The sequence below is a fragment of the Podarcis pityusensis genome (assembly GCF_964106645.2).
Source record: "Podarcis pityusensis genome assembly, chromosome: 7".
In the NCBI taxonomy this organism is placed as follows: Eukaryota; Metazoa; Chordata; class Lepidosauria; order Squamata; family Lacertidae; genus Podarcis; species Podarcis pityusensis.
The window spans coordinates 34,982,107-35,104,002 of NC_138031.1; the positions used below are offsets into that span (position 1 = coordinate 34,982,107).

General features: G+C 42.0%; 6 protein-coding genes and 1 long non-coding RNA gene across 19 annotated transcripts in view; 2 read left to right on the plus strand and 5 right to left on the minus strand.

Annotated features, from left to right (window-relative positions):
* The window catches only part of LOC308481271 (serine/threonine-protein kinase Sgk3), a 59,428-nt gene extending 58,577 nt beyond the window's left edge, over positions 1–851 (minus strand). For 3 of the 5 annotated variants that reach the window (XM_081013516.1, XM_081013512.1, XM_081013514.1), the window contains exon 1: positions 1–533. This exon is cut by the window's left edge and continues 19 nt beyond it. The gene's annotated coding sequence lies outside the window, so the exon portion shown is untranslated. Of the gene's footprint in view, positions 534–679 lie in introns of those variants that run through there. The other 2 variants (XM_081013513.1, XM_081013517.1) reach the window with 2 other exon arrangements.
* Positions 852–13,386: 12,535 nt separating this feature from the next.
* On the plus strand, positions 13,387–25,604 carry VCPIP1 (valosin containing protein interacting protein 1). The gene is made up of 3 exons (XM_081014364.1): positions 13,387–16,262; positions 19,070–19,156; positions 23,246–25,604. The coding sequence occupies exons 1-3, from the start codon at positions 13,580–13,582 to the stop codon at positions 24,118–24,120; spliced, it is 3,645 nt and encodes a 1,214-aa protein (XP_080870490.1). The 5' UTR covers positions 13,387–13,579; the 3' UTR covers positions 24,121–25,604.
* A 9,248-nt stretch (positions 25,605–34,852) lies between these two features.
* MYBL1 (MYB proto-oncogene like 1) lies at positions 34,853–57,655 on the plus strand. Of its 7 annotated transcripts, none has more exons than XM_081013801.1 (17): positions 34,853–35,329; positions 36,815–36,981; positions 39,102–39,207; positions 39,296–39,367; positions 39,567–39,659; positions 40,327–40,547; positions 42,090–42,273; positions 43,637–43,711; positions 44,706–44,807; positions 45,538–45,771; positions 46,185–46,538; positions 47,532–47,677; positions 47,874–47,982; positions 48,526–48,642; positions 49,144–49,248; positions 49,856–50,032; positions 51,771–57,655. In XM_081013801.1, the coding sequence occupies exons 2-17, from the start codon at positions 36,920–36,922 to the stop codon at positions 51,897–51,899; spliced, it is 2,286 nt and encodes a 761-aa protein (XP_080869927.1). In that variant the 5' UTR covers positions 34,853–35,329; positions 36,815–36,919; the 3' UTR covers positions 51,900–57,655. The 7 variants fall into 7 exon arrangements, with proteins under 7 accessions (XP_080869927.1, XP_080869924.1, XP_080869925.1 ...); XM_081013798.1 differs by having other exon boundaries at positions 34,856–35,329; positions 47,868–47,982; XM_081013799.1 differs by having other exon boundaries at positions 34,856–35,329; positions 36,818–36,981; positions 47,868–47,982.
* Positions 57,656–65,564: 7,909 nt separating this feature from the next.
* Positions 65,565–77,823, minus strand: VXN (vexin). 3 transcript variants are annotated; one of them, XM_081013652.1, is made up of 6 exons: positions 77,743–77,823; positions 74,464–74,519; positions 69,547–69,715; positions 68,177–68,238; positions 67,426–67,511; positions 65,565–66,094 (listed from the first exon to the last, which is right to left on the minus strand). In XM_081013652.1, exons 1-6 carry the CDS (start codon positions 77,804–77,806, stop codon positions 65,905–65,907), a joined length of 627 nt encoding a protein of 208 aa, XP_080869778.1. In that variant the 5' UTR covers positions 77,807–77,823; the 3' UTR covers positions 65,565–65,904. The 3 variants fall into 3 exon arrangements, with proteins under 3 accessions (XP_080869778.1, XP_080869777.1, XP_080869779.1); XM_081013651.1 differs by having other exon boundaries at positions 67,426–67,514; XM_081013653.1 differs by lacking the exon at positions 77,743–77,823 and adding an exon at positions 73,096–73,165 and having other exon boundaries at positions 67,426–67,514; positions 74,464–74,511.
* Positions 77,824–82,548: 4,725 nt separating this feature from the next.
* Positions 82,549–105,306, minus strand: ADHFE1 (alcohol dehydrogenase iron containing 1). Its single transcript, XM_081013511.1, has 14 exons — positions 105,137–105,306; positions 102,072–102,109; positions 99,298–99,341; positions 98,837–98,890; positions 96,814–96,968; positions 92,721–92,917; positions 91,164–91,241; positions 89,503–89,608; positions 89,005–89,157; positions 88,252–88,350; positions 86,318–86,396; positions 86,105–86,201; positions 84,365–84,522; positions 82,549–82,929 (listed from the first exon to the last, which is right to left on the minus strand). Exons 1-14 carry the CDS (start codon positions 105,289–105,291, stop codon positions 82,846–82,848), a joined length of 1,497 nt encoding a protein of 498 aa, XP_080869637.1. The 5' UTR covers positions 105,292–105,306; the 3' UTR covers positions 82,549–82,845.
* Positions 105,307–109,761: 4,455 nt separating this feature from the next.
* On the minus strand, positions 109,762–111,973 carry RRS1 (ribosome biogenesis regulator 1 homolog). Its single transcript, XM_081013805.1, has one exon. It carries the CDS (start codon positions 111,660–111,662, stop codon positions 110,583–110,585), a length of 1,080 nt encoding a protein of 359 aa, XP_080869931.1. The 5' UTR covers positions 111,663–111,973; the 3' UTR covers positions 109,762–110,582.
* Positions 111,974–117,274: 5,301 nt separating this feature from the next.
* LOC308481199 lies at positions 117,275–120,919 on the minus strand. Its single transcript, XR_013988525.1, has 2 exons — positions 120,693–120,919; positions 117,275–117,510 (listed from the first exon to the last, which is right to left on the minus strand). It is a non-coding gene; the product is annotated as an uncharacterized lncRNA (long non-coding RNA).
* Positions 120,920–121,896: the final 977 nt, after the last annotated feature.

A 121,896-nucleotide genomic window follows, 5' to 3' on the forward strand; every position in this document is an offset into this window, starting at 1 on the left:
TTCGGCAAGAGAAAAAGACGTTCGCTCAGCACCTCAGTACAGCACAGAAGCAAACAAGGCTTCGGATCTAAGCAGCCTCCAATTCCGGTGGCTTTGACACCAACTGCACCACGATCCTGGGCAAGTCCACGCAGAAGGAAACCCAGCTGAGTTCAAGGAGACTCCCTGCCACAAAAGCGCGCGCAGGACTGCAGCGCCAAACCTCCGGGTCCCCTTGATTCTCCAACCAGCAACGAGCGCCTTCTAACTCAATGGCCCCGTTTGCAACATGCAGAGCTCTGCGTTTAAGGGCTCCCTCCCTCCCTCCCTCCCTCCAGGTCGTACCTCCTCCTGCCCAGCCCAACATCGCGCTTCCCCGCCGAGAGATACAACAAACCCTCCCTCCGTCTCCTCTCCTCGCGTCCTTTCGGAACGCTCCCTGCCCTGGCTCGTTTCCTCACTGACGTGTCAGGATCATGGAGCAGCAGGCGGAGAGAGACCCGCACGCAGACTTCCAAGCGGGAAGGCTCCCCAGTGGGGAGCCCCACCCAAGCCCAGCTCCCGGACTCCCCGCACTCGCAACACGGAGCTTTAGTCCTCCACCTCCACCACCTCCCTGCCAGCTCCTTTCCGCTCTGCTCCTGGCGGTGCGCCGTGCAAGGAAGGGCCCGGCAAGCCCTGTCCGGAAACGCCGACCTACCTTAAGCTTGCACCGGGTCCGAGGACGGCGGCTGCAACTTCTGCTGCTGCGGCTGCTGCTGCGGCTGCAACAACAAGCGGAGGCGCCATGCAGCTTCTCCCGCTGCGAGACGCTCAGAATGGATGCAAGAGCCTGGCCGGGTCATCCGAGGACGGGTTTCAGCGTTTTAGGTGCATGTGACGCGGAACTGGCGGGACGTCTCGCCACCTGGTGGGCGGTTGTGACCCCTGCAGGCCCCGGCTCGGCTTTCTTCTGGGCGGCGCAGGCAGAAATTCAACAGGTAGATCACCTGTTTGCGCCTTATCACAGCCTCCCCGTGCCAGGAAAATGCTGACTATTAAAAGGAAGCATTCTCTTGAGGCCGTTCTTTTATCTATACTGTACTGTATTTGTACTGTATTTAAAAATTACCAGCAAATAGTTACAAAGATGGGGCCTGTTTTTTCAAATAAAAACACAGAAAATGCTGCTCACCTTTCAGTTATTAATTTTTTGGCAGCTTATGCCATTCTTGCTTAGACAAGCCTACCCAGGTGCTTAGAAAGTGGAGGTAATTTTAATCTGTTTTAGTATTTTAACTTTTGGATGATTTCAAGTGAATGTTTCTCAATTTTATTTTTTTCTCTTTTTGTAAGCAGGTTTTTTTTTTACAATCAAACAGTGTATAAATTTTATGGAATAAATAACTATAAAGCTATTGGCAGCCTAAAGAGAGAGAAAGAGGGCAAGGAACACTCAAGTTAACGATAAAATTAAAAGTAGCAGATAAAAGCAGCATCAGATATTTCTGTTCGTGGTTAACATGTTTTGTTTTGTTTTGTTTAAAAAAAAAGACTTGAGGGTAAAAAGGCTCACTGCCTGGTACTAAAAAGATTACATTGTGGCAACCAGGAAGGGGCGTAGTTCAGTGTTGTAATAGGTGTTGTAATCAAAAGGTTGCAGGTTCAACCCCCGGAATTTGGGGGTGTCCCCCATCTGAAACCCTCAACAGCTGCTGCCAGTTAGCATGATGTCTACAATACCATAGTCTGATTCAAGACAGCTTCCTAAAGACAGGATGCTGCCATCAAAAAGCCCCTCTTCCCAATCACCATCCACCACGCTTCAGTCAGTCAACAACCCGCTTTCCACTCAGCTGCCACGCCCTTTGAACCCATGGAAACAAGTGGACATAAACGAAAGTGACAAAGCACGTTCCTTGTTCTGTGAAGGTACAAAGGGTGTGCATTACATTTCCTTTCATTCACAGAATGTTTGGCAATGCCGCTTTCTTTTCACAACAGCTTGAGTTACCAGCCTGTGTAGGGCACCTTAGTTAGTCAACTTTTCCTCAAGACTTATCTTTTAACTTAGGCCTTGTGGGGGCAGAGAATGGACTTTAAATCATAGTTGGATGGGACCTCGAGGATCATCTAGTCTAACCCCCTGCAATTCAGGAATCTCAACTAAAGCATACATGACTGATGGCCATCCAACCTCTGCTTAAAAGCCTCCAATGAAGGACTTGCTTGCTGAGATAGGCCAAAATTGAAATGCTCCGGTTTGCTGCTGAGATATATATGAGTTTTTTGTCAGTTTTGCTGAATAAATTGGTTTAGTTATTGGTTTATGATATTTAGTGTTTTCATATGACTGCTGCAAGCCACCCTGTGAATACTGACAGCTAATGGGCAGTCTAAAAATACAGGGACAAATAAAAGCAAGATAGGCAATTTCCAAGTTGTCTACCAGCTGCTAGAACGACAGAAGGCTGTTGCCTTAATGCAGGCATAGGCAAATTCGGCCCTCCAGATGTTTTGGAACTACAATTCCCATCATCCCTGACCACTGGTCCTGTTAGCTAGGGATGGTGGGAGTTGTAGTCCCAAAACATCTGGAGGGCTGAGTTTGCCTATGCCTGCCTTAATGTTCTGCTTGTGAGCTTCCCAAAGGCATCTGAATGTCATTGTGTGATACCAGATCCTGGATGATTAGGAACATTGGTCTGATCCAGCAAAGCTCTTCTTGTGGTCCCAAAGACTCCCAATGTCACTGCTTACCACTGTAAATTCATGTTGCTGCTGAGCCTTTCCACAAAGACAAAGTGGGATATCCTTGCATATACATGGAAAATACAAAAGTCTTTTTTAAAAAGTAATTTAAAAAACAACAACCAATTTCAGCCTTAGTTTCCTATCAGCGAAACAGGAATATTAGGCCACAGGTGCTTTGCTGGTTTCTTCCAGTTTGTCCTTGAACAAGGAGTTTGGGTTGTGGGGACAGACTGTGCATCTTTCAACAAGAAGATTCTGATGTGGAAACAACCAAAAAAAAACATTAGTATACATCCAATGTACAACTGAGCCATAGATGCGGACAATCTTATGGCGGTCTCTAAAGTTGTGGGAATGGATAGGGTAATCACTGTAATGCACTTTTAAATGCTGTGGAAATTAAATTCAGGCTAGTTTCAAATAAAATGCATGTGTGGGAAGCAACATTAGGGAATAATTTTTGAAACTCGTTTACTTTTAAATAATATAGATATATTTCGAAACTCACTTCAAATGCAGGGCAAGGTGTATTGCATCTGCACACTGCCTGGATACAAAAATAAGCCTCTACGTAGGGCCTACAGGGACTGACATTTTATAATTTCTTTGACAATTCCCTTTAACTATGAAGGTTTAATTCATTTAATTAGAATCCTAGCACAATCCCTGGCAATTCAACAGCCATATCCTGTGTTCATACCGCAACCGTCTTACCACTGCTCTCCTTCATTAAGTATGGATGAGTGAACATTTAGGAAACCGCTTGCATAAAAGGAGTGTTGATAAGAGTATACAGTATATTGAAAGTGATGATTAATAATCTCTCTTTTTTTTTTTTATAGCAATTTATTAAGTTTTACAGTAAAAATAAACATAATAAACAATGTAACATTGATCTTAACATATTTTCACATTTTCTTTGGACTTCCTCACATCTCCCGCTCCCACTTTCATCGTTATAACGTTTTGTCAGCAATTTATCTTCTTATTTAAACTCTTATATCCCTTCTATATTTCATAATCTTATAATTCTCAGAAGGAGCTAAATTTCACAGTCTTACTTATTTTCTTAAAAACTTCTAAATTTAGTGGTGCTCAGTTATTTTGATCTAGCGTCTTGTTTAGCATTCACTCAAATTACAATACTTTTGTAAATAGTTCTTAAATTTCTTCCAGTCCTCCTCAATCCTCTCTTCTCCCAGGTCACGGATTCTGCAATAATCTCAATTAATGTAAGAAATGCATGATCAGAGGCAAAAATAATAATAATGAAATCCTGGGCTGAGAGCTGTGTTGACCTCAGTTATTGACCTCAGTTAGTTGAGCGAGAGTAGCCATAACCTCCTTAATTCTTTTACCAAGGTCACCAGACATAGTTTTCCAAGACTAATTTACCATTTTATCTCCAAGGCTTTATGAACACATTTGCATGTATTCATATAATAATAATAATAATAATAATAATAATAAATTTTATTTATACCCCACCCTCCCCAGGCTCAGGGCGGCTAACACCAGTAAATTTACAATAAAAGCATAATAGGGGGGGAAACCAATTTAAAATACAGGTTAAAATGCAATTTAAAATGCAGCCTCATTTTAAAAGTAGCCCATAGATCAAAACCATAAGGGGAGTGAAACATAAGGGTCAGAATGAGTCCAAAACAAAGGCCAGGAGGAACAGCTCTGTCTTGCAGGCCCTGCGGAAAGATGTCAAGTCCCGCAAGGACTAGTCTCTTGTGACAGAGAGTGCCACCAAGTTGGGGCCAGTACTGAAAAGGCCCCAGCCCTAGTTGAGATCAATCTAACCACCTTGCGACCTGGGACCTCCAAAGTGTTGTCATTTGTGGACCTTAAGGTCCTCCGCGGGGCATACCAGGAGATGCGGTCCCATAGGTACATGGGTCCTAGGCCGCATAGGGCTTTAAAGGTCAAAACCAGCACCTTAAACCTGACCCTGTACTCCACCGGGAGCCAGTGCAGTTGGTAAAGCACTGGATGAATGTGATCCCACGGCAAGGACCCCGTAAGGAGCCTCGCTGCGGCATTCTGCACCCACTGGAGTTTCTGGGTCAGCTTCAAGGGCAGCCCCACGTAGAGCGAGTTACAATAATCAGTGCTAAGGGGTATGGCGGGTTGCATCTGCCATGTGCCCAGGTTTGCTTGGCTCATGCTACAGGAGTATAGGACGGGGGTTGTCAAAGAACAGCAGCTTGCTCTGATCTCTGGGAGAGTCAGAGAGCTGGGTGCCTGGTTCATTCCCCATAAACTGAGATGGATCTGGCAGGGAACTGCAAGTGTGTTGTCTCAGGGTCTTCCTTGAGCAGCCCAGGTTCCCCTCCTATCTAGGGGCTGTGATTCTGAATGGGAGTGGGGTTGGCAGCAATTATTGGATAGTTAAGATGCAACTGGCCAATTCTTCAGGGCTGTTGTGCAGCAGTTACACAAGGAAGGGCACAGGCAGGCTCTCCTAGCTTTCCCACTTCTGTTATGAGCCCTACAGTTCACAGTGGAAATGCATCCCTCCCAGTAAACATGCATTGGCTTGCACTATAAATCTGCTAACAGTTTTCAAACGCACACGACTGGGATCTGCTGGTACTTTGTGGTAGTGTCAGAGCTTAATTCCAGAATTACTGTGGCAATTGAATTCCATAATTTATTTACTCCAGTCAGGGTTAGATGTCATAGAGGACATCTGGATAAATGAGATCATACTGTGCCAGTAAAATATGAATGTTCCTCCAACAGTTCCGATATGCACATGGCGATGTGTTGTGAATCCTCCAGAATTGTTTCTTGCATTTGAACACTGAGTTTAAAACAAGAACAACCAACATACCGTATTTTTCGCTCTATAGGACGCACTTTTTCCCCTCCAGGGCTTCTTGCAGCTCCGCGCCACCCTCCCGATCCCGGCGCGAAGCCGCGCGGGGCTCCGGAGGGTGGCACGGAGCTGCCTGCGCTCCAGGGCTTCCTGCAGCTCCGCGCCACCCTCCCGATCCCGGCGCGAAGCTGCGCGGGGCTCCGGAGGGTGGCGCGGAGCTGCCTGCGCCCCAGGGCTTCCTGCAGCTCCGCGCCACCCTCCCGATCCCGGCGCGAAGCTGCGCGGGGATCCGGAGGGTGGTGCGGAGCTGCCTGCGCCCCAGGGCTTCCTGCAGCTCCGCGCCACCCTCCCGATCCCGGCGCGAAGCTGCGCGGGGCTCCGGAGGGTGGCGCGGAGCTGCCTGCGCCCCAGGGCTTCCTGCAGCTCCGCGCCACCCTCCAGACCCCTGCGCGAAGCTGCGCGGGGCTCCGGAGGGTGGCGCGGAGCTGCCTGCGCCCCAGGGCTTCCTGCAGCTCCGCGCCACCCTCCCGATCCCGGCGCGAAGCCGCGCGGGGCTCCGGAGGGTGGCGCGGAGCTGCCTGCGCTCCAGGGCTTCTTGCAGCTCCGCGCCACCCTCCAGACCCCTGCGCGAAGTCGCGCGGGGCTCCGGAGGGTGGCGCGGAGCTGCCTGCGCTCCAGGGCTTCCTGCAGCTCCGCGCCACCCTCCCGATCCCGGCGTGAAGCCGCGCGGGGCTCGGGAGGGTGGCGCGGAGCTGCCTGCATTCCGAAGCCTGGTGCGCACTGAAGAGCGCGCCCGGGCTTCGCGCACCTCTCCACAAGCCTGGGGAGACCGGCTCGGTTCCCTAGGCTTGCGGATAGCAGGCTGTTCTGGGGGCTGGGGTCGGGGGAAGCTCGGGCTTCCCCCGCGCCTGCCCCGTGCCTGGGGAGGGAATTTTTTTTTCTTTACTCCCCCCCCCCAAAAAATAGGTACCTTGAACGCACCTTGTTTTAGAGGGAGAGAACAAGAAAAAAAAATTTTCCCTGTTCTCCCCCTCCTATGATCCGGTGCGTCCTATGGTCCGGTGCGTCCAATGGTGCGAAAAATATGGTAATTTATCTCAGGCAATATAATGCATGGTATCCATTTGGTAGCAAAATACATGGGAATCTTAATTTTAGTTGTGTGTGCGTAAATATGCATCTATCTTAGCAAGATGATTCATGTCAGACATAAGGAAACTGGAATGTGTGCTAGGAATGACAAAAATTAAATAGTGGGTTATGCCATTCTGAATTAAATTTGACAGCTGAGGAATAATGAGGCTTGGGGTGCAAATGCCAGGGCCAATTGTCCAGGAAGGATCCACTGGAACTGACGCTGGCATCTTGTGTGTGTGTGTCTGAGAGAGAGAGACAGAGACAGAGACACAGACACAGACACAGAGAGAGAGAGAGGAGTTATAACTTTCTACTGTTGCGGCCCAGTACCAATAGGATAAATGCTAAGCAGGGCAGATGCAGCCACTATCTTTCTTTCTCCCAGTGTCGCAGGGTGCAATATTTGGACTTAGAGGCATTGTGGTGAAATTAAGATGGCAATTTTTTAAAAATAAAAAATCAGTTTATTTAAAACTGTATAAATAAAACATCTATAAAACTGCTTAATATTTTAAAGAACTCTAAGGTGTACAATTTAAGGACAAGAAACAATAGTATAAAGGCATATAAAAACAAATTAAAGCAGGAAATTCAGAGAATTAAAACAAATAAAAACAGGTTCTGCCTTATGGGACAGGGAAACCCTGGGTGAAAAGGCATGTCTTTACAAGATGTCTGAAGCAACTGATGATTGCTGCTTCACTTATGGCAGAGGGAAGGTCATGCCACGGTACAGGGGCGATAGCAGAAAATGGACAAAAAAGTCACCGCCTTGCAATATTCTGCAGGTTGATGTTCCATGGTCAGACTTTCCCCAGATGATCTAAGTGATATTACAGGTTTATACAAGAGAAGGCAGTCTTTCGGGTAACCTGGTCCAGGGTAGTTGCAACCACCCAATTCAGCACTTCTCATATTAATGCTGGACCATTAAAAAAAGTTAGAATGTAAAAAAAATTGAAATAAAAACAATACTGCTGCTGCCACTGCTGGGTAAGCTTGTGGGAGGGGAACAGTTCCTTATCATCCTTTTATGTGATCCCAGCTGTTAGCCTGCTACCAAACTGTTCTTCCCTATATCTTGCTTCCCTGTCCACTTCTGGAGTTTGGGAGTCACCTGTAGTTGAAAAGCCAGGGACAGGAGCCTTGCTAGAAGAAAATGTGGCAACCCTAAAAGGAAGGCTTGCCAAACAGTTTTTATTGTCAGGCCCACAGCTGCTGCATCAGGGTTTCTGAAGCAATAATCCTAATGAGAAGGGGGCTTCAGCCCAGATCAGATGAACGACCCACTGGATGGGGTGGATGAGAATGTCCCAGCGTGCTCTTCTGTCATTTTTGTGCTACAGAGCTGAAACAGAAGGGAGGGAAGCCATCACTCTGGAGCAGCCTATAGCTACACTCTAGATAAGTGTTGCACATGATTCAGCCATTCCCTTTGTAATTTCCTAATTGAATTTTTGGCCCTTGCCTGTCCTGCCAATGGATAAAAGGCAGCCATTTCTCTTGATTAAATTGCAAAGAACAGAAAGAACAGAAAGTGTTAGCGGGGGGATGATTCCCAGGGCTATTTGAATACCTATATGCTGAGATCCCCGATTCTGTTCACAGGAGAAATTTAGGCATAAAAATGTGAATTCATGCTGCTAAATTCTGAAAAGTGTCCCAGAGTGTTGGCATGAAGTGTTCAGTCTCCATCAGTAATGACTGGGTGCAACTCCAGGCTTGCAAACACATTCTAAATCTAGACTTATAATCTTATGGTCAAGGTTATCCAGTGCTTTTCTTCTAGGAGAAAAAGGTGCCAGTACTGCGTACCCTTGAGGACCCCCAGGAAAAAAACCACTGAGGTTATCTATACTGGGATATCCTAAAAACAGCAGCAGCAGTAGTAACTGCAGTGATATGTTTTTAGGTGCTTGAAGTCTTGCTAACAGAAGACTGGCTAAAGCCACTTAGAGCAAAGGTGGGTAAGCTATATGCAACATCTGCTTTTTATCTGATCCCTGAGCTATCCGGGACTGCACCCCTGCTGCCCCAGATGTGGTGATTTGGAAGTTTCTAGACGTGCTAGGCCAAAAGAAGCGGCTGTGTTGCTAAGGCCCCGTTAAGAGGGAAACAGGAATGCCTTATGAGGCTAGTTGCCTCCTGTAGGATTGCACAGCTCTCGCAATTGCTCCACATCTAGAAACCTCTGGAAGCTTCCTGACAGGTGTTTATTGTGGGGTAGGGGGAAGCCATACACTTTAAATGTATGGTGTCTATGCAGCCCCAGTTCCAACAACCAAAGTGGATCATTCAAGGTTGGGAATGTAATGCGACCTGCAGGTTGAAAAGACACTTGATTAAATCATGATATATTTTAATAGCAAACTCAGTTCTCTCAGTGCCAGCCCTTATGTAGCCAAAACCACACAATGCCTAGACAAGAGGGAGATATCAGTAGGCTTGGCACAGGCCCAAGGTTTGCAGAAGTAGAAGAAGAAGAAGAAGAGTTTGGATTTGATATCCCGCCTTTCACTCCCTTTAAGGAGTCTCAAAGCGGCTAACATTCTCCTTTCCCTTCCTCCCCCACAACAAACACTCTGTGAGGTGAGTGGGGCTGAGAGACTTCAAGGAAGTGTGACTGGCCCAAGGTCACCCAGCAGCTGCATGTGGAGGAGCGGAGACACGAACCCGGTTCCCCAGATTACAAGACTACCGCTCTCAACCACTACACCACACAATTTAGGGGGAAAACCTAAAAGAGGTGGGGATTGCAAAACAAGTCAATGAGCATGTCCAGTGGGTATCAAATGTTGTCTGGCTGTTGGCAGGAAAAACAGAAATGGGTGGACTGGAGTAAATGGAAACCTGAGCAGGAGTACTCCTTACTGTAACATTTTGTTGCAGGACCCATTTGTAACTCATAAATAGTAATGCATGCTAAGACTGTTGCAAAGCTTCATGGTTTTGTATAATGTGGAGAACTATAACCTGAGATGCAGAAATGCAAAAGACAGAGCTAATGTTACCTGAAATATTAGGAAAACTTTTAAATGATTTTTTCACCTAATACTGATTTTAAAAAATCTCTCACCCCCTCCTCTTCCTTCGTGGCATCTGATTTTAACTTGGAGCATTAGCCTGCCAAGTAATTTCCATATTTGCAAACCCCGAGACAGACTTCTCAGCTTACAGACGATACTCTTATTTGCTATACTACACCACTCAGACCAATTCATCAGACCAAGTTACCTTGACAGCTCTACTCTGAAGCAACTGTGCTCTAAATTGTGCTTTTCAAAAAGTAAAAAATTAAATTCAGTGAAGTCTGCTACATTGTATAAACTGAGATGATAATAAGAAGATGCACCCAAATCCATGGAAGCAGGCTTCTGCAAATGAACCACCTTTTGAAATACAGTGGTGCCCCGCAAGACGAATGCCTCGCAAGACGGAAAACCTGCTAGACGAAAGGGTTTTCCGTTTTTGAGTTGCTTCGCAGGACGAATTTCCCTATGGGCTTGCTTCGCAAGACGAAAATGTCTTGCGAGATTTTTTTTTTTGCTTCCCCCCCCTTTTTCTAAGCCGCTAAGCCGCTAATAGCCTTTTAGCAGCTAAGCCGATAAGCCGATAAGCCTTTAATAGCCGCTAAACCGCTAATAGCGCTAATCCGCTAAGCCGCTAAAAGGGTTGCTTCACTAGACGAAAAAACCGCTAGACGAAGACACTCGCGGAACGGATTAATTTCGTCTTGCGAGGCACCACTGTATGTCCTGCATGTATAGTAATGCATTGTACAAGTGCTGTTGCTGGATTTCTGTGTCCAGAGCCCAGGTCTGCACGAGTGGCTCCCTTTGCTGAATTGGGATCATAGGCTCAAAAAAGCAGACAGCAAGGCCAGCTCTGATAGTGCCAATTGCCTCATTTTGGGGGGTAGGGGGCTACATCTAGAACAGGTGACCAATGCTTTCAAAACTGGCAGCATCAAACCATCTCCCAAGTGACCATGTACAGCCAGATCTTTACGCAAAGCCCAATTCTACACACAAGCCTCTTTGGAATGTAGGCACAATATTTTCCTAATGGTTAGTAGGAAATGGTCTTTAATAGACTACAGAGAAACAGGACTGTGGTGGTTCAGAACATCAAAAGAAAAATTCTACTGACACATCCCTGCAGTACTAGCAGTTCTTTTTGAAAGTCTGTCCCCAGTGTGATGTATTGGTCAGGCCAGACGCTGCTTGGCTGATAGAGTCTAATGTGATCACAGCAGGAGCTGCTTAGGCTTCAAGGCCATGTCATTTCAATTAGAAAGGTGAAAAATAAAACATTTGTGTGACTAGGGTGACCATAGCAAACCACAGAAATGGTGCCTGCTTCACAGGCACACTAAATCAAGAGAAGTTACAATTTATCCTCAAATTAATAGTAAACATATTTCTCTAGAATAATTCAGAACCAGCAAAGCGGCTGTTAAAGGATCGCATATGTTTTGGATTTAGTATTGTTGACAGTTGACAGTATTGTCGACAGAATTCCTGCGATAGTTTAGAAAGTCTGGACAACAATAGTTGTGGCTAGACAATGGGGACAGAGTATTGCCAGCACATAACTCAGGTGCTCAAAAGTTTGCACTGGTTTGCACCTTACACTACTGGGTCAGGTTAAAAGTTATTATATTAATTTACAAGGCCCTTAACAACTTAGGTCCAGGGTACCTTAGGGATGGCCTGATCCCTTATATCCCTGCTTGATCACCAAGGGCTTTGGCAGAGTCATTGTTAGTGGTTCTCCACAGCTTGGATACATAGTTTGCATCAGCAAGGAGCTGATGCAAAAAGCGTGTGATGTAGTGGTTAAGAGTGGTAGATTCGTAATCTGGCGTCTCCACTCCTCCACATGCAGCTGCTGGGTGACCTTGGGCTAGTCACATTTCTCTGAAGCCTCTCAGCCCCACTCACTTCACAGAGTGTTTGTTGTGGGGGAGGAAGGGAAAGGAGAATGTTAGCACCTTGAGACTCCTTCGGGTAGTGATAAAAGCGGGATATCAAATCCAAACTCTTCTTCTACTGTTGAAATGAATCCTTTATATAGTTTGCATGGTTTGGCAATGCTTGTTTTAAAGGAATTCACTAGTGGAGAATGAATGCAAAAGGGAACATTTTGCCTATGCAAAAAAGCACATTTAATCTTTAATAAAATACAATTATATAATAAAGCAACACTATAATAATATATGAGATTTCGGTGCTTCCTAATGGGGATATTATAAATTGGTTGTTAAGATCTCACAAAAGGGTAAATGGCAGCACATTTTTTTTAACTGGAAAGGGTAAATCTGGATTAAAGTGGTGGGAATATAAATGTTTCAATGTTAGCTCCACTGTGTGGACACTTAACAAATCTGCCTACATGAAGAGCACTCATCTCACATTAAACACTTGCATGGAATTAAGCACTAACATTTAGCATTCTTCTCCATTCAACTTTTACACCACTAGCAATTATTAGAACAGCCCTAATCTCTGAGTACTTTTTGCTTTCTGTTATTTCTGCCTGCAGACAGCATAGGTATTCCCCCCTGCCCCCATTCTTAATAGTCTCACACAATCTCATTTCTGGGATATAAATTATATAAAAGGTAAATATGATTGTGCATGATGTGCAAAAAGTGGACAGAGCAAAGTTTCTCTCTCACACTAGAACCTGGGGCCTTCCAATGAAGCTAAATATTGAAATACTCAGGTCAAACAAAAATAACTACTGCTCACAGCAAATGGCTAAACTATAATCTCACTCCCAGTGGGACTACTGTGTCAGAGGTAGCATGCCTCTGACAAATATATTGTTGGGCAACACAAGTGGGGATAATGTTGATGCACTCTGGTCCTCCCTGAGGCCTTGCCATGACCATCTATATGTGTATAGATTAAATTTTATCAATGTTTAATTGCTTTTTAAATTTCCCCCTATGTTTTCAGAAGTTCATATTTTTATCTGTAAGCCACCTTGAGTCCCATCAAGGAAAAATGCAGGGCATAAACAAATATATAATCATAATACTCTAGCTCGCCACTGTAAGAGCAGAGTGCTAGATGGACCTTTGGCCTGATCTTGAAGGGCTCCCACTAGGGGGAAGAATATGTAGTGATTTCAATTACTCAGACTTAGTATCCATAAGGTATAGCTTGCGGGCTAAGAGAACAGCAAATCCAAGAGGCGACGGGATTTGTTTAGTCGAAAGCTGCAGTCTACTTGCCCCGGAGAAATACCTATCGATCGCATCGAACTGAGCTACATAAGTCACATTAAGCGCCTCAACAACTCTCTCCCTCAACCTACCCCTCGTCAACTCCCTGACGCCATAAACCACGAGAGCAAGTCGTGAAGCATTCTGGGAAATGTAGTCGCTTTCGCGCCCCTGTCTATTTGATCGCGCTCGTCCCTCCGCGACAGAAAACACTACATTTCCCGGTCGTCCTTGTGCAAAAACATCCTTCTTCATGGCTCTCGGTTTTTCCTGTACCGCGTTGCATGTTGGTACCGGTAGTCTTTTAATCACCGGGATCCCTATTCTACAAGACCTGACTTCCTGGGCGGAGGATACTACATTTACCGTGTGCCTCAGCCCGCCGCGCTTGCGCCGTGTGCATGGAAGGAGGGGAGGGGAAAGGCCGTTACGTTGCGGGCAACGGCCAGGGCAGTGAAGCGGCAGTCAGTGTTGGTGCCGGAGGCTTCCGCGTTCACTGTTAGGGCTGGTGCGCCGCGTCAGGACGAAGGGCGGCTTCTGTCAGGCTCCGTCCGTTACGGTGGGGAGGGGAGAGCGGGGCATGAAGCTGTGAGGGGCCGCGAGCCGAAGGGAGCGGGGAAGGAGAGCGGCCGCAGGCAGGCGAGAGGAAGAGGAGGAGGAGGCGCGGAGCGATGTCTCAGCCGCCTCAGCAACATCCGCCTCAGCAGGAGCAGCAGCCGGTGGCCGCGCCGGTCTCGAAGAAGAGGGACCGGAGGATCTTCTCGGGGACTTGCCCGGATCCCAAGTGCCAGGCGCGGCTGTTCTTCCCGGCGCACGGGCCTCTGAGCAGCGGGAGCATCGAGTGCACGGACTGCGGGCAGCGCCATGAGCAGCGGCAACTGCTGGCGGTGGAGGAGGTGACGGACCCGGACTTGGTGCTGCACAACTTGCTGCGGAACGCGCTGCTGGGGGTGAGCGGGGCGGGGCCCCCCAGGAAGAACACCGAGTTGGTGAAAGTCATGGGCCTGTCCAACTACCACTGCAAGCTGCTGTCTCCCATCTTGGCCCGCTATGGCATGGACAAGCAGACGGGCAAGGCCAAGCTCCTGACTGAGATGAACCAGGGGGATATCTTTGACTGCGCTCTTCTGGGCGACCGTGCCTTCCTCATTGAGCCTGAGCATGTCGACACGGTAGGGTATGGCAAAGACCGCTCCGGCAGCCTTCTCTACTTGCACGACACCTTGGAGGATATCAAGAAGGCCAACAACAGCCAGGAGTGCCTCATCCCGGTCCACGTGGATGGGGATGGCCATTGCTTGGTGCACGCAATCTCCCGGGCGCTGGTGGGCAGGGAGCTGTTCTGGCACGCTTTGCGGGAGAATCTCAAGAAGCACTTTAGGGAGAATCTCAGCCGCTACAAAGCTCTCTTTCATGACTTCATTGATGCGGCAGAATGGGAAGACATCATAAACGAATGTGATCCTTTGTTTGTTCCCCCAGAGGGTGTACCAATGGGCCTTCGAAACATCCACATATTTGGATTGGCCAATGTGCTGCACCGGCCCATCATCCTCTTGGATTCCCTGAGCGGAATGCGTAGTTCAGGAGACTACTCTGCCACTTTTCTACCTGGATTGATACCAGAAGAAAAATGCATGGGAAAAGATGGCATGTTGAACAAACCTCTCTGTATTGCCTGGAGTAGTTCTGGCCGTAACCATTATATTCCTCTGGTTGGGATAAAAGGTGCTGCTTTGCCTCAATTGCCTATGAAATTACTTCCTAAAGCTTGGGGAGTACCTCAGGACCTTATTAAAAAATACATCAAATTGGAAGATGATGGTAGTTGTGTGATTGGGGGTGACAGAAGTTTGCAAGACAAATATTTGATGAGGTTGGTTGCTGCCATGGAAGAGGTTTTCATGGATAAGCATGGCATTCATCCCAGTTTAGTAGCTGATGTACATCAGTATTTCTATAGAAGGACTGGTGTAATAGGAGTTCAGCCTGAAGATGTCACAGCAGCTGCTAAAAAGGCAGTGGTGGACAACCGCCTTCACAAGTGTCTCATTTGTGGTGCCCTTTCAGAACTTCATGTTGCTCCTGAGTGGTTGGCTCCCGGAGGGAAACTGTATAATTTGGCAAAAAGTACCCATGGCCAGCTAAGGCCTGATAAAAATTATAGTTTCCCTCTTAACAATTTGGTATGTGCCTATAATCCAGTTAAGGATGTACTTGTACCTGATTATAACTTGAGTAATTTGACTGTCTGTAACTGGTGCCATGGAACATTGGTGCGTCGTGTCAGAAATGATGGTTCTGTTGTGTATTTGGATGGGGACAGAACTAATACCAGATCGACAGGTGGTAAATGTGGTTGTGGATTCAAGCATTATTGGGAAGATAAGGAGTATGACAATCTCCCTGAAGCTTTCCCAATTACTCTAGAGTGGGGTGGGAGAGTGGTGAGAGAGACGGTATACTGGTTTCAGTATGAAAGTGATCCTTCTCTAAACAGCAATGTGTATGATGTTGCAATGAAACTTGTTACCAAGCATTTTCCTGGAGAATTTGGCAGTGAGATTCTTGTCCAGAAAGTTGTCAATACCATTCTACATCAGACAGCCAAAAAGAACCCTGATGATTATACACCTGTAAACATTGATGGGGCTCATGCCCGAAGAGTTGATGATGTGCAGCAAGGACAAGACTTGGAATCTCAACTTCCAACCAAAATAATTCTTACTGGTCAGAAAACAAAAACATTGCACAGGGAAGAGCTAAATATGAGTAAAACTGAAAGAACTATTCAGCAAAACATTGCAGAACAGGCACCTATAATGCAGAAACGCAAAACAGAAAAATTGAAACAAGCACAAAAAGTGCCACCTAGAACATCTTCCCCAGGTGCTGTTCCTGATGGGCCATCTTCTGCACCTGCTACACCTACAAAGACTCCTTATTCCCCAACATCTACAAAAGAGAAGAAAATACGCATAACAACAAATGATGGGCGGCAGGCCATGCTCACTTTGAAATCCACAACCACATTTCTAGAACTGCAAGAAAGCATCGCTAGAGAATTTAATATTCCTCCCCATTTGCAATGTATTCGAGTTGGCTTTCCTCCCAAAGAGCTTTTGCCACCCAAAGAAGGGCAGGAAAATGAACCTGTTCCTCTACTGCATGGTGACAGAGTAACTATAGAGATTCTCAAAGGCAAGGAGGAGAGCAGCCTGACCGCTTCAGTTCACTCGGCCCATGCTGTGAAACTTGATGATGTTGCTGTTACTAGTAAAATTGCTTCCAAGGAAATCCAAGAACAAATCGACAAGGAAATGTACTCTCTGTGTCTTCTAGCAACATTTATGGGTAAGGAAAACACTTTTTTTCACTTTTCAAAGAGTAGAGATATGTCTAACTCTGAATTTTATAAAGCTAGAAATCCATACATGATCTGACCAACTATTAGATAAATACAAGTTGGTGTCATAATTCATAGAATCATAGCTAGAAAGGATCCCAAGGGTCATCTAGCCCAACCCCCTGCAATGCAGGAATCTTAACACACGGTCAGTCCTCTAATTTGAAACCATACCAAACACTGCTAAGCTTTGGAAATGTGCTAGTAGTTTTATTGCTGCACAACTGTTCCTCCTTTTGAAAATAATGAAACTACTTTTTTAAAAAAAGTACCTGTAACTACTGTTTCAGCCAGGGGTGAGAACTTGTGGCCCTTTAGACTTGCCTCTGCCAATGTGGCCAGTGATGGGAATGATAGTTCAGCAACATTTAGAAAACAGCAGATTCCCCAACCTTTGTTTTAGGGGTATTTGAAAGCCACTTTTCTCCTCTCCCAGCTTTATCTTATGTCTTCATTTGTGTAATGTTGTGCTCTGATAAATGGACTTTTCTCAGTATTCCTAATTTTTCCTCATGAAGAAATTTATTATTCTAATAACTAGCTAGAGTTTTTTTTGTGTCTGGATTCTCATTTGATTCCTCATTTGCTTACTTTGCTATAAATACTATACTTAAAGCATATTTATGAAGCTGTGAAATATTTACTGCAACACCTCATCTTACTTACTGTCTTAATTTAAAGCTTAACAGGGTTTTGGTGAAGTAAAACAAACTTAAAAGCCGAACTGCTTGTCCAGAGAGTATATATAATATATGTATTTCTGCTACTCAGCCAGATCTATGGAAGGTTATATTTTAAGAAACCTTTTAAACCAAATTAATTGGCAGTGTTGCAAATAAAATCAACGTATTGCAGTCTTTGCCATTCACTTGCAGGGTGCATGACATCAAAAGTATTGCTTGGTTTCCAACCAGCTGAGGCATTTTTTTAAAAAGCTCCCCCCCCCCCCATATAAAACCCTTGTGATAATTGCAGAATGGTGTAACATTTGCACAATGTCATGAATGTTTTTGGCACTCGCATTTGCATTATCTGTGCTGCTTTGAAAATTAGGCTTGTGTGTTAAGGCACTAAAAATAAAATGATGGAAATGACTGTTCAAAAGAAAATGGAAGTTTCTGTGTGTAATTTTATGAACCGAAAGCTTAATAGTGAATTATTGGCAACAAAACTGAGTAGATACTATGAAACAAAAGTGAAACTGGCAACTTTACTTTTTTTAACTGAGAACAAACCTTATGAAGTGTTGTGGTCATATGACTTTTGTTATTCAGAGAAAAATATCTCTTCAGCTGTAACCATTTCTTAGCAACCACGTCTTTCCTAGTAGGGTAGTTCTTGTTCTCATCTGAGTATGAAGTATAAAGGTAGTATCCAAAAGAGATTGTGGCTGCATGCATGTCAGGAAACCTTTTAAGAAAAGAATACAGTGGTACCTCGGTTTAAGAACAGTCCTGTTTACGAATGACTCGGTTTACGAACTCCGAAAACTGGAAGTAGTGTCCTGGTTTGTGAACTTTACCTCAGTCTAAGAACGGAATCCAAACGGTGGAAGGACACTGGCAGCGGGAGGCCTCATTAGGGAAAGCACGCCTCCATTTAAGAACGGTTTGAGTTTAAGAATGGACTTCCGGAACTGTTTAAGTTCATAAACCGAGGTACCACTGTATTTAGGACCGGGGGGGGGGGGTCTGAAACAAAGCTGTGGGTTACCTCATGTTCATGCAAGGGGGCTGGTTGGGAGGAAACATTGCATGGCAGAAAGGAGATGGGAGGGTAGGTGTTTTAGGATTAAACAAGACAAGCACACATACTGCGTAAAGAGTAGTCAGGGTGAAGCTTGAACCTTTGTAGCAATTGCCTATGATTTCTATGGGAGAACTCTCTCATACTTGGAGGACTGTAACCTTCAAACAAGCATGAATTGTTGTTATGAAAAAATGCTCGCTTGACCCTTGGGACTGCATTCTTCAACTCCCCTCCCTCTGCATGCAAAGAGGAGATTAAAAGTTTTCCCTTTTGAATTAACAACAGTTCCTCATAGTGTCCAAACAGAACAAGTCATGGTTCTCTGTCTGTGATTGGCTAAAACAAATAGGATATCAAACCACTTCTTAAAATCCTGGTTTATTAACTGCCACAGTTAGAACAAGCCCCGGTTCCGAGAGTTAAGTAAATGTAGGTTGAGTTTTCCATTAAGATATATTGGCAGAGTACTATTCTCTGTCATTGATGCTTAAAATCAAGGTTGTCTTGTATTCCTCCAAGTAAAATGTGTGTAGCTAAATGCTGTGTTGCTAATACTTTGTCATGTGTGAAATGGCCCTTAGGTTCCCAGGGAAACTAAAAGAGTGACTCCCAGTGAGATGTGATGACCGGGGAAGGGAGGCGGGAACCAGGGGAAGCGTCTACCCCCCCCCCTCTTTCTCTGGACCTTCATATCTCTAGCATGCTTTCCATTTGCCTTCATTGTAATATTGCAAGTGGGACCTGAAAACTTTTATCTTTAAATAAAATTTTGTGTGTCTTCACATGTTACAGTATAGCTGAAGTAACACTATCCTGACTCCTCTAGAAGATGGTAGAACTCAACTGCGGTCTTGATACCTTGGTTATGCTAGAATGTGATAGAAAGTTGGAGGACTTTAGTGACATGCTGGGAACAGGCATTTGTATTTATATATAAATGTAGTTAATATTTTTCCACCAATTATAATTATGCTAGTTAACTAACCCTTTTTTTCCTGTTCCACAGGAGAAGATGTCTGGTCTTATGCAAAAGGACTTCCTCACTTGTTCCATCAGGGTGGTGTGTTCTACAATATAATGAAGAAAACAATGGGTATAATTTCTAACTATGTGCTTGTGTATATCATGGTTTTTAAGGGAAATTATTGTGAAGCTTTGATTTCGTGTACATATGTATACATATAGTGGGGAGGGTGTTGCAACCATGCCATGTGTACCCCAAATGAGAAGGCAAATCAGGTTGATTCAGGCAGACTCTGTTGTTCTCTAGTTTGATTTTGCCATTAACAAGTTGTGTCAAGGCAGATCAGGGAGTTCTCATACTGCAAGTAGCTCTGTTACTTTCATTTTTCCAGAACGTTCAATACCATGCACAACATCTCCTTGCTTGTTTTCTTTTCTCAAAATCGAAACTAAACTGACTGAGGAAACACCCAGAGCTCAAGAGGGGAGATGATGGAGAGGTGGGAGGATCTTCTGTTTTGACGGACAAGTCTAGCTTTTAATCACAATTTCACTCCCTCAAAAGGAGAGAACATACATACAATTTGTATGCAATTCTGCTAGAAAATAAAACACTTCCTCTTAAAAAACCTCAACAACTTAAATGTTTCCTGGCACGAAGTCCACTGGTTGGATCTGCCTGAACTTTGGCAAGCTTAAGCCACTCTGGATGAACTCCTTTGCCTGCAAATTATACCCACCTATGTGAAAAGGGGGAAAAATACAGCTATTTTTTAGATTCCCCTTTATAGTTATGGGAATAAAACAGTTTCAGGTTTAACGGATCAGATTCGGCCTGAATAGCAAATCAAATCAGAATGACACAGAGCAGCTCAAACAGAGGAGGATGCTTTAGAATGCTACAGATACAAAGCCATTGATGTGGTTGCGGCACACACTTGCTATAGTAGAGAGAAATGTATATTGCTTCAGGCTTTAAAGGAAATTGACAGAGTGGGTAAAGGTCTGTAAGGCCTTCTAAATTAGTGGTACTGTTGTCACAATTGTTTTTCTTGTCTTCTTGAACTAAATTGTGTGCAGGCTCATTTTCTTGATTGAGGAACAAAATCCGTGTTATAAGCCAAAGTCAAGAACTGAAAAGGAGAATGTGATACAATTAATCCTGAAACACAGAGCTTCAATCTAACTAGCTGCATTTGCTGGTGTCATTGTGCAGCAGGTCATTCCACTCCACCCTTTGACTTCTGTAGTTCAGAGAACTTTCCAGAATGACATACAGTGGCTCAGTTTGCACATCACATTAAGTTAAACCATCGTTTATTTTAAACTATAATGTGAATGAGCAGAATTCCCAGGGCACTTCTCACCTGCTGCTGCTGTGCCACTGACAAAACAAGCCAGAGCCTAGCTTGTCATGTCTTCTGAATATGGGCTCATGGTTTGTTTCCTCCAAACAAAACACAAGTGGTAACCCAAGGTTTATTTTTAGGTTACTACATGTGTTTTGTTTGAAAGAAACAACCTCAGACTTGAGTTCAGAGGATACAAAAAGGCAGGATCTCGATTGTTTTGTCTGCAGCACAGCTATGGAGAAAGACTGCTGCAGGAATTTTTTATCACTATGCACCGGTGCAATGCTTGTTCACATTACAGTTTAAAGTCTTTGTTTATATTATGATTTTCCTTTCATCAAGTCAGAGTTGTGACAAAGCCTCAGAATTCATTCTCTGTGTGTATCCACCCCTTTCCACTGCCTTTTACTTTATTTTTTATTTCCCCCCCAAGCCCATAATGCTGAACGCGCATAAATTGCAGGCTTACTGTACAATGTAATATGTTAATCAGCATGCATGCCTATTACACATCTGCAGACACACTTTGGAGGCTGCAATTACCACATGAGTTCAGCGTTTTCTTTGCCCTCAGATTGATCATTTTGTTTTCTATACAAGTTTAATAATAATAATAATAATAATAATAATAATAATAAAAATTTTTATTTATATCCCTCTCTCCCCAGCCGAAGCTGGGCTCAGAGCGGCTAACAACAGTAAAGATGTTAGAATCCTTTCAGTGTTCCATCTTTTCTGCCAAGCTTGACATTGCGTACCTTGAATGAGAACAGGATTGCTTTATTGTTGAAAAAACATTAGATAATTATCTTTGTTCTGACAACTTGTCCCAGTCTGCACTATGACATCTAAAAGTTCATTAAAAGATGCTAATAATAGTCAGTGCCCACTGATTTCCGTTTCGTTTCAGTATTGGCAATTGTACACCTCTAAGCCACTCTCCTTCTTTCTGGTTTTCTACTTTCCTGTGTGCTTTATCTCAGGCGTGGACAAATGGAACCTGCCCACCCTCCATATGTCATTTTGATAGGTGGGTGGACGTCCAACCTGTCAATCACCTGATGCCATAGGATGTCAGGTGATTCAAACTTCCAGCTTCAAGCAGAATCTTATCTCCAGTCTTTGTGCTGTGGTCCAATAGTGTTAAGATCAGAGATAATTTAATTTATTATTAAATTTATTATATTTCTCTCCTGCTTTTTACTCACACATCACAAAGTGGCTTACATACAATAAATAGCAATAACATAATAGAACATCACAATTAAAACATAAATCATATAAAATAATTAACAAATCATGAGTAAAAGCAACCATCTTCTATAAAACGCTATTAACAAAACAACTTTAAAAATAGACACAAGCACAACCACAAGATAAAAAAAATGTGTCTGCACTTTGACAATTTACTATAAAAAGCAGGCAAAGGTTTATCTTCAATCTTAGTACTAAGCATCACAGTGTTAGGATCTAGGCTTGGAGATAACAAATCTTGCTATTTGATGTCATATACCAATTGAGTGACAGTTGGGTGTGGTTTGTCTAAAACGGCCTTGCAGGCCACATTCAGGGGCCTGGCAAGCCTAGTTAAGCCCATGGGCCAGCAGTTCTTCACTGCTGTTGTTTCTACCAAATTCTGCCTCCTGCCAACCTAGCAGTTTGAAAGCATGTCAAAGTGCAAGTAGATAAATAGGTACTGCTCCAGCGGGAAGGTAAACGGCGTTTCCGTGCGCTGCTCTGGTTCTCCAGAAGCAGCTTAGTCATGCTGGCCACATGACCCGGAAGCTGTACACTGGCTCCCTCGGCCAGTAAAGCGAGATGAGTGCCGCAACCCCAGAGTCATTTGCGACTGGACCTAACAGTCAGGGGTCCCTTTACCTTACCAAATTCTGCCGCTTTGGTTACCTGAGGTACCTGATGACTTGCAGAAGATATTTTGCAAAATTAAAATGGAAATAATGGAATGTAATATACATGGCAATCTTTTATTACATTTCAGTGGATGTATCTAACGACTGCTTTCTCCTGTATAGTCATTATTTAAACTTCAGACTCTTGTTTTTCTTACAAATGTGCTCTAAATCAGAAGAGCAGGTAACGATTGTATCTAGTGTAGGGACAAATGTATAATTGACCTATGCAGACTATCTGATTACATTTGAATAGTTCCAATTCAAGTTTTTCAACCTTTTGCTGAAGATAATGAGAAAGTACTAAAGAGAAAGGATAAAAGTAGTATTTACTGCTTAAGTCTTTTGTTATGGCGTTTACTGCCCAAACAAGCCTGCCTTTTAATGTCCCTTTTAATGTCACTTTTAGAAATCTGCTCTATAGTTCCATTCCAGAGGGCATTTGCTTTTCCAGAACTTGATTTTTGATGTAGCAGCTGTGTGTTTAACTTAAGAAATATATATTTTATCTACCAGTTGTGATGTTTATATGTAACATCCAGGAGCAGGAGCAGTATGCCAATGTGCCATTGGGTAGAGTCTGTTACATTCATGTCCTGCTTCTGGATTTCCTAAAAACATCTGGTTGGCCATTGTGGAAAAAATGACGCAGGATTAGATGGTCCTTTGGGGTCTGACCCAACAATTCTGCTCTTACGTTTTTGTTTTTTCCTTAGTTTTTGGATTTTTTTAGTGCTATATGGGTTGTGTCCGAATCAGAGGGTGACTCAATGAAATTAATTGACATGACTGACTAACTAGGTCCAGTAATTTCAGTGGGGCTACACTGAGTTGAACATAGTTGGATACAACCTTTTGTGCTTATAATGTGACCCTGGTATGCTTTGTTATCTGCTTCACAGCCATCATTAAGAAGCAATATATAAACTTAAAAATATCTCTTTCCCCTTTCTATAGGTCTGGCTGATGGTAGGCATTGTACTTTTCCACACTTGCCTGGTAAGACCTTTGTGTACAATGCAGCAGAAGATAGAGTGGAACTTTGTGTGGATGTTGCTGGGCATTTTCCTGTGGGCGCCGATGTTGAAGACTTGGTTAAGGAGGCCCTAAGCCAAGTGCGAGCAGAGGCTTCTTCAAGAAGCCGGGAAGCAAGTCCTTCACATGGACTCCTAAAGTTAGGTAGCGGTGGCGTAGTTAAAAAGAAGTCAGAGCAACTTCACAATATAACAGCGTTTCAAGGGAAAGGCCATTCATTAGGAAGTGCAGCTGGTAGCCAATCACTTCATCAAAGAGCTAGGGAAGCTCCACTGTTAAGAAAGCAAAGCACAAGCACAGACTTCAGTCCAAGTTCTGCTAAATCTGAGTCTTCAGTGTACACAGGTGATTCTGGAAACAGTGAGCTAATACGGATAGCTCCTGGAGTAGGAACCATGAGAGACAGCAGGCAGCTTGATCCTAATTTGATTGAGGCACAACGGAAAAAATTGCAGGAAATGGTTTCTTCGATTCAGGCTTCAATGGACAGACACATGCGGGATCAGAATACAGAGCAGTCGGCGACACAAGACTTCTCTCAAAGGAAACTGGAAGCCGCAAGTTCATCTATTAAAACAAGGAGCCCTCAGACTGGTTTGTCTGAATCCTTTTCTTTATCAAGTGGCAGCGGACATCTGAATGCAGAAACAACTGACAGTAATATGTCAAATGCAGTGGGAACAACATTCTCCACAAGATCAAAGGCACAGAAGGGAAATTCTGTGGAAGAGCCTGAAGAGATGGATAGTCAAGATGCAGAAATCACTAATACATCTGAGCCAATGGATCATTCATGAATAGTTAACAACTGATAAAATACAAGAGATTACTGTGCAAATGTAATGTTTGTTGGCTGGGCCACATAAGATTAGTAATTGAATCTTGTATGTTTCAAAGATTATATCTTACTCATTGCATGATAGCAAGTGTGTGATAGACAATAGCTTTTAATATGCCATTTTGCTGCCCAGGTTAGCTCTCAGTTACCTGTAAATTAGTTATTAGAATATGCACTGGGATGAATATCTGCTGTAGATGTGGGTTCTTTTTTTGTAATTTTATTTCTGTTAAAGTCTTAATCCTCCAGCCCATGTGAAATCATTATGTTTCAAAGATTAATATGTGAAAAGAAAATCTGACAAATGTAGTGTGTTGGTTCCAGCATCAAGAAGCATTCCCTTAGATCTGAACACTTTGCTTCCATTTAGATTTTCAGGTTTCTCAAAAACCCACGTATATTTATTGAGATCTCTTTAAAAGTTGTACATTTAAAGAATGATAGGGCAAAGTGCTATATAGTATAAGATGAATCTAAAGCAAAGGTGATGCAGCAATGCATGGCGGACTGAGCCAGCACAGCTTTTTCATTGCCCTGTTGGCTAGTGATTGCATGTTTAATTTTGAGCTGGTAAAGTACCATCGTGTGCTTTACATTGCAAAGGCAGTAGTATGCAAGTATTTTAAGAAACTGCAGCAGGCTAATAAGGAATTGCTTTTTGTGCAGGAAGATTTTGAAAAATAACAGTTGGTTATCAGTGCTGGCTATTAACACTTTCTAAGCATGTTGGATTAATGGAATTTAACAGAAGTTTCATCAGATTTTCAGCGATATAGTAACGGTTTCTTTTTGACTTCCTGAAATGGGAAATCCTTAGTGTTTCACTTTTATGCAAGTCTTCATGCATCACTTTGATTAAACTGTCATCCACTTAAACAGCATATTCATCAGATCTACAGTGCTATTTTTTACTAAGCAGCCATAGTATTTGCTCCGTAAAGATAGAATATTTATCTTGATACTGATGTTGCACTTTTGCCTCTTTGCTTATTTCTATTTTATGTGCATTATTACTGCTTCATCTAATGAAAATAAACTTGAAACAGTAAACGACTTATAATACAGAAGAGATACTGAAAAGAAATCTGAAGTGCTTAGCTATTGAAGCCAGTGTTTACTCAACATGCAAGTTTTACCTGGTCCACAAATACGAAGTTTGTATTAATGTTTATATTCTGAAAATATGCTCACACTTTCTGCAGTTATAATCACACAGGAAACCTCTAAGCAATGCTATGATAAAATGTCCCAAGTAAGGGAAGGTTTATTTTTTATATGGGAAATTAACCGAAGGTAAAACTGCCTTGGTTCATTCAACTATATTAATCCATTCAAACACCCTTTTTGCTTTTCTCATTCAGGGACTAAATCTTTTGTTATTTCATGCACTGCTTATATATAAAACATACAAATACAACTTTCATAAATAAATGATTTCAAATATATAGTTTTGCTGCTTAATTTGGTCAAGAAATGAAATATGTGATGTAAATAGGGAATTCTAAAATTGATCATGCCACACAGAACAGGATGCTTGAGGCGGAATATAAAAAACCACTGTAACTTCTAACAAACGCACAACCAGACTTGTGGCCATGGCCCAAAGTGTTTTCCATTTGCAAGGGATTGTGCAGGGGCGGGTGATATTGGACTTTCTGGCACAGCAATATCCCATGCCCCAGTTTAAAAGGTAGCTTTTAATATATTATGAGATGGCTTGTGAGACAAACCAGAATGTAACTACTCTTTCTCTGACCATATGGATATCTGCACTGGATATCTAAATCCTGAAAATTCAGTTAACATCTCTGGCTTCTATCACATAAGCTTGGGAATTCCAGTATTTTTGGAAATATTTTTGTGGGGGATTTATAGCACAGAGCTACGGTTCCCAGGATTCTTTGGATGAGAATCATGGCCACTGTTAGCTTAAAATTGGCTTGGATTATAGGGTTGATAAACAGTCTGGTGGTTTGATATTTTTCTTCTTAGTTTGGAAATACTTCGGTGGTTTTTCATTGTGTGCAAAGGAGGATAATTGTCAACATCCTTTACGCAAAATGCATGTATAAATGAGCAAGAGCTGTAAAGTTGGGAAGGCATGGGTGATTTTATAATTTAATGTGGTGTGAACTAAGAGTTAAGTACATCTTTTCTGTTCCTTGTAGAAATCCTTTCTCTTGAGGAATTGTGTTATGACTCTTCATTTTTCCCTACTCAGAAAATAAAAATACAAAGTTATTCACTTTGTATTCTTGCCCTTGTGTGATGTGTTGAAAAGATGTTTGCAATGCTCTGTTTGTAAAATGAAAATAGTAAAGGATTAGGACAGGGCTGAGAAACCTGTGACCTTCTAGATGCCATTCAACTTAATCCACCCCAGCCAGCATGGCCAATATTCATGGAAGGCCACAGGTTTTCCCATCCTGGCTTAGGAGTGTTATGGAAAAAATATGCTGTAGCTGTAAGTATGTTGGGGAAGCATTAACATTTAATTTTTTATGTTGCAAGTGTGCAATGTAGACTTATCTCCATCAAAGTTAATGGGATTAATGTGCACAAATAAATGGTGGTCTCATTCACTTTGATGACACATAGTTGCCACTAACATGATATATTTCACTTAGTGAGCTTAAGCACATGCAACTAGTTACAGGATTGCAGCTTCAGCAAGTGATTGAGAGTCCTCTATAAAATGAATTTATGGAAAATCTCAGATGTGGCAAGGGGATGCCTGAAGTGCATTTCCTTTAGACATTTCAAAATTCTGTCTCTTATTATTCACCAACCGTCAGGCTTTCTGATGTGTGTGGGTCTAAAATTTAACAGTTGAAAGGCCATGGTTTTCTTTCAAACACTGTTAAGTCGGTCAAAAGAGCTTGTTCTTGAACAGCAAGTTTAATGTATATATAAAAATATGAATGGGAAGTGGGAATACAGTAGTAGCACAGCAGCACCAATACACTGGTTTACTTAGGAGGGAGTAAATTCTGTACAATCAGAGAAGAAAAATGAAGAAAGTGCATTCTAGAAATTTCTGGAATTGCTGCATACTGATTTGCTTTCCATTAGTAGTATTTTAGTGGGTATACAAGGTGCACTTACTACATTACTGTTCTATATTTTTCTCGAGAGTCAACCCTTGGATATTTCAGCTTTAAAAACTTACCGTAATTATTTCACAACTGAAAAAATGGCTTGCTCACTTAATTTCACTTTTGAATGTTTGTTGTAGTATACTTCTACCCAGCTAAAAAGAAAGTAGCAAGGTGTAACAAAGTTTCTGATTTTTAAAAATAATATTTGATCTTTCCCCTTCTTTGCCTATATAATGTGTTCCTCTCATTTAGCTTTAAATAATCTACATTTTCAGTTGAAATTGACTTGTTATAGGGGCAGTATTTAGTTGCTGTTTTTATGGTCCAGACATGACGTCTATTCTCTGCTTTAGTAAAGATCACAATAGACCATTGCTGCAGCTGTATACTAACTGTTATAGAAAGGATGTATTTTCCAAAACCAAAATGGCTTTTTCCTGAAGGGACAAATTTGAGTATATCTGCATAGTGGAGGACTTTGATGACTGCTCTTCCCTGTGCCCATGCAACCCACCTAGATTTCATATAAGCCCAATGTGTGTGAATTATCCCCGATTTCCACCAATTCTAGTGGAACTCAATTATGTGTATGCTTAGAATTCAGATCTAAGCTACTTTTTCTTTGGGTCAGTTTGACATGCTGGATGCTAATCAGACTGTCACAACCTCAGTTTGGGGACTGACATTCCAGCAAAAAGCTTTGTTCAATATATACTTGTGAATATCCCATAGTATTTTAAAGTGTTGCATTTAAAATACTTTAAGGCAGCATTCCAACTTTGCCCCTATGATTGTAGTAAAGTTAAAAGACTGAACAGTGATTCGTATTTTTAGATTTTATTTTAATGAAGGTTATTGCCAGGAAGAGAAATAGTGCACTTTTGGAAGTAATTGAGTAAAAAAAATGTATAAATAAGCATTAGTACTGTATATATTTAGGAAACCTTTGAAAACAGCAAGTGCTTTACAAATTGAATACAATTAGAATAGCAAAGATACCATGTTCACAATGCTGGCTGTTCAGCACACTCAGATTTTATTTGTGATTGCTGTACTAATTTGGTTTTTTTTATTATCTGTATTGTATCAATAGTGTATTATAACAGTGTACTATATTACACTTTATTGTACAGTATTTGGGATTTTCTTTGATTGCTATATTAAAAACATAAGCTAAACAACTTTTTCCTAATTTTTATACCAACATTATTGTTATTAGTACTGTGGGCAAAGGCCAGCTTTTTCTGTCTTTTGTCAGAGCTAGCTGCTATGGCTGGGTGGAAGTGAGCCACACGTGAGCAGCAACCCAGGTTTTCACCTGAACAGATCTGCAAGCTGTTCTTCCATAATTGTGTCCATGAATTTATTTTTTTAAATCATATTTCATTGGTCGCCATCTGGGTCCCAAAGCAGCTTAACAAAATGAAAGCGTACAAAACATTAAAAACCTACATTACACATCTGATATTAAAACTGCAAAAAACAGCATTAATGGTGCAAAGGCCTGGACTAAAATATTTTAACCAGGCATCCAGAACATATTGGGGATAGTGCCTGCCTAATTTATAGTGGGAGTAAATTCTGTAGAGTTGGATGCGATTCATCCCCTCCCATACCTTGAGTGCTTGCGACTTCTGGAATTTTATTTTTATTTTTTATTGACCACATGAGAGGTCAAATGTTGATGTAGCCAGTATGTTTTAATGATTATATCCCAGGATTGCAAGCAGAAGGGCAAATGTAAATAAGGCTGATGGGAACTATTTTTCAGAATACTGGATTAAGAGGCGGGAAAGAGCCTGTGGAGTTTCTGCTTCTAAATATTTATCAGGTTTGTACTCTCTTCCTCCCAGAAATTTGCATGGAGAACTTACAGACTGTATCCATTAATACCTGGCTAGTCTTAAATTTGCTTCACTTCAGAGAAGCGTACCTTCAGGAGATTTTCTGGATTACAGGATGTGGGCAAAGGGTCGAGGCGGAATGGCTAGTTCATGAGCTAAAGCTGTATGAGGAACCTGTGGCCCTTCAGGAGTTGCTGGACTGGTTCCCATCATTCCTAACCATTGGCCATGCTGGCTACGGCTGATGAGCACTGGAGACCAACACTTGAAGGGTCACTGACAGTAGCGGATGGCATGGTGGTGTGCCACTGTTCACCTGATTCTCTGGGTGCATGTGGTGCATCTGATAGTGCAAGATAAAGGGGCAAGGAAGCAGTGAGATCGGTGTAGTGCAAGTGCACCAGTGGAGCACTCCAACAGGTATGTTTCCCCTGTATGGACATTGCCATCTTCTGGCCTCTCTAGTTCACAGCAAGCAATAGTAAGTAAGATCAGGTGAGCATCAGCACCCCATCACAAGGTTTTCCCACCCTGAGTTAAAAGGGGTGTGCAGAACAGCCTAGGTGCCTATGCGAAAAGCAGATTAATGAAAAGGGTGTATGGTGTTGTTTTCTTTCTTTGAAGGACAAGTGTTTTACAAGTATCTATAGCAACACTATTTGGAGTCCTCCTGTGCATGTAGCTGAAACAAAACCGCACCACTCAAACTACGTGAGATGTACCAGCAGACGTAAGGGGTAACCTTGAGGCAGGCACAAACAATAACAGTGGAAAGAACTGGTAGGGAAAATCCCTAAGCAGGACAGCTGCTACCCCCAAACCACCCGCTAACAGCTCAGTGCAAGAATGATATGCTGCCACAGAAGGAACTGCCAACCAGGTGAGATAGAATGGAGTGGATGGAACAGACGGATACAAAATATATTGGATAGAACTCTCTCTTTCTCTGTATAGGTCACTTCCTGGTTCACTTCCTGATCCTTATTTGGAAGAAAATGCATTAATTCAGAGTTGTTAATCTTTGCTTAGCTATAATTAGGTATATATCAAAACATTTTCAATTAGGACTAGTCAAGTACTAATGTATAATGAAAACCATTCTAAAAGATTACCTAGTTTAATAATAATAATAATAAATAATAATAATACAGAGAATAATCAAATCTGCTGGGGGACATAAGTAGATAACAACCATAAATGTCATGGTATGGACCACATGACTACAAGCCTGGAAAACTCCCCCCATCCCCCTTCCCCAGCCTGCTGTTAGCCGCTAGTAAGTACAGTAAGCTGCTGACAGCTTGTCTAGAATTGCATGGGTGTAATCATTGGGTAGTTGAATCTACAAATGTCATGTGGTGCTGCATTTGGGTGATGTGTTCCAAGTGTGGATGGTTGCACTTAGAATTGTGTTTCAGTCTCCTTGAAGATACAGTGGTACTTCAGGTTAAGTAAAAAAGCAGATGTTGCATATAGCTTACCCACCTTTGCTCTAAGTGGCTTTAGCCAGCCTTCTGTTAGCAAGACTTCAAGCACCTAAAAACATATCACTGCAGTTACAACTGCTGCTGCTGTTTTTAGGATATCTCAGTACAGTGGTACCTCGGGTTAAGTACTTAATTCATTCCGGAGTTCCGTACTTAACCTGAAACTGTTCTTAACCTGAAGCACCACTTTAGCTAATGGGGCCTCCTGCTGCTGCCACGCCGCAGGAGCACAATTTCTGTTCTCATTCTGAAGCAAGTTCTTAACCTGAAGACCATTTCTGGGTTAGCGGAGTCTGTAACCTGAAGCGTCTGTAACCTGAAGTGTATGTAACCCAAGGTACCACTGTAACAGAATTCTGCCCAATGCTGCAGCTGAAGTGTGTTGTGGATGTCAGCTGGGCATCCAATTCAGTTGGTTGAGTTGGGCTGCAGTGCCTTATTCATTGCAATGTGAACATAATCCTATGTTTGGCAAGCATAGCCACAGAAAGGCATGTAGAATGCCATGTGAGGAGCCCAGAATGGTTCTTGCAGCATTGGCAAGAATGGAGAAGAGACAACAGCCCCTCGCAGCACATATTGATGGCTGTCCCTGCCTGCCTACAATGAGTTAGGTCCTGTTGCCAGAATGTCAGGATGAATTTCCCCTTTCTATAGGTACTAGATCTGCTTCTTGGAGCCGCACCCTTGGTGCAGTGGCTCACTGGGCCAAACTGTTGTTAGGGAACACCTTTGAATGTTGCGACATACAGGGAGTTGTAGTTTGCTTGAGTTAGCTGTAATCTCTATGACTAGTGCAGTGATTCTCCATTGGCACAAACTGGCTACCAATTCCATCTGAAAGGCTTGAGAGTGTTGATATTTACCCACCTCACGCTTACTTGCTGAGGCCTTTCCATAGGTTAGCGGTTTAAATAACATCTTGTCATCCTCATGCCCCTCTCAGCTGACCATACTGGAAACTCCTCCATCCTATTTATAGAACATGTAACTCATGAGTCTGCATAAAACATTCAAAAATAGAAATGGCCATAATTCATGAGTTACAATATCCATCTGAGGCTGTATAGCTGTTTCCCTGGCAGGCATATATGTGTATTGTACTGCAAGCTATCCTGTTAAAATAGGGTTTTGTTTTGTTTGTTTGTTTTGTAAAGGCAGTGGAATAGAACTTCACAAAATGCATCCTGTTCTATATTCAAAATATTTTGGATATCAGCTAGAAACTTTCAGCTTATTGAGCAACATAGTACAGCCTTATCTGTAGTCAGCAGACTTTAAACAGCTGCAGTTCCTCCACTAAATGCATGACTCAGTTGTTGGAAATGTGGAATTGAAATATTGCTAGATTAAAAAAAATGTAGTTGAAATATTGCTAGAACAGAAAAATGTAGTTATCAAGTATTTGCAAAAAGCTGCAAACACTTACTGAAAAACATTTTGAATGATTCAGTATTCAAACACTTCTAACATCCTGTAAGCAAGCTTCCTCAGTAGACACCTGTTATAGAACTCTTGTGAAACTTTGGACAGTGGCAGTAGTGCATCATGGCAGATCTAATAAGAAATGTAAATTCATATAGGTCTTAAAAATGGGGTTGTTTATTGCACACTGACATGAATCAAAATAGACAGTTTAACACTTCAACAGCTGTTAGTTCCATTGCATGGTGCTGATAATGCCAGGGTCATGGGTTCAATGCCTATATGGGCCAACTACATATTCCTGTATTGCAGAGAGATGGACTAAACGATATTGGAGTCCCTTCCAGCCCTACAATTCTGTGAATCCAGGTCAGCAACAGTACATATGTATTGTGTATAGCAGTGTGAGAAAATTAGCTAAATAAAATCACAAATAAACTGATACACCCACAACTTACATTCAGAAAGGAGCAAGCACAGAGGGCATGAGAGTGAGAAGGCACACTAGCCATGGGTGTAGCTAGTAGCAGGCTTTTGTTTTTTTGGGGGGGGGGGCAGAACCTCAGCTATGTATTTTTTATTGATTTTTATTGATTTGGGGACAGCTGCCCCTCCCTATCCCCCCTTGGCTACACCCATGACACTGGCTCATTCTTTCCAAATGGGCTCACTTGGCAGACTAGGCCTCAGCTTTGTGCAGCTGAACAGGGAGAATCAGAGAGGCACAGGCACACACACATGGAGATAGGAAGTTCAGAACAGATCTAAAAATACAGTCATACCTAGATAGGAAGAGGAAGAGCAGACGTGGAGGCTATGATTGGAAGGGAAAGGGCCTCCGGAATATAGGAGAGGGAGCAAAGGTTACCATGGCAGCCTCAGTGGACAATAAAACTGGCACAGGAGAACTGAGTTATGTTGAAGCTCCTGAGTTATGCAGGAAAACAGTTGAGGAAAACAGGGAAGAGGGAGTCCTGAAAACAATGGCTTGTTGTCAGCTGGAATAAGGATCCTTGCTTCAACAACTACCATGATTTGATTTCAGATTCAGATGATGGGCCCAGAAGGGCACATAGCTGTTAACTTTCAGATTTGAAAATAAGGGATCAGCAGCCTCGAAAATAAGGGATCAGCAGCCTCACCTGTCCCAGGGACAGTCTACGGGATATCTAACAATCAGGGATAGCAGCGGGAAGCAGCAGGAAATGGCACTGGAATAAGGGAATTTCCCGCAAAAAAAGGGAAGGTTGACAGCTATGGAAGGGCACCACATTGTACCAAGGTCACATCCTGTGCATATGACTTGCCAACATCATCTCCATTTGTGTTTTCCTGAATGTCTGGGTAGCACTACTAATTATCCTGGTACTTCAAGGTACAGTTGCCAGCAGTGAGCGCAGCTTCTCACGACTGAAGCACATCAGAATGTGATCCATGGTGGATGAGAGGCTCCCATCCCTTGCTATCCCATCCATCTGGATTGCTCAAAATCCTTATCTCTCTGCATTTGCACAAGCCAATGGTCGAAAAGCCACATTCTGAGTAGTGGCAGCGCACTATGTAACACAACAGATGTGTCACAGATTTTACTTTTAATAAGTTTTCTGTTTTGTAGCAGTTCCTATCTCGGTAAGCATAATTTATTTTGGAATATCCATTATTTTTATCTTTAAAAATATTAAATTAAGATAAAATAAAAAGCCATCCAGCTTACCCCTTACAACTTTATTTTATTGTAATTTATACAATAATTTATATAGTACTTCTAGCGTTGGTTGTATTTGAACTGAACTAGCTACCTAGCACAAATGACATTGAAGTTGAAGTTGAAAAAGAAACATACAGTACTTTAAAGCTAATTGAAGGAAGATAATTTTTGTAGTTAGTACCCCAAAAACTAACAGAACATTGGAAGGGGTGGATGTTACAGGCGCTTGCTTTTTGCTTCTCACTGCAGCAGAGTGTACATCAAAAAACGCATCGGGCTGAGCTCAGGTGGCCTAAGGCCGCCTCTGAATTCACATTTACTGTCGACTACTGAAATGACTTTTTAGAGATATTATAGAACTATTGGCCAGCAGCATGGTTATATCTATTGCAGTCAGAACCAGCCTAAAAAAAACCAAACCCCTCTCTTAATCTTAAATTGTTTACATACGCGGCAGTTAATAATATATAAACACAGTGATAAATGCCAATGAAGAGTCGGAAATGCATTAACCAGCGCAGTTTTTCCCTCCAGCAGTTGTACTGAAACTTTGTATACAGAAAACAGAAGCAGCGAACTCAACGTCCCTTCGATAGCTCAGCTGGTAGAGCGGAGGACTGTAGAGGCGCTGCTCCACGCGGAGATCCTTAGGTCGCTGGTTCGATTCCGGCTCGAAGGAGACCTTGCTTTTTTTCCCCCTTCCTTCTCTCACAGGTATAAAATCTCTTCGCAGTGTTGCTATTCATTCCTTTTCTTAATGCCGTGTTTGTTTTTTTAAAAGGCAATTGTATTATTGTTAATACAGATTTTTCTCTCCCGAGAAAGGCGAATTCACGAGTGCCCAGTCTTGTATACCGTACGGCGTAAGAGGAACGGATTCTCGCTACTTTTTACGTGGGGGGAAAAGAAAGCGGCACAACAGGCTGACTCCGTACATATCCCAGAGGGTATTTTGCCCGTTCCTGAGTTGCCTTTGGCTACTGCCCTTAAAAACGGGCCGTTTTCGTTTCGGTTGTTTTGTCCCCTCACAAGCCCTGCGAGGCGAAAGGACTCCCTCCCCCAGCATGCCTTGCGCCTTAGCCCGCCCTCGGCCCCTCCTCCGGCTCCTTTCCATATCCCGCCACCTCTCTCCCCTTACTGGCCGTTCCCCCTCCTCCCTCGCACCAGCCCCGCTGCTTGGTCGCGTGCTTTCTGGAGCAGCCAATGGCGTAGCAGTCCGCGTGCGCAGATTCAAACGGCGGCTCTGGAAAGAGGCTGGGCGCGAGATTCGGCGGCAGGGACAAAAAAAAGAAGAAAAAGGAGCCAGCGAGGGTGGAGGCGGCGGCGGCGGCGCCTGGGGGAAAGCAGCCCTGCCGGAGGAGCTCCGAGCCGTGACAGCCGAGCGAGGCCCCAGGCGGGGGACTTGGAGCCCGGCTTCCCATCCCTTTCGCTGGGCGTAAGGCCATGTCCCCCATGCGGGGGGCGAGGCGCGGCCGGGGCTGAAAGGCAGCCGCGCCCCCCTCCCCGCCCCCTGGGGGCTGCGCGCCTTGGCCGGTGGTGACAGCCGCGCTCCCTTCTTCTCGCCTTCCTTATGGTGCGCGCCAAGGATGGCGAAGAGGCCACGCAGGTGAGTGGCCCCCGCAGACCCTCCCGATCGCCCCCTCCCCGAGGCATCTCCAGCGCCCTGCCTGCTGCCCTTTGGGGAACCGGAGCCCTGCCTATCCGCTGGAACAGGGGGCTCCTGACAGCCCTCCGGCCGTCTCCACAGATCCCCTCGCCTCAGGAGATCCTCGCTGCCGTTTCCACGTGCCCTGACCATCGGATCCTTTGGTCCATTCACTCTTGCGCCCCAGCGCCTCGACCTGAGTGCATCTTGCCAATGCCAATTAAGGTGCCCCCCCCCCGACATCATTAATATTATTCACAGAGCACAAGGGGACACAGAATCTTGCGTATTCAGTGGTAATCTTTTCACTTGATTCTCGGGTATTCAGTAGTAATCTTTTCACTTGGTTCTTCCCAGCTACAGCACTATTCCAACACTCGGATTTATTCCCCTTTGGAAATTTATATTGCCCTCTGGGCTCCACCCTATTTTCTTTGTTTTTGTGTTTTGGCATCGAGTCACATAACAGTGACAAAAGAGCCTTTCATATTGGGAATTCATGTCCTCTTATCCTGGAATTTCCCTCTGTTGCTTATTTACTGTAGTGTCGATATAGTGGTTTCTTCTTCTTTTATCCTTCCTCTGTATGAGAATACTGTAGTAGATTGTACAGCTGTTACTAAATAAGACATGGCACTGTGTTTTCTTCCTTGGGAAGGCAAGGTAGAAAGCTAATTGTTGTTTGGGGGGGGGGGACTGCAACGGGGAGGAAAGCAATGTCCATGTTGACCTTAAGGATTTGACAAGAGAGAGTGTTACCAGCATATAAAGACATGTACAGTGTGTTTTATTCTCGTACAAACTTTTTTTTTCATATTTCTAGAACAAATCACTCCGAAATTTACACCCTGTGTGATCATAGAATTAACATACAGATCTCAAAACAAGAATGTGTAAGAATTTCATTTTGGTGTAGATAGTTTATGTACAGTATCAAACTAGGTATCCAGGTTAGATGTAGAACTATTGTGGAATTACTTATCTATCAGGTTAAAGTTAACAGTGGGTCTAACAAATGCAGTTTGGGTAGTGTGCTAATGGCTTTGACATTCATAAAACTGCCTTTTTACTTCCACTAGAATATTAAAAATGATTGAAACTGGATTTTTTTTTTTTTTTTTTTTTTAGTTTGAATTGGCAGTCTGTTACTTTTCTCTCATGTGTTCACATGCACACACTTGTGGGCTCAATTTTAATTCTATGTTTATTAGTTTTATTTGCAACTCTAGAAATGCTAGCCAGCTATCTTATGCCCAATTATTTGGAAGTAAGCCACTTTTGAAATCAGTGGGACTTATGTCCAAGTAAAAATGGACAGACTAAGTCTAATGTGGATGACTTTTTGAATGTGAACATGGCTTAAAATGGGATATCATGGCTTGGTTCAAATGTAGTGTTAAGCAGTATTTCTTGTTCTTTGTTTTGGCAAAACTTTTATTTTTTTAGCAGAAAAACAAGACAAATGAAGCATCAAGAACTGCCCAACTGCTATCCTAAACATCTGAATCGTCTCCTAGCTTTCAATATATATAACATAAGATTCATTACTGTATGTGCAAGGCTCAACCCTGCCATACCCCTTTACAAAGCAGAGCAGTAATGTTCTTTCTAAGGTTTGTTTTTAATGTTGAAACCATGGGGTAGCATTCAACTAAATAGTTGTGCTTTTGCAGTGAGATTTCACCCCTTTTCCTCTCCCTATGTGCACTCCACACTACCCCCAAATCTGCTCTGGAGGAACACCACCACCAGCAAACATATTTGAGAGGGCACATGGGGAGGAGAGGGGGAGAACATTGTGTTGTGCAAGGAAAAATTATTTTGTGTTGATGGTACATTTTGTTTAGCGCTCTGTTGAATACAACCCACTGTTTAGAACTTGTTTGCAAATCATATTCTGTGTTTAACTTGGAAATACTGTGAATGAGAATACTGAATGAGAATGGGAATACTGTCAATGAAGAAAGAGAATTTAAAATAGTGTGACTGCTTTCTACAGTAAAGAAAGAAATACTAGCTGAGCTAGGTTCCGTGAAGAATTACATCTTGAGAGAAGTCAGTTGATGTGGGCATCTCATGTACATGCTCATCATATACACATAGGAAACTAAGCATATCTCATAAGGGCCTCAGAAAAAGAAGACTGTTGTGTATGAGGAATGTATGCATAGTGTGTGTGTGTGTATATATTATATTACAGTACATGGGAACACTGTTCCTAAAAAGTTTACATGGGATAACTTATTTGTCTCACTTGATTTTATACAGTGGTTTGTGACTTTGCATCATGGCACTAGTACCAGCTTCCTCAAAGTAGTGTTACTGTTTTCTACACTAGGGAAATCAGTGCATTCCTTACAGGGAAGTATCTTTAGGAAGAATATGATTTCTTCAATACTATTTAAGAACAGTTGCTTCACTTCCTCTTGTGTGGATTCTCTAACAAGTGTCATACCAAGGAAGGCATCCAGCAATGTAGAAAAGGAAACCCTTTGGTGACTGAGAGTTATGCTGACATTCATGATTACATCATGGGTTAAGCAACCGATAAACTACAGGTGTTTGTCTCCATAACCACTCAAAGCCTAAGTTAGATGAAGGCAGAGGAAATGTGGAAAGAGTATGCTTCAGAGATAGTGTTGCTTTTTATTATCCCAATATAGTTGTAAGCCCCCTTCTCTCTGTTCCTCAGTGTCTGCTTTTACCCCAATCCTGTACACATGCATGTGTGCACATATATCTGTCTAGACTGGCTTTAAAGTATCCAGTGCCACCAAACCAGCCAGCTATCCAGGGACTATCATGTACCAGTAGTACACTTGTTGTATGTAAATTAAAAAGCATAGCTCCTTGGTAACCTTACACCTCATATGTATTGGAAATTTGTAAAATATTTATTTCTGCACATTTATTAGAAAGGCTGAAGGGAAGCAGCTGCTGAAACATGTTTGTCTAAATAGGGCATTTACATATATTAATATTGTGTCACAAATAGATATTGTAAAGGGGATGGAGGTGAGAAGCCACTGGGTTTTTTCCTGTTCTTCAATTGTTATACCCTCTTTTTGGAAGGAAAGAAGTGTGATACAAATATGGACAATTTTTTTGATGTAAACACCCAATAGTTTTGAAATTAGCTTTTTTTGTCCAGTAGATGGCGCACAGACATCAAGGAGGTACAAGGGTGATGACAAACTTCTTCCTATTTCTTTTATTTCATCCTGAGTTCCCAGCTTAATGCTATTTGCTACACAACATTCTTGAATAGAAATAAATTTAACATAGAAAAATGCATGGTGTGTTTCCCTATACACAGGGCCACCTTTAATGCAATCTGGACACTTGTTAGTTATGTTTGTGGTTTTCCAATAAAAATTTAACAAGTTCTTATGTAGTCACCCTTCTTCAACAAGACAGACCTTATATAAAACAAATGTTACTAAGTTGAGAAACCCAGGACATTAATCTCAGGACCATATTGGATCCTGCCTAAATGGAATATTTGAATCTTTTGCTTGGATGCCCTACATCTTTTTCTTAACTGAAAGCAGTGCAGGGGCTGCCAATGGGAAAACAATGAAGGAAAACTGTCCTTCCCTCATGCTACTGTTCCACAATTGGAATTGGGCCTTCTGTTGATGATTTGTTATTTTTTAAAAAAAGATTTCTCAAGCTGTTGTGTAAGCATGGTTTCACTGTCAATGTTAACTTAATATTAGCTTGCACTTTGCAGTGAGGAAGATGATGATGACCTTCACTATGCAGATCATGACTATGAAGTACCACAACAAAAAGGAACGAAGAAGATATGTAACAGAGTAAAATGGACGCGTGATGAGGTGAGCCTTAACCAGGTAATGGCTTTTCTTTATGTTTAGATCTAATGTCATGTGCCTATTTATAAGTTTTTAAAAACTGTATTAACAGGATGAAAAGCTGAAGAAGCTAGTAGAACAGCATGGTACAAGTGACTGGACATTTATTGCTAGTCATCTACAAGTAAGTAGAAATTATTTCAATGAGATTTTTCTTATTTTACATACAAGAGTTCAAAAGCCACATGTGCATCTCCATTGCATGTGCCAAGATATCTCCCACACTGAAGTCAACAACAAAGCTCCTAATGGAAGCTCTGGGTGTATAGTGGAGCCTTATGGAGTCTTCAGTTGGACAGTGATTTTTTTTCATTCTTCTGCAGAATCGTTCTGATTTTCAGTGCCAGCACCGTTGGCAAAAAGTCCTGAATCCAGAACTTATTAAAGGCCCCTGGACTAAGGAAGAGGATCAGAGGGTAAGTGATCTATATTTTTCTTGATTATTAATTATGTTTCTGAAAGCACAGTAGGATTGCCCAAGAGTGCACTACCCTGCTTTTACCTTACTGCTTTTACCTTTTGGCTGACTCAATTGTAGGATGGGGTTCACAGACCCATTGTTGTGCTCTTAAGAGTTTACTTGGATGAAAACCAAAATATAAATTAGATTGCTTGAATATTTTCCCAAATTGATTTCATTTGCCATAGGATAATGCTATTAGTTTTTCACAACACTGTCATGTATTTAACTATGATGTGTTAAAATGTAACAATTGGTTTGTTTTTCTTACATGTTAAAAGCTTTCTAATTTCACCCTGTACCTGGCCACACAGTATGTGGAAAGGAAGAGTGATATATTTCAGACTGTTTTCTAAAATGCATTTTCTTTCTCATTGGTTGGAAGCTGTACAATTTTTTATTTAAAAAGTCAGTGACACTCTGTCTTTTGGAACTTTTGAAATATAACTGTTTATCATTTTGCTTGACACAATCTTGTACTACTTCAGTATTACTATTTTTTTCAAGTAAAAATAGCCTAAATAAATGTAATTAGGATTCTCTAATTCTTTATCATGAATATGGCTATTGTTTTCTTATATAGTAATCAGTTGCATACTGTTGCTGTTCAATTTGTGTTCCAGGTTATTGAGCTTGTTCAGAAATATGGTCCAAAGCGTTGGTCTTTGATTGCAAAGCATTTAAAAGGAAGAATAGGGAAGCAATGTCGAGAACGATGGCATAATCACCTTAATCCTGAGGTAAAGAAATCTTCATGGACTGAGGAGGAGGACAGGATCATCTATGAAGCTCACAAACGCTTGGGAAATCGATGGGCTGAAATTGCGAAGTTGCTTCCCGGAAGGTAAAATCGCATGTTATTTCTAGGTTTCTGAAACCTATGCCAAAATAATTGGCACTGGCCTCCCCCCACTCCCAGTTTAACATGTTCAAATAAGCTCCACCCTTCTCTATGCCATGTCTTAACTCAATTTTTTGTGCAGTAGGCTGCGCCATAGCAATAAATGTCCCTCTGCCTGGCCAATCCTGCCAAGCATCCAGTGTCCCCAACTGATCTCCATAGATTTCTCTTAAACTTGTAGAGCAGTACCTAGTAGTTCTCCCAGCTAGGCTCATTGGGCTGGTGTGTGTGTGTGTATTTGGAGGAAGGGGGTCCTTCCTTGCATGTGTTTCTGGGCAGGCATGATTACATAAACCAGTAACTACTGAGGCTTAGAAAAGGAAAGAAGGGAGTTTGGTATATTAGATGTCCTGTGGCCTTCTGGCTCAAGTAACCAGGCAGCAATCTACTTAACTCCTTTAGTTTCTTCAAGTACCCATGATGTTGCTTGATATTGCAACATCTATTTCCCCTCTCCCATCACCCCCTGCCATGCCAAGAATGTTACAGAGCTAAGCTGTGTAAGTGCTCCCCAGAATCAGCATAGAAGGAATTGATAGTGTAAAAGTTTGGTTCTAAAGGGTGAACTAGGAAGAAATATCCAAGAAATGGATTACAGTGGTACCCCAGGTTACATACGCTTCAGGTTACATATGCTTCAGGTTACAGACTCCCCTAACCCAGAAATATTACCTCGGGTTAAGAACTTTACTTCAGGATGAGAACAGAAATCGTGCTCCGGCGGCGCGGCAGCAGCAGGAGGCCCCATTAGCTAAAGTGGTGCTTCAGGTTAAGAACAGTTTCAGGTTAAGAACGGACCTCCGGAACGAATTAAGTACTTAACCCGAGGTACCACTGTATCTCGCAGTGGATTTTGTAGTATTTGTTGATTAAGTAATTACAAATGTCCTGCTTATCAAATAGCATACCTTTCCTCTTTTGTTCTTTTGTGCTCTGCAATTTATCTTGCATTTTGAGTTATTTTAAAATCTGAATCAAATAGTTGTTAATGCTATATTCAGAGCAGTTAAAGTAATACAGATTTCTTCCTCCAGACGGCTATGATTCCAATAACAAAGAAACTAATACTTGGGTGGAATCCAAAGGAGGAAGAGAGAAACATTTTTAAATTCTACTTGTGCAAGTTTCTGTTAGGAAGAATCCTCTTAGATCCCCCGTCCCTTTCTATTAGTATGAAAAAGAAATATTGTACTGTTTTAGAAATATTTGAAATTTCCCTTTTTAATTTAGAGAAGTACTGAGAGGTATCTTTCCTTCTTAAGACATTATTTCTCTCATGTTTCTATCTTGATATAGCTAAGCTCTCAGGTCAATGCAATATGTAACTACATAATTTCTACATTTTGGGCACAATGCAGCCAAAGTTAAATAGTGTTCATGGTTTAATTCATTTCAATAAGAGTTAAGAAGGTGATTAACTCTCATCCATTGAATACATGAGACTTTATATTGCTTTACTTTGGCTGGATCTGTCCCATGATTTAGGACTGACAATTCTATCAAAAATCATTGGAACTCCACTATGCGAAGAAAAGTAGAACAAGAAGGATATTTACAAGATGGAATCAAGACTGAGCGACCTTGTTCGTCAAAACTGCCGCACAAAACTTGTGCATCTACAGACCATCTTCATACCCCAAATCAGTTTTACATACCAGTGCAGACACATGTAAGTTCTTCAGAACCTTTTGTGTGTGTCGGGAGTTGGAAGCATATATTAAAATGGATGGTAATTTTTTTCTGTCAAGTGCTGCATTCTCTCCAGTGGTGAGTAGGACCACTGTTTTTATTTCTCCCAGCAGCCCTTTCTCTTTTCACCCCCCCCCCCTACACTGCCTCTCCTGCTCTCTCTTCATTCTTGGTCTTCGAAGAGATTAGTCTTCTGCAAAGTACTTTAGAAATTTGACTGAGGGCTATGGCTAGCCAGGTGAAAAATAAGGCAATGCTCCTGTATCTTTCATAGTTATGTAAAGTGAGGGATTTCCCTAGATGAAGCTGGCATGACAAGCTAATCTGCTGAAATTCCCTCTTTTTCTGGTATAGATGTTTTCTGTTTCATTTATTTATTAAAATGCATAGTGATGGATGAATACTGATGGATATAATAAAAATTGGAGTGGTTTGTGTAAGAACCATCATAATAAATGACACTGAGTAATGTTTCCAAAAACAGATGAAGAATAATAACAAAACTATGTATTACAAATTGGGCAGGGTACAAAACAGAGGTTGGGGAAGTTAGTTGGAGTCCAGGAAGAGTTGAGTAAATGTTAGTTCTTAAGAGGTATTTAAAAGTTATTACTGTCTTTGCCTCATGAATGGCCCAAAGGAGGATATTCCTGAGGTGTGTGCTGTTGCTGAGAAGGCCCACTTCTCCTTGTGAAAACTTAGAAATATATTTATTTCATAAAATTAATATACTGCTTGATTGTAGAAAAAAACATTAAGGCGGTTTACAAGAAAGACGGGCTTGGTTTATGCCAAGGGAGGCTGTCTGCTACAGTATGTATCCTGGTCCCAAGTTGTTTAGGGCTTTAAATATCAACAGTGAAACATTGAAAGCTACTAGGCAGCTAATTTAGACTGAGACGTGTCAAGATACTCAGTTCCCTCTAAGAGCATGTGCATTGCATCTTGCCAACCCTACCAAGGTTGCTCACTCTGTTAAAACTTATATCACAAAGAAACTATTGCTGTTAAAAAAAATTGTTGTTGAGGAAATATCTTCAGAATTTTTATTTAAAAATCCAATGTTTACCCCCTCAATAAGCCTTTTTTTTAAACTCGGAAAATGAGCTCTTGTCTCCAAGTGATACTGATAAATTAAAAGTGTGATAAATGGATATTGTGATGAAAGTGATACGGTGGATAAATTTTCTTTTATAATTTAATAACCTGAAAGTTCCTGATTTGTCTCAAATTGATCAGTTTTTGAAAAGAAGTATGTGTCAAATTTTAAAAATTTGCTGAAATTGAAAAATGTGTATAAAGTGTATATAATCAGTGTATAAAGAACAGTTCTGATTTGTTAGATCCCAGGATATCAGTATGTTTCAACAGAAGGCAACTGCATTGACCATGTCACAACTTCTTCAAATTTCATTCAGGTAAGTTCTGTCTATAATGATGAATTTTAAAGCTTTTTAGGAAAATATTTGGCAGATAGCATGCAAATGTTTTAGTTTAAGGACTTTATCACCAGGATTGTGTTGAGCAGCAGTTCCATTAAAATGAATAATGGCTTGTATATAATGTGACCTCTAGGAGAGCATTTTGAGAGGAATTCTGTGCAGGCGAAAAATGTGTCTATAAAATTAGTTTCAAAGGTTATAAGGTGTTCCCCCTTTTCTTTGGGGGGGGGGGTGCAGATAGAGATTGTGTGGCCTACAGTGGCCTGGCTAGCACATTGTATTAAATAATACTGTAGTTTAAAACAAACTATTCTGAATACCAGTTGCTGGAAACCGCTGGAGGGGAGAGTGCTCCTCTGCTCAGGTCCTGCGACTTTGGAGAGTTGCAGCTGGGCAGGAAAACAACAATCCTTTCCTCCCTAGCTGCAACCCACAATCACCTCTCCTCCACTGTAATTAAACTTCAAAAACCTCTTACTGTAGCCAACAGAGGGCTTCTTTGAAGACTACTTGTATTGTGAGGAGTTCTTTTGGCATGGGGTGGCGGAATAATCATCCCCAGTGAGCCTGTGATCCTTCAGAATTTCTCCTATGTTGCAACTAATCTTGAAAAGCAGTCAGGAGGAACAGTGGGGGTGGAACTTATGGGCACCAGGAAAGGCCTCTGGGTGCATGTGAACCTGTGGGCTCTGTGCTGGCAATCCATTTTTTTTAAAAAATGGAACTCTTCACGAACCTGCATGTCATCCTTGCACAGGGGCCATGCTAATCTTCTCTGTATCGCTCCAACCCTAGTACATGTGCTGCCCAAGCAAGCACAGGCAATCCATGTTTTAAATGAGAACTTATCAAAGTTTAATTGAGTTTGCAGAAAATTATAACAGCAAATATGTTGCCATTCTCAGTATTGTGCCCTAAACATAACACTTTGTCCTTTGGTGTTGTCTTTTTCCTTCAATGTATGCACCAGCAGCCATTTGATGATGATCCTGACAAAGAGAAAAAAATTAAGGAACTTGAGCTGTTACTTATGTCAGCTGAGAATGAAATCAGGAGAAAGAGAGTCTCATCTGTAAGAACTTTTTGTATAAATATCATGATGTCATGATGGCTAATTATCTTTTACTGTGCATATTTTAAACAAATTAATGAATGAGCTTTATGATTCTGATTTGTTTCATATGTGTATTCTGCTTCCCCATTCTCCTTTGCTTATACAGGAATCCTCGAGGGAGTCCTCTTGGTTTTCCCTGTACAACTGGGACAGTGGGACAAGAGGGAGGGGCAGTTGAGATAGCTTGAATGACATAATGTGCTACTTAGGACAACTATCTTAGAGTTTTTAGAAGAAAGTTGGTGCTTTCAATACCTTTCATTGCTAAATTATGGAGGGCAAAGGAAATGTTGCAGGAAGGTAGCTGCATGCACAATAGTAGCTTCTGTGCTATTTCTGCCATTGGCTCTTTCTCTGCATACGGAATGTGTTTTCCTTAGAATCCCAGTATGCTTGAACTATAGCCTAAATGCCAATCAGCGTGGTTTAACAATCAGACCTTCTTCCCAGGGAACTCTGGGAATAGTAATTCTGAGAGGGAAATTGGAGTCTCCCAACCACTCTCACAACACTAAAAAAGCCAACTACAGCTCCCAGGATTCTTTGGGTGAAGCAATGACTGTGTAAATTGAGGTGATACTGCTTTAAGTGGATAGTGCAGGTGGGACCTAGGTTGCCTAAAAGTAATTTATGTTAGTCATCTTTCATGTTTAATATCAATAAAAAGCAACACTTTTTGTATTCTTAGCAAGCTGGAAATTTTTCTAACTGGTCTGGAGGCTTCATCATGGAAGATAGTATGACAAATGCCCTAAATGGCCTTGGGGAACAAACAAATGACTTCTATAATCTGGATGAAACCCAGACTGCAACAGCTCAGCAGAACTCTCCTACCAAATATTTGGCTGTGGAGGCAAATGCGGTTTTGTCATCTCTACAGACCATTCCAGAATTTGCAGAGACACTAGAACTCATTGAGTCTGTAAGTCTGAATCATCTTATTTCCAACCTTTAATAAACAGTTATTTTTTATAATATGCAAAAGAGAAACAAACAAACAATATTAACATTAGCACAATATATAGCATTTGTTCTATGTATTGCAAGTGCTACATAATAATAGTGTTTCACTATTAGCTGCTTTATTGGTTTTTGTAAAGAAAAACAATGCAGAATTAGGAATTAACATTCTGGAATAAGATGAGAGAAAATTAGGAGACTGAATTCAAACTAAAAAGACATGCACGTAAGGACTAGAGTTAAATTTAGTCATTTCGTGCTAGAATGACGGTGTATAGTTAAGCAACTGATCCCACCAGTCCAATTCTGTTGAAATAAATAATTCTGTTTATTCCAATAAACACATGGCACAATGTTTCTTTCTCCCCCTTGTAGGATCCTGTAGCATGGAGTGATGTCACCAGCTTTGACCTCTCTGATGCGGCTACGTCCCCTGTCAGTCAAGCTCCAGTAAAACTAATGCGGATTCAGCACAATGATGGGGCCATGGAGTGCCAGTTTAATGTAAGTGTTGTACTAGATGGCAAAAAATCAAGTGACGACGAAGAATCAGCATCTCCAACTACAGCCAAGTTCAGTACTCCTCCAACTATTTTGCGCAAGAAGAAGAAAACTAGAACTGGACTGTCACCATCAGTCAATGAACAGAACGATGGTTCATGTAGCAATGGTTCCAATTTTGCACTAAAACAAACACCAGTGAAAACACTACCCTTTTCTCCTTCCCAGGTAAATAAAATTAATGTAATTAAACTTGGTTTTATTGAATAGGTTAGGCAGGATTGTGTACTAAATCCTATAAATCAAGAAAAGATGATGTTACACTATTCATTCACTTGTAACAATTGTGTAGTTAAATATGCAGCTCTTCCCTGCTCAGTGCATTGGTTCTTCACTTTTTAACTATAAGTGACTCAGACCTGTCTTGGGTTGTGTCATGTCAGGAATTGAGATTGGCTCTATAAATGGCTTGCTGCTCTTCCATACAAATTAGTATTGTTTCCAGTGTTATCTGAATGGCGTAAATCCAACACAGCTTTAAGCCAACAATTTTACAGAAAATCACTGAAAATATTGGAATGATTACAGTGGTACCTTGGGTTAAGTACTTAATTCGTTCTGGAGATCCGTTCTTAACCTGAAACTGTTCTTAACCTGAAGCACCACTTTAGCTAATGGGGCCTCCCGCTGCTGCCGCGCTGCCGGAACACGGTTTCTGTTCTCATCCTGAAGCAAAGTTCTTAACCTGAAGTACTATTTCTGGGTTAGCGGAGTCTGTAACCTGAAGCGTATGTAACCTGAGGTACCACTGTACTCCAAAAGTTCAGCAAAAGGTCAAAGTAGAATGAAAGGTAGTTTTCATTAGTTGCAAAGACAGCAATGTGATCCTCAGATGAAGGGTGGTATAGAAATTTATTTATTTATTTATTTATTTATTTATTTATTTATTTATTTATTTATTGATGTTGTTGATGTTAACTGATTGGCTTGTATCCAGTGATAGTTCTACACTTGTAAAACATACCTGGGTACAGCCCATTGTTCTTCTCTGACATAAGGGTAGAGAATCATTCTTATGAAATCTTCATAATAGCATGATGCTGAATGAGAATTTGTCTTGTTACAAGTTGGACAGCTCATAATTGTGTGTATGGGGCAGAGTAATAAAAGCAAAACTGCTCAATTTTCATGGAACAATTTGTGTTCTTGTTTTATGTGCAGTTCTTCAACACCTGTTCTGGAAATGAGCAGTTTAACATTGAAAATCCTGCCTTTACATCAACTCCAATTTGTGGGCAAAAGGTTCTTATTACCACACCTTTACATAATAAAGAAGTAACACCCAAAGATCAAAAAGAAAATGCAGGGTAGGTATATGATTGATTTTAAATGGCTTTTAGATATGAATTAAAAACAAAACAGAACCTAGATGCGCTGAAGAATTACTTTGCAAATACTATCAAAGGAAAGTGGGGGAGTGGATTCAATCCTTAAAATGACTGATTTTGACTATCTAAATAGTAACACACTGCATAAATAACTTTGGTTCTTGGAAAGTTTTAGGACACCTACTATTAGAAGATCGCTGCTAGGTACAACACCAAGGACCCCTACTCCATTTAAGAATGCTTTAGCTGCTCAAGAAAAAAAATATGGTCCTCTGAAAATTGTGGTATGTAGAATTTTGCTTCATATTCCTTTTACGTAACTTTTGGTTCACATTGCCTTGGATACGCATACACACATACACATTTCAGGACCCATTTTTTTAATGTAATTGATTTTAAACTGTTTTAAATATTAAGTTTTAAATTGCTGTAACTCCTAATGGAGGGTGGGTAAGAAATCACATCATTATTAGAGTGGGACTTCTATTTAAATATAAGACCATACTATGATAGGCCATGTTACTTTGCTTCAAACCAGTTGTTTCTTTCTTCCTTTGAAAGTTTAATGGTAATCCTTTGTACTAGTAGATAGGTATATAGAGAAGCATGGTTTGATTGGTTGTTAATGTCCTCATCTCTTTCCATAGTGTTGTGCTGGATTGCTTCTGGATATTCCATAAATTAAATAAGAATACAGTTGAATTACTTGTGCATTGGAATTAAATGTTTTTTTTAAAAGTAGTGTACATACTGGTAGTTCCATGATATTTAGGTGAAATCATCTCCTGACTTGCCTTCTGCTTGATGTATTTTACCTGTTTGATTAGTCACAGCCCCTTGCCTATCTGGAAGAAGATATCAGAGAAGTTTTAAAGGAGGAAACTGGAACAGATATCTTCTTCAAGGAAGAAGAGGATTCTTTCTACAAGGGCTGCAAACTAGAGGTAAGTTACATTACCCTTTTTCAAAGCTCCTTTACAAAGAGGGTGAGGGCACTACCCACCCTTGTTTTTTATGGGTATTATTGGAGGGAGAAATGATAGGGAGCAGAGAAGTGTGTAATTTTGCATGGGGGCAGGGAGTGTGTAATTTTGCCCCACTTTATGTTGCAAGCTTAGGTTGGGGAGATAGCAGAAGTGAGAGAGCTGTTGCTACCTGTAAATACATACTTGTATATTTGGCTTGTTGTCGATTGTATTTCTGTAATTTGGAATTGCTATTAGTCATTAATTTTATTTTGGTTTAATATTAATGTTTTATTTCTGTGCTGTTATAAAATGTGGAATTTTTCACTTTTTAATCTACTTGTGATACTTGTAAACCGCTTAGTGATTTCTGTGAAATGTGGAGCTGTATAACAATTTAAAAATACATAGTATTCTAGCATTGCAAGGATTATGGAAACGATTGTAGTTGCCTTTCTTTCTTTAAAATGTTGCTCCTAGAATCCTTCTGTGAAGAAAGTCAGGAAGTCATTAGTTTTGGATCCTTGGGAAAAAGAAGAGCTTGGTGCCCAGTTTTTCACAGAAGACAGTGTTCCAGATGTACAGGTGATCAGCATGAATTAAAATATGCACATATTTAAGGTAGAATGTAAACTAATTTGTTTCTGTAAGTCATAGTTATTTGAAATCCTCTCTGTTGACAAGTAGCACAACCAAGCATGACACTGGCTTTAAAAATATTACTACCAAATTTAGATTTTAAATGGCAAGAAAAACAGCAGTCTTGTCTCATTTTGTAATGGAGCATTTTTAATATTATTATTTATAGGCGTCTTTTATGCTAGAAAGGTCTTTGTGTTAGAGATACAAGAACACATTTATCTGGATCCATAAAATATTTCAAGCTAGAATTATTGGAATTAAGATGATACAGCCTATTGAAGTCATATTGCCAAATGCTGGTTATTTTGAAGTATGCCACTTTTATAAGGTTGCTAAACTCTAAATGATAGGGAAGAACCTGCTGGGCCTTATTGTTTGTATTACAGACAGTGACTGTTTTAGGAATGTTTGATACATATGTGACCATGCATGCACGTATTGCCCACAATTTCACTTAAACACGTGATGCCTTTGAATGTAAATGGGGGAGTTGCCTGTATGTCAGTTTTTTATTCTTCAATTAAGTTATTTGATTTAAACTTTTTTCTAGTCAGAAAATATATATACTACATCCCTCCTGATGATTCCATTATTGGAAATACATGACAACAGAGGCAGTAGGACTCCAGAGAAACAGGATTCCAGTTCAACAAAGCTGAATGTAGCAATGAAGAAAAAGCAGAATACTTGCACTTCAAAAAATGTCAAAACAGAAAAAACCTTCCAGGTCTGTATTCAATGCATCTTAATATTCTGCTTTATTTAGTTTAGCTATATGTTCTTTGGAAGATTACTTTTTACATTCTTTCCTTTCTGTTTGTATTTAGCAGCTTAGATATAAATAAGGAATTGAGGGTTCTTGATACAGCTTATTTTCTGCAAGATGCTCACGATGCATCCATTACAACTAAAATTTCAATATTTATCAATGCAAATATGATGCATTGGTATTGAAATATGATCCATTGGTATTGAAATATGCAGTGCAAATATGAAGGCTTCATTTTAAGTCCAGTAGTACCCATGTAGATTTTAGTGCCGTGCCCTCTTTGTAGACTTGGAACAGTACTGCTGAGGTTTCAGCATCCCACATAGTGCAATGATAATGGTGCACTAGAACCACATTGCAGAAAAACGTGGGCAAGACAGTTAAGAGTAATTCAGATGCTAGCTTCCAAACATGTTATATGTATTACTGTATGTGTACATGCATCTAATGGGTACATACCTTCTGGCCTCAGCCTTAGCATCCGTGTGTTGAATGAAATGTCAAGAAGGAGAACCCATCCTTGGAAAACTGTTCCTCCTGATGTGTTCCTCAAAACAGGCAGGACTAGAAACCATTTGGAAGTCCACTCAAATTTTGAAAGCTGTCAGCAATAAAGTTGTCTGTTTGCTAGGAGCATGCATGCACTCTTTTTGTGAATAGAATTTTGAACACACTATCTGTCTTTAAATCTAATCATCATAATCACTTATCATGCATTTCAAGGGCGAAGTCAGTTTACTGGGCACAGTATCTGCATACAGAGGTTTCCTATGGGTTCAGTGGAGCTCTGATTTCCTCCCACCCCGTAGCGAGAGCTTCTGAATGAGAGGCCTCTCTGTGCCTTCCATATTCACATCCAGCCCTCCCCTTTGGCTCCGGTGCATAAGTAAAATGGATGCTGGTGTTCAATACCTACCTTTATAAGAGTCCTCTGGAGATGGCAGTTGTACCTCCACCTGGCTGGAGCGCCAAGTGTGCAAAGTGGTTCACAGACATTTTCAGTAATGTTTGATTATATAGTATGAAACCTTTTTTGTTTTTGTTTTTAAATAATAGAGGAATCTGTTCAATGGCACCTTGCGGCTGACAATTGAAAAACTTTTTATTTTAAAATAGCATAAGCTTTCATAGGTGACAACCTATTTCATGGAACTGCTCAGCATCTGAAGTGAGTTGTTCCTACAAAGGCTTGTGCCATTTTGTAAAAAAGAAACTTTTCAAAAAAGCTTGGTGCCATCAAACAGGTCTTTCTGTATTTGGAGTAATGTGTTTATATTGAACTGTAAAGTCTGCTGGTGTGATTATTCCCACATTCCAGATGAGGGGGCTGAGGCTGAGAATAGGAGCATTGTCTTAGGGCCACTTAGTGAAACTGAGAAATGCTGAATTCTTATTGTTAAATGATACATTTTATTTTAAGTTTTGGTTGTAAGGATACTGTCATAAAATGGACTTTCCCTTCTTTGTGCCCCATACTCTCCCTATATCTGCTCCAGGGGGTCCCCCAACCCTATGGAGCAAATTTTCGGGGTGGGGGGTGGGGCTGCAGGAGAGAGAAGAGGAAGCTGAAATTCTGTCATGCCAGGAGAAGTTACTTTTCCTGTGAGGCAGCCACAATTGGATTCCATATTTCGCTTATAAACAAATTTTTTTGATGTGACTTGAAAGTAACTGTTACCTGGACCATGTGTTGCAGGCCAATTGTGAATGGGAAGCTGTTGTTTATGGGAAGACCGAAGATCAGCTTATTATGACTGAACAAGCAAGAAGATACCTGAGCACCTATACAGCTACTGGCAGCACTTCAAGGGCTCTGATCTTGTGATGGTCGCTAAATGTACCAATCTACCTTTTTCCTTTATACTACAGACTTTATACTGAGATTTTTTCCCAGTAATGTATGTATGGATACTTTTTTGAGTTGAAGCTGCATTATAAGGAAGAACTTAAGTCTTTTTTTAAACCTTTTTTAAAAGCAAGTTTAATTGGTCTTTTAAAAGACCACTCTAAAGAAAATGGTGAAAGGAATATTTTTTTAAGCCGTTTTTAAAATTCTTTATACATTTCTCTTGTTCTTAAGAAGCTTTTAATGTAGAGTAGGTTTACAGGTACTCAGTGATCTGTAAAAGAAAAACATTACACAACTCCTTGAGAATGCTTTTGCTTAAACGCATTTGCTTATGTAGCAATTTTTATAAACACAAAAGAAAGACTAAAGGAAGAATAGAAAGTTGCACTACTAGAACTAGGTATGCTGCACAAAATTAACTACAGTGTTAAATGTATTTATTTGAGAATGGTACTTCTAATAAGAGTAGACAAAGGGAAGAATTTAATTTTTATTAGGATAAAGCATCAGTATTCAGAAATCTCAAACTGAGACCATTGTTGAATGTATTATTGTACAGCATGTGGGAGCAGGAAGGCTTTTGTAAATTTGGAAGGGGGTTTGTTTTTTAATTTATTTTCATTTTAAAGCTTAAGGCTGCAATCTCACCAAGTGCTCACATATTCCTGCTGCTTTGCAAAACAACACAAACTCAGGAGGAAGCCAGGACAAACTTGCTGTTGCTTGCAGAGAGGAGAGGAGTAGTATCATAACACCCACTTCTCAGAGACAACACCTTTAAGCACTGCTGGCCCTTGCTCCTCCTTTCCATTGTTGTAACCTCAGCCTTATGCAGTGTTTTTATACACAGTCCATTCTGCTAGTTTTTGAGATGAACTACATCCCCTTATTATCCTTTCCCCATAGAAGCAGCAGTCCTGACCAACTCCTCAGTCTTTTCTTGAATATGAGTCTAAAGCTAACCTGCCAGTTGAGCCCCATTCTCCTTCTAGTCTGTGAAGTCTTTGGGACTCTATGCACTGCCTTAATTTTGGTAGGACACTTAAGAACTTTCCAGTATATATCAGTCAGGGGCATTAAGAAGAAGAAGAAATCAATGTGTATTTTATTTCTTTTAGGAAGCTGCAGTGGGATTACTCCTGCAAAGCTCTAACATGGGTAGATTGATAGAAGAGCTCTCTTTAGGTCAGAGGATGTGAGCAGCTTGTGACAGTGAAGAATCAGTCTCTTAAAAGATGATGCTCATATTCTCAGTTGCAGGTTGTGCCTTTTGACAGGGATGAGAGCATCTTGCTTCTGGTGGTGACTGTTGATCCTACAAATAGCCCAGGGAAGGGAAGGAGAGCAAGGCCCCAATATCGTATGAAGTATCAGAATTGACTGTGTCATGAAACATTGTACCTTGCAGAAGTTAACAAATGGAAAATGGGAGAGGAAGCTCAGTTGGGCTGGCCTTTTACAGCAGTTGCTCTGACTTGCTCTCAGTCTCCACAAATGCATCATATTTTACCTGAGGAGATAGATTGGAATGGTGGTGGTACCTGAGCTGTCTGTTGGCTAAGGGGTATCTCTGAAGAGATCCTACTATTCCTAATCAAATCAAAGCAGGAATAAAAGGAAGTGGCCTGTGGTGTGTCTCAGAAGAAGCACGGTGCAAGGTATAAACACATCTCTGTGTGAAAGAGACTTCCTCTTTTCTGTTTTTTTCCTGAGCTGTGTAAACACTGTGAAAGTGGCAAAAGGGAGAATGAGCATCCTTTCTGAAGGATGGTGGTGGAGGATCAGCTGCTATGGCAGGATGCGTGAAGTATCTGGGTTGCTCTGCGAATGCCAGCCCCAGAAGTGGGTCTATGCAGGCACAAATGATACAAAGGATTGCAGCCTCAGTGTGCAGATATATATATATGTATGCAGGTTGTCTAGAAGCGGATGTTGTTTTCCTGGTAAATAGCTCCAGCAAAAATGAGAAAGAGCTAATTTTAACCTTGGTGCATGGAATAGCAGCGAGATTGCATGCTGTGAAATACATGAATTTGCATTTCATCTATTCGAGATTGCACTATTCCCTTTTAAATCATGTTGGTCTAATATAGTAGTTTTAAAGTTCAGCTTAGTTATACTACAAATATTACAGGACCCTGGTTATTAAAGGGATACATTGTGTAGGGACAGAACAAGAGGACATGCTATGTCTCACCTTGTAGCCCTATTTAGGAATCAACACCAATGCATTACATTACACCTCTAAAAGAAATAAGAGTCGGCTCATATAGTTATTTTTCTTGACACAAGCAGCCATGGGCTTTCCTTGGCCACATTTTGTGCTTGCTTAAGTGTGGAGAGATGTTGGTGTGAACTGGGCTGTAGATTGGTTAGCTGCAGTGGTTTCTGCAATTGTGCTTGGGAGAAGTGCCAACACAGTCACAGAAGTTGCTGTTGGCTCTGTCTCTGTACAGCTCAAGTCACCCTCAATTTTCCCCACCTACCCTGTGTGTGGGCCTGCACATGACTAAGGATGATCTATGGTTACTTGTGCTTAGGCTGTGAACTCTTTCTAAAACCATTTATGCCTGCTCTTGGATGCCTCAACGACCCCATTACAAAACTGTTTAAAATGAAAATTCATTTTCCCCTTAATATTTGTACATGCTTCTAATCTTCACAGGTTACAGCAGTTGCTTCAGTTTACCTGCTTTAGACATTTGCACTTATTTATGTCTGATTTGAAGGAATGTCTTAGTTTTGCTTGTTGTAGCTGTTGTTTTTTTAGTTAATTTCTTGCGAAACATAATGGTGTGCTGTCAACCTTAATACTGACAGGAAAATAGAATTGTGTACTGTAGGTGTTATCTATTTATAAATCTGACACTCTTCCTCTCCACTTCTGGGTGTGCTGCTATAGATACTAGCAGAATCTGCTTGCTGCTATGAGAGATGGAAAGAGCGAGCATCATATGCACTGTATGTAAAATGACAAATAGAATGATGGCATGTTCTCAAGCTAAACTGATATCAACTGTTGCTGTGCATGGAGAAACACAATTACCAGAAAGAAACCTGATACCACATAACACCAAGAACTCTAAAAATGATATTCCTTATTTTAATATTGTGTGTGTGGTATGTAAAGCAATCTCTGACATTAGCATACTTAAATACAGCTTAAGGCCCCGTATCATAGTTATTTATTTATTATTTTAAATGGATATTTATATATAGGAATATTCACCTCGCTGCCTTTAATAGGCACTCAAGGTTTTTATCCAGTTTTAAAACTGTTAGCATTTTTTCTGATCAGCTCTGTTGATAAGAGGATTATTCTTCCTCTTCAAAATGTGAGAAGCCAGTTTGGGATTCCCTTTGGCATTGTTGGTTTTGGTGTGTTCTCTCTTCAGTATGTTTCTTTAGAAGATTCTCCACCTGAAGCACAAAGGAGTTAAGTGATGTGATTAGCATAGTAAGACTGTAATTCAGAGAACCATTCCTACCGTGGCTTTTGACTTTTGCCGTCTTTTTAATCACAGCCTACCCACCTCAAGGCCATGTGGCAAGCTACAGTCATGATGGCTGTTTTAAGTAGTATGTGTGTGTTAGCCTCTTGTCCTTCTGGGTATACACAAGCGCTTAGCTGTATTTAAAATGTGTTCTCTGGATTACAACCATTATGCCAAGATCCAAAGAGTGTGTGCACCAGTGCTGCCTGGATTTTCCAATTCTAGCTTTAGTTTCTTGTGCTACGTTGGAAGATTCTCTGGAGAGTCCCTGACTTTCTGGAGTAGTTCTTGGGAGGACAAGGCATAGCAGGGGACTGGTTTGTGGGGGAACAAAGTTCCGCAGTGTACACACAAACACTGCCTGCAGCTCTTTGGGCTGACTCCATGTCTTCATCTATTATGCTTAAAAGATTTGCTGCTTTGCAGGAGGTATGCAAATTATTTGTATTTTTCTTTTTAAATGGTACCAAAGCCTCCAGTACCAAGGTTTAACATAGGTCTCTGGTAAGTAGTACAAACTGGAGCTGGTATTGGTTGAATCTTTCATTTAATTGCTTTCGTGTTGCTTTTAGCAAAAAGAAATAAATAAAAGGTTTTGAACCTTTGCCATGTTAGATATATTTTGATACTTTTGCAGTCTTAGGTGCATTTGCAATTTTTAAAATATATATATGTATAAGTAGAATACTGTATACCTGCAGCAGCCAAACATGCATGTTGGAAAATGACAGCATCTGTTAATATTTACGTTTCTAAAGTTTTGACTCTAATTATAAGATGAATATCTTTGAAGTTTTGTTGTGTTTTGTTATTTTACTGCAGATTTTGTTTCACTTAAAAGAATCTTGCATACAAAGCAGGAGACCTTAACACAGAAATAAAAACATTTATGTACATATCTACTGGACATTTACTTCTGGGAAATAAGTGTAATCTGTATTGATACTTTGTTTGATTCCTAAATGTGAATCATGCTTTCATATAGAAAATTACCCAAACATTGGAACAAGTTGCTTTAAGCTTTTTGATAGTATGGAGGCTTACTGGAAATTCCATTTTTTGGCTTGCTCTGGGCTATGGGGGTTTCTTCTGACAGTGGCAAGATTGGTATTGAGTGTGGAGGAAAGGATCGAGGAAAGCTAGATTGAGGATTGTGGGAGAAAAATTGGGCAACATATGGGGCATGTACAGCAACAAACTAAGATCTCAGTTGACGGAGAGAGGGATAAGAAAATGGAAGCCAACAGATAGTGTTTACTGATGTCAGTTGGGGATTTAAAATGGGTTAACAGATGGGTGAAGAGAGTTGGTGCGTCTGTAAGAGAGGCGGTGTGGGGAGGAGAAAGATGTCAGAAGACAGCCAAATCTGAGATGCATTCAAAAGAATGAGAAACAAAAACTTTGCAAAGCAGAACAAAGAAAGTAGATGAGGTAAAATAAGATGTAAATTGAATGAAATAATGAAATTATTTGTCTTTGTTTCTCTTTGAAAAGTTTAAATTTGACTGGTAGTTATTTGACATTTTGTATGCTTGTGTGACATACACAGACCTCTGAAGTCTAAAAGCCTGTGTGTTTGTAAAATTTGATACATACCCCTTAAAATATATCCATCCCCATCTTTGTTCAAGATACAGCAGGTCTTGTATGAGTGGAGAGCATTTTTTAAAAAAGCAATACGTCACCAAGCTGCTTGGATTGATGCATATATTTTCAGGTTGCAAAGAACAAAACAAGGTACTTTCCAGTCTCCAGATGTTTCAGTCATCCATGTCTGATTCATAACTGGAAGTCTGCCTTTATTTATATATAAAAGTCAGCAGAAGTTTATGAGTGAGTTCGATGTACTCAGAAGCACTAAGAAGAGCAGTATGGCAGTGTTCCCAGAGCCTGCCACACCAGAAGTGGACCAGATCAACTTGTGAGTGTTATCTTGGCCTGCCTTGGCAAACAGCCAGACGTTGTGTATGCTAGACACCAGATGGCATGCCATTATGAGCGTGACAAGTGGGTCATCTGGCACGCTCTTTGTGGGATTGTTGTTACTGCATAATTTTTGGCGGGAACAAAACTTCCTTTTCCCTTTTTGAAAAAATTAACTGTTTCAACGGCTAATAGGTTTTTTACTGGAAGTATGCTCCTCCGTGTTCCTTCTCCCCACATACTCATATTCTCTCTTTTTTGTGAACGGATGTAGATGGAATACCTCACCTAACAATCAAAATTATATTTCATTTTGTCCATGGTAATAGTTTTGATGTTTACATAATATATCTGTGCTGGAGAAACATCTGTTTCCTCTGATCACTGAGTCTGATTATGCACCTTTTCCACAATAAAACATTAATCTGGTTCTTCTAAAAGTGTTAAAATGTTACTAGCCCTAAGCAGTAGGGTAAGGGAGGGTTTTATATTGAATTTTAAACTGTATGTAGCTGTTCCTTTTCTTCATCAGTCATACAGGGAAGAAAGTTATTAGGCAGAAATTCAACAGGTGCAACTTTCTTATCACATGGGGGTGAAGTAATGGAGTGGTTTTTGCTTTTTTCATATGCTGAATTTTTGTCATGCATAGGAGCCTAGCCAGGTGAAAAAGAGAGAGGGCAATCCTAGCTGAAGCAGATGTTAGTAGTCAAATGCTGTCAACTGAAAAATCATGAAAAAGCTATTGTCACACCTCAAGGTGAAAAAGTTAACTTTTATGATGGCAGCAAGGAAAAGCTAAAAAGGTGCACCCCTCCCCAACGGACCTGAGAACCTAATACGTAAGAAGCTGAGCTGTGGATTATTAATTTTTTAAAAAAACAACAGAAACCTGTAAATGTTGCTGAGCCATCTCATAAGTGCTGTGACCCTGCCTTTAAAAGTTCACTGCACAGCTCTGCCTTGACAGCTCAATTCACACAACAAGCTTTCATGTCATTTCCTTTTGTCATAATGACTACAGAAAGGAGGACGAGGAAAGAAGACACCACCTGCTAAGGCCTTTCACAGCAAGCAGAAACTTGTGACAACCAACCTGGGTCCCCAGAGAGTCACTTCTTTGCCAAAAAGCATTCAACCAATTTGAAATGATCTATGTTTCGCCAAAAGTTCCAGATGCTTTTTCTTCCTCGTGTTTATTCAGCGAGGGGGGAGAGATGCTATTAATATTACTTTTGCGTGTGTGCGCTTCTAGGGTTAATTTTTTAAATGAGGGAATCAACTGAGTTTCTTAGTGAACTGAAGGAGTGGAGCATTGTTGGAGCATGTGTCTCATCACAGCAAGGATATTCTGATACACAAACAGTTGCATTTTCTTGTGAGAAGCTCAGACACTGACATTTTTCAGAGGTATGTATATTTCAGCTCTATTTTGCTACGGCTCCCAATATCTGTACCAACAAATTGAGTGCCAGGGGGCTTTGAATCCCTATTGACCTGCTAGATTGGAATAGACAAAGTGTGGTCATAGATCTCACCCTAGTCTGATGTGAACACAATCTAATCTATTATTCAGTTTTACTCTGAACATTTTTCCTGAGGAAGCTGTACATGTTTTCGGAGCTGACATACATAATGACAACAAATCCCTACCTCTGCTTCTCCAGTTCAACCACCCTTAGCTGTCCAAAGGTCTCATGCTCTTTCCAAAGACTGTACTTTGTCCCATATGTTTGGAATTGCTTCCCAAATCACTTGTGTGATGAAATCCTTCCTCGAAACCCACCTTTTCCATTTAGCCTTTGCTACAACCCCCTACTTCCCAGTCTCTTGTATAACTAAGACTAAGTGCATATACGAAGTGCACAAGAAATGATAACACATTCTTCTCATTTTGGCCCTACCTCTCCTTCTGTCTCCCTTGTGCTGAATTTTAGATTGTAAGCAAGCTGCTTTGAGCCAAAAGCTGACCTCTTTGTATTCAGAAAACACTGCACACTGATGTAAACCTTAAATAACTGTATCTGTATGTCAATTATAATAGCAGCTGCAACTTTTAGTTCTAGATGTCAGCTTGGGGTGGAAATGGATGTCTATTTCCTGGCCTGGTTGGCATGTAATGTTAAACCATAGCTAATGTTTAGCCATGGTTTTAAGAGAATTAGCAATGTGCTGGTACCCCTAAAAAGTCTCCACTTCACTCTCCCCTGCTCTGTACTGGAGCAAGAAAGCACAAGGCTTGGTTCATTTTTTTACATGTGAAGTAAGGCTCATGCTTTTTTTTGCTCCAAACTAACCATGGCTAATCCTTTACCTGTCTACTCAGAAGTAAGTCCCATTTAATTCAGTGGTACTTACTCCCAGGAATGTGAAAATAAGATTGCACCGTACAATTATTCTCATCTCCATCCTCTGTGGTCTCCCCCCATTAAAGTCTCTGTAAACTCTGGTATAGGGGCCACTCATGCTGACTGTTACTCTGCCAAGCACCAAGAGCATTGACAGCACTTAATAAATATGACTGCTACTATAGATTTTTTTGTGAAGTTATTTCATGAATGGGTTGTTTATCAGATTACAGCATTCATCCTGGCTGCAGGTGAGTTCTTCAATGCCTCAAAGAACTCCGTCAGATCTACACAAGAGCCTTTTGTGCTTGTCTTTTCAATATCTCCATTAAACGTGATTAAGTGTCTGCCAGCTATTGATTTCTCTGAACAATATGACAGCTGCAAGGCAGGTGAAATGTAGATTTTACACCAAGTGCCCTCAAGCCACCTCAAAAGGAATTAAGCTTTATTCCATCGGAATCGTGTTTAATTTGGTTGCTCCCTTGCCAGACTCGGTGCCCTCTTATAACTGACTTCCTTTCTTGCCAGTGGCCTATAATAACAAGAGGGGTGGAATTCTATTTGAGACAAGTGAAACCTAGAATGGTTGGTAGGCCAGGTGTTGGGACTTATCCGACCGTGTTGGAGTGATGGTACCTAACTGCCATGTCTGAGGCGGTTGTTTCAGTTGTGAACTGAGAAGGGAGACAAAAATAACTGCCTATTACCAACTTGGATGGTGGGGATACTGGATTTTTTTCTGCTAACTGCCATGTTTCTCATTATGCTACCCATGTGGGAAGGATCAAAATCCTACTGGGTTGTGGCTGGGTGGCTGGGTGGGTGTATAGACATTATCTCTATATATAATCTTGGAAATTAATGGACCTGTCTCAATGATGCCCATTAATTTCAGTGGATCTACTCTGAGTAAAGCTTAGTTGAATAATAACTTGTCAGCAGTATACGGCCCTTGGATCACTAACAGCAAAAACAGATTCTTGTATTACACAGTCACTTATTTATTAATGGGCCATAGGTTGCATAATGAGATAATTTTTTCAGAACTTAGTTGGGTGTTGAAGCACAGCATAGTGTTATAAGATTGAGGTGAGGCTCGGTGTCTATTTGGGATTCCCTCTACCCTTCTGACTGATTCTATAGTTGTGTGACTGGAAACTGCAAAAAGAGAAGGACTGCTAAAACTGCAAAACCAGAACATGAAGTAAATAGCCCAGGCCAAGTTGGGTTAGCATCTACTTTTGTAGTGTAAGCTAGGACAATATGGTTTCACAAGAACTAAATAACTAGAGATAATTCAAGAGCAGCAAAAAGAACATGTTTGTCTGCTCAACCCAACATACACACAGCTGTATGTGAGTTATCAATGTGTAAGTGTGTCAGAGTGGATGTGAGTAAGAAGACAACAGACAGACAGCATTGGAATGGAGTCCGAAAACACAAGCCCTGAATTTGCTTTCCAAGAATCCAAGGCTGCAGAGTTCCACTAGAAATAAGATGGGGAGCAAAATCTGTTGGAGTCAACCTCTCTGTGTGTACACACTTAAAACCTTGTGACCTTATTCAAAGGAAATCAACCCAGGCCACAACCTTGACCCACTGAAAGCTCTCACTGCTCAGAGATCATGGCGTGTGTATCATCTGGGGGATAAAAAACATATTTTAAGAGTATATTACAGGGGAGGGAGCACATCAGGAATGGCCAAGTGCAGGTCAAATGAGGGCACCCAAAGCAATTTCAATAGAGTGCTGCTGATCCTACCAACTTTTAACAAGGTGTAGTAAAATGTTTACTACGTTCTACTCAAAGATATGTGTGTGTGTTTGACAGACAGACAGACGGGATGGTATCTTTGGCAGTGGGTCGCTTTGTGTGTCAAATCCTGGTTATAACTGTCCAATGTGCACCATAACTGTCAGGGAACTGACATCGGAGCTAGAGGCGGAGGGAAGGCTCTCAAATGATGCTGGAGAAGGGCCCAGCAGGGAGAGAGGCAGCTCAGCAGATGGGGAAGCAATTCAGCGCAACGCCAGGAATAAGGAGGGGCAGATGGGGGAATCGGCGAGAGGGCTCCCAGACTCTTCACCGGACACCAGCGGGGAGAGCACGGGTCCTCCGCTACCCACGCCCTCCCTGCGCAGAAGACTTCCATGCAGAGAGAGTAGGAGGAGACTGGGTGTCAAACAACTTTTATGTTAGAAAAGGTTTAAGAAACGCCCACTGACGGATTCTGCTAGCGACTGAGGCAGCCACGAAGTGAAGGGCTGTCCAGACTGAAAGGTTTAACAAGGCAACAAAGCCAGGAGAGGCGGCAACTTACGCACGAGCAACCCATACTCATTACAATAACTATGAAGCTTTTCCTGCTCAATGCCATCAACTTGACTTTGTGAGTTACTGAGTTTTTGTGGCATACTCTTTTATCTTCCAGCACTCTGTCTATAGATGAAAGTAGTTCTCCAAGACTACAGAAGTTGGCTGTCCCCAAACTAAATGATCCTATCCCAATAAAAGGCATTTCCTTTTTGAAGAAAGACACATTAAGCTAAATTGAGCCTGATATCTAGGACTTCTCTGGTACCCGGACTTGCACTTTTTATTATATTGTGGAATTGTAGGAATTTTGCATGATGTACTGTTTTAAATTTGGCTTTTCATTCATTATATCTGTTTGTAATTTATTTATTTTTTGGTACAAATTGAATAGCAAATGGTGGTGGTGGTGATAATACCATGCCATTTCTATTTTTGTGAATGGGTGTGCTTTTGTAAATTCACAAAAGTCATGTAGTTAACATATATATTCACTTGCTTGTAATTCGCTCTAAACATCAGTGTCTGGAAGGCTCTAAGTTCCCCATCCCAGTAAAGCCTGTTGAGGCTCCTTGATTACGTAGAGAAGATTACCTGGTCTAAGAGATGAGTTACAATGGGTTCAGAGCAAGCGATGCAACTGAAGCTCAGTCAAGTCTGCCCTTCTATACATGACATATTTAGGCTGCCAGGGGCCTCCTAGTACTATCATGTGCTTTTCATGGGATTAGTTTCCACCTTGGAAATAAATATGTATTGGGCAAACAGCGTGCCTTAAACTCGGATAACAGAGGCTGCGATCCTATACCCACTTTCTTGGTGTAAGATCCACTAAACCCAGTGCTTTTTTCTGGGGGTACGCATACCCCTAAACATTTTGTGAATCTAAGTTGGGCTGCATTGAGGGGCAGTATTTTAATATGTTTAGGAAAATGAGAATACCCCTAAACATATATTTTTAAGAAAAAAAGCACTGATAAACCTAATGGAACTTATTTCTCCCTGAGTGAACTTGTATACCGGAACACTGTAAAATCTGGGTTGTGAACCAACCAGAGTAATTTTTGTCCTAACCTGTAACATGGATTTAAAATGTTCACCAAATAGTTTTGGTGAGAAGTGTGCCAACTGGGCCACAGCTGTTTTAAACAAAAACAAAAACAAGCAAACATGGAGCGTATAATTGCTGCATTAGTTTTGGCCTGTTTCTGAAGGCTGCAACGAGGACAAAAGAAGGCCAGTCATCTAACCTGTGATACAGCATCTGTTCTACTCAGATTACCAGCTGTTCAGGCCGGCTGCTCCATCAAAGACTCCTGGGAAGGGTATTCATAGTGTTATGAGTTGGGGAGGGGGGAGTAGTAGGCTGTATGTAGACATATATATGGTTGCACTGTTAGTACCCTGTGCAGTGCAGTCTCGTGCATTATGGACTCAGAAGTCAGTCCCACTGTATTCAGTAGTGCTTGTTTCCATGAAAAGTGTATATAGGATTGCAGCCATAATGTGCTAACAGCCCTTAGCCAAGGCAACTTGTGCTGACCATAGTTCACCATATAATTCTTTTTTAGTTTTGAAATACTCTTGCGGAAACGTTAGTCAAACATGTTGAGGAACTGTGCTTGTTTTTTAAAAAAGAAAAAGGTAATAAAGTAAAGCACTGAGTGATTGCAGTTTTCTCTACTCTTCTTGCATTTGTCTGAAAAGCAGGGTGGCAGAAGTGATATCATGATAAAGTTACTCCTTGTAAATTCATATAGAGCAGCTCTCTCTTCCCTACCCCTGGGCCCCATGGAACTGTGTGCCTGAAGAGGACATCATTTATTTGGAACAATAAAACAAGTACTTGCTACATGTAAGAAAAAGCTTCATTAGTGTTAGGGAATATAAAATTAAACTACAACTTTGTTTTTTTGAAATCTGACATTAGATATCTCTGACTTATAAATTAAATAAATTAGAAGAAAACATGTTTTAAAATACAACAATTGTTGACATAATAACATATAATAACGCGCATTCCCCATCTCAGTACTGTTTAAAGCTATTATTTCACATATAACCAAAAGCTAAAGTAGGGGCCTTTCCACATGCAAGACTTTCCTGCTAACTAGCCACTGATGCACTGTTATTCAATGAATTTAGTTATTACGATTTCTGGCAACATAATGTTTTGGATGTGATGATACATGGCTGCACAGAGTGGTGCATTCTTTAATGTTTGTTTTTTTAAAAATCTGAGAAAAAAACCAGCTGCTCAGGCCGCTCCTACTATGAGGCAGGTGCCTCAGGTGGCAAATGCTAGGGGACAGTGACAGTCATTCTGATCTTTAGTAAAAGTTGAAAGATTTATACGATCTGAAGAGAAACCAGGGTAGAGTCATTCTGATCATGCTCATCTTCATGAGCAAGTGGTACCTTGTGATAAATCTTTCAACCTGGGCTGTTTGTCCTATCTAGTTGCCTTCTTCCAGTGTATCACAAATAGCAGGATTAGGAAAGGTCCTTGACTGAGCCAAACAGGCATAGACGTGGCCACCCCACATCTTCCAGAAGATTTTCCACATGTGTTGCTCTGCTCTCATGCTGCATGCTCCCATTGCTACTGCTGTGTTGCAGCTTTTGCTTGAGTTGGCAGCAAGCAAACGTCAGGCAGAGCAGTGAGCAAACATCAGCAAGGTGCTGGAATGCAGAATGTGTGCCACCTAGGTAGTTGCCTTTTACTGAATCAGACCACTGGTCCTTCTAGCTCAGTCTACCTTGGCTGACAGTGGCTCTCCAGGGTTTCAGACATTCCCAGCCCTACTTGGATTTGCCAATGATTGAACCCAGTACCTTCTGCATGCAAAGCTACGACCCTTCCCCACACAGCTTATCTTGACATCCCTAAGTTAGTCTGCTGGCCTCAGGTGTGGCGGAAGATGCTTTTCTGGCATCAGTGTCAATGTCAGATTACACTGCCAGCTCCATGGCTTCTGTATGTCGAATGGGGAGGAGGGACACCATCTTGTACGTTGCCTCAGGCAGCAAAGGCCAGTTCTGGTAACTGGGCATAGCTTAGAGCAACAGTTTCAAACCAAAGAACCCAAGAGTTCTTTGGAAGTTTAATGTTTGCATGTGTGTGAGAAAGAGTGGAGCAGGCATTGATGAGAATATCAGTAATAGAAAACAGGAAAGGCAGGTTGACCACCACCTTGAGTGTTGAGCATATGATATGACTACAACCCCCATCATCCCTGACCATTGGCCATGCTGCCTGGGACTGATGGAGGTTGGAGTCCAGGAACCTCTGGAGCGCCACAGATTCCCTCATCTCTGTGCAAGGGTGCACTCTCTGTTGATGTGGTGCAACAGTAGGTGAACGTTCATTTAGGTGAACTGAATGATTGCAGTAGAATTCTTCTGCAAATCCTCTGTCATGCTCAGAGGTTCCTAAGCAAACAAGTTGATTCTGAACCTGAAAGCCTGCATATCACTGATTTAAAGAAATCATTTGCCGAAGTAGCATCACATGATAAATTGCAGGACTGTACTTTAAATGGCACGGTGTCATTGACGTGAGGTCTGTTGAGGATACAGTAATTTCTCTTGGCCTTTTCCAACAAATCCAGATGAACCAGGATAGAATAAGAAATGCTGGGTTGATGCAATGATCACAGTTGAATCTGTTAACAAGAAGCATATCAGAAGCATGTGCAAAATATATGAGCTGAATTGTTTGCATAGGATGCAGTCTTTAAACTCGCCCACCCCACCCCCCGTGGATTCTGTAGAAGTTTTGTCTTGTTTTGTTTTTTGGGATAAGTGTGTACCACACTACATCCATTATCAGGTAAATGTGACAGTGTTCTGTATTTTGTTGAAGAACCCTCTGCTTGCACAAGCAAGGCTGAGGGTTGTCAGTCTGCCTCAAAGGCACTGTTTGTGGCCCCCAAATATTCTGACTTCTTTTTATGTTTCATCCATATTTTCCGCAGGAGGCTTGGTGTTCCATGCAAAATGCTGCCCGTTAGAGGTAAAGAGGCCTCCTCCGTTCCTTGAGTTGGGCTTATGTCATCTTCAGTATTTTTCTGCAAGGACCTTCTGTGCCTACAGTTGAAAGTGGGAACAGATTCAACATTTCAAGATTAAGTTCCTTCAGAATATTTATTTGGTGTTCACCGTTTTGTCAAACAATTTACTAAAACTCTTTTCCCCACCATTTTTGTCTTCTATTGTTAAAATACTATTTGTTAAAAATCATATATATATATATATTTGCAATTCTAACTGTATCCATGAGAGCAGCCTCCTAAGCATCATCTCTTGTTCAGATGTTTTGGGCAACAGCTTCTATCAGCCCCAGCCAGCAAGGCCATGCCAAATGGGGCCGATGGGAGCTATAGTCCAAGATACCGAGAGGACACCAGGTTGGGGAAAGCTGCTCTAATGGAATTCTCTGCACCTTCACCAAACTATAGATTAAACTGCCTGAAATATACTCAGAGTCGCAAAGTGATTTCATGCTCTTTATTCAGCTCATAGTGGTGAGGAGGAATGAATGAAAGTCCCCTCAAAGTATCTGCTTTATATACATTATTTACACAATGGGCTGCACATGATTGGTTAATTCTGGAATTCTACTGTAAGCCAATCAGGTTGTGGATTCACTTATATCTGGAGCATGATTGGGTGGTTCCTGCCAACCAATCATACTGCTGCATTGTTCTTGGACCAATCAGACTGCTGCATTCTGAATCCTATTGTTCTAGGACCAATCAGACTGCTGCAATTTGGATCCTATTGTTCTAGGACCAATCAGACTGCTGCAGTTTGGATCCTATTCAACTCAGTACATAACACTGCCTTAAAAAAAAGTTTGTAGTACAGAAAACCCCGATATTTCAGGCAAAATCTTTGGACACCTGCTGTTTATTTAATGCTTTTCCACCCTGCCTTTCAGGACCCATTGTCCTTGCAAGGCAATGATCACTTAAATTTAAAGACATATGAAACATCAGAGCAGAAGAAGACCATATGATAGCATTTGAGCATTAAAAACCAGCACAGCAGATTAATTAATCCTGGACCAGAATAAAAAACTTATAATGAAAATAGAAAATAACAGTGCAATCCTATATGTGCCTGCTCAGCAGTAAATCCCATTGCATTCAATGGGAGTTCCTTCTAGGTAAGCGTGTATGGGATGTTGTGGATTCAGTCTGGGATCTTGTGCATGCAAAGTATGCTCTTCCAGCTGCCTTTGGACTCTTTCCCCTTTTACTTATTTACAAATACTCTTTAACTTCTTTAAAGTTGCATTTTGGGATGTCAGTGATCTTCAGTCTGAGTAGCGTGTCACTGGTTCTTACAGACATTGAGTTTGGTAGCCCAAGTAATAGTTGTGGAATTAGAGGAGAAGGGAATGGTAAGAAACTTACTCGTCTGCAAATGCACTATCCCTCATGGCTGGTTCTGTGGCTGCAATCCATCTTGCATTGTGATGGGAGACTGGGGATCCCTGCGGCTGCTAAATTATAGGGAAATGGGGGGGACGGATAAAATAAAAATGTCAAGATGCAATAAAAACAGAACACAATAATAGCTAGCACACATCTAACAACTTGGTAGAAGAGGGAATGTTGACATCATATATGCATGGCAGACATCAGCGGGTGACCCTAATATTTGAAGCTTGGACTGTTTGTTCACCCATAAAATAACAGTTTTCATAGATATACTGTCAGCCAATTTGGATTATTTTATAAAGTGGGCAGGATATAAACTTTAAAAATCAATCAACAAATAGTAAGACTAGAGAGTGTGGTGTTGGGAGGCTGAGAAAAGATTATATCTGATACACCAATGCCAATATCATCTTAATATTGCTATCCTTTCATATAATTGCTGGATTTGTATGCATCATGTAAAAAAAATTTAATGCTTGTGTTGTTCGATAATTTCTTTAGATTTGTATTACAGGTTTTTTTTTGTGTGTTTGCAAGCTTTGCTTTTGATCTTTGTTGTATTGGAAGGAGGAGGTGATTAATGTAAGTGCAAAGACCTCTTTTATAAGAAGATTAAGGATGTTACATGAATTTTTGACTGAAACACAGGACTTGTAGCAATCATCAGGAGTCACATGATATTGCACAGAGGTAGTTGGTTTTATATTACGTATGTGTTACTTACCAAAGTCTTTGCATCTGGCAGGCTACTGCTATAGCAGAATGACCTTTGTTTAGAAATTCCAGCTGCAATGAAAAACAGAAAGGAGAAACTTTGGGTAAAATGTACTGTAGAGAGAACTGGAATGTGGACTGTGCTCTGCCATCTGGGTCATTCGTCCATATGTGTATACATGCTGCCAAGGAATGAAAATGGCTGCTTACCTGGTCACAAGTAACCATCATGCTGGGCTCCTCCCCCTTGGAAGGAACACTAGGATGAGGTGGCTGCTTGTGAGGAATCCCAGTCCGGCCGTTGGAGATTGGTGGGCTTTCCCGCCATAGCCTTATTTGAATCCTGGCCAATCCAGCCAGGTCAGGTGGGAGGGCTGTGGGACCCTATAAAAGGCTGTCTGAAGCCAACTCCTGGGACCATTGTCCTCAGAAATGAGACTGACTGGTTATGGCAGTGATGCCATCAGAAAAGGACATTAAGGCACAAGTCCAGAGACCCACTCAGCAGAATGAACAGAAGGACCCCAACCACATTATGAAGCGACACACACAACAATCTAAAAAAGGGGGCTCCAGAAAGACCAGAAACTAAAATTACCTAACTGCAGCACTGAGTGGAGGCAGAAATTTAATAACAGGGAAATGTAGCTTTTTCACACACTCCTTCTTGCTATGAGACCTCACTTGCCAAATCAGTATTTCAAATATAAGTGACCTCTTTGGCAACAGTACTTGAAAGTGTGATCATAGAATCATAGAATTGTAGAGTTGGAAAGGACACTTGCAATAACATATGTCCTATTCTGTGGAGATAAGGAACAACCATTCCTTCCTGTGATATTCTGCCTTCTATAGGCATGTTTGAGCATCATATATTTCTCTGATATTCTTCCTTAATACTTTCACGGTGGAACTGTCTTCCATTCTGATTAAAATGGACAGCAGGATTATCCACACAGATCCTTTTTCTGTAGGCTAATATACATCCTGCAGCATTGTTACCAGCAATGCTCATTATATAATAATAAAAATGAATGAATGAATGAATGAATAAATAAATAATGGTAATATAATAATAATAATAATAATAATAATAATAATAATAATAAATAATAATAATAATAAACCCTGCCCATCTGGCTGGGTTTTCCCAGCCACTCTGGGTGGCTCCCAATAGAATATTATTTAACATTGACTTTTTCAAATGGAAAAGTTGAATGCTGTATCAAAGATGTTTTGTGTTTGACTCATGCTGCAAAAAAAACCCCAAAAACAAAAACAGAACTCTTTTCAGTACCAAAGGGCTCATTGTTTTCATTACAAGGCCATACCTCTGGACAGTTAGTAAGCCTGAGTACTAAATATATTGCTGAGACTTACTGTGTCTTGCAGAACATTTGGAGGGACTAGGGAAGAATCCTTGCTGCCTGTTCTGCACATGACTGAATGCCTGCCCTTCTTCATCTTTGCAGAAGACTTGAATGAGATCACCTTGGTGTGACAGCAGCTCCTCTGTCCCCTGAAGATGATAGTCAGACACTGCTACCACCTACAGGGAAGAGGTGAAACAGGCTAATTACATGTGCCGTGTATAGATTCAATGCCTGAGTCTATGCATAACCTGTAGTAATTATAGTGTAGAATAAGCATTGCTGTCCTCTTTGCCCATAAAACAATAATTAAAAGTTCTGCTATATTATCATTATGAAAACTGTAACTAAGCTGATAGCCAGAAAAGGTAATACCCTATTATGTTACTCCTCTATCTTTCTACAGTTATCTAAAAGGCTTAAAGTTAGCAAGTGTGCAATAAAAGGGTTAGACAGAGAAATCTCTCCCTCTCTCCCAACCAGGAAAAAGAGAATATTGTCTAGTGTGCTTCCTGCACCATTGGACTGACGATATAATTTGGAAACTACTTGGGTCCAGTGTAAGGCACCCATGAGGATCTTGGGCCTGGTTCTATGGGTCCTGATACTGTGGGATCCAGTTTATAGGCTTCTGCCTGCCTGCTTTGGATTCAGTGGTCTCCTGATCACCATCATCAGGTCAAATGTTGACTCTTAGCCTCTAACTTGTCCTGGTCACTGCTGGGCTCTGGGGTTATGGCAGACCCAACAGATCACGTGGAAGAGACAGGAGCTGCCCAGTGACTGGGGCAACCCAGTCAGATGGGCGGGGTACAAGAAATAAGTTGTCGTCATTGTTTGGCTACGTCCCATGCCTGTATTGTTCTGTCTACTTGAAGGCAGACAATGTTGCTATGGAAAATGACCATGTCATTTGATCCATCCTAAGTGACCCAATTATTATGGGTTCTGATGTTACTGAAGTAGGAAACTACCACAGAGGGGTGACAACTATGTTCCTCCTGTAATGCAAGGATAGTTCCTCTTTTATAACAATGAGACGCTATTAGTATATTGGCAGTAGAATTCAGGAGAAAGTTGTACAACATCTACCTTTATTTCTATGTCTTGAGATATCAACACACACAAACGGAGAAGCAAGAGTATCTTGCCAGTAACACAGACAGAGACTACTGCTGCATTATTCTTCCATATGTGTTTGTTTCATTTACTACCAATACTATTTTCTTTTCTTTTTTAGAAAACAGACTATGTCCAAATCACTTGGGTATATGTGGGCCTAATGCCATGCAGTAATAAGTTGGGATAACTTATGTAGGTCAGGAAGCCAAGTCTGTGGTAGCACAGTTTAGATCCAAACAGGATTTCAAGCTTCTCTAGGTCATTATGAACACACAAGGTAAATCTCTGGGATTATCTTGAAGTCACTTTTCTTTTCTAATTGTATCAGAAAAGCTAATGTGAGTTTGGCCATTATTCAGATGAATGGCAGTCTCATCCAAACTAAGTAGCATTAGAAAGCAGCTCCCTAAATATTTGATTTATGATTTTTAAAAGATATTATTTGTTTCAGCAGCAGCTACTTGTTCCATTTGCCAGGCAAGTTTTTCTACTTGCGCTGTGTGGAGTCCTGTAGCAGAAAGCCTTGCTAAACACCTTCAGTGGCTATTTTCATGTTATTCTTCAATAAGCCAACAACTACAATTTACAAACAATGAGGGAGAGCTGGCTTTTACAAACAATAGAAAAAATACTGATAAAACCAACAAGAAGGAGAAGGAAAATAGGAAAGCTGTGCATCACAAATGCATTGCAAAAATATTTTTGGAACTAAAACCAATTCAGCTCCAGAAGCCAAAACTAAATTAATTTGTACTATGCAAGTCTTTCACTTGCTTCACTGTTATTATTTTGCTTATTTAAAGAATTAATGTCTCCATTATAGAAAACTACAACAACTTAACAATCTAGAAGACTGAGCCAAGCACTCATTTTGAAAATCAACCATAGAATGTTCCATCAGTGTCAATGGGAGAAAGGACTAAGCACCTCCTCAACTCTCCTACAACATTTAAAAGTTCCTAACTCTGGTTGGATTGTTGCTCATTATTCATTAGCATCAGTGGCGGAACTTGGAGTCTCAAATTTCAGCAGTGCCTGTGCAACACCAAAATTCAGTGCCCCACTCTGTAAGATAATTAAAAAGCAGTCAAACCAACTATTCATGTATTGCTAGCTGGGCACATCATAGGAGCTGAAGCTCACAGAGTTTTCCTATAAACTTGCTAGAGAGAACTCTGTGAGAGACACTCCCACTGTGCCCCGACAAGGGGAGGGCATAGCTATATATCCTCCTACCTGCCTGGGCACACCCTCTTTCCATCTCTTTCTGCTCTGCCAGCAATGTGACACCTACAAAGTCTGAGCGTCAAACTCAGACTACATTTTGAGCTAGACTTAAATATGTCTTTGTAACTGAATTACTATTTTAAGTCTGTCTGAACAAAGCTGCTGTATCTGTTCCTGTCCAATAAGTATTCTGAGTATATGTTATTTTTTACCTTTTACAAATCCATTTTGTGTGTGATTGTTAGTTTAAGGGAGAGTAAAGGGGGAAATACCAGGAAAATCAACTCTGCCTTAAAGCATCCTGGATTACTTAAACTAAAGGGACAAAACTAGCCTATCTAAACTTCCTTTTAAGCTGCAAAGGGATGGCACTCTGCTGATCAGGGGGTAGGAAAGATAATATCTAATAAATCAGGCTTCCTCACACTCGGCCCTCCAGATGTTTTTGGCCTACAACTCCCTGATCCCTAGCTAGCAGGACCAGTGGTCAGGGATGATGGGAAATGTAGTCTCAAAACATCTGGAGGGCTGAGTTTGAGGAAGCCTGTAATAAATATAACATCTCCTAGCATCTATTCATATTCCAAAACCTGCCACTCGCCTTGGATTCTACCCATAGGTGCCAGGTCTAGGAGGCCCTGGGTGCCAGGGAACCCACAGAAGTTACCAGGAGTCATGTCAAAGCCCCGACACAGCCTCCCAGATGACGTCAGAGGCCCTGCCAGGCCTCTAAATCTGATTTCTGGTAGAAACTGGAAGTCATGTTCGGAAGCCTCATGAGGTCTCGGTTGTTATCTCCGAGACCCTGCGAGGCCTTGGAAGAGCCACTGCCGCAATGTAAAGTCATGACCTCATGATGTCATGATGTCACGTTTTATCACAGGTGCCATTGGGCATCCATAACCTGGGGCCTCTGATTCTACCTCATGGCTGTTGCACGCCCAAAATCCCACGCCCAGTGCAACCAAATTGTTTGTGTTCCCTTAGACCTGCCTCTGATAGTATGGACGTTCTAGCCCAACCGTTACCAACCTGGGGCCCTCTAGTTGTTTTGATGGAGACTCCCACCAGCCCAGTTTCACTAATCCTGGTGAATTCACCAGCCAATGCTGGCTGGGGCTGATGGGAGTTGTGACCCAAAAAGTCTGGAGGGAGGCACCAGGTTGGTGAGGACTGTTCTCAGTTTAGAAGATAGGCAGTTAATACATACTGTGATGGTGTGCACCTTGGCAGCAGGACTCACCCTCGTCATAAGTTTCTCCTCGCTGATTTTAAAGGGGCTTGTGACATAAGAAAGGGGAGATGGGGAGGCCCTCGTTTAAAATAGCAAATGAAAAGAATTAACGAGAAACTGGTTTGCTCATGTTTTGCTGGAAAGTGGTTGTGTAGGATTCCCCCAGACACATGGAAAGTCTTTAAAACATCATTGCTATCAGGAAATGGTTAATGTTGAGGCATCTGAGGTTAATTCACAGGGATGGTCATATGACTGAGCAGCACTTAACCCTGCCCTGGCACACTCAAAGTGCTATTGCTGTTAAAGACTCTGGCAGGCATCCAAGGGTGCTTGCTATTTTTGCCTTGTCTGGGATTAAACAAGGGCACCTATGAAGATTACCAGGGTGAAATAAGTCCTATCATCTCAGGCTGCTAAGAACAGGTAAAGTGGCAAGTTTTTTTAGGAATTAATTTTCCATATTTTGCATTGTAAGGGGGGGGAGTTGGGTCTCAAAATCTCCCTTCATGTTGTATATCTATTTGCCATTCATTGGTATGATTGCACATTTTTAGTTTGTCCAATTTATTTGTTATATGTTTATACTGCCATTAGATATCAGTTCCCAGGTTTATTTTATTGGCAGAGGAGCACAATTAATTTGAACCAGGGTCACTTACTTTTGCTCCAGGAGCTTATTTGGATGCCCAAACTCAGACCTGGAAGGAACTCATAAACAAGTGCCTTTCTTTCCCACTTGTGAATCAACACAGCTTGCTTCCAACTACATCTAGGAGATACTGGTGGCTGTGAGGCTTCCAGATCAGATTGCAATTTTCAGATGTGCTTGAGGTTGATATGTGCTTGTGGTTGTGTTATCATGCCAGATGCCTGTTCCACCCAGATCTTACATTTGCCAAGGTGACATAAACATGAGAGCAGGTCAGAAGCTGGGATGTAGGGGTATGTAACCTCTCTTGGTCAGCTGATTTTTCTCTGCACATGCCCTTCTAGACTGTTTATTATGCAGCTGGGCTCTGTAACCAGAATTAAGCCCAGATGGATGAAACTTGTTTAAAATGGCCTGGTGCAAATCATTTGCAGACAGAAGGATTAAGTCCACTCTCTTCTGCCCAGTAATTCCCAATAGTGGGTTTTGTATTTTGTTTTTGTTGTAGAAAAGGCTGCATTTGAAATTTCCTTAAAACCTACATGCAATTTATGAACCATGTCAGGGTTTTGGTTTTTTTGTTTTGTTTTTGTACTAGTGCATATGTCGGTTCCACACCATGATCTTGAGAGATCTATGTTCTGCTTCAGTGGACAAGAAATACCCTCTTTAATAAGCAACAGTTTCCTTACCTTTTTCGGCAGGATGCATTGAGCACTTTTGGCTTTTCTTCTGACTGGGCTACATGCTACAAAAACAATGGAAACATCAGCATGAACTGAAGAGATTGTTTAACTTTCCTTGTCAAAATGTAGCATTCCAAGAGAGCAGCTCAGACCCACCTGGTAGAAGCTTCTCTGCACTGCCTCCAGTGGATATCCCCCCCCCCCCCCCGATCAGTACCAGGTAACTGGGTCTGGGAGTTGCCATTTTAATTTCCCACAGTGCTCTGCAGCAACACCATATGTGGGGCATTATGGGAAGTTAAAATGGTGGCTCACAGCTGTCTGGCACTAATTGGAGTGCTGCTTCTACCAACATCCGCTGGTGTTATCGGATAAACACGCCAGGGCTCACTCAAAGAAGGAGAAGCCCACTAATACAATTCCACGACAGAGCCATTTCACAGGGACTCTACGCAGTGGAGCTGGCCCTGCGTGACATCAAAGATAGACTAAAGTGACCTTGCTGAGAGAAGTTGTGGGGTCAGGAGTGTTAGGGTTGCCCTCCTCCAACATTTGAGATATCTGCTTGGAACTCAGATTTTTTCAAATTAAAAAAATAATTCAGAGTGGTTGACAACATTCAGTTGAAATAGCACACACACAAACACATTTATGTGTGTGTATATATGTCTGTGTATAATATGTACATAGAAATAAAACAGGAGATAAAACCAATTCAAATTCAGAACTTGGGGGGGGGCTTTTTTTTTTTAAAAAGCATAACACTGGCAACCAGGTAAGCCTTTCTTGAGAGCAATCTATATGTGGGTCCCATTACTTTGGCACCAAGTAAAAGCTGTTTTGTCTGTTAAACTTTTAATCGTGGAATATAATTGTTCTGCTTATTCTGTAGAATGTTGTTGTGCTCCTGATTTCAGTCTTATTTGCTTTGCATTTTCTTTCTGTGTTGTTCTGATCTGTTGCAACCTGTTAACTGGGATGAAAATAGCCACAAAAAGAGAGAGCCCCCATCTCTTGTTTTCTGGGGATGTAGCTTAAATCAGAACAGTATCCATTCCCAATCATTAAGGTGGTTCTTAATTTAATCAGCTAGTCGTTCAATAAAATAACTCTGTACAGTCACAAAGCCATGGAAGCAACAGCTAATATTACATGGAGCAAGTGATGGTTCACATGCATCAGTCACAGAAGTTTAAACGAAACAGAGGTGTTAGAAAGATTTTAAGTGTATGTAAAAGTATATGCAGTCTTTATATAGTTTTCCTTGCATCTTATTGAAAGCAGAGGAAAATGAAAAAATATTTGCATATTCATTCTTTTTTGAATGCAGTTTTTAATTACATTAATGATGCTCCAGATTAAGTAGCAAGGAGTGCTTTATAAATATCCATCTGGCATATTTTTAGCTTGCCCATTGTAATCTCCCCAGCCAAAATGCTGTACATCTGCAGGCAAGGAAAGCAGCAAATTGCCTTACCAAAGGCAAAGTGAGGAAAAGTTCTAACGGAGGTAATACTTCTTGAATAGGCTGCTTAAGAAACAGTTGTTCATGAAAATGGGAGCTAAGCTGACAATTCACTTTGGCCTGCCATGAAATAAAGGCATAAGGAGCTGCTTGATACTGAATCAGTCAAATGGTCCATCAAATTATGTACTGAAGGGTACTGACACATCTTGTGTCAGTAAGTGTTTCTAAGTATGTGAAGAGTGCCCTTCAGAAGGATACAGATACAAGCAGGTACACCTTAAGACAGGTAAAGTGAAACAGGGTTGCCTTGCTATAGTGCTGCAGGGCTCAGAAAAACTTCACTTGCCAAATTTCCAAGCGAGATTTATTTCTTTTGCATATCAGCTACAGGGGCCTTCACTTTCATGCGATCATCCTATCAGGCTGATGCCTTGTGCAGAAAACGTTTCTGGGACTCCCCCCCCCCCCCCATCCTTGCAAAATCAGATTTGTAGGATATCCTCTCCCAAATACACCTTCTGCCCTGACCTCCTACAAACTATTCCCTTAAGTAACAACCAGACTTGGCCATTAAAAAAACCACACAACTACTTTGAAATCCTTCCTATTTCAGTCAAAGCTCGAGTTGCCCCTCATCCCCTCCTGCCTTGCCTAGACTGTTGCCTTTAAGCAATTGTGCAACAGACAGATATGCAACTGAGATTAGCTTTTCCTGCATCTTCAGGCCAAGAAGAACTTTTCCTGTTGAATTTCTTCCTGCTAAAGTAATGTTAAAATAGTGGGAACCCTGCCAGAAAATCATTATGCCCCTATAGAAAATCCAGTTTTCTGACTCAGGCCTAGAAAGTAAGGTGGGTTCTCTGGAATGAATGGGGTAAAATAAAGACCCTCAGCCCCATAATGTGTTTTCCACTAACAAACCAAGCTCTCCTGGTACGGGTGTAGTGGTTTGGTGAAGCTGTGAGATGGAGCTTTGGTTGTACAATCAACATTGCACCCCATTAGCAGTAAAAGGGATAGTGGAACTGGAAGCAAATTTGGGGGTAATTTGAAAAAAAACCACCACACAATGAAAATCCATTTTTATAAAGATATTTGTGTGTGCACGCACGCATGTACAAAAGAACTCCAAGGATAATAAGCTTGGGCTCCCACTCATAATTTCATTTGCATTTTAATAAAAACATCATCATAATAAATCTGAAAAGAGCAACTGGGGCTTGCAAATAAATATTAAGACTACACTTTTCCGTACGGAGTTTCCCATGAGAAATCTATCTCCCTTCGGACACAAGGTGTTGAAAAACTATTGTTCTCCTGAATGCATATTGATCTTTGTCTGACGTTTGCTCTTTGTGACAAGTAAATGCTAAGGTTAAATGTACAATCAGTCCCAGAACACAAATTTGAAAATGCTGTCTCCTTTGACCCAGTAGGTCGTAGCCATATAGAGTCATTTTCTACATATTAACTATTCAGGGCTTCATTTTTCAATACTCCTAACTTTATGATTTCTCATCTTAATGGTAATATTGGATGCCTAGGAACAAAGCCACATGGAATTAAGCACACTGATTGCACAGTTTGTTTCTGCAGAAATACTTCCACTGCCTAGCCTATCTAGACTTCTGCTTTCATTTTCTCCAAGGAAAGGGCGAACGGAGGGGGGGGAGGCGTTGGGGAATCAGAGATCACTACACAGCAAGTACAATACAGTGAGCACACATCTGAATTTACCATTTTGAAGGTTTCCCCCTAACATTCCATTTCAATAAACACTGAACCCCTGGCAATAGCTCTGGTTGCGTGGTACTCACATTTGGAAGAAATCACAGTGAAGACTTCTAAATTTTCATCACTGCAACTGTAAATCTGGTGCATTTTTCACCTCTCCCTCCTGGCTGCCTATCGGCTTCATGCAACTGCTCTGAACTTCTGGTAAATAGGTTTCACTAATCCCATCTGGCTCTGTGATCATTGTCCACGTCCACAAAGGAGAGACTGATGCTGTGATCTCATCTCATTCTACATTCTTCATTGCAACATTTTCAACCCCAGTCTGCCTTTGTATGAATTCTGCTCACGCCAGGGTTTGATTTTGCTGTTCCTTAAAACCACAGCCATGCAAGTAATATTTTATTTGCATAACCTCTCTCTGTTACCAAACAAGTTACAGGCACCTTCTGCCAATAGTAAGTGGCGACCTGAAGGAATGCTTGCATTTTGTGTATAGACGAGGAATTATGAAATAAGACATTTATTATTATTATTATTATTGTTGTTGTTGTTGTTATTAATTAATTTTCTATGCCACCCTTCATCCAAAGATCACAGGATGGTTTACAAGATTTGTGGGAGTGACAGAGCCAGGCATATACTCATTAAAAAAATAAACATAGAATAATTTTCTAAATGGAAAATTAAAAAAAACACCCAATACATGCTGCAATAAGAACATATTTTACTTAAAAATGTTTCTTGTTTCACAAGGCAGTGGGATAAGGCCTTTCAGCTCTGAGATCAACGTTTTCAAATATAGATGCTTGGACTTAAGCACTCAAATCTACATTTAGCTCTTTTAATAGGTGGCCTGGTTTGCTGAGGTGTTGAGCTCTTGCAAAAACAAAAAAACCAAAACCAATAACGGACACCAGGTGAAACGCTACACCCACTTACTCAGGAGTTAGGCCCACCAAAATCACTACCCCTCCCTCCCCCAATTTGATTCTTATGTCGTCAAGAATAAATTCACTTCAGGTGCCTGGATTTAGCATTTTCATTGTGGGACTACCACAGTGATGAGTGTACCAGATAGTCTTATAAATGTTATATTAACCTTTTGGGAAAGGGTCTTTTTAAAATAGTGGTTGAGGAGTTGTCACCTAAGCACACACAAAAGCACTTTTTTTTTGGTAGGTGTGTGAAATGCACATACAGGGTTAGTCTAGCTATTCTGGGTCAGAAACTGTAGCACGTATTAGCAATCCCAGGGGCCTGATGTCCTGGAAATATAACTTGCTGCCACTACTACAATACAATAGAATTTTAAAGGGAGGACATCAACATTCAACTCATGAGCCTGAGCCAAATACTATAGTTCTTGCTTTATATGAGAGTTGTGGACTCACAAAGAAAGCAGGACCAAATCCAGTACAGGATTTGTGCCACTTGTTTCCAAACTGTCCCATGGTACCAAATCTGTTGGGGAGGAGGATAAAAGCTGTTGTTCTAGAAAACACTGGAGTATTTAAAATGTTCAGGGAGCAATCAATATAATCAGCCCCAAGTTCAATTAGTTTTTGATTTATTGTGCCACATGTTCTGCTTGTATGACTGATGTCATTAACATCAGACTCGGCTGGCTAGTTCATCTGTCTCCGTCCAGTTTGTCCCGGGCACAAACACACTAAACAGATGGGGAATTTCATGGCCACAAATGGAATTGTTTATCCTTCTATTGTTCTTGTGTCAAGCAATCAAACCAAATCCATTACCAACCAATAAAAAGATCAGGGTACCATCTATTCAGCAGCGAGCTGAGCAGAGGGGGATAGGTAGCAGGGATTTCAAACTTCTACAAATGGTCAGAAAAATGATCCACATTGACCCACAAGCAAAAATAGAAAGCTGAAACAAAATGTCTATTCTCCCACCTGCTAATTTTTGGATACTCCTTAAAGAAGATAACCCTAGAAAAGAACATCTGCTTCCATTAAAATTTTGCCATGCAGAATTTCTCTATCTGGCACAATATAATGGTGGTTTCTATGTATTAAATATTTTAAAACTTTTTAAAAGTTACATTTTATTGCAAATATACAAACCACATTTATCTTTCCATGTATGAAGATAAATATTTTAGTTCCCCTCTTGTTTGAGGTGGAAAGAAAATGTCTGGTGAAACAGTTGATGAACACATAACTCAGAAAGAGGATGCTGTAACCTACCTGCTGAAATGTGTTGTGGGAACTGTTCTCCCACACCCCTGTAGTGTTTATAAGCTTTTCCTGCACTGAAGGCCACCATTAAGTAATTATTATCCACATTCTTGCTTTATGTTCTTGGTACTTTTTGGTGGGGTCATGATACCCATTACATTGGTGGAATGTAATCTTTCACATGGTAACCCTAACCCTTGCCCCACCATGCCTGCATAGGGGAAATATATGCGTATGGGCTTCCTGAATTCAAATATTTATTCTATGTGCAGATGTCAGGGGGTGGGGCTTGGAACTGTAGGGGTGGAGCCAGAAGTACAGTCCTGTTGCTCCTCCTACTGTGAAACCCCCTTCACATGTGATGAAGTCTTTTATTTCCAGGTAATTATATTGCTGTAAAGAAAAATTCTCACGCATTAGAACAGAATCTGTTAAAGTTGAACCAAGCTCAGTGAAATATTTTAACTGTCAGAGTTGAACAAAATGAAGGAATGTTGAAGGACCTCTGGACATTTGAGGCGTTCCCATAACTAATTATAAACCCATCAAGAATGAGAGAGAATGGCTTCCATGGCCTGTTGCCTCCAGACATATCTGAAACCTAGAACTGCCCCATTTTATTAACTGTGCAAACTACTGCCATTGGTCCTGATTTAAAATCATCAGCAACTATCTAAAGAGAATAGGCCACCATCTAATATCCTTCCAACAGGCAGGGTGTGTTATCAAATCTAAGTCTTTAATTGTATCATTCTCATTGGATTTCATACTCAGTTGCATAACAGTAAATCTGATCCTTACTGAGCTACCTGAGCCTACTTCTATTAACTTGTCGGTATGATAAGGATAAAGTGCAGATATTTTTGGACTGGGACTGTGAACTGAAGTGTTGCACAATTAAACCATTGAAAAGAAAAATTGTGCAAAGCAAACCCAGGATTTTAAGGCATAACTTTGAACACAAGTTTGGCATTGTGTATTTAATGAGAAGAGAAGAATATTATTTTATTTATAAAAGTGCATTTATATCACACCTTTTTTCTCCAAGGAACTCAAGACGGTGTGCATGGTTCTCCCCCTCCTAAATTAATCCCCACAACAACCTTGAAAGGTAGGCTAGGACTGGGAGGCAGTGAGTGGACCAAAGTCACCCAGTAAGCTTCATGGCCGAGTGGGGATTTGAAGCCAGGTCTCCCAGGTCTTAGTTTGTACAATTAAAGTACTGCAGAGCCAGCACCAAGAATCTAATTTTGTAATCTAGAGATGAAAATGTTTTGTGTTTCTTTTTAATCAAATGACTGAAAATCTCCCTTATTTCCCCTGCTTTTGTGCCTAAAGAGAGAGAGAGCAGCAGCCATGATTTCCAATCTCAGTTTTGTATTGTAGCAGTTCTTTCTCTGAAGGACGAAGATATATACGCAGTGCAGGAGTCAGATTCTAAGCTGTGTCCACAGCAACACCAACTATGTCAGACAATGGCTGGTGCCCTTCGAGGGCCGAGAAGCAAGTGACACAACAATGGGGAGGGGGCAGCCGCACACTGGCGACCCTGACAATCAATCAATCTTTCAGATGTGTTACCCATTTTAGCTGCAGCTGTAAATCAGCATCTGAATGCCAAGTAGTGAACTTAAGGCCTCTGGGACCAACATTCAAGTCTGTGTATCTCATTAAAAGCACAACATTCAGCTCAAAGGTCAGTGAGGTGACTAACAGAGGGCCCTCACTGCTCCATGTGGATGAGACTTTTAAGCAAAACAAGCCCCTTCTCAGGGTAAGTCTGGTTGGAAATCTGCTCCACACAGAGTACATTTTTAAGAGGTTCTTGTGAAAATGTAATGAGTAGTTGGGACAGATACATTAGCAAAATTATGTGCACAGATCTGTAAAGGTACTCTTCTTAGAGAGCTAGAATTGGCTCTTACAACTTCCTGCGAACATTTAGCCAATGGCAATCAGGTTTGCTGCTGGCCCTCAGTGTTTCATGACTTGTTAGGGATAGTGCATACTGTACATATGTACTTTCACATGTGAACCTGCCTTACAACACTAAATAAGAAAAGATCTATTACCCCAAATTTAAACCAGCATCAAATTGCTACAGCTATCGTGGCTTTAAGAGCTATTTGTTTCTTGAGGATGTTCAACATAAACAGTTAGATATCCCTTCATTTCATTTCTTAGTCTGTGACAAAGCCCTTCAATCTTGTAATGTGTATATTCCCTAACTCATCTTGAGCTGCTGCCTAAAATTGGGTTTTTCTGAGGCAAAAGAAGTAGTGGTGGCAGTTGTGTGTGTTTATTAATCACCGACAATTCAATTATGCTTTCTTTTTCCTTCTCTCCTTCTCTCATTTGACCTAAGAGTCCATGGAAAAGTCTGAGCCGCAAAAGCTCTCCGAGAAAGTGTGGACATATATTGACACTGAAGTTTGCATGCCTATTAGCTGAGTGATACACTGATCTGGGGTAAGCAGAAAGCATTTCACCTCCTCCCAACCTCTTTTACAAGCAATAAATTGACTTACAGACCCACATCCGGTATTTGGCCATAAAAGAGTCCTTACACAGAATGGGTGGGTAGCAGTCTCATTGAGCCAAGAGTTCAAGGCAGTCATAAAAAACACAAAGCATCCTTTGTATGAAAGGGAGTTCTGAATGTGAAGTGGCTGTAGAGGATGACACTTTCTGAACTTGTAAAGTTTTATTTTTGTATCTGTGATATCTGGACCACTTCATGTGACATGCTAGGAAGTGAATTACTGTACAGTTCTTAGGAAGGCAAGGGTTAGGGTTAGTGATTAGTTCCAGTCACCAATAAAAGAAACAGAAATATTCCGGATTGCAAATATATGTAGAAATGGGCATGATTTCTTCAATTTAGAATATGGAGTTACACTCATTCATATGACAGTCATGAGTTGAATTGCATCATACGAGTTAGATGCAATTGAAGAAAGCATTCTTTTTTAAAAAGAACATCTAATACAGTTTCATGGAAGCTTCAAAAAGGGCAGATAATTCTTCTTCAGTCTGAGGACGGGGAGATAATTTAGTCACTCTTTCCTTAAAAAAAACAAAAAAAACAAAAAATAAATTGAATTATGTAAAGGTTTTGGCAATCATCAACAGTTGAGTACACACTGATGACTAAGGTTGAAAGTTCTTTAACAACTTAGTAACTGGTTGGAGCATATGCCTTGCTACAGTTTAAAAGAGGGTGGAGATCCTTTTTCAGTCTGACAGACACATTCCTTCATGGAGAACATGGAGAACAGTGGTGGTCAAGGCCAGAGGCAAAAGTGTGAGGAGCAACAGACTAACCTTTATACAGTAGACTGCATTCAAGCCACAAGTAAGTCAGAGGTTTCTACACACACAAACACACTCTCCCATCTTCCATCCAGGTAAGGTATAGGTATTATTATCACAGTCCAAAGACAAATTCCAGCCAGGCAAAAACACCCAAGAAAAGAATGGAACAGGGCTGTTAAAGGGTATGGCTTCATATGGGTATGAAGGGGAAATTGCCAAGAGAGAGTCCTGGAAGGCCTGATTTGGTTCACAGGACTGAAGTTCTCCACCCCTCGTTTGACACAGTTCTATATATGAAATCTTCTGCACAATGAATTTGGGAGGAAGTCTTCACATCTCCAAGCTAATCAGAGACAGCTGGTTTCTGAGGATAAACCTGTTTATTAGTAGTTCCTTCTTAGAGAATGTACAAAATAATGTGTGGAGAAAAGTCAATATAAAAAGAAGAAGTCTCTGCCTCCTACAGTGGTACCTCGGGTTACATACGCTTCAGATTACATACGCTTCAGGTTACATACGCTTCAGGTTACATACGCTTCAGGTTACAGACTCCACTAACCCAGAAATAGTACCTCGGGTTAAGAACTTTGCTTCAGGATGAGAACAGAAATTGCGCTGCGGCGGCACAGCAGCAGTGGGAGGCCCCATTAGCTAAAGTGGTGCTTCAGGTTAAGAACAGTTTCAGGTTAAGAACGGACCTCCAGAACAAATTAAGTACATAACCAGAGGTACCACTGTACTACGAATGCTCTGCATAGCATAAAAAAAATGGATTATGGATTACGGATTTTATCCAATTGTTACTTGTTTGCTGCCAGAGAAACAAAGCCGAGAAAGGAAACATTTACATTAAATGTTTTATTTTAATCCTCTGAGCCCTTATGGTTGCAGAGTGACTTACCTATATTGCAAGGATGGAAGGATCAACATCCACCAGTAGTCTGAACATTTCACTGCCCTTTCTACATTTGTCAGTATGTTCGAATGTGTGGCTTATAAGTATCAGTTTTGATACCTATACAAATGTATACTGTATGTTTAGGTTAGGACTGATATAAGCATCTCTTACTGATATTAATAATAAGGATATTCCATCTGTTATATTCACATCTTAAAAAGAAATGATTTTTTTTAAAAAAGGTAAGTGTTTTATTTTAGGAGAAATGGTCTTTGCCACCTGTCTTACCTGAGGAAGGGTACCTTTGACTAAGGAAGGGATATCGTCATTAGAATAACCAAGAGCAGTTAAGCCATCATCAACGTTCAGATCAAATAAGAATTTCCGGAGAGTGTCTGCCAAAACAAGACCCGCATCTTTGGTTTTGGCAGTGCTGATGTCAGCACCTAAAATAAAGAGAGGAACTTTGAGGAAATAAAGAGAGACCCCTCAGCTGTAGCAGTAGCTGAATATACTAAATGCGCATGCGCACACAAAGCAGTCATTTCTCTAAAAATGAAATGAAATAAACTGAATGAAACTATTTCTCAATTAAAGGAGTCTAAAAATATGATATAGATCTAAACTGGAAGAGAACAGCAGCAACAAAAAAACAAGTTAACTGGCATGAGAACCAATTGTTCTGCCCATTATGCTTTTACTACCATCAGTCTGATAGGTGGCAATAGATTGTGGAAAACACACAAAGACTGTGAGTGACCCATGAGAGGTGTAGCCACTCTTAGCATTTTTATCGTGTGTTCACTAAGTATTGCTTAAGGCAGATGCTCTTACAACAACTCTTGCTGTAGCAGGGGGATCCTATGACTGCCCAGACAAGCTGCACTGGAGAGAGGAATCACTTTTCTACCCTGCTGCACATAACTGATTTGTCTCTGGAGAGGAAAGCACATGCAGACTGAAGTTAGGATTGTGGGCCCCTTGCGCTCACTAATTCTTCTGATGAGCACAAAACACCTATAGGACAGGAAGGTCATTGTAATGAAATCAGTGGAATCCAGGAATCACACATTGATGTTTGCGATATCAAAACTGTCCAGGCTAACCTTTATGAGTCAGAGGGTGTTTCCAGACAGGTGTTTATTGCAAAACATGTGCTCCTCATGCAAGTAAATACAGTGGTACCTCGGGTTACATACGCTTCAGGTTACAGACTCTGCTAACCCAGAAATAGTACCTCGGGTTAAGAACTTTGCTTCAGGATGAGAAGCGGTGCAGCAGCAGTGGGAGGCCCCATTAGCTAAAGTGGTGCTTCAGGTTAAGAACAGTTTCAGGCTAAGGATGGACCTCCAGAACGAATTAAGTTCTTAACCCGAGGTACCACTGTATTTCGGTGTCCACACAACATAATTAGACTAAAATTGCCCATATCCCCACACCTCCATTTTATTCAAATTTACCCCATGATTAAAAAAACAAAACGGCAGTGACCCCACTATAGTATTATTCCCTTGTCTGGAAGCACCCTGAGTCGATGCTTGTTTCTTCTTTTTTAAGGGATAAATCAACAGATTCCTTTTTTAAAAATATACAAATCCTGACTTCTTTTGCTTGTCAGTAAATCTGACACATTAGCCGAGTCCAATTCCCAACTGTTGCTGTTTGGTGGGTGAGATTCAATTGTATACTGGCAAATTCAGCTTGTACATTTAAGGTGGATTTGGTGCTCTTCTGCACCCAAACCCACTTTAACCTCACCCCAGCTTCTGATCCACACCTAGGAGCAGCTTGTGCCCATCCACTGGGGGAAATACCACTACAATGGGGAGGGGAGGGGATGACATTGGTTCTAAAAAAACCCAAACCTACCAAAGCTCCTTATACCAGTTTGAGAACCCTCAAACAAAATAATATTGCATGTCGGTTGCATTAGACATAAAAAAGGTGCAGATCCTGGAAGGGCTGAATGACATCTTGCCTATCAACCTCAAAAGCATGTACTCTCACATTTTATCAACAGAATCATACCCATTATCTGTGCAGCCTCCAAGTGACGCTCCGGACACATAGGGGCTGTGAAAGTAAACACTGCCGGGGACGTGAGGACAACGGAAAGACCGTGCGGCTGCAGGAAAGAAAAGCACAGCTTGCATTAACCAGGCAACCTATATTGTTCAAAGTTCAGTGCTGAAAGTAACAGCAATATCATTTTCAGGCAAATTAAGTGCATTAAGTAGTTACCACTAAAGGGTGGTCCACATTGTAATCCTTTGCTTTGTAATTCTTCACCAAGCCAGAAATAGGGTAAGACATGCCATGGCTAGAGGGAAAGAAAACCTTCGTTTTAGTATGAAAAGGTAGGAACATAAATAAACTCTACAAGCAACCAGAAAATACTCAACAGTATTTTGAATATAATTGTTTGGAGGAGGTTCAGAGAGTCACTAAGAGGTTTATGAATACCTCTCTGACATTGCTGGTGTCTTAGTTGGGTCAAGGGGTTAAGTGGCACCTTGGCAATGACCCTTTCGTAACAACAACACAAGGGAAAAAGTCCCCGATCCAGAATTACTTGGGTGTCCAAAAGTGTCGTATGCAAGTATGTGGAAGCTAATTTAGGAGGAGGTTGATAACCATTTGCACCTGAATGCACAAGCAAATATCCCTACATTTCTCATTCTGGAGACAAATAGGGTTATACCCTTTTTCACATGTGAAGTAGCTGCTCATCCAAATGGTATCCTCTGCATGTAGTGGATACAGGTTATGTATGGGGAAGACAGATCAGCGCTTCTTTTTCTTTTCTTTTATTACATTTTTATTTATAATTTTCATTTATATGCATTGCAACAATTATTTAATCAAGTTTTAACATTTTCAATTTCAGCTCCCTTCCCCCTCTTTCTGCGGTTCCTTACATTTATCTTTGTCCTTTCCTGCTTACTCCAAATTGCCTTAACGTCTTCTTTTAATTCCCTATTCTCATATATATTTTTTAAATTGCAGGTTTTTACAATAATCCTGCCAGTGTCTTGATCTGTTTACAGTTTGTTTGTAAATACTCAGTAAACCACTTCCATTCCTTTCTAAAAAGTTTAGAATCTTGATTTCTTATTCCGGCAAGTTTCACCATTTCTGTATACACCATCAGTTTCTGTATCCAATCTTCTTTCGTCGGGACCTCTTCATCCTTCCACTTTTGGGGAAATAACATTCTCGCAGCTGTAGTTGCATACATAAATAAATTTCTATACTGTTTGGGTAGTTCTAATCCTATAATTCCCAAGAGAAAAGCTTCTCGGGTTTTTTTTATATGAATGTTATCTCAAACATCTTTTTCAATTCATTATAATCATTTCCCAGTAAGCTTTAACCTTATTACAAGACCACCACATGTGAAAAAAGGTACCTCCTTTTTCACATCGCCTGGCTGTGAGTTGTGAAGGCTGCTTCCTGAAAGGCCTTTTCCACCTGGCCTAGTTGGCAGGGCCCAGACTCACCCAGCTCTACTGGGGCAATACTCCTGGGGAGACCAGAGGGCATAGCTGTCAACTTTTCCCTTTTCTTGCGAGGAATCCTATTCGGAATAAGGGAATTTCCCTTTAAAAAAGGGAAACGTTGACAGCTATGCCAGAGGGACATTGCTATGCCTGATAACAAATCCTAAATATTGGATTCTTTTTGTGCCTGCCAAACATCCATGTCATGCTTATGATAATATTTTATTCTCTTGTTAATTATGCTGTTTTAAATGTGGCTTTTTGGGGGGGGGGGCTATTGGGCTGTTGTTTTTATTTTTATTATGTATCTTGTGGTTTTATATCTTGATTTTATTCTGTGCACTGCCCTGAGACCCTCGGGTATAGGGTGGTATATAGAGTTGCCTTGGCTTCCTTTGGAAGGATGGGATATACATTTAATGAATGAATGAAGGAATGAATGAATGAATGAAATAGACAGATAGATAGAGCATTATACATTTAAGCATATTTTAAACTGCTAAAGCCCAGTTTTAAGCACTTTTGCTTGACAATGGAAAGGCCACATTGGACAGAACACTGTAACTAGCACTGATCATGCCCTCCCCATGGACAATGCATTCACATTTTATTGCATTTAATGGAACAAAAAAGACAACAGTTATGTGAGGGCAATAAAAATTGTTCTCAACTCACCAAAGATGTACCCCAGCATTTCCAAAGCCAATGCCAGCAGAAGCACTTGCCAGGTGCATATTGGCCCTGGCTTCTTTATCTTCTGGATCCCTGATGGCTCTGTGCGGAACGCAAGTCTGTTATTCAAAAGGCAACTTGCACTGCAGGAGGCTATGAGGTCAACTGGTTTATTGTGCCATTGGTTTCATAGGCAAAAACCCTACTTGGTTGGGGAAAGGACTCTTGTTCAGTGGTAGAAAACATGTCTGCAATGCAGAATGTTCCAGGATCAATTCCTAACATCTACTTCTAAACAAGCAGGTATCAGGTGATGGGACAAATGATCTGACCTTGTAAAAAGCAGTTTTTCACATGAAAGACAATGCTCAAAATCAAGTGTTGTAGGAGAAAACCCCTTTTTCAGTGGAACTCATTAAGTATCTATTAGTAATGATCACAGCAGATGTCAGAAGAGAGTGCTATGACTTCTAGCACATGATTCCCATTGCATTTGTCTCAAATTAGTCGCTTTGTGCCATGAAGAGGTTTACGTCCTCTCTCTCTTTTTATGACTGGGACCTCAGTTATGCAATTTTGTATGTCTGAGTTGCTTAACTGATCCTGACATGCTCTTTCTAAAATTTGCCCTGGGAAGCAAAACCCTGTTATTAGACGCAGCCCGGTTCTCTCTGCCACAATTCTCTACCTCCAAATAATCCGCGGCAGGGCTCAGTAAAGAAAATGATAGGCACCCTAATAAAATAAAACTCTTACCTCTTTAAATATTTAGCAACGATCCGTAATGCATGGATGGCCCAGATATCACTGATAGGGTTGCTTCCTTGATACGCTGGGCGGTTCATTGGGTTTGAAGGACAAGGACTGCGCTGATTGTAGGGAAGAGCAGTATAGGATTCAAGTGCATGGCTGGCAGGTTGGTTGGGGGAGGAGGAAAAAGAACATTCTGAACTGATGTGGCTTGTCCCATTAGCATTTGGAAATCACTACCATTGAAAAACTAGAAGTGAGTGACTGTTCTTGATTATTCTGATTTGATTCTTATATCTCAAACCCCCAGTTTAAGGTTTGTAGCCTGGCAATGTCCAGAGGGCAAAAAGGACCAGGAAATCAGAGAACTGGAACGTTAAGTCAGACCCCCCCCCCTTAAAGGCTTAATTAAAAAAAGGTCATCAACATATACCCACACCCAAGAAACATAAAAATGTCTTCAAAATATAAAAAAAATTGAAACTACTTATCATACATACTTACCAGAGCACGTCAAATCCACCATTAGCTGTCACATGCTTGGGCATATGGAGAGTATGCAAAGGGTCTATTAGGCCCAAGAAAGGCTTAATAGCTCTAGAAGCAATGCCTAAACATGAAAATTACATTAAATGGATATATTGAAAAAAGGACTTTCTCAAACTATTTTGAAACAATATTAACATTTATTTAAAAACACTGACCATACGAAGTGTTAGAACTGCCACAGAAACAGGCGGAAAGGGGAGAACGAAACACAGATGTAAAAGCTAAAGGTGCCCTTGATCGTTAGGTCCAGTCAAGGACGACTCTGGGGTTGTGGCGCTCATCTTGCTCTATAGGCCGAGGGAGCTGGTGTTTGTCCGCAGACAGCTTCCGAGTCACGTGGCCAGCATGACTAAGCCGCTTCTGGCGAACAAGAGCACTGCACGGAAACACCATTTACCTTCCCACCGGAGCGGTACATATTTATTTACTTGCACTTTGATGTGCTTTCGAACTGCTAGGTGGGCAGGAGCTGGGACCGAACAATGGGAGCTCACCCTGCCACGGGAATTCGAACTGCTGACCTTCTGATCGGCAAGCCCTATACTCTGTGGTTTAGACCACAGCGCCACCCGCGTCCTAAACACAGATGTACATACTTCTAACAACAGATTAGCTGAATTCTTATTAAGAACCTGTTAAAAAAATGAATCTCAGCAAGAATCTCTGAAAACAAGGGCCTTTGCTGTAATGTGAAACTGTAAAAAGCAAACACCGGTATCTTAAGTAGCTATGGAGATAAGCACACTTTGACCCCTGCCATTAACCAAGAGAGCTGGGCCACTGGAAGGTAGCTGTTCCAAAAGAACATTACAGCAAGAGAGGTGACCAACCCAGTCCTATGCATTCAGTAGTGTAAGGAGCAGCTTTGGGGAGCTTGCTTCCCCTCTCTCTGCCAGAAAGAATGCTCTGTTCCAGCTGCCAATAGTCCTGAGATTACTGAGCTGAAGGGAAGCAAGCATACTCTGGTCTCTTACCATCAGCCAGTGCGTGGGTTTGATTTTGGCATTAATGGAATTATTGTCAGGTACCTTGAAGATCCTTTGATTGAAAGGGGAGGTGCAAGCAACTCACTGACCTGTGGGCCCTGCCCACCTGTCAATCACACAATGTCATTATGACACCACATGATTGACAGATGAGTTGTCTTGTCCGCCTGTCAAAATTCCTAGCATAGGGTTCCAACTTGGGATGTTGTCATAGCTTCATGTCTGCTGCTTTCTGAAGCAAAGTAGTTTTATCTTCCCTCCCCACCAATGAAGGGGGTGGGAGGCACATGGCTGCTGTCTGCAGGCGACGGTAGGAAGTGACTTCTCTGCTTTGTTGCTTTTGCTTGCAAAAGGTAGTGTTGATTCTTTCCTTCCCACCACTACTTGGTGAGTTGGGAGAAACAAGGCTGCTTAGCGGGGTCACACAAAGTTTTCTACAATTGTATGGTCATCTCTTGGCCCGCTATGACTTTAGCTGCAGCTTTCCACATCATGTATGTTATAATACATTAGAAAATACTACTCAGCTGGGGGAAATCTTCTTGGATACTGTAAACTCTGGTGAAGTACCAAGCCATGACATTGCAGAAAAGAACCATGGTAACAGATGCAAAGACATACAATTCTTACCAGTTTTTACTTTTAGTTCTTTATAATCAAAAATAGCAACCCCAGTGGTTTCACTTCCAGTCCCAGCAGTGGTAGGAACTTTGGAAAAGAGCAAATTAAATTTATTAGTGTATGCGGACATGCACAACTTCGTAAATCAACTTAGAAACTTAGTTCCCAAGCAGCAAAATGGGGAGATTTTCATGGAGGGGACAAAAAATGGAGATTCTTAAAATGCTCTTCCCTTAAAATTCTGGGTGATGGCAGTCATTTCCTCTACCCTCAGCCCCTTGGACTGCTGCTAGTTCATCATGTTCCATTTTGAGGAAGAATTCAGGGTGGTGGGAAACTGCTGGAAAGAGCAGTACCACCGTGGTAATAAACAGAGTGTGGTGGTGGGAAGGTCATTCCACAATCTGGGGGCCACCACAGAGAAGGCTCTCATACACTACCATCGCTGGCATTGGGCAATTGGTACAGATTAGGGGTTCTGCTGGTTTACCGCCCACCCCGCTGCCCTTTATGAAGGCCTCTGTCAGGAAAAAGACAGGGGAAATGTGTCCCTATCCATTCTCCCTGACCTCTCAGCAGCTTTTGATACCACCAAACTTGGTATCTTTCTCATCAGCCTTCCATCAGTTTTGGCTGGTGGCCCAGCTGTGCCCTTATCTGGACAGGGATAACCTAACGTCTGTCATCAATGCTCTGGTGACCTCTAGGTTAGATGACTGCAACACGTTATATGCCTCTGAAGACGGTTCAGAAACTTCAGCTGGTGCAGAATTTGGTAGCCAGGATGCTCACTGGGACAAGACAGTTTAAATATATTGCACGGATCCTGGCCCAACTGCACTGGCTGCCAGTTAGTTTCCAGGCTCAATTCAAAGTGTTGGTTTTAACCTAGAAAGCTTTAAACGGCTCAGGACTGTTTAATACCTCAAGGACTGCCTTCCCCATATGTCCTGATCTTGACCCTGAAATCATCATCTGAGGCCCTTCTTGTACCCCTTCCACAAGGGTGGTCCGGAGGGTGGCAGGATGAGAATGGAACCTGTTCTGCCTGGCTCCCCATTCGTGGAATGCTCTCCACAGGGAGGCTTGTCTAGCACCAACACCAGGTATCCGGTGAAAATGTTTCTCTATAACCAGGCCTTTGGCTGATTAAACACTCTATGGCCTTTTAAATGAGTTTGTGTGAGGAGGGTTATTGGGGTTTTTGGGGGGGAATTATTTATTTTGTGTTCTCATTTTGTATTTTTATGTTATGATCTTCGGAAGAAGTGGGGTATACACATTTAATAAATAATAATACCGCTCTTCACACCACAGAGAGCAGCAGCACTGCCAAGAGGGCAGTGCTATTGTCCCATGTGAATTTATTTAATCTAGCTGATTGATTTACCACACTAGTAGCCTGTTCTTTCTCCAAATGGCTCAGAGCATATTATTTTAAGTTCCAACAGACAGTCTTTCAATCAGCAGGGCTAAATCTGCCTTGCAATGAGAACCGAAGAACCAAAACCATCAGACAAGCTCAATCATCTCCCAATCACACCCAATCATGTCAACTTTCCTTACCTGCAATCAGTGGCTTGAGAGCAACTTTGACAGGCTTGCCTTTTCCAATGGGAGCATTGACATAATCTAAGAAGTCCGATTCTGGACTGGATGCATAGAGATCAGCAGTTTTGCAAGTGTCTATGACTGAACCTCCTCCTAAGGCAACATAGGAATCAAACTCCCCCTTTTTGGCAAACTCGATGGCATCCATGAAACTTGAAAAGAAAAGAACATGTGGTTCATTTTACCCTGCTCTACCCAACAGCTCACAGAGGGTCACAACGTAGTTAAAACCACAAAAGATCCCAGCATACACAAACCATCCATTGCACATACATTAGTGTGCATGCAGGAAAACCATTTTTCTTCTTCTGAACAGCAGTTTTAATAGCCTCTAATAAAGAGGACATTGGGAACCCAGTGTTCAGGAAAGCTGAGGTAGGGGGAAAGCAATATTTCCACATGTGTAGTAGTTGGTGGGTTGGATCCTGGCTAAGATATATTTAGGTCCTAATGAAATCAATGTGAAAAATTATACTATACCTGAAGGAGTGTCTCCACCCCCATCATTCAGCCCGGACACTGAGGTCCAGCACTGCGGGCCTTCTGGCGGTTCCTTCACTGTGAGAAGTGAGGTTACAGGGAACCAGGCAGAGGGCCTTCTCGGTGGTGGCGCCCGCCCTGTGGAAAGCCTTCCCATCAGATGTCAAGGAAATAAACAACAATTTGACTTTTAGAAGACACCTGAAGGCAGCCCAGTTTAGGGAAGTTTTTAATGTTTGATGTTTTATCGTGTTTTTAATATTCTGTTGGGAACTGCCCAGAGTGGCTGCGGAAACCCAGCCAGATGGGCGGGGTATAAAAATACATTACTACTGACTTCTGGGACAGCGCCATCAGCAATGGCGGAGTTCCTCTGACCGAGAGGAACTCGCTCCGTGAAAATCGGGTCTTGCCGCCGCGGCGAAGGCGGAGACCCTTTAAAAATCCCAGGCGGAGGAAGCCTGGGAACGTGGGATTCGGCTGACACCACGAGCGCCTCCCCTACTCGCAGGGAAACCCTTTTTCGGGGATCCGAAGCGACATGGGGTGAGTGGCGCGGTGTTTTGAATCAACCGCTACTTTTACGGAGTGAAGCCGCACAGCCGTTGCCGGAGAGCGCTGACTTTTTCCTGTGGACAATTGGACTCTAAACAAGTACCCGTGAGTAGAACGGAAAATTGGATTAAGAAATATTTTAATTTGGCACCGAAATGGGAAGGTTCTAAACAGGAAGTCCGCCTCCCGTTTTTTGTAAATAGATTGAAGCAAAAACTTTGTAAGCTAAAGTCTGGAAAGTCGTATATAAAGTTCTAAATTTCCTTCATTCATCACCACCAAAACCCCTCTTGGAAGCAGGAGAAAAGAGGGGGATTTTTGACTGTTTAAGCCTGCAGGAGAGAGAGAGTAAAGAAAGATAAATTTTCCACCGTCTCAAACCTGGGAACGGGGTGTCAGAGACAGAAATTTATGGGGAAGTTCATTGACTGTGAATGGAACGTCTTTTGACAGATAGTAAAAAAAAAAAGAGAGAAATAAATTGACTCCAATGTTGCTTCTTGCAATCAAAAGAAACAAAGTATTTGAAAAGTGAAAGTAATTTTTCTTTGCTGGTCCTGCTTTTAAAAGATGGATACAAATAAAAATTGTCCCCTCTAGAGAGAGCTTGCTAATTTGTTGCCGGAGCTGATCTGGGGACCTCACAGCTGTATGATTAGGATCGTGAGACCAGACTCTAACCTTGAAAAAAAAAAAAGTGTTTACAAGAAGTCTTGGTGTTTGCTTTTTGCAAGACAAGTGCTTTGCTGGAGCAGATGCATGAGAAGATGGATTTGATGACTGTTGCAGTTAAAAACTTTGGACAAACGGCGAATACCCATATAGAAACTATTCAGGAACCAGCCCAGGAATCTGTTTTGATAGGGCAAGCACAAGTGCAGAAGAAAATGGAGGAAGTTGCTGTTGAACCTCAAATAACACAAATGGAGAGACCCGAGGTCTTGCAGGAGTATAAGCCGCTGCTCTTGAAGTTTGAATCTGGAGTGGACCAGGGGGGGGGTCTGGAGTTGTGAGGGCTCTTAATTTTGGAAAGACTGTGAATCATGCTTTTAAATACTTTCTGGATTACAGTGTTGACTGTGGGGAATGGGACTGTGGGGAATGGGCTGATCTGCTGAGGAGAGATGGAGATACTTTTGGATTGGAGTCCTCCCGAGACCTACCCCCCAATGAGAAAGGAAAGAAAATAGGAAAAAGATCATCAAAAAATAAGTAAAGGGCAGGTATAAACAAGAAGAAGACCTGCAGAAGGGACATGGAAAAGACTTAAGAGCCTCGGACATAAGAGCACCAGGTTGATGGATTAGATGGATGAGAAAGGACTGACAAAACCTGAGACCAGGAAGAAGAGACGATGGATGAAGATTGGAAGAAAGTTTCAAAAATTTATTTAGAAAAGTATCGTAAAATTATGAGTATTAGAAAAATGTTGGAATGAAATTATTTGGCCTTAGCAGAAATGTCAAAAAGAATTATGTAAGAATATGTTATGGTTAAAAGAATTTCGTATATATAAGATTTAAGTTTTAAGTTTTAGGGTTTTTTAGGGTAAGATAAGGTTAAAATAGATTAAGGTAATTTAAATGACAGAATATTGTGAAAGATGGAAAGGATTTGCTGAGATAATTAACAACTAGAATACAAAAAAGGGAGGTGTGAGGAGGTCGCTGAAATAAGTTAATGAAAGTTAAGGATTTGGAAATATTAGACTTGTTTTTTAATTTTTTGTTTATTTTTGTTTTTTGTTTTTTGTATTTTTGTCCTTTGACCTAGATGCATTGTGTGTTTTGTTATTTTTTTTTCTTCGACTTTGGTTTTTATTGAACTGTATTGTTTAATTGTTATGTTTATCTACTTCTTTCTCTCTTTTTTTCCTTCTCTTGTCTTTTCTTTCTTTTTTCTTTGTAACTTTAAAATTCTCAATAAATATCATTTTTAAAAAAAAAACATTACTACTACTACTACTACTACTACTATTTAAGTCCCCTTGATTTTAATAGGAACTAACATGTTCTGGATTTGATCCAAACTCTTATCAGGTTTGGTAGAATCATAGAATTGTCAAGTTGGAAGTGACCCTGAGGATGAGCTGGTCCAACTCTTTGCAATGCAGGAATATGCAGTTGTCCCATACAGGGATTGAAGCTGCAACCTTGGCATTATCATCACTACTCTCTAACCAACTGAGCTATCCAGGCATGCATTTTGCTTGCTTTAAACTGATTAAGCATTCAGAAACCTGGAGTAGAAAAAAATTGGAGGTCTATATAAAAGCACACTGGTGAGCATTTACACAGAGATGTCCTACTGCTGGAACATCTGATCAGAATAAAACCTCAATGAACAATAAGATAGTTTTTTTAATTCTCTTCCATCATTTCTTTCTTCTCATCCTTGCCAACAGACATTTAATTCTGCTCACAAGCCTATGCCCACTTACTTGGGAGTAAGCCCCACTGAACTCAGTGGGGCTTGCATCTGAGGAGGCATTGTACAGCATTGCTGTAAATGGCAGCACTCATCACTCAGTGCACAGGGCAGGACTTTTTACACAATTGCATTATAGCAATAGAGCACAAATTTTTGCATGAATAGTATAGTCAAGATTCCTGTCCAATCTTAAGACATTCTGGTGGAACATAAAGAAATGAAAAGGAGAAGGTCTCTTAAATATGCTGGACTTGTGTGGCTAGGGCTTCATATACGAATTGCGCTAAGGAAGCTACAGAAAACCAGCGCAGACCTTAAATTATCATTGTACTGGTATTGGAGAGGGGAAGAACCATAGATTTCTATGCAGTGTTGTAAGATTACTTGTGAAATCAAAAATAGGTAAATTTATTTAAGGTCATGAAACAATGTAAACATCTGTCCCCTGCATTTTAACATCTTGGTTGCACAGCTGTAGAAGCCCTGTTGCTGCTAAGTCCTGATCTCAAGGTCTCTTTTTTGCAGAAACTTAGATGCAAAGTAGAAAAGGGCAGGTGGCACAAATATAGGAGAAAAGTAGTACCTCTGGTCTGTTGGCTCCACCCTTACATTGTCGTATATTTGGAAATTTATACCATTTTTTGTCAGAGAATCCAAGACTGCTTGCATGGGAGGGAGACGACAAAGGTTCTTATCAGTCATCACACAGACTTTTTTAACACCCAAATTCTGCAGGTCCTACAGTGAGGGGAAAGTAGTTAAAACCAAAGGGAAAAAAAGGAAACAAACAAACAAACAAACAAACAAATCCCAATCCCAAAGGAAAAGAAACCTTCCAACACAAAATTCTACATATCCCACTTGTTATCTGACTGGTCACTGTGAGTCCCGTCCCCCCCATCTTTTCCAGAACATGAGATTGCAATAGACAGTAAACTTGATTTATTTGTGTAAATTTGATTCCTTGGGTGGATTGCTTTTTTTTTTTTAAATGATATTTATTAAAGTTTCAAAGAAAAGATTACATAGATAAAAAGAAAAGAAAAAGAAAAAGAAATCAAAAAGAAAAAATACAAAATACAGAAAAAAGATAAAAAACACTTTAAAAAAAAACACATCGATCTTTCCATAACTTATACTTCGTTACCTTACTTCCCTGACTTCCTCACACCTCCCTTTTTTGTATTCCCGTTCTATTAGTTAATTCAGCAATTCCTTTCCCTCTTTGTTTTTGTCTTAATCCTTTAACTTAATATATTATCTTTGAATTCTCATCTGTTAACAATCCATTTTTACATACACCTTTATAATATTGCTGCTAAGACCACTTAATTTCATTCTGACATCATTCTAACATTCATTAATTTTGTAGTATTTCTGTAAATAGTCTTTAAATTTCTTCCAATCTTCTTCCACCGACGCTTCTCCCTGGTCTCGGATTCTGCCAGTGATTCCTTGGGTGGATTGCTGTCATTTATCTGTTAAATTTATACCCCTACCTTTCTACCAAATGGTGCTCAAGATAGCTTCCCATTCACTGGAAAAGAAGAGTCTGCTCAATTTTTAAATGATGGCAATTAATTTAATCTCCATATGAAGATGATTCATCAGAAAGACAACATATAGCCATTAACATTTGCAGTAATGTATCTGCCCACAATCCTTAACTTCTTGGTTGCAATAATGCAGAAGTTGGTTCCTGTCTTAAGCTCCACCTTGTAGATGCAGTAGACTTTAGGATTCAGAAGTATATTTTTTCTAATGTACCGTATTTTTCGCCCTATAGGATGCACCGGCCCATAGGATGCACCTAGTTTTCAGGGGGGGAAATCAAGGGAAAAAATATGATTCCCCCCCCCCCCCGCAGCTCTGCGCTACTCCAAGACCTTCTTCCTGCTTTTGCGGGAGGTGGCGGAATTCCCCCACCTCCCGCAAAAGCCCACAGGAGCCGCGCGCGACTCCTGTGGGCTTTTCGACCAGGAGGGAGAAGGGACTGAAACTGCTTTAAAGGCTGCGCGGCTCCTATGGGCTTTTCTACGAGGTGGGGGAATTCCATAGGAGCCCATAGGAGCCGCGCAGCCCCTTTAAAGAGTGCATGGCTTTTGCCTGCTTTTGCTGGAGGTGGGGTAATTCCCCCATCTCCCTCAAAAGCCCACAGGAGGGAGAAGGGACGGACTTGGACAGTCAGTCCCTTCTCCCTCCTTGGGGAAAAACCTGCTTTCCCCCACCGCCACCCTCCAAGCCGGGTTGGAGAGTAGCGGGAAGGCGTCACGCGCCTTCCCACTGCCCCCCATCCTCTGGGGCTGGCGATGGGGGAAGCGCTGCTTTCCCCCACCGCCAGCCTCAAAGAGCAGACTCTCCTGGCTTCAGCGGAAGCAACGCAAAGCCTCTGGAGCGCAGGCTTTGCGTTGCTATCGCTGAAGCCAAGGAGCCTGCATTCGCCCCATAAGACGCACACACATTTCCCCTTCATTTTTGGAGGGGAAAAAGTGCATCTTATAGGGCGAAAAATACGGTAGCTAAAACACACAATTATTTATAAATGCTATTTTTTAATTAAAAAATCAAATAACAGTCCTAGTGATAATATGTAATTCATGGCTTACCATGCCTAGTTCTTTAGTAACTCCTTCTCCATATCGGATACTAGAAACAGCCATCTGTAAAAGCCAAGATATAATACATTTCAGAAAAGAGGTTGTATGGAGCTTACAAAACTCATGTTTTAAAATAACCAATGTGTATTATATATTCAAGAAATAGTGGATTTAAAATGAGCACAATACAGTGGCACCTTGGTTCTCGAACAGCTCAGTTGTCAAACAAATCAGCTCCCAAACACCACAAACCCAGAAGTAAGTGTTGTGGTTTGAGAATGTTTTTTGGAAACCGAGCGTCCAATGCAGCTTCCACTTGAGAGCAGGAAGCTCCTGCAGCCAATTGAAAGCCGCGCCTTGGTTTCTGAATGGTTTCGGGAGTCGAATGGACTCCCCGAACGGATTAAGTTCGAGACCCAAGGTACCACTGTATTGTTTCAAATATAGTTGTCAAACTTAATTAAGTTTACCTCAAAAGCATAGTCTGTTTTCCCCGTAGCAGCATGTTCAATACCTGGAAAAGAAATTATGCATCAAAGTTAGCAAGCCCAGGCACAGCACAGGAAGACACATCTTTGCTTATGTTTTAAAAAAAGCTCCTATTAAATGGATATATTTTTTTTCTTTTGAATTGTAAACCCCAAGATGTTAATGCAGGCACCCCCAAACTCGGCCCTTCAGATGTTTTGGGACTACAATTGCTATCATCCCTGACCACTGGTCCTGTTAGCTAGGGATGATGGGAGTTGTAGTCCCAAAACATCTGGAGGGCTGAGTTTGGGGATGCCTGTGTTAATGTGTCATCTTTGGGATTTTTCTTTTTTTTAGTGTTCACCATTAATATGTACTTGCTCGCTTCAAAACATGACATTACTGACATGAAAACAGTGGCAGCCACATGTATAGCACCCACACAGAGGCCACAATTCACACAAAAGGCACTTCCATATGAGCACAGCTTGGCCACGAGCCAGGCACAGCCCCACATCTTCCTGAGGTGATTACATACAGCCAGCTACCATGTATAAATCTGCCCTTCATAAACATTTTCAACTAGAATCCCTCTAGCAGCTCTGAATTTTTAAAAAGAAGATAACAGTGAGGTGTTGCCAGGTATCAAATCATACCAATAATATGCCTTTTGCTTGATCTTAGCAGTTTGGAAACTGTATTCCTGACCTTGCAAGTAACATCTGTCTGTGTCTCACAAAATTTAATGTTGTTGTTGTTGTTAAAAAGAAACTGAGCTCAAACAAAGGGAGGAAATATGGGCAAAGGATATTACTACTTCACCACTGTAGAAATCTGTAAGAAAAAATAAGTCTCCAGAAAGACAAAATTCTCTGCAATCCAGCTAATGCAGTCTCTCCTCAAAACCTTCCAACTTGTCCTTGTTATAAAAAGTAGATCATATCTCTTACACGCTTTGCTTTATTATTTTTTTGCTAGTAACACCTGTCTGATGAAGGATACTTAGTTTAGATACTTCCTTCCAGGATTTCAGAGGCCTGCTGGCCCAATAAAAAATATCATCTCACCTTTGTGAGTCTCATTCTGTGGGAGCAGCACAGCCATTGTTGCTGGGAATTCTTACAATGTCTCTTGCGTAGAAGTTCTAGACTTTCACTTTAATCTTTTAATTTCTTCTCAGAACTATCCTTTCAAATTTCATAGAAAAAAAACTACACGGTCACTAGCTTCTTCCACAGTGGGATGCACAAGGAGAGGCAGAGAGACACAGAAAGATGGAGAACCCCCACCACATACAAAAAGTCAAATCTTGCCCTTCTTACCCCAGTCAAAGAACAAACCACTCCTTCTGTCTGGTAGCTGAATTAAATATTTAGTGTTTGAATTCATGGCCAATGAGTGAAGCAATGATAATGAGCCTACAGATACTTTGGGGTGCACTGGAGTGGTGACCCAAATAATTAAACCCATAAATATATTAAAAATCCTTTTTGTGCTCCCTATTCATGCTTACGTCTGCTACCCTTGGCTACTTTTCCTACCATCTTTCATGGTTCATGTTCATGGTTGATTTCCCCTAATGTCTGAGTCTGTTGTCGTTTTCGTAATTAATTTGACATCCCGAAGACATGTCCAAGCCACTTACACTATTTTGTTTTGATGGTATGATAGATCTCCTGCTGCTTTATTATTTGGCAGAGCAAAGCTTTCGTTAAAGGCTTTATTGAGCTTGGAAAACTATATTGTTTCCCTTGGACTAGATATACTTATGAAGCATAGAATGTTTCTTTAGGAGGAGTCACAGTAAAGTCACGCCTTTACAATCTCACCGCTGTCAAAGAAAGTTTATAATTTTGCAATTAAAAAAGCTGCTTTTCTATTAAAATATTCCAAGTGGCATGCTTAATGGCAACAAAAACAACAAGGCAACAGAATAGCAATATACATGTGGATTCTTCCATAACCTGCAATGTTTACTTTGTAAATCATGTTCAGTTCTGCTTAATTCCACAGCACAAATTTTAAACAAGTGTTAGTAGATGGCGTATGTTCTGTTCATCCATAGAAAACTCAGAGCAATTCACAAACAGCTCCTAATGATCTCCCATTTGTGCACTTATCAGGGCCACACCTCCTTACACTTCACCATTGCCATGGGATTGGGTGCACTGAGACTACAAAATTCTAACTCATTTAAGACTCAGGTCCCATCTACATTGTACTTTTAAAGCAGTATCATACCCCTTTAAACAACCCAGGGTGGATGCACTCCTGAGGGGGACATGGCATGAAGGGTGCCCTCCCAGGTGCGGGATAGCCACTCAGGTGCCCAGAGCGGCACGCACACCCTGCAGCCAATAGCGGAGCGAGCTGCCCATGGCAGACATTTGGCGTGCCGCCCACCCGTGACTTCCAAGCCTCCCCCAACCTGTCAAAACAAATGGGGAGGGGGGAATGCCGCTGGCAAAGCAGGGCAGCGCCCCCCTTAACCCAATGGCTTGGGGTAGGCTTGGGAGTCGCGGGCAGGCGGCGCGCCGAATGTCACCCCCTCAGTGATGACACCTGGGGCGACCCGGAAGACACTTAGCAAATACTGCGGACTGGATCACTACTATGCACATATATTTGGGGTTTTTGGCTGGCTGTTTTGTATCTAATTACCACTAAACTAGTTTTCTCTTGAGAGGTATTGTTGATCTAGTTTGCGTCCTAATGACTGTTTAATGGGAACTGGAATAATTGACATAAAGACACAAAATAAATAGAGCCTTACCTTGAGTATATGTGTGGGAATGGGCAGGACACATACATCTAATGAAAGGAAAGAGGGGAAATTATTTGTGTAACAAAGCACTGGAAAAGTAAGGAGTTCATTGGCTGTTTACACATGGCAGTTCAAAGTGGATGGATGCATCTTGTGCGTGTGTGTGTGTTTAATCTGTCCTCATCCAAGTGGGAACATACACTTTTCACACATTTTATCCCAATGTTTCTGAATTTCATTATCTGGGAATAATGTGATAAGTACAAAAAAGTCCAACATAAAATTACATGTTACCCGATTGTGGATGCATTGAAGCACATTGCGTGGGGTTTCTTTTTAACTGTGTCATGACATTTTGCTGGATGATGCCATCTAGCATCACACATCCTATCTCCAGTAGCAAAGCACTCCTTACTGGGATGCTGGTGCACATCATATATTTTTTAAATCACTACTTTGTACAAGTCTGGTATATCAGAAAACTTGCATCTAAACCCCAAAACTACACAGGTAAACAAATGCCCACGGGTTTCTGGAACTCAAGGAGGGTGTGGAAGTTCTGAGGGCAGGGGATAATAAGACACAGTGTGAATACATCCCATCCCATCAAGCACAATCCACCGGTGTAAATGGAAAACACAGAGATCAAAGTTGAATTGAAAGTGCCCATGTGTGGATCGACATGCACAGAAAAATCAGATATGTGCAACCCATGTATGCATGAGTGCACAGTGTGTGCATCATATAACTAACTAATATATTAATATAATGAATTTGTTAATATTGCACTGTTTCTCTTGCAAATGTATCCTGCCATCTAGTGTCTCAAAGTGGTGGTACTTTTTCTTACTGGAATGCTCACCCATTAAACCTGTTTACAAAAGTTTGTACAAAGCTCCAATATAACTTGAAGACAACTTAAACCTATAAATAGAGCATGCCCATTTAGGAATGCCAACTGTAAAGTAAGATTCTCTACCTCTTGTTATTTCTAAAGCTCATGGATGAATGCTTCTTTGCTCAGAACAACATTTCTATTTTACTTCTTGTCTCGTTCAATTAACACAGAATCAATAAATTGTTGTATTTATTGTGGATTCCTTCTGAGCACCCTACTCCGAGACCCAGAGTAGGTTTCACTGTTATTTTAGACCCAGTCCTAACCACCATTAGGGTTCATGTGGAATTTATGCCCAAGTAAAATATTCCTTATGATTTGGCCTGACCTTATACATATTTACTTAAAAACGAGTACACCCGAGTTCAGCATAAGCTACATTCTAGCAAATATGATAGGGATTCAGCAGTGCAGCCTGATGCTATGCCAGTTTACTCAGTGGAAGGAAGTGTATCCTATTCATAGGAGCAAAGGAAGTTGTCTCATATCCGGCAACCCTATTTCTGCATCTTACCCAGTACTGCCTACTCTGACTGGCAGAGGCTCTCCATAGTCTCAGGAGATTCCAGAGACTGAACATGGGGCCATTTTCATGCAAAGCATTGTGCTCTGTCACTAAGCTATGATCTTTTCTGCTTTAGTTTTATTCATCTTCAGCAACAGCTTTGCTCCATTCAAACATCACATTGGCTATTCTCTAAATCATGTTTCAGAAAACTAGGAACAGAACAGACTTCCTCTTGCCTTTTCTATTTTGTCTAGGTATTATCTGCTGGATCTCAAAGTTAGGCAAAGCTATTTTTAGCACTAACCAGAAATGGTTCCAAATCATGATTTTCAAAGCCACTTCCTAGTACACCATAGTTTAGAGGCGAACTATGGTGACAGAGGAGGGACTCGGGTGGCGCTGGGGGTTAAACCACTGAGCCTAGGACTTGCTGATCAGAAGGTTGGCGGTTCGAATCCCCGCGACGGGGTGAGCTCCTGTTGCTTGGTCCCAGCTCCTGCCAACCTAGCAGTTCAAAAGCACGTCAAAGTGCAAGTAGATAAATAGGTACCGCTCCGGCGGGAAGGTAAACGGCGTTTCCGTGTGCTGCTCTGGTTCGCCAGAAGCGGCTTAGTCATGCTGGCCACATGACCTGGAAGCTGTACGCCGGCTCCCTCGGCCAATAAAGCGAGATGAGCACCGCAACCCGAGTCGGCCATGACTGGACCTGATGGTCAGGGGTCCCTTTACCTTTACCTATGGTGACAGAAGCCAGGAAAGGGAAGAGGGATCTGGTGTGTGAGAAGGAAGGAATGTGGAGGAGGATGCAGATTTGCGAGCACAAGAGTCCTTATATAAGTAAATTTATTTTGGGACTTTGTAAACAGATATTTTGAAATTTCAATGTGATTGAATGGGATAAAAAATATTTTTGATTACCTAGAGTCTTTCATAACATCTCCCAGGAAACATTTTGTTTGGGTCTTAATTTGTATGCATTTCCAGTTAGTGGCAGCAATATCCATTTATCAATTTTGTAAGGAGGTACTTTCTTTTATCTGTCCTGAATCTGCTACCGGTCATTTTCATGGGACAGCCCAAACTTTTGCATTTTTGAGAGAGGAAGAAACTCTATCCATTTCCTCCACATAATGCAGAATTTTATATGCTCAAGTTGTATAATAGAAAATTCCTATTATAAACCTATGGATCTCCTTCCAAGGAAAAGCTCATCAGAAGCAATGGTATGCCCAACTAGCAATAATATATTTTTATAATGAACTCCTACTAGGTCTGTAGTTTTGTTTCGTTTTTCTGTCCAAAGCTGCTACAAAGTTTCAGCAAACACCAAAGTCCAATTTGGTCATCTCTAAGTACTCTTTTGAAACAAGCAGGTGTTTGAAAAAACAACAACAAACCTCTAGCTTTCTGCTCTCCCTTTCACTCAGCAAAAAGGAAAGCAGAAATGGCCACGTTAGTGGACAACTTCCAAATATAAGGTGGGGCATGTTTCTTAAAATTCACCCGTTCCCACGACTTTAGAACCTGCAGATTCCTCAAACCCTCGTTATGCTTTTGTAAGGCTGCAAAGGGGCTGAGCTTCTCCAGCTGATTACAACTTTGTGGGAAGCAAGATGGCTTTATTAGGCGCTGTCACGCGAGGAACAGGGGAAGGCGCAAAACACTTACGATGCCCGTTGCAATTGCTTCAGCAAATATCCCACCCTATCGCGTCCTCCTGCCATGGCTGAAACTATTTGGGACCCCGAGGCATGATGGGAAGTTGTGCAAACCTTGGAAGGGGAGAGGCAGGAACGGTCGTTCCCCTCGAAGTATTTGCTCATTGGAGCCTTTCCCCGAACAGTGTTAAGCTGCCAGCGACGTGCTTCGAAGCCTTCAGGATTAATAAAATATTGCAATCGTTGCACTCTTTTCCCTTTGTTAATCTATACTCTCCAGCCTATTGGGCACGATTTAACACTTTCGATCCGATCACCTTTCAAAACTTCATTCCTTAACTTTTTGGATCTCTAGCTTGGTGCAGAAACCAGAGGGGGGCGGAACCCTCCCAGTGCGTTGCTGGTCTTTGCTAAACGGAAATCTGAAGTTCATTTCCAAGTTTTTACTTGCAAACTGAAACCAAATTTTGAAGCACTGTGAATAGATAGAACATTCAGTCTCAAAAACAGCATTTCCACAAAATTGTTTTTTGTTTCTTTATATCGTAAAGAAGGCATTGGTGATTGTTTTAGTTCAAGAAAATCTGGTGCATGTAAGAAACGTCTTGACGATCAGCAACTGATTTTTAACAGGGCAAGAGCCATAATATGAATTAATCGAAAGTTGCAGGACGAGCATAAATAGCTACGCCCAGTAACTTACAGATGACTTGTGAGCCAGTCAAAAGGACTCTTCCCCCACTCACCCAGAACGTGAACAGTAGCCTGCAGTGATTGCACACATCAGTTCACTTCTATCTGCAAGACTCAGGTGGCCTTGTGGCCCAGAGTGCCTTCCATCAGCTTCGGGTGGTGGCCCAGCTATGCCCCTATCTGGACAGGGATAGCCTAACTACTCTTGTCTATGCTCTGGTAACTTTAAGGTTAGATTACTGCAATGCATTATACATAGGGCTGCCTCTGAAGACGGTTCGGAAACTTCTGCTAGTGCAGAATTCAACGACCAGGTTGCTCACCCGAGCATGACAGTGTGAGCATATTACACCGATCCTGGTCCGACTGCACTGACTACCAATTAGCTTCTGGGCCCAATTCACAGTGCTGGTTTTTACCTAAAAAGCCTTAAATGGCTCAGGACCACAATACCTCAAGGACCACCTCTTTCCATATGAACCTACCTGATCCCTGAGATCATCTTCTGAGGCCCTCCTTCACGTGCCTCCTCCAGAGGTCTGGAGGGTGGCAACATGAGAATGGGCCTTCTCTGCAGTGGCTCCCTGTCTATGGAATGCTCTCCCCAGGGAAGTTCGCCTGGCGCCTTCATTATACACCTTTAGGCACCAGGCAAAAACATTCCTTTTTAACCAGGCATTTGGTTAATCTGATTTACATCCAACACCCTTTTAGAATGTGGCTTTATTGGGGGTGGGTTATTGGGTTACTGCTTTTGGTTTGATTTTATATGTTGTGGTCTTGTTGTGAACGGCCCTGAGACCTCAGGGTATAGGGCAGTGTATAAGTTGAATAAAAATAAGAGACTGTTGGAATGTAATGGGTACTAGCTACAGCTCAGTGAGTGCCCATATTTTGCAGGTAAAAGGTCCTCCGGCTGAGACCCTGGCGTCTCCAGGTAGGGCTGAGGACCCATCTGAAATCCCAGAATGCCATTGACAATCAGTGTCAGCAGTACTGATCTATAATGAATAAATGATCTCACTGAGTATATCAAGAACTTCTAGCCTGGAAAAGAAGTGACTGAGGAGATATGATAGCGATCTTCAAATAGCTGAAGTGCTGTCACATGGAGCAAGCTTGTTTTCTTCTGCTCTGGAAGGTAGGACTCGAACCAATGGCTTCAAGTACCAGGAAAGGAGATTCTGACTAGACATACAGAAAAACTTTCTGACAGTAAGAGCTGTTTGACAGTGGAACAGCCTCCCTTGAGAGGTTGTGGACTCTCCTTCCTTGGAGGTTTTTAAACAGAGTTTGGATGGCCATCTGTTATAGATGCTTTAGATGAGTTTCCTGCATTGCGGAGGGTTGGACTAGATGACCCTACATGGGTCCCTTCCAACTCTTAAGATTCTGAAGTTCCATGGAACTGCATTTGTGGAAGGTACAAACTTCAGTACTTGTGTCTTGGCTCTTGCAGGAAAAAGCTACTGTGATATCTTTGCCGCTGAGAAGATAGAAGTTTGAGGTGGTAAAACCAGGGCTTGTTCTGTTATAACGGCAATGGTGCCCACCTGAGAGGTGCTGGAGTTCCAGCTGGAAAAAAAAAAGCCCTGGAGAAGTCCTGGTGGCAAGGTGAGCTGAGCCTCAGGCTGCCAGTTGCCTGTTGCTGTGTTACCTTCTCCAACTCTCAAGAGATTTGGTGTAAGTGCACCAGTACTTACAACTTTTCCAGAACATTTAGAGTTCTGTATTTTGAAATCACATTTCGTTTAAAAATAGCAAACTAGAAAGTTTGCTGGGAATAACTTGTGAGTAGGTATGTATGGGATAGCACTGCTACAATTCAATGGGGCTTGCTCCCAGGTAAGTGGGCACTTTCATCTCTGCCAAGCTAAGCAGTTGGCCCCTTATCTCTCTTGCCCTGACTTAGCCAATGTGATCCACGCGACGGTCACCTCCAGACTGGATTATTGTAACTCGCTCTACGTGGGGCTGCCCTTGAGACTGACCCAGAAACTCCAGCGGGTGCAGAATGCCGCGGCGAGACTCCTTATGGGGTCTTCGCTTCGAGATCACATTCATCCGGTACTATCCCAGCTGCACTGGCTCCCGGTGGAGTACAGGATCAGGTTTAAGGTGCTGGTTTTAACCTTTAAAGCCCTATACGGCCTAGGACCCTCGTACCTATGGGACCGCCTCTCCTGGTATGCCCCACAGAGGAACTTACGGTCTGCAAATAAAAACATCTTGAAGGTCCCAGGCCTCAGAGAGGTTAAGCTGGCCTCAACTAGAGCCAGGGCTTTCTCGGCTGCGGCTCCAATCTGGTGGAACGCTCTGTCACAAGAGACTAGGGCCCTGCGGGACCTGACATCTTTCCGCAAGGCCTGCAAGACAGAATTGTTCCACCAGGCCTTTGGTCAGGGCCCAGCCTGACTCCCTCCTCTGGCAACCTGCACAGAATTTTGCTCAACGGTTGCCATTAATTTGATTTTAATTAATTTTTATAATGAAATGTTTTTAGAATGTTGGATTATTTGATTGTTGGATTATTTGATTGTTGTTAGCCGCCCTGAGCCCGGCTTCGGCTGGGGAGGGCGGGATATAAATAAAATTTATTATTATTATTAGGAATGCAAGCCATGTGCATCCATGTACAAAAATAAAGTAGTTGGAAGACATGTCTATTTCACAAATAGCTTTACTAATATTGTGAAATGGCAGCAACTAACTGCATTGTTTACAGAGATATTCAATTGCTGTATTATTTTCAGTCAGAAAGAGAGCAGATGTGTGGTTTTTAAAGCCACAGTAACCTGGTATGGAATTTGCATTAAACTAGTATTTTAACCCAAGGGACACGGGTGGCACTGTGGGTAAAACCTCAGCGCCTAGGACTTGCCAATCGTCAGGTCGGCGGTTCGAATCCCCGCAGCAGGGTGCGCTCCCGTTGCTCGGTCCCAGCGCCTGCCAACCTAGCAGTTCGAAAGCACCCCCGGGTGCAAGTAGATAAATAGGAACCGCTTACTAGTGGGAAGGTAAACGTCGTTTCCGTGTGCTGCGCTGGCTCGCCAGATGCAGCTTGTCACGCTGGCCAAGTGACCCGCAAGAGCTTCGGACAGCGCTGGCCCCCGGCCTCTTAAGTGAGATGGGTGCGCAACCCCAGCGTCGGACACGACTGGCCCGTACAGGCAGGGGTACCTTTACCTTTACTTTACCTTTAGTATTTTAACCCAGTTAAATACAGACCCCATTACAAACCAGCAAAGCTCACAATATTCAGCAGGGGTCCCGTCCTTTGAAAAGTGATATCGTACTCCACCAGCAAAAGATTATCCTGCCCATTTCAGGTAGTTCCTTCCCCTCTACTGCAGCCCCATATGACAAAGCTACGTGTTCAGCAGCAGTCCCACTCACTGGAGAGGCTGCTCAGGAACCTATAGGAATGAAAGTGGGGAGGCGGGAAGGAAGCACCCACTAAGTAAGCAGAAAGCAGCTTTCAAATACGACCAGCTGATAAGAACAGCCTTCCTGCAGTGCTCTCAAGAAGACTGTACAACTAGTAATATTTTCATATACATTCCTCTTTTTAAAAGGTAAGGACACCTTAGTCTTTCATGACTAATGAAAACTTAGGCTACCAAATCTGTACTAACAACACTGTGCATTTTTCACAAATAAAGGTTATCAAGTATCCATAAAAATGTTTTTAACAGAGTGAGCTGTAGCATTTTCAAGGCAAGGATATATGTGTGGTGTCTTCTTAATAGAATGGAATTATGGTAATCCCTGAATACTTAAAACATTGTAAAAGAAATCAGGCTTGTAGGGTTTTTCTATATTAGAATCTATTATTTGAAAACTACATACTTCAGGTTTCTCCCAGGTTTTATACGAGTTGAGAAAAACATTTCTAACCTATGAATTTAAGTTAGTGAGCTCCCAATTTAAGACGAAGACACATTATTTATTATACAACATAAAATATTTATATAAAACACAAATTTAGACTCAAATCAATGAGTTTCTTCTGTGACTTTCAAAAGAAACACAGGAATTCTCAGAGTCACATCAATATTTAAGATCCATGTAATATCAAACTTTGGATTGGATTCAACTACTAGGCAAAAAAGAAGTATGCATGTGGTCTGGAATTGCTCTGCTCTTTCCGTATTACTTTGCAGGATTATCTGCACTCGCATTGTCATCATTACAGATTTTCAGACACGTTTGACTTCTTAAAGATGTTCTCTTCAGATATCACTAAAAGTAAAGAAAGCCTATTAGGATTATATTTTGTATGGTGCAGAACCTTAGAAATATTCCAACACACCCTTGCCATGATTTTATGACTATTGTCAATCCAAGTCACAGTATAGAATAAAAAATGAACTCGATTTCTGTAACTTTTGGGAAATTATACGCTCCATGAGATCTTCACTAAACATCTTACGTAACTTTTCTTCTTTGCAGAGTGAAAAGATCTGCCTTCTCAAGGCCACTCCAGCTCCAATTCAGTCAAGTATTATTGCTCAGAGTCTGGATTTTTTTTTTGGAGGGATAAAGGTCTCGCCCCACTTTTGTTTCTTTGGCCTAACGAAGTTCTCAAGAGGGTCTAAGACCACTATCTAAGTAGAGAAAAAAGTCTCTGCAAGTCAAGGCCACGTTTTCTTAAACATAGTAACCATAATTAAGAGACAGTCCTGTAATTTGCTGAGGCCCTCAGTTCTCCTTAGATGATGCATTCTGGGGGCAGCTGCTCCTGTCATCCTTGGTGGCCAGGCTCATTTTCGTTTCCCCTTGAAGCCACCACTTCCCGGTCTCCCGGCCTTCCCTCTCCGAGCTGCCCCTCCACTTTTCTTGCCCTTGGCCCCACCGGGCCTCTGCTGCTGCCGCCGGCCCCTCTTGCCCCGCTGCCCCTGCTTCTTGCCCTTGGCTTTGGCAGCCTCGGCCTCGTCTTCCCGCAGCTGCTTGTTGACGGCGCGGGTCAGGTCCAGAGGCGTCTTTTTGCTGCCCAGGCTCCGGACCAGCTCCAGCTGCCTCTTCTTCTCCCCGTCGAGGTCTCCCAACACGGGCCCGAAGCGGCGCTTCTTGCCCCGGGCGCTTTGCGGAGCGCGGGGCTCCTTGGGGAGGCGAGGCTGGAAGCGGCCGACGGAGGCGGTGGAGACGCGGGCGAGGGCGGTGACTCGGCCCAACTCGGAGCGGTCCTGGTGGCCCGTGGGGTGCAGCTCGGCGGCCGAGGCGCCTCCGCGGTGGGCGCGCGCCAGGTTCCTGAGGCGGTTGTACTCGTTGCGCGCCACTTTCTCGCGCTTCTCCTGGCGCTTCTTGGCGAACTGGTCCTCGAGCGGGTGGGCCGAGTCGGGCACCTCGAGCAGCCAGTCCCGGGACGGGTCCCCGCCGGCCCTCTGGTAGCCCCAGCGCCTCCGCCACTCCTTGGCCGCCTCGTCCCACACCAGCGTGCCGCGCTTCTTCCGCGTGGGGCGGATGCCTTTGAGCCGGGCGAACTGCTCCCAGCGCGTGAGGGGCTTGGGCTTGGGCAGCGGCTTCTCCCGGGGCAGCCGCGTCGAAGGGTCCGGCAGCCGCGCCACCACCGGGCCCGCCCCTCCCTCGGCGCGCTCCGACGGCAGCGCCCACAGCTGGCCCACCAGCAGCTGCGTGTTGTCGCGGGCCAAGGCGCGCAGGAGGGCCTCGCGCTGCGGGCAGCCGGCCCCCGCGCCGCGCGGCGCCGGGTTCTTGTCCACCGCCAGCAGGTTGCCCACGTCGAACTCCAGCTCCAGCTCCTTGCGCACCGTCACGCTGCGCTGCGTCTCCGCCTCGCGCTCCTCGGCGCGAGCCAGCAGGTCCTCCACGGACGACGCGGCCATTTCCGCGTGGGGGGTCGCCAACGGTCTCTCTCTCTCTCCACGTGCGCAAAGAACGCTGCCCGGCTCCACGAAAGGTCAGAGGGATTAGTTCCGCTGTTTGAGGGGAAAAGAACAGCACCCGGATGTATCGTCAGCGCGGCTTTCTTACCATAGAGACGAATGGTCATGCGCCAGCGAATGGTCGGCACGTCAACTACAACTCCCAGCATGCAATGTTGCAAATGGTGCTCGTGGAGAGTTGGATAGTGGGGGATGTAGTCGGATGGGGTTTGGGAAGTAGTTCGATGGGGAAGTTGGGGTTGGTTTGTGATCACCCCTGACGGTAGTGGGGGTGAGAGTGGGGAGGGCCGCGGGGTCCCCATCCCTGCCCCAGTGTGTGAAATGAAAGCGGCGGGTTACTCGTCCTGGCATTGTCGATGACGGTGCCACAGAGATGGCTGCCAAAATAAACAGGGAACAGCCAATTGCTGCTGTCGAATGCGGCGGTGGGAGACAGGGTTCGTGAAAAACTTTGGAATAGGCGTGCTCTGTCCCTGTCCCTGTACTGTACTTATTCCACAATTTCAAAAGTGCAATGCAGTTGGAAAGTATTTAGGCACATTCAGACTGGTCAGTGATTAAATATATTAGGCTGCAATCCAAACCACTTTCAGTCAGAAATAAACCCTAATGAATTCAGCTTTGCCCCATGTAAGTGGGGTTAAGATTGCAGTCTAAGAAAAGTATAAAAAATTGTTTTTGTTCTTAGCCTTGGTTTCCACAGCAGGTTAAAAAATGGAAGTGTGATTGCGTGTATTTGATCCAATAGCTTTTTCTTTGGAAATTATATTTGAAACAGGTTTTTCATTCTTAAAACGTTTGAGGCCGTGGCACAGTTACTGAATCCCATACACATACTCAGTGCTTTTTGGGGGGGCAGGGGTACGCATACCCCTAAACATTTTGTGAATCTTTGTACTTTTGTCCATTTACTGTACAGTGGTACCCCGCAAGACGAACGCCTCGCGAGACGAAAAACTCGCAAAATGAAAGGTTTTTTCGTTTTCGAGTTGCCTCGCAAGACGAATTTCCCTATGGGCTTGCTTCGCAAAACGAAGCTTGCCCCGGGGACAGCGGGTCTTCTCTTTTGAAGCAAGGGGCGGCGGGGAGAAGCGATCTCCCCGCAAACCCTTGCTTCAAAAGAGGTCCGGGGGCAGCGCGAAGCTTCCCGCTGCCCCCGGACCTCTTTTGAAGCAAGGGGCTGCAGGGAGAAGCGATCTCCCCGCAAACCCTTGCTTCAAAAGAGGTCCGGGGGCAGCGCGAAGCTTCCCGCTGCCCCCGGACCTCTTTTGAAGCAAGGGGCTGCAGGGAGAAGCGATCTCCCCGCAAACCCTTGCTTTAAAAGAGGTCCGGGGGCAGCGCGAAGCGCTTCGCGCTGCCCCCGGACCTCTTTTGAAGCAAGGGGCTGCAGGGAGAAGCGATCTCCCCGCAAACCCTTGCTTCAAAAGAGGTCCGGGGGCAGTGTGTCCCCGGACCTGGTCTGAAGGCAGTGTGTCCCCGGACCTGGTCTGAAGGCGGTTTCCCTAGGAACGCATTAATTGATTTTCAATGCATTCCTATGGGAAACCGTGCATCGCAAGACGAAAAACCCGCAAGACGAAGAGACTTGCGGAACGAATTAATTTCGTCTTGCGAGGCACCACTGTATTTATTTCTCCTGATCTAAACTATAAAATGGTGATTTTCTTGAGTCAAAATGAGAATACCTCTAAACAATTTTAAAGAAAAAAAGCACTGGACATACTTAAAAAGAATAAAATCTTTCTCAGATCTATTTATGCTGTGGCTCAAAATCCATTTAAAATAGGTTTCAAGGTAATTTCTCCAAAACAATACTGTTAAGTACCACAAGATGGTACTGTGCTTTGACAACTAATATTTCCTCCTTGCTTCATGCAGCTCATGTTTTTCACCAGAACAGAAGATTCAACTAATTTTTATAGAAGATTCACAGAGAAATCCTATGTCTATTTTACTGTATTTTAAATATATTGTATGCTGCTTCAAGAACTTCAGTTAGTACATGGGGTATAAATGTTCCAAAGAAATAAACAAAACTTGTGCATACCTACTCAGTAAAGCTATATTGAACTCAACAAGATTTGCTCCCAGGAAATTATGGCTAGGATTGCAGTTTTAAGGCTCCTACTGTAAGTTCACCATATGCTTTTGGGTAGCACTGTAGCTAAATCCCTATAGTATTAAACATTGTCACTATCATAGCTTTGGCACAAAATGGTCCATAATCCTGTACAATATGCCTCATACACCCTCTCACTGAATGCATATATTAGTTTTCTCAGGGTTCCAGGTAGATGTGGATAGGATTGCAACCCCATCTTTTATTTCAACTTGGAGAACTGGTCTGAATTAAATCAGAAAGCATTACTACCATGAACAGAACGGTATGCCTTTTGCAGTATTCTAGCTATGCTACATAAATAAAGGGTGTTCTGTCTTTTCATTTGGAATGATAGGATCATTTTGTTTAGACATGCCTACAGGTTAGAGGAAACATGGAGTTATTTAACCACCATCCTGCATGGATGCAGAATAAGCCAGGTAGGTCTCCTTAAACAGGGAATTATGTAGATGATATCACTATGTACACTAACTGACCTCTCTTCTAAAGGGAGAGGGGGTAAAGGGCCCCCGTCAGCTGATCATACAGGTGAGAGGAGGAGGTTTGTAAGGGATAAGGCATTTGTTCAAGGATTCTTTACAACAGGAATGTACACACTTCAAGCTTGTCAGATTTACTTTGTTTTGTTTGATAAGATCTACCTGCCAGAGAAAGATGCAAAAGAGATGCGTTTAGAGTTAAAGAACAAAGCACCTAATCTGAGCACATTTTGTGCCTAGAAATTTCAGTACCAGAACTATACTGAGCTCACAAGTCCTTTCACACACTGGTCCACTCCTGGTTAGCTTTCTTCATTTCAGCAGCCTAAGCGAGGTTGGTAAAAGTTTTGTCACTGCATATGTTAAACAAATTGGGTGTTGGAAACTTTTCCTAATCTACTGCATATCAGCTCAGATTTCCAGCAGTAGCTCCCCATCTACTTTCTGCTCACCTCTGCTTTAGAGATGTTCCTTTGCTTACAAATGGTTCTTAACCTCATAATGCTTGTTCCTCATTTCCAGTGGCATGATCACTGCCACAGATATGCCAGAAACAGGAGGGGAGCCATGGAAAATTACTTTAAGAGAGAATTTGAAAGAGTCATGAGAGGAGGAAGAAGAGAATAACATCGCCTAGAATGAATGATTTGAATGATTGCATTTCCTTCAATTTACTCAAGCTGTGCAAAACAGCACTGAGTAGAGTACATTCTTATTATGTTTTTGCTGATTAGTGAAATTGGTATGGGAGCAAATTGTGGATATTCAGAAGTCTTGGAAGATAGTGTTACTCATACTACAGGGTAGTACAATGGGAAAATTACCTAACAAGAAACTCATAGCTTCTAAATTGAGCTTCTACACGAGCATCTGTCTAGAAAGAAAAGAATAATGGAGTATTATCATGTCTCTTATTCTCTCCTGATCTTTGCCCCAGAGACAGATACATTATTGATCCATGTTTATACTCCATATGAACTAATCTACCATATCAGTGCCATAAAACAGAACTCAAGTCGTTTTGATAAAAAAAACTGATGGACGCTTCAGAGGTTTTTTCTTTTGATTCCAGCTGGAATGAGCCCTGTATTTTTTTAACTTGGTAACTACAGTCAGTGGCGTAGCGTGGGTTGTCAGCACCCGGGGCAAGGCAAGTAATTTGTGCCCCCTAACCCGTGGATTTGCACCCCCTAACCCTAACCCCCAGATGTTGCGCCCGGTGTGGCCGGCCCCCCCTGCACCCCCCACGCTACGCCACTGACTACAGTACTATATTTTCAAAATGTTTCCAACCGAAAATGTTAGCTATCTGAATTAATTGTATCTCTCAATATAAAGCCATATAAATGTAAGCCTGAGTCATGAATATTCCTTTTTTATTTGATGTCCATGTCAGGTAAATATTTGAGGTATATAAGTAGAACATCATTTGATGCCTTTTAAATATATACCTTGAGGAGCTGCTCTTTCTTGAGTCAATACTGCACAAGGCAGTATGTGTGTGTAATACTTTACTGTGTAATAGCTTACTTCTGCAAGCTGCTGCTCTCTACTTGTTTTGTATTGCAATTCTCACCACCCCAGCCAGTATGCCTGACAGTCAGGGATGATGAGAGTTGGAGTCCAATAACTTCTGGAGGGCTCCAGGTTGGGGAACAATAACTTAGTAGTAAAGCACATTCCATGTATGTAGCAGATCCCAGATTCAGTCCCTGGCATCTTTAATTAAAAAGATACCAGGGAGCCAAGCTTGGAAAGACCTAGAATCCCCAAAGGAAACCCACGAATTTGGTCCCTCCTTATGTAGGGGACATGGGTGGTGCTGTGGTTTAAACCACTGAGCCTTGGTGTTACCGATTGGAAGGTTGCCAGTTCAAATCCCCGCAATGGGGTGAGCTCCGGTTGCTCGGTCCCAGCTCCTGCCGACCTAGCAGTTTGAAAGCACGTCAAAGTGCAAGTAGACAAATAGGTACTGCTCTGGCGGGAAGGTAAACGGCGTTTCCGTGTGCTGCTCTGGTTTTGCCAGAAGCGGCTTAGTCATGCTGGCCACATGACCCAGAAAAACAGTCTGCGGATGAATGTCGGCTCCCTTGGCCAGTAAAGCAAGATGAGTGCTACAACCCCAGAGTCGTTCGTGACTGGACTTAACTGTCAGGGGTCCTTTACCTTTACCTTTTATGTAGCCATATAATTTAGATAGCATCCACTTACGATCTACTCATGGAAGAACAGTTTCCATGTGTTCTTGGAATAGGGCTCAAAAGAAACTTCCTGTCTTCAGTTTGTTGAAGTGAATGGAACTCATTTTGACACAGCAAGTGTTATTTGCAGTGTGGCATCTCTGCTATAGTCTTAGCTGCATAAAGTTGAGATTTTTCAGTACAGGATAAAATGTGAGAAACTACAGTCATACCTCGGATTGAATGTGCTTTGGGATGAGCGCGTTCGAGTTGCGCTCCGCAGCAACCCGGAAGTAATGGAGCGCGTTACTTCTGGGTTTCACCGCTTGCGCATGCGCAGACGCTCAAAATGACGTCACGCGCATGCGCAGAAGCGCCGAAACATGACCTGCGCATGTGCAGACACGAAGACACGGGTTACGTTTGCTTCTAGATGTGAACGGGGCTCCAGAACGGATCCCATTCGCATCTAGAGGTACCACTGTATATGGCATACCTACACCAAACGCTTTAAGTGTTAAAGGAGGTTTTGCATGCACAACTGAGATGGGCCCTCAAGGCTTTCTTCAGTACTACAGCATAATCTTCTAATAATCTGTTTCCCCTGAAAGAATGCTGTTAATTAAAATACTAAAAAACCTAAACATTCTTGAGGGTTAATTACAAATATCTCTCAATTTCATTCTTTGTTATTCCACTGCTGGGTACTTCTGCTCAAGGTGAAACAAAACAAAAAGACTTATCAGCTGGAGGAATATATCACACAATCACTTGCATTTGTAGCTGTATTGACAGCCTGCCATTGCTGCCATTAAGGCAGCAGCATCTCCAGAGTTTTGGTCCCTTAGATGTTGTGGCTGATGACTTCCGATGGTTGTTGTTCACAGTCAAGGAGGAGATTCCTTTGTGGTGGTTGGTTGTTTAACACGACAAACAATTTCATAGCAGCCCGGAGATCCCTTCTTACTTTCTCCTGTACCGGCAGGTGGTTGTAATGCGGACATACCCTGTTGAGCACATGAGCACAATGTGTTTATAATTGAAAAGGCAGATTTACAACTTTGAGTAGAATGGCCTCACTTGCTGCAAGGATGGGGAACTTGTGGTCCTCAAGGAGCTGTTGGTCTCCAACTCCCATCAGCCCACATGCAGCATGGCAAATGGTGGTTGAAGAACCATATATACTGCCTTGAACTCATTGGAGAAAAGGCGGGATATATATGGATTAATAAATAAATAACCTGCCTATGGTGGGTCTGCATTGGAGCTCTCATGCTTGAGGTGTTATTGTGTACTTCAGTGTTTCCCAACCTTGGGCCTCCAGCTGTTTTTGAACTACAATTCCCATCATCCCTCACCACTGGTCTTGCTAGCTAGGGATGATGGGAGTTGTAGTCCAAAAACAGCTGGAGGCCCAAGGTTGGAAAACACTGGTGTACTTTAGTACTCAAACAGCAGAAGCAAGACCCACCCGGTTGTGTAGGAGAATCTGCCTTATAGTTTTTCAAGCACAAGCACAGACAAGAGTATTTGTGTGACTAATTTTCAGTTTATGCTGGACTCCTTGAGGGAAAGTCAGTGTGCTGCTGGTTCACTGTACTTCCAAATCATACCTCAAATGGTTATTCCAGCCTTCCTTTAAAAGGACAACCTTTCAATGTTGTTCTTTTTTTCTTCCAGAACAGGCACCCTCAAACTCGGCCCTCCAGATATTTTGGGACTACAACTCCCATCATCCCTAGCTAACAGGACCAGTGGTCAGGGATCATGGGAACTGTAGTCCCAAAACATCTGGAGGGCCGAGTTTGGGGGTGCCTGTTCTAGAAGCTGGATAATAGTGTTATCTTAGGTTGCTGATACTATGGAAGGACAGTTCAAATCTTTGTTGTAGAAGCAGCTCAAGTGAAATAGCATTGTCTTATTCTAGAAGGTCAGAAGGATCAAGGGTTTGGAAACCAAGCCTTATGAGGAACAGTTGAGGGGGTTGAATATGTTTAGCCTGGGAAAGAGGAAACTAAGAGGAGATATACTAGCCATCTTTGATATACGATAGATGAGATATATGAGCCAAAGGGTGGCGAGCCTTTTGGCTCGAGTTGTGGTTAGGCATTGTGTAAGCCTTATTATGGGACGGGAGGTTGTTGCCTCTGCCTGCCCCTCCACTTTAAGGGTATCCTGTTAATGGAATCCGGGGGTTAGGTTCCTGTCTGAAGCCTGGGCATGGGCTAGGACCATGCCACCACCCCAACGGTGACCTAGGGGGTATTCTTAATTGATGTATATCATAGGGCTCCCCCGTCTGGTGGTTGACCTTATGAGACTTCCTGCAGACGGGCAGGAGTCAGGATATAGTCTTGCTTCACCCAATTGCCTAAGCCAAACCATTCACATCTGTAACCAATAAAGTTGTGGCCTTATTTATCCCATTAACCCAATATACTTGTGTTTGTGTATTTATTTCGGAGGGAGCTGCGGGGCCCGGGGTTTCGCCACACAATTAAGATTCCTGCTTTTCAGGTGATTGGACCACATGTCCCTTGGGTACCTTCCAACTCTACAATTCTATGATAGCGGCTTGTAGACCAGCAACAGCTTTCCTGGCTTTGCAGAAGACAGGAGTTGGTTCATGGAGAAGAGTGCATATTCGCTTATCAGAGAAGCAGGCAACGTAATGCTGCTAACCCTCCCAGAATCCAGTAGTGTTACAAAAGTTTTAGCAAGAATGGGACTAGGGTTGCCATCTTTTCCTGGCAGAGTGGCTGTGTCTTTAACAGCTGCAATGCAAGCTGAAGTCATTATGTTGAATTTCTGACTGACAGCCAGAAGAATAAAAAAACTAATGGTGATGTCAGTGGGGGCGGGTGGGAATAGGTCTTCAGAATCCCTATGAGTGAAGAACCCCTGATACCTGTTCACATGAGGCTGCGTTGTGATGCAAACTGTCAAACACAACTGCTGCTATGGAGCTATAAATGTTCTATGGCAGCATAGTATTCTGAAGTAAGGAACATACATTGGATTCTGGAACCTTGGTCTTAATGGAACAAAGAATATCCTGGATCTCCCCTGAAGCTGTTCTGTTTTGGAGTAGCTCAGGCTTAAAGTTAAGGAGGATCACTTTAAATGGGTGACGTCTAAAAGTCATACCTAATTTGCAACAAAAGATAAGAACAATTTGCTTAGAGGTGTGATAGTGAAATCACTGTGTACATTTCTGTGGGCAATGTGCAAGCAGGTGAGATTCTTGAAATGCACACGTACTTGGCTAGTTTAGCTCTTTTAGTTGACTCACAACTTGCAGTGAAGTTATATTCTGGAGAGTGTGTGTAAAGCCAAAACTGCATATTAGAACAACCTGGAACTGCCTGTGCACAAGCATCCCTACCTTTCTGAAGCTGGTGCACTCTGTGGGCCTTGCCTCCCCTCACCCTCTGGGAGGCTCCCATGGGGCCACCGGAGATCTCACAAGACCAGAACATTCCAGAGCCCACTAAGTAAATCTGAGAGCTTGAAAGCTTTTAAGCTTTCTGCCTTGTGTGCATTTAATTTGTGCGATTGCAGCTGGCCAGCTGCTAAGCCAAGTTAAACATGTGCAAGTTGTGAGTCAACAGTGTTCTTCTACAGCAGGGGTCACCAGCTTTTTTGGGGCCTGTGGGCACATTTGCAAACCAGAGAAACTATTGTGAGCACAATCCACGCACCACAACTGTGCATCATGCATGCATGGCAAACACACTCTTTCCCCTGCAGCCAATAATTTGTCTTGGAAAAAGTGTTTTTGCTTTTTTAAAGCCTAATGGGGGAGGGGAAACCTCCCTGGAGAATGCAGCTAGGAAACCAAGAGCTAACCTTTCCCCTCCAGCTGTAATATCCAGGAAGTGCTATGAGGTAGCTGGGGAAGGAAGGATGAACATCCCTCACCAGCTACGTGACACCCCTATCCCTGCCAAAAATGCCCCTTCCCACCACAATTAGGATTGCAAAAAGTCTCCTGTTATCTTGAATACAATACTTCTTTTGAGCCTAATTTCTGCAGGAGAGCAGGGCCCTGTGGGCGCCAGCAAAACCCTCTGGGCGTATGTGCACTCATGTATGCTGCTTTAGCATCCCACGTGCCTCAGAGAATAAGTTCATAGTTGCCGATGAATATGAAACTAATAAGAGACAATATCAAGTGTCCTGTGGTTACCGTTGTTCTTACTGATTAGCTGCCTGCCGCATGCGTTCTTTTTCTTCTTTCCCCTCCTCCCTTTCTTGCGCCGCCCCCCTCGGCGCTTAGACCTGCAGCTGCAGCGCTTTCTGTGTCTTGCCATCGTTTCTTGGGATGGGCTGCATTAAGTTCCCAAGCGAGGGGCTTCCATCGGCCAGCTGCGCTGAGGTAGCCTGTCTGCTCTGATGGTCTTTGAGTTTCTGAGGGAACATGGCAAGCTGAAGCGCCTTAAGGCTCCTCAGGGGTTTGTGATGTAATAAGTGGACCTGGCTGCTATCCTACCTGTCAGCACCTGAGGGCACCAGCTGTAAGTAAAAAAAACAAATGACCGCCAGATCATGGCAATGATAACTGATAACGCTGCTGGTGATTTTCCTTCCTCCCAAGCCTCTGATATGCCTTAAATTTACTATTTGAAGAACTCATTGCCACAGACAGCTCTAGGATGAACAGTTCTAGGATGAGCCTTGCCAGTGCTGTCCCATTCTCTTCCTGTTTTGTTTTCTCTTTCCAAGCAGCAGAGAGTTCCTGGCAGCCCTTGGGAGATCATTTTTATCTGCTTCCCAGTAAGCCATAGGCATTTTATTACAAGAGCACTTTCTTGTATATGTGTAACTGTACAGTGGTACATCGGGTTAAGTACTTAATTCGTTATGGAGGTCCGTTCTTAACCTGAAACTGTTTTTAACCTGTTGGCTACTGTGACAGGATGCTGGGCTAGATACACCACAAGCCTTACAGCAGGCCCTACTTACGGTATGTTCTTAGGTGGTGACCAGAGAAAAGGGCTCCCCAACCCTTGACATGGCACGTTCTTTATGAAACTCCCCATCCTATCCCACCATTCTCTTCCTACCATAATAGGTGAAAGCATTTTCGTTTGCCCATACTTTTTAATCTTGTAGTTGAACGCCTTATATTTTTACTGGTTTTGCTGAAGCTGTAGTGGTTATGGCTTTAATGTTGTCTTTGTATATTATATCTGTGAGTTTCTCTGAAAAATCAAGGTTAGTGAATTCTTATTGGTCTTTGGCCTCAAAAAGTTCTGGCCATTTAAAATTCACAAGGACCGGATTAACTGATTAACTCCTGATTAATCTATTAGAAATCTCTGGATAAGTATAGACTGAACCCATTAAGTTAAGAAGTTAGGTTTTCCTCTTTTCTTCTTCTTCTTTTAAAT

Coding starts and splice junctions, on each gene's coding strand:
- VCPIP1 (XM_081014364.1), top strand. CDS start 13,580: ATGTCTCAGCCGCCTCAGCAACATCCGCCTCAGCAGGAGCAGCAGCCG. Junction 16,263..19,069: donor TCTTCTAGCAACATTTATGG/GTAAGGAAAACA, acceptor CCTGTTCCACAG/GAGAAGATGTCTGGTCTTAT. Junction 19,157..23,245: donor TATAATGAAGAAAACAATGG/GTATAATTTCTA, acceptor CCCTTTCTATAG/GTCTGGCTGATGGTAGGCAT.
- MYBL1 (XM_081013798.1), top strand. CDS start 36,920: ATGTGCAAGGCTCAACCCTGCCATACCCCTTTACAAAGCAGAGCAGTA. Junction 48,643..49,143: donor ACAAGGGCTGCAAACTAGAG/GTAAGTTACATT, acceptor TGTTGCTCCTAG/AATCCTTCTGTGAAGAAAGT. Junction 49,249..49,855: donor ACAGTGTTCCAGATGTACAG/GTGATCAGCATG, acceptor ACTTTTTTCTAG/TCAGAAAATATATATACTAC.
- ADHFE1 (XM_081013511.1), bottom strand. CDS start 105,291: ATGAGCAAATACTTCGAGGGGAACGACCGTTCCTGCCTCTCCCCTTCC. Junction 99,342..102,071: donor TTCCCACACATATACTCAAG/GTAAGGCTCTAT, acceptor TTTCTTTTCCAG/GTATTGAACATGCTGCTACG. Junction 89,158..89,502: donor GGTGGATTTGACGTGCTCTG/GTAAGTATGTAT, acceptor CCAACCTGCCAG/CCATGCACTTGAATCCTATA.
- RRS1 (XM_081013805.1), bottom strand. CDS start 111,662: ATGGCCGCGTCGTCCGTGGAGGACCTGCTGGCTCGCGCCGAGGAGCGC.
- VXN (XM_081013651.1), bottom strand. CDS start 77,806: ATGCACCAGATTTACAGTTGCAGTGATGAAAATTTAGAAGTCTTCACT. Junction 74,520..77,742: donor CACTGTGATTTCTTCCAAAT/GTGAGTACCACG, acceptor TTGTTTTTGTAG/CATGTAGCCCAGTCAGAAGA. Junction 67,515..68,176: donor TGCCAGATGCAAAGACTTTG/GTAAGTAACACA, acceptor CCTATAATTTAG/CAGCCGCAGGGATCCCCAGT.